Genomic DNA, 128087 nt, shown 5'->3' on the forward strand with positions numbered 1-128087 from the left:
AATGGTTCAAGAGAAGTTACGGCTAAATGAACAAATCCTGTCATTACTGATTCAAAGGTCTGCTGTATCAGCTCTGAAAGTCCACTAGATGGTGTCCTATTCCTAGGAAATGAAACCAGACCTGATGAAAACAATACAATCACAGGCCATGGAACCTGTTCTCCAAACATCACAAAGTAGAGCAGCATTTCCCCTCTGGTCGGAAGGGCATTGATCTTGCACGAGCTGAAAGGTTCTACAGCTGTAGAACCTTTGCCACGAGATCATAACGCTGAACAAGTGCTGAATAATACTGAGGATTTCAATTAGCCTGTAATGTGGACTGAAGAGGCTTCTGTGGAGCTTGAGTGTTTTAAAGTGGTCTGAAGTGCCCATCAGACTCTCCTCTGTCTCTCTAAGGTGTGTTTTAGTGGAAGTCCTGAAGGTGGAAGCAAACACGCTGAGGTATTATGGCTCAGCAAAAGGTAACAAGCACATTTACTAACAGTACTTACAGGATTCACAACTCTGGTGTTGGCTATTTTGGGTGAAGTGTCCACTGTACGATGAGTTGAAAGTGAATTCCTAATTTTAGCTTGTATTTCTCAACCTATGAAATTGTTAGAAGGCCTATTTACCAAAGAAGGAAAGTAAATACCGTTCCACTGTGAACGTGCTGTCAACTGTCATGTTTTGTCAGACAGTAAGTACGGTTCTTTAATCAAACAACTGGCACTGCTGTTGCTGTATTAGAAGGACAGCAGGAATGAAGCAAGCAAAATGGATTTGACAAGCTTTGTCAAATTAGACAACTGCCATGAACCTCATCTCTTACACATGTCAACCACTGTATGTTAGAGTTAGTTTAGCCATTGGGTGTAATGACAGAAACGCCATGGAATTTTCTTGATAGTTTTTTAAATTTTTCCACATGCAATTTTCAAAAAACATTGTAGACAAACAACCTTAGTTATGAGGTCATCCTCAGGTGAGACAGCTAATTCTGGTGCACTCAATAGTGGATTACAAAGAGGGGATTATTTGTCTTGATTCAGTTCAGATTGATTCAGTCATAGGCAGACAGCGATTCCTGTAATAATTATAATTTATTTTGTACTTTGTACTTTTCATATTTTGGAAGAATAGAATATATCACAAACTCTCTGTTATAAGTCAATACATCTCAATAATCTGTGGTTAAATACTTTAAAAAATAGTATATTCAAGCTATGTTTTAAGATATGTTATTTTCTGTTTTTGCAAAAATATGACTTGGGCTATTGTCATCCTAAATGTTGAACAGAAATATTATACTCAACAACTAACTTACAATGAATAAAATATGAGAACAGTGAAATAAGCAGTAAAAATTTGAGGCATTTCAAATTTCAGCTAAAAAAAAAGAATACAGTAGAGCAGATAAATGAAATTAACATTGCTATTGTTCTATATGGAGAAATATTTTTTGACCACATCATACTACTCAAGCAAACTTTATGCTGAAACTCTGAAACAATAAATATTTCTTGGGTTTTCACAACAGATAAATCCGTTTAACAGTTGCTTTGTCTTCTGAATTTTTGTAAAATATTCTTCTATTTATCCAGTCTTAAGTGTTGACTGCTAGCAGAGCTGTCGATGGATTTACAAATGGTTTTGTGATACTGTTATTAGGGCATGAATTTAACGATAGGGTATGGAGCTGAATGAATTTCCACCATCACTCCTGATGTAGTTAAAGGTTGTATGGGAGTTGTCAGTGCCTCTTTTTGATTATCCCACTTGATCTGCACTTCATCACCATCCAAACTGGACAGAGGATGAGGAGAGGGAGAATCTGTGGTGGGAAAATACAAAAAAAATCCCCGACTGATAATAGAATCATATTAGGAGATAAGAAATGTAATAATCGCAGGCTGTTCTAGCTTGGAAGAATTTCATTGGTGAAGCTTTAGGTTCATGGGACAGTGTGCTTATTTTACGGGCCCTGAATATACATAAATCAGCAATACCATGATTATATCTCACTCTGCTTCCTCTTTTTTCAAACTTTCACAGGAAGTAGAGGTGCCATAAAGGCTTCTCTGTGTTGGCATACTGGACTTACCTCAGAACAGACCGCAGTCTTTTAGGTTTTCTTTGATGATAATGTCTGTCACAGCATTGAACACAATCTGGACGTTCTCTGTGTCTGTGGCACAGGTCATGTGGCTGTAGATCTCTTTCACACCCTTCTTCATATTCAGGTCCTCAAATTGCTGCTTAATGTAATTACTGGCATCCTCATAGGTGTTTGGACCTAATGGTTACACACAAAGTGAAAGAATTAGTTATTCCTCCAAAGTTCACCATGTATTTTCCACATATTATGAAATTCTACTGTACTATGTATCTCATATCTTACAGTGTTTCCAATTTTCTTTTAATAAACATCACATTTATCACTGACCATCATAATCAGGAAAGCAGATGCTGAGATGGACCTTCTTAATTTTCTCCAGAAATAGGTCTTTCTTGTTCAGGAAAAGCACAATAGATGTAGTGGCGAAGAATCGGTGGTTGCAGATACTATTGAACAGGTGGAGACTCTCGTGCATGCGGTTCTAGGGTGAAGAAGAGGCAAAGGATAAAGCACATAGGCTCCTCCATCACACCATCACTTCCTAGAGTTAGAAAGTCCTAGTCCTACATCCTAGCGTTGTTAGAAAGTTAGAAAGTGGGGCAACTTTACCACTTCATCATCTTCCACAAGCACCATGTCATAAGCACTGAGGGCACCACAGAAAATGATGCAAGTCACCCCCTCGAAACAGTGGATCCACTTCTTTCTCTCTGATCTCTGTCCACCAACATCGAACATTCTGTGACAGTGTCAAAGTACAAGAGTTAGACGAGTATTAAAGAAGAGTTGTGAGACACTGGGACTATTGAGTTTATTTTGACCCCTCAAAAATTGTCATGGTTTTCTGTAATAATCTGATGCATGTGAGTACACCTTCTTTGTAAGGAGTCTCTCACCTGAAGTGCAACTCTTTGCAGGAGAACTGTTCCTCGATGATACCGGTGGTCTTGACTCGAGAGCGAAGGACATCTTGCTCGGTGGGAAGATAATCAGGTTTACAGATTCTTTCCATTTCTCCAAGGTAGCTGTAGTAAATATATGAGTTCATCAGCCAACACGGCAATATCAAGCGTGTTTAACAACGAATAGTGCTCAGCGCTTATGTAGGGAAAGAACAAGAACTGATACTTTACTGAGAGTAACTTGTGAGTATGTTAGTGATATGATGCTATGACACTCACTAGCCGGCTGAGTCATTGAGCTGGTACTCAGCCGCACGTTCAAAAGAAGCTTGAATTCCAGAATCCTTCCACAGCCTCTTGATGACGTCTGCCAACTCTGGAGGCATAGTTCCCTCTTCGATGGAGTCTGACAAATTCTGCAGCTTCTGAGCATCCTCCTATAGAAGTCATATAAATGCAAGTAGGTTATAAATATGAAGATGTCGTTTTGCTTTTTGTTGGGACTCCGATCATCTGTACTTTCTGTTTCTGTTCTTAATCATAATCAATAGTTTCACTATATTTTTACAGCATTTATACCCTAGCTTTCTGTCTGTGGTCATAGGACACATGTTTGGGGAGCCCCCTAGGTCTAGGTTCTGGTCTAAGTCTGGGTGATAAGAACCAAGGTCTTGATTCCATTTTCAGTATGTGCATGTTAATCACTGTGAAGTAAAAAGTATCTGCTTTATGAGACCCTGTGTCTAGGTGTAGAAGCGGTGCAGATGTGTGATGGACTGACCGAACCAGCTGGTGATCCAAATTTGAGGTCCAACATCTCCATTCCCCTGACAATAGCCAGTGCGGATTGAAGGATGTTGCCATAGATGACTGCTCTGAACTCTAGCTGTTCTTCTTTGGTATAACCACCTTGATGGAGAATTCTAGCAAAAAGATAATAAAGGTGAAAGATTAAAAGGATGCAACTGGGAAAACCTCTGCCCAGTGAACAATGGGTGGGCCTGATCTGATATTGATTAGCCAGATATGGATAGCTTGGATTGTTGTTGTTGTTGTTGTTGTTGCTGTTGGCAATAGTGGGTGAAGTACTCACTTCATTTGCTTTACTATTGTGCTCTTCCCAGACTCACCAGCACCTGTGTAAACAGTTGCAAAACATGTATTGACATTTGAAGTACAAGGAATTAATACTACTAATTTTTAAGTGACTGAACCTTTAATGACCACATCAAACAGAAGTGAGACACCAATGGGGTGTTCCAGAAAGTGGGTTTAGTGAATACTCTGAGTTAGTTAACTCAGAGTAAGTAGTAAACCTCCTAATAGAAGAGCCCTCTGGCTTCAGTCTCCTAGCAAAACAAAGCCATAGGGCTCCTCTATTAGGAGGTTTACTATTTACTCTGAGTTAACGAACTCAGTGTTCACTAAACCCGCTTTCTGGAACACCCCTCAAATCTTGATTCACCCCTGTTTAGGCAACACTAAAAATAACTCAGGCCAGTTTAACTCCATCTAAACCTGGCCTCTTATGTTTTGACATGTGATATAGCAGTTTAGAAGAGGTCAGTGACCTTATTAGCGTAGGGTTAGCTGAAAGGATCTAGGTGGTCTTGTGTAACGTACTGAGGGAACAAAATCCTCTCAAAGGCTGCTGTATTAGTAAACATGACATCATTAGTTTGACACATGCAAAAGAGGATGAGATCATACATGAAGACATTCCTCTTTTAAATAATAATGTAGGTGATCTGTCCAGAGCTTTGGTCTCCTCTTTTCAGTCCCAAGATGGCTGAACAAACAACCAGACTGGTTATGTTTCTTGAGTGGGTAAAACTTTTGCAAAAAAGTTCCCTAGTCTTTTTTTTTTTCTATATATTTAACTAATCAGATTGAATTAACTTTCAATATAAAAAAAAATATAAATTATTGAATGTCTGACTTTGTTCACCATTTAATTATTTTGACAAATATTATCGATCATGCTCAGCTTGATCAAACTGAAAATCCTTATTCTGTCTCAGGGGTTTATGTTATCACTGTGTTTGTTCCTGGTGACAACCAAAATAATGGTTAACAACTGACTTTGATTGTATGTGGGTTTATTTTTGTATATGCTATCTTATGTTAATTTAGACATTTTGGCATTAACCAACCATGACAAATAAGTCACAGTCACGTTAGGTAGGATCTAATGTGTCTCTGGAGCTGTTTTGAGAACATGCCGTGACCGCACCTAAACTGTAAATACTTCCTAAGATTGTACCCAACCTTTTTAGGACAAAAGCTACCTGCATGACAATCCTTTGTTCACAACCACCAGGATCACTGAAGTGTTTGAATGATGAAACAGATTTCTCACCTGTCTGCTACTCATATTCTACTCATACTGTTGCTCACAGTTAACACAATACACTAAAAGTGATGCAGTCTGGTGAAATGAATCAGTGGGTGACTTCACGTGTATCAGAGGAGATGTGTGGAACTCTATGACCTGGCTGGCTGGACTGGGCACTGTGCAAGTGTTAGGAACTAGAAACACTGGGGAGGTGGACATGGCTCAGTTGGTGAAAAGACAGTAAAAGGGCAAATAAATAGAAATATGAAAAAAGATAGTTATGTTAACAAGTAAAACAAATTAAGAAGTAGAACAAGTGGTATTCATAGCACCTCTCATGTTATATACCATCAGAATCACACAATAGAAGACTCATGACTACAGACAGAAAAGTATCCATGTGGACCACACTGTCATGTTCTTGGGGTTTCACTTATAAGCCCTTTGGCACTACCCTCTAATGTGCTTGATTTTGAATAGTCACCATGCAGCTACTTGTTCCCATCTCTTCTCATTGGGCTGCATTGGGATATGCTGAAAGCAGGTGCCATGATGCAACCAGTTGTCAGTCGAGGAGATGATTACGGTGAGTCTAAATTACAGGTAGAAGGGTTGACATGATACTAAAATGAAAGCTGAACAAATCCGGCCTTCAAAGTGTCAGAAAGATATTTTTGATAACAAATTTTTGGCTTTACACTGCAAAAGTAACGGCCATTTAATAGAATATTGAGGGCTGCCAACCCAAAGCTTTGTGCTTAAGACTGTATTGCTTTAGCCTAGCATTAGCTTAAATGAGACCTAATTAACTAATTGTCAGTCTGGTAAGCATTCATTATCTGGATTCATTCATAAACGCAAATAACAGCGCAGATCTTTTAACACGTCTGTACATGAATGCATTTATCCATTAAGAATGAGCAGAAGAGGTCCTATCTTCTGATAATTAACAGGTAAATCCAGAGAATTCTCTGCTTTCCATACTGTAGGTTATGTCTGTGCTCGTTGTTCATTCTTGATCAATTTTCATTTTGCATACGTCAGTGTTTTTCAATGTTCAGTGAATACTTTTTCATGCACGGGGTATTGTGATGACCAAAGACTGACTGTTGAAGTTTTCAGGTGACAGCAGCCCTGGCTTATCTGCTCCACAGTAAGCCACTTTCAACGTGATGACTTAACCGTTCTGAGTCTGTTATAACACCATCCCTGTCCATAATCACTCTGCATGTGCAACTGCAAACTACCAGAGAAGAGACTTAAAAAAACTCCCAAAAAAAATTGTTTATGTGATGCTGCAAAATTATGCCTGCATGTGTCAAGTACTTATACCTTTCAGTATGATACATGATTATAAAGAAAATGGCTGATTATTTAATTGACTTTTTGGTCGTATTTTGATGTGCAATTGAAATGTGATTTTATGCATTTTTTAAAGAAGAATTACAAGGTATTTTAGAGAAACATCCTTTAACTGTAGGTCGGAAAAGAAAAAACTCAGCCATCATGTTGCAGTTAGTCCAACCAAAGCCAATAGACATTCCTTTACACCACCAATCTAATCCATTACAAACACAACTCAGAATCACACTGCATTAACCCCCTGATAATTTTACAAAGTTTTGAAGTTTCTTACCCAGCAGCAGAAGCTTGACAGTCTTGGACTCCTTGTCTGCATCCTCTTGAAGCTGCTTCTCCAACTCCTTTGATTTCTTGGCTAACTCTTTGTCTTCAGCACTTGCACCGCTTCCCATTTTGATTTTGGTCTGCCTGGACCCTCGATTTCAAAGCTCTCTTTGTTGGTAAATGGGGATGATAACCCTCAAAAAGAACTAAATAAAGGGATTCCACTGGAGGAGCAGGCACAGAGGATGATACAGTGTTGGGGACAGGGAGACTGACTTCAGTTTGACTGAGCGGTTAGCAGGGTCAGGACCTGAAGATGTCAACTGGCTGGCAATCCGATAAACACTGTCCAGATAAAACCTGTGCTCCTTCTCAGCTCAGGATGAACCCCACCCCCACCTGGTCAAAACCCACATCTTCCTGTGGAGTTATGTTTTGTCTTTTTTTTTTTTCTTGTGTGTTCCCATGGGAACAAGTAAATCCTATTAGCCTAACGTTACGGGCAAAGTGAGGCTAAAAAAAAAAAAGAAAAATAGAAAAAAAAAAAAGAAATAAGAGAGCTTAGTTTGAGTGTAAAAATAGAGCAGCCCTGGATGGTCTATTTTGGTGCCATTTTTGTTTTTTTGCACTGCCTTGTAATACCTCACATGGAAATGGTTGAAGGGTTTGCTTGAGGCATGCCATGTGCTCTTTTAATTATACATTGAAAAGAATCCAAAGTCTTTGTTATTTTAGTCTGCCACTGACAGCACCTTTACACAATATCAGATATCAGACAATTTAACTGCTAAAGTGGTAACAACAAGTTAATTATTAATTATATTGTAATGATAATTGTAGACTATTTTGTGGTAGAGCACAGCACAGAAATTCAAGGGGTATATTTTGGTGCATTCCATTGAACTGGACCTTAGATAATATAATAATTTGACTCATGTCCCATGCTGGAACATGACTCATAATCCATGCTGTGATAATGTATCAAATGTATTATGAATCAAAAGTATTGCAGCTTATAGCAAGGCTAAGATCTCATAGTGCAAGTCACACCAATAATACATACATATATAACTTTAAGTAGCCTACACCAAACAGCTACAGATCCACATGGTGCTCCCTGTTTCTCTCTCTTTTGTGCACGCACACACACACACACGCACACACACACACACATGCACACACATTTAAGTTGAATTACAAAAGTTAAGCTGTTTTGTGTAACTACAGTGGTTACAGAAATGAAACAGAGTGGGATACTCTGTGTGGTTCTTTCAGAGCATTTTACTCTTTATCAAATCTCTAAGTGACTCTTGTAGAAATGTGCTCACAAAAACAACATTAATTTCAGGTCAAATGCTCTTGTAGCAAAATGCAGGCATAGCAAGTCCTTCCCAACTAATGCATTAGAGAGTGAAAAGAAGGTGTGCTTAGGACACGGCAGCTTTCTAAAATTGGAAGCTCTCTAGCTGTATTCTGAGATTGGCAGGATGCTGCTGATCTGTTGACGAGATTAGCCAGAGGTCTCTCATGGTAAAACTCAAGCCACAACTTAGTCTAGCAGATGGTTGCTTTCTGAATAAAAGTTAAGGTAGAACGGAATGGAGGAGGCGAGAGGGTTTGAAAAAAAGCGTTTGTTTGACAGTTCAGGTTTAGTTCCAAAGAGAAATGTGATGTGATGGAATTGAGATGTAATGGATTGTGAGAAATGTGAAAGGCTATGACAGCAGGAAATACACGAATGCACCTTCAGGAGCTTGTAGTTATCTTCATTTTGTTCCTCAGAGGCCAGCACATGTCAGAACTTACAGGTCTTACACACACAGACGCAGACACAGACACAGACACAGGTGCACACACACACAGACACACACACACACACACACACACACACACACACACACAGACACAGACACAGGTGCACACACACACACACACACACACACAGACACAGACACAGACACACACACACACACACACACACATACACACAAAACATCACAAGCAAAATGCCTACAACATGTGTTGGCCTTACAGTTATGATGTGTAATGTTCATTACAAATTCATGTTTGTATTTATATTACTCATTTTAACAGTGTCTTTGATACCCAGACATCCGAATGAATATAAACAGTGCTTATCAATGTGCACACACACACATAGACACACACACACATACACACACGCAGACACAGTGGGGCAGGAAGCCTGCCAATGTTCATCCTTCCTTAAGTGGCTTTCCTCACTATAGGAAACCAGAATCCTTGTGTGGTCTTGGTAATGTTTGGTAATGATGTAATTAGATAAATGTATTCACTGCTCTGAAGTCAGGGTGTTCACATCTTAACATTCATATGGCAACCAATACTTCTCACAGATCAAACACTCAAATGTTTATTTCATTTTTTAATTTTTAATTAACTAGTTTTGTTGGAACTAGTGCTGTTGAAGGCAGGATTAGGGCATAACCGTGTGCAGCTACCGTCCATAAAGTTAATTAGGAAACATATTACAGCAGGTTATGAAGTATTTCCCCCGACATAATTGCTTGGGAGCTTTGACAGAAACGGCGTCGGCAGGATTTTTTTTAATCTTGAGCTGGTTCTGCGAGACAAACGTGTGTGTTAGTTGGGAGGCATTTCACCCAGCCATGGCAAATATGTGAGTTCACTGAAACTAGACGTCCGATACGGGCGGCACAACGTCAGGATTCACGCAAATTGGTGGGGAGGGGACACATCACCTCATCCATTCAACGGTTACTTCTATGGCCCAAAGCTCACTTGTTCCTTATCTCGTTCCAACCCAGATTGCAGTACTTCATTACCTCACACTGGGAGTAAAATTCGCACGGCCCCTTTAAATGTCACTGAACTTTTCATGTTCCAGGAAATTTTTTGAGTTCTCACTAGAAGACTGCCCACAACTTGTGAACGTTTTCTGCTGAAGTTATTTCATAGATAGTTTATGTGAGCGGAACTACCTCAGTGCTGAACAACTACAAAGTACACCATTGTGTAGCGTTATATTATGCATTATTAATAACAGTTTATTACAAATGTCGTTTAGAAATGCAAGTTAATTGCGTTGCATCAACAGACTCGCTAATAGCTCGTTAGTTTCAGACACTGTCGGCCCTGTCTACAATAACGCTGTTTACTTCGCTAATTAAAGGAATATTTAATTAAAACAGACTAAGGAAGGATTGTGATATTGTGCCACAGTGAGAGACAGAAACACATCGGGAATCAGTCATTGGTTGACGACAGTCGAGAATCCCTCCACTCATAATGGCAGGCGGTAAGTTACCGTTAACATGGCTAGCATAGCCTTTCTCGGGTATTAAGCAAAAATCCCATCTGAGTAGTCAGGATGTATACCGTACCGCAGACAGAAAGTAACATAGAGGAAGCAGAAAAAAATGTAATGTAATGGTATCTTCTAAAATTTAAGTTCATAATAAAAGCGTAATGCTTGAAATTTAAGTAGGAACCTAGAAGTTAACAGCGCCAAATTGTTATCACATTTTTGTTAGGTTACCATATTGTTAATGATTTCTCACATGTGCCTTCGAAAAGTTCCAAAACTGACACTTAACCTGAATCTTAGTTATCTCACCTCTTTTTAGGCTGGTGTATTACATCACTTTAGGGTTTAGGAGAAAAGAAATTTACGGGGGACCATGTGTGGATGGAGGAATAAAATGAGGTAGTGTGATGCTGGGAAAGGGGCAACAAGAATGTAAACATTACGTTGATTTGATGAATCAGCTATATCTTGTTCTCTTGTGGACAACTTTTATATTGGGTAGAGTTAATGTATATGGTAACGTTAATAAGGTTAGAGTTAGGGTATAAGGTAGAGTTAATGTTTAAGAGAGAGAGAGAGCGAGAGAGAGAACTGGGTCAGATTCACTGGAATGTTGCTGCGGGCTTCTTTTTTCTTCTTTTGTATTTTTTGTTTTTAGGTTAACCCAAGTACAGTGCTAGACAGATGTTACGTCTCAGTTTTGGTGCCACAGTAATGAATTACTCTTGTCATTAATCAGTTTACTTCAACGCACTACAGATTACACTCATCCTTGTCTTGGCCAGCATATTGTAAAAATGCGCACCATATTATGAGTTTTGCTGTCGCAAAACTAGTTGTGTATGTGTGTTTCTCTCTCTCTCTCTCTGTCCCTCTCTCTATCTGTGTGTTTGTAATGAGCAGAATTCTGCATTGGAGTGGTTGCTTTGTTCCACTAGATGGCGCTCTTAACCATCAGATGGTATTTGGCTTGGTTACAATAATGCATCGGGGATCTTAAATTTAGTTTATTAGTTAACCAGTTTTAAGCTGAAATGTAGAACAGTTTCCTGGCTTTTATTCAGTTACAAAAAGCCTACCAAACAACAGGAGTTGTTTCTTCCATCAGCTGCTGTTCCAGTGTCATCCTATGTGTTCTGTAAGACAGCTGGTCAGATAAAGTCACTCTCCCTTTCGCCATGGCTGGCACACTTTGTCATGTGTGTTTTCATTTGTCCCTGTAAATGGAGCCATGTGTGAGATCATACAGTTTTAAATAGATTCAACCAAAGGTGATTTATTTATATGGTAAATTGTTTTTGTTTCGTTGTCCTTACAGTCACTCCTACTCTTTGCCCGCAACTTGTTTCTGCGTAACCTGAGACACATAACTGCCCCATTGTTTAGGAGATATTAATGAGTCCTGCCTCTTGACATTGATCCATATTCCCTGTCAGTGAAGCCATCTTTGATAATGTGCATGAGGAAGAATCAAGCTGTCATCATCTGTCTGATTTTATGACTGACATATCACTCACTGCTATGTAATACAAGCTGTCAGGGAGTTCTTTTGGACTTCTTATGATCTGATGCAGGCAGAATAATAAAACATGATGGGTAACCCAATCTAGAGGAACTGAAAGCCAGTTACACATTATAATCTTGTAATTTTGCTCAGCCGTCAGTGTGATGGAATAACAGTGCAGTAACAAGGTTGAAAATCACGACAGTGCATTGCTCTGAATGACAAGGGTTCACAAGAGTGGGGTCATCGATTTGCAGTGAAAGTGACATCTGCTGACATCCCAGGGTAGTCTGAACACTTTCATTTGGCTGAGCTGTTGCGTGACTTTTTTATTTATAATCTGGAATGTAAAGCATGTAATGAGTATGACATCAAGCCCTCGCTGTTCTGCTCCGCTCTGGTCTGCCCGCCTTCCTTCCCCTGAGAGGTTTAGCAGGAAAGCAGATTGTCCGTTCGCTAGTCTGCTTAAGTGCTTGCTGCGCCGAGGTTTCTTCATTCGTACTACTGTTTCTGTTTTTGTTGTTGTTGTTCAATCATTCTTTTCTTTTTGACTGGGCCGCCGCCTTGTTTGTTTTACTTTTTGTTTCAATCCGGTACCAGAGAATACTTTTTTTTTTATCTCACCTACTGGATGAACCCTCTGTCTCTGTAGCTTCTGTAATGGCGTCCTGTTTCAGGATCTTGTAGTTTTCACAAGTCTCTTTACCACGATGCCCCCTTCTGGCATGAGTTTTGTCCGAATTTGCTCCAGGCAGCTCGCCCCCCGGTTGCTGGGGCAACCGAAAAGAATGGGTCTCAGACCGACCGGGGGAGACCTCGGCTTGCCCCGCCCCCTGCCCTCTTGTTGCCTCACCGTTGACCTGTCGACTGGAGGGGGGAGGAGCCGTGCCTGCGGAGCATCCTTCAGCTGCAGGAGCTGGCCCATCCCACCCCGCTGCAATTCAAGTCCACTCACATACAGTCTCAGCACTGGCATCAGAGCGGCCCCTCTCCAGCGCTGCCGAGCTCTCTGCAGCACTGACTCACCCCGAGCAGGCGGACGCCGGACGGGAGGCAACGATATGTCAGCCTCCAACGAGGTCCCGGGCAAAAACCAGCCCAAATCCCCTTTTCGGAAGAGGGGCAGCCTGCAGAGCACCACCAGCCCTGGTGAGTGATGGAAGGGGGACGGGGCGCGGGACGGGGGGGGGTCCCGGAGGAAGGATGGGAAAGGGGAGGGGGGAGGGTGCACTAGAGGCAGAGTGTGTTGGAGCAGATGCTGGTGCAGTAGGGTGGAGAGAGGCGTGATGGGGAGAGAGGTGTTTGGTAATAGCAACAAAAGCAGTTAAAGGTAACATTCCTGTTTAGTCACCTTCTCGCTGTTTTTGTTTTTCAGACTTTGTTGTTATTTTGCCGCGGGCTGTTCCTGTTGTGTTTGTAATTTCTTTCTCATTTCACTCAGCCAAGTAATACTTTGACACTTTAGAAACATACAAATGATAGGCCTTTTATTGAAGGATGACTGGTACTGTATTTGCATTTGGCATTGAGGTTCTATGAGTAAGCGTTACTTGATTGGTTGATTCATCAGTGGCCTAATAATCCCACACAACTGCTCTGTGAGATGTGTAGAACATTTTTATTATGATTCCTTAACTGAGCTTTTAAATGGTCCACTCTGACATCCAGTCGGTCAGAGATAGAGAGATGCCTTGGCTAGCATGCTGATTAGGCACCGTCCCCAGTGTGGAGTAGAGACTTTGAAGGAGAAATGTTCAAAGCAATGCCTTAGTTAGCATGTTGAGTCTATGAACTCCCTAATGTGTGGTTTCCTTCTGTTTCTGCCTATCTCCCTCTTTCTCTTTCCATTTGTGTTTGTTTGGTTTTATCTAGAAATATGTGTGGAAGGGTGGAGCTCTCAGAGGCCACACCCCTTTCTTCTTGTAAACACGAAGAAGAAAGTAATAGGAAGTAATAATTTGAATGTTTGTAATATCCATATAGAAGTTTTAGTCACTAAGCAATACAGTGTAATAACTACACATGAGGTCAGGTCAGATTTATTATTGAAATCATGCTTTTTTCTGTGCTCTTGGTTTACACTGGAGATATATTTTCGAATTTGTTTTTTTGTTTGTTTGTTTGTTTGTTTGTTTTGAAGTTGAGAGCAAAGCGGTTCATTGAAATGCTTGATGACAAACATGTAAAAGCATCAGCTATGTAACAGATCTTGATTACTATACTGTAACTTGACTGGGAACTAGATTGTGTTACTGTACATACATTATACTGTAATATATAGCGCGCGGTATACTAGTGTAATTAGTGTAATGATTTTTTAGACAGGCTTAATCGAGTTAAAGCTAACACCACAATTATTAGCAGTGTAACTCTCCTTTTCCAGGCTTGCACAGTCGGACAGGGGCCGCTTTAAAATGAGGAAACGTATCGTGTTCCTGCCCACACACCATGTTGCACCGTGTTTTACATTGTGAAATGAACAGTCAGTGGAGTAAGCCCCATCTCGAAGTTAAAAACAGCTGATAGCGTGACTTTAAGCCTTTCTTCTGGTTTTATGCATGGTAGGTTTTGCATGTCTAGAGAAACGGAGTCTGATTTGTTTAACACACATGATGACTGCTTTCAGCCACATTGACGCATAGGCACACACAGCTACACTCCCTCCCACACACGCACACACATACACACACAAACACACCCTCGTAAGCACACTCCCACACCCATAGCAAGATCTGGAGACGCTCATGCTGCCTTCATCAATATGTCTTTGTCACTGCAGTAGCCCAGACCATTGTTTATGGATCCCTGTGGCTATCCTGCCATCTCCGTTGTGCCATGTTTTTATATTCGCTTTTCTATGGTAACTTAGACAACATCTCTTCCATCTCTCAGTTGAAAAAGTCCCTTTATCTCCCATAAGCAAATAAACAGATCACAAGGCTTTAATGCTAAAGGCAGACCAGTGATTAATCGGGTGATCCTATCGATTAAGGAGTGACTTGCGACTGGAGCCCACTGATTGGTTTTAGATGGTCTGTGATTAAATTTCATTTCACTCTCTTGGCCTGATAAGCATTGAGTTTCAGAGGATTCTTCTGATGGCATTATACCAACACCTGCACGCAGGCGTGGAATCCATAGACTCAGAATCTATAGACCCATGCACTTTGTTACCCCTGACCCTTAAGCCTTTTTCACCGGGATAACGCCTGGCATTTTATCTGTGGAAAAGTGGAGATATTGAAGTGGATGAGGCTGGGTGTTGGTTTGAACTGCATGTGCTGCAGTAATAAATAACTTAGAGCTCTCTCCTCCAGAGCAGTCATTTGAGCCTTCGCTATTAGACGCTCGGCTGAACCCGCGGCAGCAAAGAGCTCTGGAGCAGACGCTCTGCCGCTCTCTAGCTCTCCTGCCCTGACGCCGTGGTGTGCCTGTGCTTTCAGCCTGCCCACAAACTCCTGTTTATCCTACATGACGCATACAGGAAAAAAAACCATTAACCTACTCTATGTCAACCAGCTTGAAATAATAATAATAAAAAAGCTCAGTACATGTTGTGAATTCACAAGTTGCATAACCAAACAGAGACCTAACTGAAAGCTAATTTTGATCATTATTTCCTCTATAAATGAGGGTAGTTAAGTAACTGAGCATGGCTTGACAAACCAGAGTTTATTTTTGTGGCCTCTCCCTTTGGCCTATACTCTTACATGTATGTATTGCCCCATAGACTTTGCCCTGTGAGAACAGGCAGACAATAGTCCTTTCATGCGACACTGAAGAACAAGGCCTCTCTGACAGTCAGCTAATGTCATCATACTTACCTTGTGTGTCAGTGTGTGTTACACAGAGAGTTGTCTGAGTCTGTGTATTGTGTCATAACAGGGGCCTGCCAAGTTGCTCTTTAAACCACAGTGACGTTGAAGACAGTACCAGTTACACTGTCCAGGGAGACATACTGGTTGTCAGTTTTAAGGTCACATATAAGAGACTTTTTCAGCGTATAAGGTAAGAGAAGTTGAGTTTTAGAATTTGTAATGCTGCTGTGCTAACTGCCTCAGGATCTTGTTGCCATGAGATCAGTGTTAGATTTTCAAATTAGAGTTGTCTAAATAAAAATGGTTTTTGTGGTTTATGAACTGTTCTGTAATTGTGTGCTGTCCATCTCTGATGAAAAGGTGAAAGCTGACTGGATGTTAATTTGTGAAGTAATGTACCGTAGTGTGTAAGGCAGTTGCAGCCTGCTGATATACCAGCAGAGGGAGTCTGATGCTAGAAATGAGACTGTGTTAGTTCAGTCAGAAAAATTTATGTGGGATTTCTGTCAGTCTAACAGTCTGTCAGTAAAACAGCACCAAGGATCAACATCCTGTACCGTAAGATGGAAAATTCCAGGCCTCTCTTGTTTCACGAACACTAACAGAAGATGTCATGGTTAAAACAGGACAGGGGATTTGGAAAGACACTGTCAGGATTGTTGTTTGAGGGGGCTACCAAACTGGCGTGGGAGGAGGGGGGGGGGGGGGGGGGGGGGGCTATTGGTGGTAACTGGATAGGCGCTGTCGGCTCTATAGTCAACTGGATGTAATCTGCCCACTCTAATCTGGTCCCAGCTAAAGCCTCTCCCTGAGTCCTCTTCCAAGAGGGATTCAGTCAGTCTGCAGGCTAGGCCCGACAGCCGCTGTTTGTAACCATATTTATGATAGGCTGTGTTTCTTGATCGTAGATACAGCTAAGCATGCTGCTCTCTGAGAGCTGGGCTCCGGGCCTGCTGCTTAACAGGTATTGATTACAGTTTAATCTCATTCATTTAGGTGCTGATATTTCTGTATCAGCTGGCGTTTGTGCACTTTGATCTTTGAGAGTGAAATGCCAGATAAATAGCCCCGTGCGCTCGTCCAGGCTGTGTTTAGTTACTGAGGGACAGTTGTTTCTACGCAGAAAGTAAGCGCAGTACACGTGTGTTTGCCTCTTGCCTTTCTCTCGAACAGACATATTGACTGCTGTCTGAAACCTGCCCGGTGTGCAGAGGCTTGCATGCACAGAGATTGTGTAATATGCAGCTCATGCCTCTATAGCCTCAAATAGACTCTCAAAACCAGGACTTATCACTGTACAGACATAGTTAGACATGCATCACAGGCTATACACAAGGGCAGGATCACTTCAGTCCAACTCATATTTAGACACATCGGGTTGGACAGGGTGTCAACACGCAGTGCTCCTCCATGTCTGATATATGACCCTCGCACAGTGCCTCCCCTAGGAATGTCCAGTTTACATAGAGAGCTCCAAGAAGGGCAATAAAACCAGTCATGTGTGCTGTCCTGCATGTGTGTGTGTGTGTGTGTGTGTGTGTGTGTGTGCGCGTGTGCGTGTGTGTGTGTGTGTGCGCAGGCGTGCATGTGTGTGCATGTGTGTGTGTGCGCGCGTGCGTGTGTGTGTGCGTGCGTGCGTGCATGTGTGTGTGTGTACATGCGCACATCTGTGCATGTGTAGGCAGTGATATGATCTCAGTGTGTGTATACATGTGGGGGTGGCTGAATGACATAATAATCCTCTGTTGTATTTGATCCTCTGTGTGTTTTGCCCATAAGGGGAATACGGAGGGAGACTCGTTGGTAACTCTCTTAGGCACAGTGAGTATTTCTGTAAGTGTTTGTGCATGAGTTGGTTTGTCTCTGTGTGAATGTGGTGAAGGTGTGCAGAATGCGTGCCGTGGCCTTGCGCTGGGTTTCTGTCAGGGCGAACAGAAGATTAGTGCCAGCCTAGACTAAACCCATACCTCCGTAAACACCATCCATCACAGTCTGTCCCTGAATACCAAGAAGGGAAGGAGAGGTGGGCGAAAAGAGTTACTCATTCCCTGGTATCACAGAACGCTCTTTCCCTCAGTGTCACACACTCTCTCCCTTCCTCACTGTCTCCCTCTCTCCGTCTGCTGGGCAGGACCACGTCGTGTATTTGGTTTTCATTTTCAGCTTTGCTTTTCGTGGCTTTGTTACAGGGCTGTCTTTTTATGAACTTTTCAAACCTATGGTCCTACAGGCAAAAAAAAACAAAACAAAAAAAACAATGCTAATGCAATGGTAAGAATATGGTGATTGCAATGGACAGACATGAGGCAGATGATGTATGTACTACAGAGAGGATGGATAGTCAGTATGTAGGTGATTATGGGCAGAGTGTGAATTATACAATGACAGTCGGGGGGGGGGGGGGGGGGGGGGGGGTCAACTTTTTCATCAGGGCTATATACCATAGCATATATAAATGTTTCGGTCCCCCCTGAACTGCTGTTTTTACCTCTTTTGGGGGGGGGGGTCCAAGCCCCCTACGTAATTCGAACGCTGATTATGGGGAAAGGATTACAATACAGCGCTTTTATATAAACACATCACAAATGTACTTTCTTTAGCTATAGAAGTGCACAGTGAGAAGCCAGTCAGCGTACTGGAGAGGTGTTGAGTGGAAGAAGGTCCACTTCTCGGCTGCACACCTGATTTCCCAGCGTCGTGTGAAAAGTTGCTCTTTTGGTTGTTTTGAGAACCTTCTGGGAGACAGGCTCCCAGACAGATAGCGCGCTCTCGCTGGCCCGCAGTGGTGAGAAACCCAGGAAAGGTGAGATAGCCAGTCAAGATGTGATCTGGACTGTTCCGTCAAAGCTCCAGCAGAATCGAAGTGAGTTGGCTTTTCTGGGATGTAAGGTTGATATGTGGTTTTCCCACCTACTTTATAGTTCTTGAGAGGAGATGAAAGCTCTGTCTATGCAGTACTTTTTCATTTCAATTTTAACACCCACATTCAGTTTTTTTCTTCTTTTTTTTTTGCATCTTTATGAAAACAGACGGCTCCATTAACGGCATTCTTATTAACAGGTCTGTTTTAAGAATCATCACAATTACATGTATTACAGACACTTCAAATAGTTTTCTGCGAGATGGTTCTGTCCTTTATGATCGAAGAGGAATTACTAAATCTCTTACGGGCTTCAGAGAACATCAGTTACTAGGCAACATGTTTCATGGCCTCCAAACAGGTCATTGACAGGAGGTAATGGAAGATGATTTGCCTATGTTAAGATTTTAACTTCATCTAGTTTCTGACTAAAACTAGAATAAAGATGAATTGGCAAAAAAAAGAAAAAATTATGCAACATAATGTATAAATGTATTTGAAACTTATTTGAAACTTATGTCCTTTAACTCCTTTTACTCAGTTGAACTGCAATATGATGGATGGAAGCATACTAAATTTATATCTCTTATAACTGTTTTTTAAACTCTCTTTTATTTAAGATCATCAGAACTTTGTCAAATGTCCCTATGACAACCTGACAGATGATGTTTTCATACATTCATGTGAACCTTTTTGTTCATCAGTGACAGGGAGATCGATACGCAGTTTACTGTTGTTAAAGAAATGGAGTGGTTTTAACAGTCTGATCTGTCCAGAAACACTTGAGAAAAACAAGAGAGAGAGAGAGAGAGAGTGGATGTTATGTCATTTTTCAGCCTTAAGTCCATAAGTAAGTGAGACAGGACTCATTTCTTTCTGTTTTCTCCTTGTTGTGCCCTCTCTACTATCTGTCACTCCCATCCCCTCCCCTCTTCACTCCCCCTCATTCTGTCTCCGAGTGTGTGGGTGTTCTCTTCAGATGCCACCACTGCAGAGGAATCACAGCCAGAGGAATCTTCCCAGCCCCTGCATTCACACGGAAATCTCACTTCTGCTTCACTGTCAGTGGAAGCAGTCCCCGCATTAACACAGAAATCTCACCTCTGCTTCACTGTCAGTGGAAACAGTCCCCGCATTAACACAGAAATCTCACCTCTGCTTCACTGTCAGTGGAAACAGTCCCCGCATTAACACAGAAATCTCACCTCTGCTTCACTGTCAGTGGAAACAGTCCCATTGTGTGTGACACAGCCTACAGGACCCGCCACCGTATTCACATTTAACTCCCAAAGAAACCGTGTTAAGAAACCGAAAGCCTTCTTCTGTTTTGTACAGCATGTGAAGGATGAATCTCAGAAGCTGGCCCGCTGGGTGTTCTTTTTTTTTTTTGAATCAGTTAATTTATGTTTTATCCAGTAGGGATGCTTTTTCTATGTGAGAATAGTTACATATATTCAGGATGGGATAAGTCAAGATCAGAATCAGGGAGAGCCAGTGAGTACCAATGAGAGAATAAGTCTTAGCAATGCACCATGTCCTGGAGTTGAGTAATGCTGTTGGCTTGTATGCTGGAGTGTGGCTGTCATGGCTGAGCTGCTTGGTAAATGTAAAATCCATGCTGTCTGCAGAGTGCCTTACCCCAGCAGTGTCAGAACCCCAGCAGCAACACTCATGTGTTTGGAAGTGCATTTTAGGAACCAGTCGATGGGACTAGGACCTAATGCAGGGATGTGTGTGCGTGCGTGCGTGTGTGTGTGTGAATGTGTTCTCTGAGTGCTGGAAAAGACATATCTAGGTCAACTTTCTTTTCTCACAGAGGGCCATCAGGCACACTCTTTTCTAAATGGAGATTTTCTAAGGAGAACAAGTTTTTTGCCGGTTTCAGAAAAGTTATGACTGACTCAGATTGTCATGTCCTTATATGTCACTGTGTGCTCGACATTACAATGCTGTAATACCCATACTAAACCAATACACTCTGAAAGTACTTCTGTTGTCTTTTAAGAAAGTATGTCAAGTATGAGGATACAGAGCCTTACTAAGGCAGTTAAGAGTTAAATGATTGTGGACAGAAGATCTTATGAGAGAAACAGCTGTTAAACAGGGACTGGGCAGTCGAAACTCAACATGTGGAATTTCCCACCTATTGATAACGACATGATTTTTTTTTTTTTTTTTTTGCTTTACCGTGTGAATCCACAAAATCTTGACAGTCTCTTACTTAGCAGCAGACTGACCTGGAATGTTCCACACTGTGATCTCAGTGGGAAGAAGGACAAAAAAGAAAAAAAAAAAAAAAAAGACTACACATTACGGTCCCCTCTTAGATCTCAGAACAAGTCTGGTATTGTTGCTTTTTGAGAATCCACCTATAATTACATCTATTTATACACACGGCTGTTGTTTGAATGCTAGGAGGCGTCTGGAATTCAGACCCCAGTCTAGCCGTGGTCTAACGGCGTGAACGCTCGCTCAGCAGTTATAAAGCAGCACTTTACTCTTTACTTTCCACCAGTGATGCTTTGGCTTTTTCTCTCACCTCACCTTTACTCTTCCCATGTCTTTTCATTTTAAAACACAGCTTGGCGTAGGCTCTAGGTATTCTCCTCGCCTTAAGGGCAAGGGAGAGAATGGTGAACGTATGGAAGCAACACGCTTTAAATACCCATGAAAATTTTTTTTTACTATTCTTTATATTGTTTATTTGTAATTGCGATGTGTTTTTGTAAACAGAGCCCTGTGTTTGTCCCTTGTCCGGACTGTGCCGTCGTTTAAACGCAGTCAGTGCCTTGCCATCCCAGATGACAGTGAGAGATGTCCCTTTTGGTGCGGCTATGCTCATTAGCCGGTAAACAATGACACAGTGGGGGCTGGTACTGCTATGCTATAGCTTCCCTTTAACAGCAATCACATGACCAGTGGGAAGAGACTTCCTTATTTCAAAGCTGCCTCTTCAACCTGGTTAGGAATATGTAGACCAATGCTCTTTAAATATACTGTATAGCACTCCCTCTAACACAAAGATAAACAAACACGCACAGTGCAGAAAATGCAGTCGGCCTTTCCCAAGGGTACGATGTAAGCCGAGAGGCAAGCCTCAGAGCAAGCGGGAGGAGGAAAGAGTAGGAAAGGAGGGGGAGTGGTGAGGAATAAAACAAGCCTCTTCTGCTCTGTGACGCTGTAGAATCTATAATAATGCAGCCCTCCCTCCCCCTGCCCCTTTGCGCCACGTGGTACGCTCCAGACCGGTGTCGGAGGTATTTAAATCTGGGAGCCTCAACCACGGCCGCTCGTGTACAGAAAAACGGCCTAATTCAGGACGCTGCTCGTAGAAAAGCAAGAAAACCTTTTAAAAAACAGCACTGTCTGCAACAGAGAACAGGAGACAGAAGGATAGCAGATAAAGAGAAGGCTGAAGAAATGGTAACTCAGAAACAGTGAGTAAAATTTACACAGAAACAAAGAACAGAAAAAAAGGATTCTGGGGGAAAAAGGAGAGCAGCTCCCCCCCACCCCCCCTCCCCCTAAATAAGAGAGGGAACGCTGGTGAAGCCCTGTCCTCTTTAAGAGTGTGAGTTAGCTTGTCTCTCAGCACCCTTCATCCACCCTCTGGGGAGGGAGCAGCGGCCGTCCGGCATCCCGTTCAGCATGTCCTAGCGTCCCTGGTGAGGCAGCAGCGGCAGCAGCGGCAGCAGCAGCAGCAGGGTGAAGGCAGCGCAGCCAGAGAGGTAGGACAGGCTTACAGGACAGAATTGACTAACTGACCACGGAGGGGGGTTGTGGGTTGGGGGGGGGGGGGGGGGGGGTTCAGGCTGGCGCCCAGGTACGGCAGAGTGTTTTTGTTTTTTTTTTTCTTTTTTTCGATTTTTGCCAAAGGCAGAATCTCTCCTCTAATCTTCACACAGGGCAGCCGGGACGTAAATTAGACCGTCGGCGTTTGTGCGTTCGCGCGTTGGTGTCTGTAAGCGCTGAACTTGCGGCGCAGCTCCGGCCGCGCGTCCTGAATAAGGAGGAGGGGCAGTCGGGCGCAGCTGACGGGCCGAGCCGGGACAGGGCGGCCGCTGTCGCTGACAGAGCAGGTGAAAGCTGGGCTGCAGGGAGAGCAAAAGGAGTGTAATGTTTAGGAGGAGGAGAGGAGGCGAGGGGTAGAGAAACGACAGATCAGTCCCCCTCACAGTGACGAGACCGGTTCAAGAAACGTGTCTGTGTCACAGATGCACCAATAAGATTAAACAGTCAGCCTCAGTGGTGCTGCAGTGTCAGGAGAATGGGAAACTTTCTACAGAACTGTATCTGTGTGTGTGTGTGTGTGCGTGTGCGTGTGTGTGTGCACGTGTCTATTTGTGTGCGTGTGGGCATGGTGTTTCGATGAGGATATCCAAATGACATGGATGTGTTTTTTTTTGGGGGGGGGGGGGGGGGGGGGGGTTTGGTAAAGTTTGAATGTGTGGATGATGATAAATTCAGCCTGTAGTTGTACGAGAGAGACCTTGTTTGACTATGACCTATGTTTCTCACGGTACTCCTCAAAAAAAAAGAAAACCAAACCAAAATAAAAATAGCACTTTGATACCGTCATTTCCAAAAAGTGGAGTTGTCAAGGGAACGACCATTATTGTACAGCCAGACAATCTACGTTCCCTACTGTATAGCCTACATATTCTGTCAGCCCTGTAGTATTAAAGGCATATGTATGACTGAGAGAAATCATGTGCTGCATACCATGAAAGAAGAGCTTGTAGGCACAACAGTGACCATGTAATGTAGGAAGACTGGGCCAGGAAATTGGCTGTTTAAGACAAACACATCTCTTATACACTGCCTTTCATTACCTCGTCCGTTCAGACAAACAGATACGTGTGTCTCCCTCTATCCTACCGCGGCTCTGTTCGTGGTAGATAAGCACAATAACTTTTGCGTTGCGCCTTTTTTAATTAATACATTAGATGTTGGGTCTGTTATTTCTGATTTTTTTTTTTCCTTTTCATTCACGCACACACGCAAACATAATCTCATACACAGTCATACAATTGAAGTCTCTGTATTGACATTTTTGAACACCGTGATGACCAGGAAATGAAAACAGAGGATTCTCTGTTATTGCAGATGGCAAAATGCAGAGGCAGGGAAACATTTTAACTGACCAGTAACATAATGACAGACAGACAGGCTCGTGTCTCCTCACACAGCCATGCAGAAAAATCCTCCTCACAGCTCCTCTGTTTAGTGTCAGGAGAACACAGGTGAACCCTCTCACATCATGAGACCATATGAACAGCAGAGTTAACCTGCAGGCTGAGGGAAGCCTTTCTTTCTCCTGGGTCGTAGGGGAATGCCCCTTCTAGACAGACATCCAAAAAAACCCCCAAAAAACAAAAACCTCCCTATGGGAGTTTGGGAACTGAACTGTAAGCTCAACTTTAGGAGGAGCACATGTTAAAATGAGTTGTTCTTGAAACATGAGGTACTAAAAAGGCTGTGCAGTGGTCTCACGGTCAGTGTGGTCATACACACACACATGCACACACACACACACGCACGCACACACACACACCGGTGTGGTTCTCATAATCATTGAACACGGTAATTGCTCTTGTAGGCAGAGCTGCTTCTTCTAAGTGGGTCACATCTCAGCAGTGATGTCATCTGCCATTCAGCACAATCCCAGGGCGTCCACCGATGAGACTGCATGTCAGAGTTCACTGATGAGAAAGAGAGAGAGAGAGAGATTATTCAGTTTTGGTAGATTTGTCACCCATTTCACACCCATTACCTTGACTGTACAGTCAAAGTCATGTATAAGTTTCTGAGAAGGAAACCCTGTGTGGCTGAATAATCAAACATAGCAATGTCATGGGCAGTTCCTCAGGGACAGAGACGCCGCAGGACTAAAAACAACATTTACTATTTTGAATGTGTTGTATGTTTACGTGTAAGTCTGTCGCGAGTCAGCAACTTGCTTGTTCTGTGGGAAGTAATTAAAACTTCTCTCAGTGTCCAAGATATTTCAGGAGGAAGTCAAATAATAAAATTAGAGTAGCGTAACAGAGACTCTTCTGTGTGTGTGTCCACACAGTTACCAGAACTTTTGTGTGTAGTTTGCTGTTCTAAACACAGGCTCTTCTTAGCAGATTGGTCTTTAGTGCAAAAACACACCAGCCAAATGGGATTCAGTTTAAGCTTTTGGTGAGTAAATATGTAGGCCCACAGAAGCTGCCAAAATTACTGTGGTCACAGCAAATAAGATTAGTGTGTGCTTTTTTTTTTTTTTTGGTGAGACACAACACAAATTGGTTTCCATTTCTTCTGGGTTTTGAATTTTTAGCACATATTCTCTGGAGTGTTCTCTTTGTAAAACTAAATTAAGATTTTTCTCATTGTAGCTGGTTTGTACTGAGTGATGTGTGTCTCCATGGTGGTATGTGCTCTTATGGTGATGCCCTGAATCAGGCTTGACGTTGGATTAACAGTCATCTGTGCTGGACTGGCAGGAGGATTATACAATACTATACCGGGATGATGGATTTTGTGTGTGTGTGCGCATGTGTGTGTTTTGGATAGAGGGTATGATATAAAAAGCAAGAGGGAGAGACAGAGAGAGAGAGAGAGTGAGATAAGAGAATACGACAGTGTGGTAAGTGCCTTCTGTGTTGGTGTCAGTGTGTGTTTGAGTTTGTGAGGAACATTTATTTAAGGGCGGTTATGATGACTACACCCTTCGGCGTTTTGCCTCTGCTATCGTATCAGTGGACCGGCCCTCTCCATCTCTTCAGGCCTCAGTCCTCCTTGGACAGTGAGATAATATCACCAGCTCCCATGTGCTGGGCTGCACCGCTCTCAGGAGATGTCCTCAGAGTTAATAGCCCAGTCAGCAGTCAGGAGCCCACATCTAAAGCGCGACGTTTTTGGACGGTCGGCTCGGTCGCGGTGGGATGGGATCCGAAGAAAGCAAATAACAGTTTGAGACTGCTTTATGCCCTGTCTGGCCTGTAAACACATGTGTTTTGTTTGATGGTGTGTTGTCTTTCGCCGTGGAAATCTGCCTGTTTGTTTGGTTTGGCCACGCAGCTCTAAACACTATGCAGAGTATTCTTCACTGAAGTAAATGTAGAATTTGACAAGTAGTACCAGATGGTAAAGGCAGCTGACCATGCAATTGAGGGAAGGCTTGTAATTACACAAGTTACTCATGCTGCAATTTCAATATGTTTAGCACTGCGATGACAATAAATTGTACCTTCAGTCTTGGGTTTACTTGTGCAGTGCTTAGTATGACGTATTAAAAGCACCTGACTGAGTTTGCCTCCAACTCAGCTCCATCTGCTTGATGTTCATATGGAAACCTTAAACCTTACTGATGATGATGACTGTTAATGATCAGCACCGATATGGAAACAGAGGCTTGGAATCACAGGTTGCGTGGTACAGATTTGTATTCTCTGATGTTAACTGTTTTGTAGAATTGTGTTGATTTTGATACAAAGGGAAGATTTTGGTAAGCCAGCCTCATGTGCTCCCACAGACGACGTGTTTCCCTGTCAGGCTCTTTTGGAGTTCTTAGTCAGAGGAGTCAGAGAGACGGTAAACAGGTGACATCTGTTTCCAGCAGGTCTGGAAGTGAAGAGGCGTGGAGTGGAGGAGGCACCTCCTGTCACCTGCATGTGTGTCCTGGTTTTGACTTAGTCTCATTCACATTATTGTTCTCAAGGGACTTGTGGTAAGGTTTGCTTTATAGGCTGGTATCTGTTTATGCTATAAACATAGGTCTGTTTTCATTTGAATATGTCTGTTTTCACAATGATACTTTTTCCCACTAGTAGCAGTTAAGGGGTTAGAGTGTGTGTGTTTATGTGCGTGTGTGTGTGTGTGTGTGTGTGTGCGTGTGTGTGTGCGCGCGCATGCATGTGTGGATGATTGTCAGTGCACGGACACTCCATTCCCCTGGCAAGGTCTGTGGTAATGGAAGCTCCTTTAACCGTGTTGCTGTGTGCTCAGTAGGACAATGAGGTCGATGCCGGGGCTTTGTGTTGAGACTCATTAAATGGGGGATGGAGCATGTCATCTCTAGCCACCCAACACCATCACAGGCTTTAAATAGAAAGCAGGAAGTCAGGGGCGCTGACAGGCAGAGGACAGTGAAGGGATGATGTGTTTTTAGTGAGACATGCCCCAGGAGTCTGCTCTGGTAAGTATGGTGACGTCGACTAGGAGATAGTGCTTGCTAACTTACAGGCAGTAAATGTGAATTTGGTAGATATTTAGAGGGGAAAAGTTAAGTCTGAGGACCCTCGTTCACTGTGAGTGTGTAATATAATATATAGCTTTAGATAAAGCAGGCTGTTCCAATTGACTGTTTCATAGTGTGAATGCTCGTAGCATCCTTATTGTCATGCTGAGTTTTGTGACTCTGTGCCTATATTGTAGGCATTTTGCCTGATCACTGGGTGGATACTGGAGTTACAGGCCAGGAAAGTCATTTAAAACAGTCAATAATTCAAAGCCTGTGTCGTTACCAGTGGGAACTGCTGAACTAAACAGCAAGCTGTAAACCAGTCAGATGAGGAAGCTTTGGATCCCTGGCAATACTTTTGATGTAAGGTGTAGCCTGTTCTTATCTGTGTCTTTTTTTTATTACTCTTCAGCGCCTTTATTATATTCCTAGAGTGATAACTGTCATAGCCTCTCGCTTTGTGTAGATTTGATGACATTACAATGAATCTTTGTCAGCTGAATAAAAAGTTGGCTGAGCTACACTCGTTTGAGAAATGTATCCTTCACTAAAATGAACATTTTTCCTCTGAGCGCTGTAAGAAATACGAATCAAGCAATGGGTCATTTAATCCAAATTAAATACGGTTTATACCAAGGTACTAAAGTATATGTCCAGAAACCACAGTATGCAGGTATGAAACCACCAAAACCAAAAGAAAAACAAATCTAGGTTGCCAAAAAAAGAGTGAGCGAAACTTGTGTTGCTGACATATTTGAAAAACAAAATATTTTAAAACCGACACCGTCAATCGTGTAGCCTACTTTAGCCGCTAACCTAGCCGTGAGGTATATAGCTTTAATAGCGAATTTAGCTATCAAATTGAAAACAAGGATTGTGTGTGAGAGAGTAAAGCAAGAGTGATAGAAAACGAAGAAATTCTGAGTTCAGTTGAGGTTGACGAAGATTTCATTGGGGGCGTCGTTTCGCCTATCATTTGGAACCGGTTTTGATTTAAAACCTCTGTGCTTCAGCAAGAAAATGTAATATGGCTTGTGACGGATATGTTGCTGGGGGAAGACAGAAGTAACTCATTTCACCGCCTTAAATCTATAACGTACCCTACAGTAAGGTACATTTTATTATTTCGGCCAACTTTTCAATTCCATAGTTAAGTGGAATGAGTGTTTTAAAGAAATGTCTACATTGCAACCAGTGGACTAAAAATAAATCCATATGTTATGTTATATAGTCATGATATTGTATAGTCCAGAATATGGGAAATAGCATATTGCCTAAACTTCGTCAGACCTCAAAGAGACAGTAAATAAGCTGTGTAATATGATGCTAGCACCTTTTGGGTGTTTGTTATAGATCAAGCCGTTTCACGTAGTTGTTACTCATTTTCCAAAGTGGTCACTACCTCTGCTCCTCATATGGGAACATGTTCTTCATAAGCTGAAAACGATTTCTTTGGATTTCTTTCTTTCTCTCCCTTTTCTTTTCTTTTTTTTGTTTTTTGTTTTAATTGGAGCACGAACCGGTATGATTGCATGAAGATATAAATGTTGTGGACACATGCTTCTTCACTTTGAGTTTGTACAAATATTTTAGTAATTTTATTTATTTACATGAAATGTACCAACATGTTCATTACATAGATATGAAAACTGATACTGGGGCTATCAAAGTGGAAATGAAGGTTCTCCCTCTCCTTTTTACACATAGGCTAAATCTACTTTGTGCCTGTGGTAGCTTTGTGTTGTTGAGATCATATGATGACATCTTAATACTGGTTGCCCATCTTAGGGTGCTAGAATGGATTGCCTTCTTTAGGGTGCTGTAATGTCTGTTTTCATTAGTTTATTTGTGACCCAGAGAATGCACACTTTGTTACATGAAGGTTGTGACTACATGTAGTGATGTCATATCACTAACTGTGGTGTGGATTGTTGGCTAGAGGCCTATGCATGTGGAATTTGCAACCATTCTAGCTAGATCTCAGGTACAGAAATGTCGTAAATCTCTATTCTTTTTTTTGTTGTTATTGTTGTTTTTATTTTTCGAAGAAGTCGGCCTTTCACGCTTATTTTTCACATTAGACATTTGACCACGGAACTGTCAGTACTCTTGTGTGTGTGTGTGTGTGTGTGTGTGTGTGTGTGTGTGTGTGTGAAGAATAGAGAAGAGCTGTGAGGGAACCTCTGAGGAACTACAACACGACAGCAACACTCAGAACCCTTTTGTGAATTATGTGCCTTCTGGATCCTCCTCTTCCCTCTGCGCAGTGTGCTAAGGAGATGCTGTGTTGCTTTTTGTGAGAGAAAGCTTTAGCACGAGGGCAGGCATATGAGGAGGAGATATGACTCTCTCAGCCCAGAGATAGGGCTTTGTTGTCACAACCAGTACTGTTGTCTCTCCACTCTCAACAGCTCTCTGAGCCCTCCGGTGACGTACACTTACTCGGGACCGCAAACGCACACCTGCCTCTCCCGTCGTAATCACTGCAGTCTTTTCAGTTTAGATTTCATTTCTCCACTCTTAGCTCTCTCTCTCTCTCTCTCTCTCTCTCTCTGGCCTGGCACAGTGCGGTGCCGGGGTCTGTGCTAGATTCAGACTAGTTTTAGATCCTCTTTGCTTAAGACCCTGCCGCAGCGAGAGGGGAAGGTGATATCATGCTGGCCTCGTCCTTGTAAGTGAGGAGGCAGGGTCTCCATAGCAACGGGTGGCTTGCGTGGAACTAAATTTATCTCGTCTAATGAGCACCACCTGAATGGGCCCACAACACAGCCACTGCTGTCCCTCCGTTTTGTCTCATTCTTAGTTCAAAGACCAAAGTAGGTGGATCCTGAAGCGTCAGAGACCGAGCTGAACAGAGGTTCTAGACTAGTTGGCCAGTGAGGCTTCTCTAAAGTTACAGAGAAGCTTTAGTTTAGTTTAGTGACCAAGAGTTTAATATAAGTGCCATCCTTATCACCTTGCCACTTGGGATGGAGAACATTTTAATTTGGCTCTGACACGTGGAGAAGCTTTCCAGGTAAAGTGGAAACCCCAGTCGAAAAGACTCGTTAATTTGTTCGGGGCTTTTTTTGTTTGTGTGACGTGATGGAAAACTAGTTATTTAAGAGTCAAAACACTTTTATTCTGTAGACATCCTAATGCAGAAGTCACCAAATTCACCTCTTAAAGTAATAAGCTCAGAATTTCTGTCTGCAAATGTATGTCTGTGGTGTTAACAGGGGATGGTTTGTTGAGGGTTCCTCTGGAATGAAACTTGTCTTGTTTATTGACGAGAGCACCAGTAAAAAACGCTCTTTCATATCTGCAAATGTGGTAAGGTATTTCTAATGCTTTAAATTATAGGTTACGTGTTGTAAAGGCAGATGGGGGGAAAATTATGTTTTGTTTGTGATAATGTTAAGAGCAGGGAATATGATTCAGAGGTACATAATGTACAACACTCAGTGACAGCTTCATGCAGTCAAAAACAGTTCATTTTTCTTGGTTGAATAGGTTAAGTGATGTTTGTTATTTCTCTTCCCCTGGAAATTTCCCAAATGTGGAATGGCCTCTAGGGATCTGATAGAGAACTCTCTCTCTCTCTCTCTCTCTCTCTCTCTCTCTCTCTCTCTCCCTCAGCCTGTCGTTGAAACACATAGGGCTTGAAATGAGAGGCACAGTTAAAGGTTTGCTCTGTCTGTCTCTCTTTTTCTCACTCGCTCCCTCGCTTTCTCTCCCTTTGTTCAGATCTCCGTGGTGCCTCTGGGTCTAAAACCCTCACATGCCAGCGCTCCCTCCCAGGGACCCCAGTCACTCTAAAACACTTCCCCATCGACTTACGCACCTCCATGGACGGCAAGTACAAGGAGATTGCTGAGGTGAGAAAAGCAACATCACCCGCAGAACATGATAACTTTGAGATGTGCCTATTTTTCTGTGTTTTTCTGTGTGTGTGCTAGTGTGTGTGTGTGTGTGTGTGAGAGAGAGAGAGAGAAAGAGGTTTTGAATGTATAACGCCACAGCCTGCTCTATTCTGGGTCTCAGGAGCTGTTAGCTCGCAGCCTGACTGACAGCGAGATGCGCAGTGCTCCGTATGAGTTTCCGGAGGACAGCCCCATCGAGCAGCTGGAGGAACGGCGCCACCGCCTGGAGAGGCAGATCAGCCAGGACATCAAGTGAGAGAACTACACGCACCACACCGAAGAACCAGCCCCACACCCCAGACCCCACAATCCTGCCCTGCCAAACAGAGCTTTTGTCCAATCCAAAAAAAAAAACATAAATAAGCTACTCACTCACCAGCATCCACATTATACCTGCCTGCTAACTAATATTAGCAATCCACTAACGCCTGCAACAGAAAGCCTCTCTCATTTGTGTGTATCTCAGGGGATGGTCTACATGTGAGGGAGGGAAGTTACTGCTGGTAGCTTTGGGTTGGAGTGGTGCGGAGGTTTGGACAGCTGCGTCTTTTGCTGTGCCAGCAGTGTTCCAGGAACATGCGTTACTCCCAGTATTAATGAGTGACTAGGGTGATGTTGGCACAGTGAGGCTGCCTCTTTTGCAGTGTCAGGGCTGGGTACTGATTTGTCACGCTGATTAAGATTCCGATTCATCTCAGACAGTACACACCGACCTGACGCTCACAGAAATTAATCCGTACGGTGGAGAGCAGTGAACTCCTCAGATCTGACTATAGAAGTCCTGCTGTCTGTTTTACACCATGAATACTTTTTAAAAATAATTTGTAATTTCGTATCCTCTGCATATGCCAAACGTTTATAAAAATATCTCTTTTTCATGTGGATATCTCTGTAGGTGAACTTTAATTGATAAATGTGTATAGGTTTATATAAATGTATGCTATTTTGACGTGACAGGATTCATACGTGTCAGTAAAAATCTTTGCTCATGTGCAAACGCTGAAAAAACACGGTCTTGTCCAGTTGTGAATTTTTCGCCGTGTAACCTCACATTTTCCTCAAACTTCTCACGTCAGCTTTCTTCTCTGAACTATGGTCATCATCACCAGTCACAGATAACTGTACAAGCGTTTATACCAAAACCAGTCACATTCACACAATACCCAGAATCCCCGAATCATGTGGTCAATCAACGCACACCACATTATCTGATGATCGTTTTCTTCTCTTTTACACTTGTGTGTGTGTGTGTGTTTGTGTTTATGTGTGTGTGTGCACGCGCGCGTGCTCTCCCTGGCTCACACTAATTTCCGGCTTGGCCTGCCTCACGCCCTGCGCCGCCCCCCAAAGGCTTGAGCCTGAGATTCTGCTCCGCGCCAAACAGGACTTCATGAAAATCGACAGCACGGCTGATTTAGAGTGAGTGCTGCCGAACCCTGTCTCTCTGAGGCCCTTTTTTCTCTCTGACACACATGTCCTACCAGTTTACACACATCCTCCAAAAGTCTGACAGCTTCGCAATTACGGACCCGTCATACATTCTCCTCGCCCTGTCTAAACATGCCTCCTTTAGATTGGTTGTCATGGATATTTTTATGATGAATTATGAATGAATAGCATGTCAATAGAGGGTGATGTCTGATGATTAGAGAGTGCAGGACAACCCATTTAAGCTGGAGGATCAGACCTTTAGACACACTTTGAAGTAGAGGATGTTTAAAAAAGCCAGCAGAGACTGTACGCGTCAACCTTTACTTGACGTAATTGGTTTCCATTTCTGATGTGTTCATTCCACAGTTTACACTACTCTTAGAGAAGCCTTTGATCCTCTGATCTTTCCGTAAAGAGAAACCTACAACGATGTACCATTAACCTACCACAGACAGCTAGGAAGAGCTCGTATAGATGTGCACTGAATTTCCTACGTCTTATGGAACACTGGTAGTGATTAGTCAGTAAAGTTATTTGGATTTGTTCAGAGAGAGTCTCCTCTGCCCTTCATCTTCCATTTTGTCTTTTTGTGCGTGCCGTCTGTTTTGTCCGTTTTCACCACAGGTCCATGAAGGAGCAGAACGAGGTGACTGTAGACCATGCATCCAAAGAGAGAGAGCCTGTTCTGGAGAGAGAGTTCCAGCGGGTCTCCATATCAGGGGAGGAAAAATGTGGGGTAAAGAGCCTGATCACTTTTTACTTTTCTAAAGTCGTTTTTGTTCCCTAATGCTACATTATAATTATGTATATATATATATATATATATATATATATATATATATATACATATATATATATATTTTTTTATTTTTTTTTTCATAAATTTCATCTACCTCATGTCATGTTAGTGAACAGGCTTTGATGGGAATATGATGATGAATCTACTGAGACTCAGACCTGATCCTTGACCAAAAATGGCGTTCTGCCTCACTGGTCTCGTTTCTACTTCAGCTTTTTTTTGTGTTGGTACAGAAACCGCTGCTTTACAATAACAGGAAACTTCATTTTGAAATGTCAACATTTGACCGTCCTCCATATTCAGCTCTCTCTCTCAGGAGGTTTAGCGTAGCCTGATATGACACACAGTTAAGATGATATTCTCAATCCCAGAGGCTCTCCTGTTAAATGCACCTTCATTTACGTCCGAACCAGACTCTTCATGTCTGACGCTCTTCTGCTCCTCCTAGGTGCCCTTCACCGACCTGGTGGATGCTGCGAAGTGTGTGGTTAAAGCCCTGTTCATACGAGAGAAGTACATGGCCCTGTCCATGCAAAGCTTCTGTAAGACCACGGCCCACTCGCTGCAGGAGCTGGGGGAGAGACCCCTGGACCTCCGTGTCTATGAAGAGATCCCAGAAACACCTGTGGATGCAGGTAAAGCTGTGGAGTGTGACCGCTCCACTCAACGTTGGCTAAAATGTTTGTTTACTAAGGGTTTTTTTTTTTCTCGCCGAAGTTGCGTAAACAAGCCAGGGGTTGAACGTATTACATAATAGTGACTTCTCCGTTTTCCTTCCCATCTCTCTTTCTTCATTCTCTGTACCGCAGATGCCCCTGTGCACCCCCCCGTCTCAGAAACACACCCCTACGAGGGACAGGACCCCAAAAACATGCCGTCTGACATGGGATATGGCTGCAAGATGGTGGACGGGGTGATTCACGTGTATACAAAAAAGACCCACATGGACAAGTGAGACATTTCATGTCTGTGTGTGCCAACATACGTCCATACCTACACTATATGAGTGTATGTTTCAGTTGTGTAGATCTGACTGATATATGTATGTGCATGTCTTTCCTTCAGGAGTACAGAGCTGGACTTGCCCTACCCAGATTTGCGGGATTACATCGCGGATATGAATGTCATGATGGCTCTTATCATTAACGGACCAGTGTGAGTCTCCACTCCAACACACACACGCTGTTCACTTTTAATTATCAGCTCGCATATTTAATTCTTAGAGATGAAATACAATAAGGGAGGAAAATACCCTTTATGAACTCATCTGATGTCACACATGAAAGAACTTTGGTGTTGGACTTATTACTGATTATCCTGTGTGCTTGTCTTGGCAGGAAATCTTTCTGCTATCGTCGGCTTCAGTACCTCAGTTCCAAGTTCCAGATGCACATCCTCCTTAATGAGATGAAGGAACTGGCTTCCCAGAAGAAGGTCCCACACCGTGACTTCTACAACATCCGCAAGGTAGAGCGAAACCGGATGTGTGACATCCCACTCACGCAGCTACGGTCTGAGTATAGCATACGTTCTTCTGCTTTCCCTCCCACTTCGCTAGCACTTAGCAAAGACTACCGTAATTAGCATTGATAACTTAGAAGTCATATTTGATGACACCACAAATATTCTTTTTCTTTTTCTGCCACAACCGGAAGTATCTGGCTATTTCTCACTCTCCCCCTTTACCCTGTTTCAGGTGGACACGCACATTCACGCGTCGTCCTGCATGAACCAGAAGCACCTGCTGCGCTTTATTAAACGGGCCATGAAGAAGTACCCGGAGGAGATAGTGCACATAGAGAACGGCTGTGGGCAGACGCTGATGGAGGTGTTTGAGAGCATGAATCTGACGGCATTTGACCTCAGCGTGGACACGCTGGACATGCACGCGGTACGTACAGGGAACAGGATTCGCATCAGGTCGTGTTCATACGTAGCCATTGTTTCCCATCTGAGCGTGTCTAATTTCGTCTCCCCAAATCCTCACCGCAGGACCGCAACACCTTCCATCGTTTTGACAAGTTCAACGCCAAATACAATCCCATCGGAGAGTCTATTCTGAGAGAGATCTTCATTAAAACTGACAACCACATCGAAGGAAAATACTTTGCACACATCATCAAGGTGCGCTGGTCCAGATTGTTTTGAGCAGAATAGGCGAAGCAAAGACAGTAACGTAAACAGTTTTGTAAAGTAAACCGTTAAAGGTGCTCCTGGAGTGCACCGTCTCATTCTCTCTAAGAGACGTTACGAGAACATCTTGTTTGGTTTGGAGGGTTACTGAATCGCTCATTGTTTTGGAAGGCAGCGTTTTTTTCATTTGGATCTTTGCCCACAGGAGGTGATGGCAGATCTGGAGGAGAGTAAGTATCAGAACGTGGAGCTGCGGCTCTCCATCTACGGCCGCTCGCGGGATGAGTGGGACAAACTGGCCCAGTGGGCCGTCAGACACTATGTTTACTCTGACAACGTGCGCTGGCTCATCCAGATCCCGCGCCTCTTGTGAGTAACCATCGGTTCATTAATGCGTCTGTTTCATTTTCAAACCCAAAAAGCCTTAGGCGTTTTTGTCCCGCCTCACCACTTTGACAGTGATGTAGATTAATGGGCTTTTAAGTAACGGAGAGCTGAGTGCTGGAGTTTCAGCTCAGGTTCATTTAGGGATAGACGTTACAAGGGAAAACGTTTTACGCTGTTCTCGGTGCATATGGCGAGAATCTAATTGCTCTGTTTTGTTTCTCAGTGATGTTTACCACACCAAGAAACAGCTGGCCAACTTTGAGGAGATGCTGGAGAATATTTTTATGCCTCTGTTTGAAGTCACTGTTAATCCACGCAGTCATCCTGAGCTACACCTCTTCCTTCAACATGTGAGTGGAACTGACAACACTCCTTCAGCTTGTCTGTCACAACACCTGTCAGTGTTAAAGCAAGTCAACTGTGAAGGGCTCAGCGCCCCCTGCTGGTTATAACTTATAATCTCCCTCTGCTGGGATTTACGGGTGTAGAGGAAATAAGTGAAAGACATCGAAGACATCTCATTATCTAAGAGAAGCTCAGAGATCCATTTGTCTTTGCTAGAGATAGATTAAAACTGAATGCTTCTGTCTCAGTGCCATAAAGCTCTATGTGTGTGTGTGTGTGTGTGTGTGTGTGTGTGTGTGTGTGTGTGTGTGTGTGTGTTTGTTTGTGCGTCCTCAGGTGGTGGGCTTTGACAGCGTGGATGATGAATCCAAACCCGAACACCACATCTTCAATTTGGACAGCCCTTTACCTGCCAACTGGACTGAGGAAGACAACCCTCCCTACTCCTACTACCTCTACTACACCTACGCCAACATGACCGTACTCAATCACCTACGCAGGTCATTTTCATTGGCCCTTCCAGCTCTTACACTGTCGAAAATAACCAATGAAATTAGTAACCAATCAACCAATTAAAACAATGGTAAAAGTGATCTTACTGATGATGATACACTTCAGATCACCTTAGTGTTAACCACTATCGTAAAAGGTTACAGGCTATAGATAACTCGTTGTGAAATGTGTTTCGTAACTCATGACATCCTGCCCATTTCTTCATTGCCGTGCAGGAGGCGTGGCTTCCACACGTTTGTGTTACGCCCACATTGTGGTGAGGCTGGGCCCATTCACCACCTGGTTTCAGGTTTCATGCTCTCTGAGAACATCTCCCATGGCCTTCTACTTAGGAAGGTGGGGTTTATCACCAAAACTTATCTTAAGGGCTCTTAAGGAAAGATTGTCTTTGTTATTTTCCAGAACTGAATATGCTTTCAAATAGGAATTTGACAAGAATTGCATTATTGTTTTTTTTGTTTGTTTGTTTTTCTGTAACTTTTCCATGCGTTGCATTTGTTTAGTATTACATTTACCGTACTAAGCATATGTCTGTGTTGACTGTACACAGACTGTTGGTACTGATGTAAGGTAAAGGTGACTTATCAGCACATTTTTTTTTTCTGATCGTTTGTTTGGTGGTAGGCTCCAGTGCTGCAGTACTTGTATTACCTGGCTCAGATTGGCATCGCCATGTCCCCCCTCAGTAACAACAGCCTTTTCCTAAGTTACCATCGTAACCCTCTGCCGGAGTACCTGTCCCGAGGCCTCATGGTCTCTCTGTCCACAGACGACCCCCTGCAGTTTCACTTCACCAAGGTCAGGACCCAGCCTTTCACCCTCTGAAACCAACTTATGATTTATTAACACTGTGTGACGTGGTGTTCGCACCACAGACCTGAGCATCTGATTCTTCAAAAGAACGGTAATGAGATGTGAAAGTGATTTTTATGTTGTAGCACTGGTCTTGATTTTCAGACTGAGGATGTTTGTATGGGGGTGTGGGTGTGTGTATGTGTGTGTGTGTGTGTGTGTGTGTGTGTGTGTGTGGGTGTGTGTGTGTGTGTGTGTATGTGTGTGTGTGTGTGTGTATGTGTGTATGTGTGTGTGTATGTGTGTATGTGTGTGTGTGTGTGTGTGTGTATGTGTGTGTGTGTGTGTGTGTGTGTGTGTGTGTGTGTGTGTATCTTTGACACAGGAGCCCCTTATGGAGGAGTATAGCATTGCCGCACAAGTGTGGAAGCTCAGCTCATGTGACATGTGTGAACTGGCCAGAAACAGTGTGCTCATGAGTGGCTTCTCCCATAAGGTAAATACATAAGCCACCCCCAACTCCCCACTCCACACACACACACACACACACACGGATGCTATTCAGTTCCTGAGAAACCTTAACTTAAGTGGAGGTTATTTACAAAGGCATTGTATAACTCTATATTCTATAACGCCCACCCGCCTTCCACACACAGGCCAAGAGTTACTGGCTTGGTCCAAACTACAATAAAGAGGGCCCCGAGAGCAATGACATCCGCCGTACCAACGTGCCGGACATCCGCGTGGCCTACCGCCATGAGACTCTGTGTGAGGAGCTGCAGCTCATCACACACGCAGTGCGCACACAGGAGCTGGAGGCCATCGAAGAGGAGGACAGTCTCTCCATGGCTCCTTTTCCCAGCAGACGCTAAAGAGAACATCATCTCCTCACACCATCCTCTTTCCTCTTGCTCCTCCTTTTCCCTCTCTCTCTCTCTCTCTCTCTCTCTCTCTGTCTCTCTCCGTCCATGCGTGGCAAAGGGGAGGCAGAAGGGGTGGGGTGGGGGCATATATATTCTGTGTCATCATGACTAAATTTAACCAAACACCTTGCTGCTACCCTTTCAAAAAAAGCCAAGGATTAAGAAAAATAAGAAAGAAAAAAAACACAGGGTCTCCATCTTGTCAAAGTTGTTTTTCAGTCCATGGGATTTCCCTTGGGCATTGATGATAAACCCAAATATCTAATCCTGTGTGTGGTTTTACCCTTAACTTTTTTTGTACTGCTGTTGATAAGCTACAGCCCCTCTCAACTTTCCCTCTTGCCTTGTCTTGCCTTTTTCTCACTGTGACATTTCTGATTTCTTTGGTTTTAATCAGCATGGCTAAATCTGGCAGGCCAGACATGTAGTGCTCGGCTTGTTTTCCCAGTCTGCACAGCCAGTACAGGAGGAGCACTACACGTCTCATGGCCCTTTCAGTTGAACCGAGTCTTTTTCCACCTCTCTGTCAAAATGATGCGATAGAATCTGAAAGTTCTCTTTGATGCTGTTCTTTGCCTTTTAGCTGGTATTACCCATGGTGTGCCAGACTCTCTCTCTCTCTCTCTCACAGCCCAGCACACTGTCATATGATCCAGCATGTGAAGATGTAGTCCTTTCTCCTCCTGTGGTGATCATGGTGGCTAAGCCCCAACACACACACACACACACACACACACACACACACACACACTGTAGAAGCCAACTGATATGAGGCTGGAAGCTGCTGCTTCTTAACTCAGTCTCGCTGCATTATGAAGCCAAACTCATAACCCTCTATTGTTTTAATGTAGCAATGCAAACAAAACATTACATCAAGGTTGTATGAGCCTTGTCCGTTATCTGCCTTACACATACTCGCCAGACATATAAACAGTATGCCACAAATTAGCTTCAAAGGAATTGATCTCTAAAGGACAGTAGGACCAGACACACAGTTGCTGGTATAAGATGTGATTCAAGGTGAAGGAGATGTTTTATGATAATATTAACTGAGACAAAAAGTATTAATAGTGTAGACTTCAGAGGACACATTCCAAAATGTGAACATTACAGAAATGTTCATTTTAGTTGTAAGTACTGTCTTGAAACAATCATATTGTGCATCAGCATATGCATTCATAAAGAAGGATAGTGTAGAGTATAATAATAAAGTATAATAGATCTATAATCTATATTAAAGTATATATATATATATATATATATATATATATATATATATATATATACTGTGTACAGATGTATTAGTAATAATTGTTTTTAGGTTGGGAGCTGTTTATCTTGAAAAGCCAATAAATTTGCACATAAAAGAGTGGTCAAAAGTGGTTGTCTAGCATAAGTAAAGCATGATTAGTATGGTTTAGTTTGAATAATGGGGGGTGTTTTTCCAGTATTACCTCAGCACATCATGTAGTCCGTATCAACAGCACCCTGCTATCTGAGTGTATGTTATCCAGTCTCACTCGCTCATTCCCACTGAACTAAACTGTCTCCTGCATGCTTCATATGTACTGTTCATCCACCAGGCCAGGAATATACGTGCCTTTTGTTTTTGATCTTTCCATTCTTTGGGTTCCACTTCGATAGTATCACCAGCACCTGTTGGCATTTACATGATAGCTATGCAGATGACTGTAAAAGTTGAGTAAATTACGCATCATACACTTTATCACTCACCAACTTGAAAGATAATTATCATCATTTACGTCATAATCACTGCTTATCATGTGAATGTGCGTGAACTAGGGAGCCTATACTTTTTTTTTTGAAGTGGGACAGAGTGGTGAGATTAAGTTTAGAAATGACGGATTTCTTATTTTTCCACAGTCTCTTGTGTTGTTTGGTTCTCTGTCTGTGCGGCCGTAATCTGACGGCGACACTGAAATCACGGCCACTCTGACGTTGCTTGAGTTTATATGTCTGGTCAGATCGTAAGAGTACAGCTCAGAAAAGACTGATTTGTCTCTACAAGTCATATTGACATTACAGCAGCTGCCTGGCGTCCGTTATTGTCATTAGAAAGAATTCAGAAGAACAAGGGCACTGTTTACAATGTACCTGAAATGTGAAGAGAATTTGCAGTGGTCTGTGCAGAAACTTGGTATTTTTCATATGTAATTGTCATATTTTTTTTCTTGAGTGGTATCAGAGAGCGTGTGTCCTTGTGTGACCTCTGATCTGGCCTGTATCTCTCTTCTGTCAGTGTTTAGTTCTCTCAACATGACATCCCATTACATCACAGTCTCCTGCATTTTCCTCAGTCATTTTTACATTGTGATTTTGTTCATTGTGTTGCCCAAAGACCTCCATTATAAAACCCTCTCCTTTTGTGCTGTGTCTGATGTCATTCATCCATCCATCTATCTCACAGAACTGCTCTCAACTTGGGATGCAAAGACTGTTCTAATGGGTTTACTGACCTGTTAATACATTAAAGAACACTGGTCATATCTTTCATTACAGTCTGAAAATCAGGTCTGTCGATCATGTGAAGTATCATTAGAAGGACAGTAGAGGGCAAACTGCAATAGGTTTGTCTACACTTTCTCACTGCATCTCAACAGTGAGCAGTGTCACTGTGAAGACGTATGTCAGGCATTTACAGTAGTCATTTGCTTTAATACAAAGAGTATATTTTTAAATAAGGGTATAGAGATAAACAGTTTATATTTACAATTTAATCTATCTTTAAGATGTTAACATGGCACAGAGATCTAGAAGTTTAATTGATGTGTATGGTTGTGTGTGACATACAGATACTCAATACAGATGAAGAAACCTTTTTTTTCCCCCCTTAGAATTATTGTTAATATTATTATATTACTGTTGCCTATTCTTTAAAAGTTTTACTTCATGAAGTGACTCAATGGATTTTTTTTTTTTATTGTAATTGAGGCACAATAACAAATTTCTCATCATTGTTTCCCATGGTTCTACGCGGTCATTTAACGACGGGAGAATTTTTATTTACATACCATATCATTACCCTCAAAGAACACGAGAGGAAACGGAGTAGATATGAAAGTCTAGTTGGCAGTGGAGCAGTTGTTTGAACGTTATGTGGCTCCATTCAGTTCCAGATGACAGTGATTTTTTGGACATTGTTAGTTTTGAGGGTTTTTCAATATTAAAGTACACGCGTTTGGTTCGTTCCGTTTTTTTTTTCTCGGACATACTGATAGAACAAAAAAAAAAAAACTGCTCAGATTGCTTGTTATCTTCCCCGTGTTTCGAGACATTGTGCATGGTTAACATCTTCGTGTCTTTGCCACAGAGTGGTCAAAACTAAAGCGCCTACCACAGATTAAAGCGTAGGTCTTTGTCAGTGGTGTAGTATTTCTGTGGGAGTGAACGCCGTGGTCATGTGTCACAGGGGAAGCTCACGATCGGAAAAGCCTGATAACTTTTCAAACGGCCCGATCCCAATTTTCCAATCCCTACTAGTGCATGTTGTCCCTCCTGTGTGCTCAGACAAATGATCCTCTCTCACGCGGTGGTTTCTCCACGGTCAGTGGATGAATCCAAGATGAAACCCATGATTACTGTCCCCCTGGGGCATGCTAATGTTGGTTTCTTTTGTAACTACAGAAAGTACACTATGTAGATATTATATATGCACATGTAGAATCGGAATGCTGCTTAAATAACATCAAATTATAAATTTTAATCGTTTTGGGTCATTTTTTCCAAAAGAGTCCACTGATATATGTTTCTGTAACAGTTTGTGCATACACATAAGTAACAGGTTCTTAGAAAGAGCTCCTTCATTCATCTGAAGTATTGTCAACCAGTAATTTTCCTCTCTCTGATCTTGGCAATGTCGATAAAACACCACCACAGTAACAGAAAGATTACTGTGTCAGTCATCACATGAAATACCATATTATGTTAAACAATATTGACAGTAGCGTTTCTGTTATGTTAGAGGTATTTGCTTAAAAAAGAAATTTGTTTAATCACAGACATTTCAGTTTTCACTGCAGTGTTTATTATTATTATTATTATTTTTTTTTTTAATCTTTTTGACAAACTGTATTTTACACTTGGACAAAATTTAAGTTCCATTCTCTGTGTTGCACCTGTTTTGTTTTTTTTTATTTTATCCATAATGTTTTCATTTTGTTATCTGTTAAATGATTTATTACCATCATAGATCTAAGTTTATGCCAATACTTTACAGACTATCGAATGCTCCTGTGCTGGTATGGTATATGTGTAATGTTTCAATTAAATAAAGCATGAACATTCGTTGGTTATGATCCTTGATTTATTTATAATTGCTGACCCATAATACACAAAATAATAGTGCTTGTCAAATGTCAATTCAAAAATGCTCATATGTGACCAGTGCATCTTTAAATTACTGTACAATTCAGATGTTATAGATTTAGCTTTACTAAGTTACTGAGGTATAGATTTACTATAGATTTACTAAATAGCTTTGGATAAAAGCGTCAGCTAAATAAATGTAATGTACCGAGTCGGTCGGGATCACAGTCTGAGATGGATAACTGAGCTTAACTGCTGTTTTTAGTGTTAACTTGGGAACGTGTAAGGGAACGCTGAGACCAGCTAAACCTCATAATTAAGCCATAAAGACTACAGTGCAACTGCCCTGCGCACAGAGAGATAAGTATCTTGTAGCAGTTTCCATTGGTATCCATTTAAGAATAGTCTTTGTATCACAGTTTTTCAGTTCCAATGTTCAGAACTGTTCCTATACAGTCAGATTAAGTCCAGAAATTGCACTAAATATCTGCAAGTGATTTAGACCATATAATAATGCTTGTTCACACCAAAAAACTGTAAACCTTTTCATTAATTTTAACTGTACAATAGCATATAGAATTTATGTAAATTATAAATAGTGATTAGTACATTTAAATGTACAATTTTCAAAACATTTCTTACAACAGCTTCGGTGGCTTTCAGTTGTGTTGTTACATTGCATGTCGGCCTTGTTCAGAATGGTACATTTTGTAAGTTGTAATGTTTATTAGAAATCCGTTTTCAGACACTCTTGACTGAGGCATTTTCATCTGTGTGTCACTCATGTCTCGAGTCAAGCTGAATGAGAAACAAAAACAACGAGATTAGAATGATTACAACGATCTGACTGTGCCTTACTACTCGAATTCAAAAAATCAGTTTTTACGTGATCAAACGATTATGTAACACGAACCGCTAAAGCAGACTTGACATTCTGTAGCTGGTAGAAGACCCGTCCACCCTCCTCAGGGCAAAGAGTCTTTAACTCCTCCCGCGTCATTCCCAGTAGCATGGAACCGCTCACCACACCCAGGCATTTCACCGTGCTGAGGGCAGCAGAAATAATAAAACGAGATAATCAACCTATGGTTTTTCTGGAGAAAAAAAAAAAAAAAAAAAAGATCCTACCAAACGAGTGCTGGTTTTAGGAACTGTGTAGGTCCTACTCAAGATCCCAGTTTTTACTCACACTTTACTAAAGCCCTTGTACTCCAACCAGGCTTTCACTTCATCGGGCTTGGACCTTTTAGTGAGATGGGGCACAGCCCTTGGGTCCTGTTTGGGGGAAGAAAAAAAAAGAAAAAAAAAGGGAAGAATGGGTATGAGTGATTGTCATTATAAAACAGAAAATAAAACGCAGTACATACAGGGAGGAACTGTAGTTTTGATGCAATGCCCCCTTTAATATGAACGGTAAGGATGGGATAATGTTTGAATGACCTGTTTATTGTCCCTCTCTGAGGACTTTAGGACATTGTTTGGCACATATCCTTCCTCCCCTTGAACATTTCTGACTTTCCACCACTGTTTGGACGTGTCCAGCAACTGGGGACACATTGAGGCCAAAGTCAAGCGATTAAAATATTAACCAGCAACCTTCCATGAAATGTTCAGTTTTGTTTGGTATAAAGTGGTATAAATGTAACTCTGTGGAGTTGTATTTCATTTTAATGAAGGCTCACTTCAACCACTTCTCCCTTTGAGACGGTCAGTTCTCTATAGTTCCTCGCTGTGAAGTCGTACAGCGCACGCATAAAGTTAGTCGCGAGACTATCAGATCTGCAACACAAAGAATCCAGAGATTTTATTCACGTTAATTGGAGTAGCAGTGAGATAGTGTGAAGATGAGATATGAAAATGAAATCTGCATAAACACCTTGGTTTTGGAAACGTCTCTTGTTCGAAATTCTGCAAAAAGTAATAACAGAAACACAGAATAGCTGAGTAAATTGTCAGCCTTTTAAATATATTTTTCAACATTTTTATTTTGACTTCTGACAAAACAAACTACAACCTGCGATCGTTGGGAAGCTTTTCTGCTTAAGTCTCTGCTGTCTGTCGGACCAGTCACTGGAGACTGCCAGCGGTCATCAAGCGCTGGTGAATAGCTCTGCGTGGCCGCGGTATCCTGACCCAGCAAATTTGTACTACAAAATTATGCATGTTCGTGGCAGTTAAATACGAGTCGACGAAGAAATATATATTAATGTACATTTGTGTGTGTGTGTGTGTGTGTGTGTCTTTGTGTGTCTGCATAGTGATGTATTTTTGCCTTTTGAAAACACCCCCGGGTACGTTCCAGGCATCTCCCAAAGACTGCCACAGCCGGTCCTCCTCAGGAGTGACCTCGTCGCCCAGGAATCGGAAACACGGCATCGTCAACCGCGGAGAAACAATGGTAGGGGGCAGGCCTTCGGGGCAGCGGGACACAACCTGCGGGAAACGAGAATGAAAAGAACAAGAATCAGAGCAAATGGTTCAAATGCGTCATTATTTCATGACTGAATGTTGATCTCCCATTTATAGGTGAGAATATGTGTAGGGCTATGAATGCGAAAGTGGAGTAACATGAACTTACAAATTCTAAGGTGGAGAACAGACAGTGGACGAGTTCTGGAGCACTGGGGTCACTGATTTTTCCATTCAACTGTCCCTGTTATTATTAAAAAGGAGAGAGATCAAGTTTTGAGAGAGGAGAGAGAAGTGTTTTTTTCCACAGGTAATATTTAAGCCCAGGAAACCTTCAACAAACAGAAAATTTGCAATATTGCTGACATACCAAAAGGTTGAAGGCCATTTTGAATTTCTTAAGACAGGTTTCAAATTCTTCCAAAGGAGGCATCACCTCAACATCTTCAAAGAGTAAAAATAATGAATGAGGGCAGAGCAAATCAACAACACATTAATGAGTTTTTCTCTAGGATTTTACCCTGGTTTTTCCTATTTGGCATATTCAATTCACTGCGAAAGTCTGTACCTCTGTTTACAACTAAAAAGTCAATTCAAGTGAACCACAAGAAATCCGTCAAGATTTAGGTGATCAATGCAGAAAAAAACGATGTTATTTAAGGTCACTGACTTTTCCATTACTGTTTGACAAAAAGAGGGAAGTCAACCAGTTTAAATTTGTCTTTTCACTCTTTTTACCCCCACCCTAAAACTATGATTTAAACTAATTAACAACTGAAGGTGTGTATATTTCTGAGGGTCATAATTATAATAATTTCTGCAAAAAAAGTGTCCTCAAAGGCACCGGAATGTTTTGTTGTTGTTGTTGTCTTTGTTGTTTTTTAACATTACGGCTCATCTCAGTATTGCACCTCTAGTGCTAGAGTGTCTGGATCCTAAATAAGCATGTACATCAAACAGCAGTTTCAGCAGGACACATATATGACATGTCAAAGTGGTCCAACAAGTTTTGTTTAACCATATACGGGCCTCACCTTTTTCTTTCTTCTTTTTGCTCTTTTTCTTTTTCTTTTCTGGTGCCACTGCAGCTATTTCGTTGGTGAATTCTTCAATGTCGTTGATCAACTGATTCAGTCTATCCTGTAAAAATACAGAACAAACCAATCAGACAAAATGCAACCTTGTCTCTAGTTTCCAAATTCTTCATTTGTATTAATCTTGCATAGTGGCAAAACATGTCTTTGCACTCTTTTACTTTGTTAAAACAGATGTCAGCCTGAACAATTCATTGGGTGTGTTGATGAGGAGAACAATGTTTGGACCAGACAATTAGCATTCTCTCACTCACTTACTCATTATCAAAGCCACTTATCCTAACTAGGTCGCGGGGGGGGTGCTGGAGCCTATCCCAGCGCTCATAGGGCGAAAGGCGGGGAAACACCCTGGACAGGTGGCCAGTCCATTGCAGGGCAGACACACAGACAAACACACATTCATACCTATGGGCAATTTAGTGTCTCCAATTTGCCTAACTTGCATGTCTTTGGACTGTGGGAGGAAACCAGAGCTCCCGGAGGAAACCCACACAGACACGGGGAGAACATGCAAACTCTACACAGCAAGGGCCCTGGCCGTCCGGCCGGGAATCGACAATTAGCATTCTACTACGGCAAATGTATTTGTTCAGTACTAGCTTTTCTTTCCGTATGATTTGTATTGATTTGACTTTTGGTCTTCACACGCAGGACAAGTTACACAGACACTGACCGCATCTCTCAGTAACTCAGGGGGGGGAGGTGAACAAGGCGGAGGAGACTGATTTGGTTCTTCCTCCAGAGGTGGCGACATGGGCTCTGATCTTCTGAAGGTGGGTGATGTTGGAACAGGGCTGTCTTCTACAAAGAAACACCATGATCAGTAACTAACACGTTTCCGTGCCACATCTCAGCTGGTGTTTATTTCATGATAAGTAAATGGCTCGATGAGTAAATAACCCTTCAATGTCTCATCGTAGTCGGGAGCGCTCCACTCAAATGGAGAACTTTCCGCTCGGGGCCAGTCTGTGGGCTCATGGGCTCTGCTGTTCCTGGAATCTCTACGCAGGTTTTGGCCCATTACGGGATCAGAAATAACCATGCTGGTAGAAGGAATCATTTTTTGGTCATAAAAAAAAATACTCATAAATAAACGAATTTTAACTAGTGAATGTTCAGAGGTTTATTGGGTCAAATGTCCATAATATGTAAGTTTGTGATTCAATCTCAGGGACTGTAAATGATCCCTACCTGAGATAGTTGCGATTATCATTCTCTTTCCTGTTGCGAAGTGCTCGTTTCAAGTCTTTCTCAACAACGTCTGCCTGCAGACAAATTTACATCACTCAACACACAGCTTGCCCCGTAAACAGCCACCTAAACACGTGGATTACTTGTCCAGGAGAATTCACAACTTAATAAAATGTTTATATTCATCCAATCGCCATTTGATTTCATTTAGCTAAAATATCAAGAGAATCTGTCATTAGTCATGCTTTCTAAAGCTGAGTAAATTCAAGCAACACTGACCTTCAGTGCCTCACACTGGAACATAAAGACACTGGGGGACCTCTTATTGTGCATCCGTGCGGTGACTGTGAGCAGTGACTTATACCGGCTGCAGTCCGGCACTGCCTTTATCCCTGACACACTGCTCAGAGGTAGACACTCCAGCTCCTCCTGAAGCCGGATCACCAGGAGGAAGAGAGGAGAGAAACGAAAAGACAGAGACGTGTAGAAAGAAACATACAATGAACATATGAAGCTAATCTAACATAGAGCATGAGTGAATTCCATTGTAGCACAATGTAGATGAAATATGGCATGCAGCATAGATCTACATGAGGTCAGTTCAGTGAAGTCTGTCAGATCAGATAGCTTTAAGGACAGTTTATGAAACAGTCTAAGGAAAGGACGGTGCACTGTAGACATCGGTCTAATGAAAGCGACAGTACGCTGTCTAAGCATGGGCTTACCTTAGTCTCAATGTCACTCAACAGTAGGTTACCATCCTGCACTTCAAGAATCATGTCCTGACCCCACACTCGATCCGTGTTATCCAGTAATACCAGCCTCTCAATGCAGTCATCCACCCCATACATCTCCTTACCGTCTAAGTCACAGGTGAGCAGGTGCTGAAGAGGGAGACACAGTCACACAGAGCTCTATATTGTGGAGAATGTGGTTGTCTTTAGCTTTCGCTCTTATTTTTGTAAATGTAACCGCAAAATGTTGAGGAAAACGCCAGTTTAAGACGGCATGAGCACCAATTTTTAACTATTCACTATTTATTTATTAGTTAACGCATTAACTATTTCAAAAGTGCTTATACAGGAAAATAAAACAAGTAAAATGGCAGAGAGAGAGAGAGAGAGAGAGATGAATTAAGGTGAAGATTTACCTCGACTCTGTACTGGAATTTACCTAATTGCTTTTTTATGGATTCTGCATATTCTTTCCTCTGCACTGGAAACAGTAAACAAAACAGACAGACCATCACAACATATCAAAAACCATGCCGGTTATGTACTGTTTACATAAGATGTTACATAAGGTGTTTCCTGTTGTTGTTTCATATTAAGTATTATTCTGACAGATATGTAAAATATTGTCTAATCGGGGTCACAACTCACTGTATATTGACTTTGCACTGGGTCTTGACAACCCAGACAACTGGGAGGCCGTTTCTTCATTTGTGTAGCCACTGTAATGAAGGAAGGATGAAGATGCAAGTTGAGCTGCTGATTATTAAGACATCGTAAATATCCCACTGGGTCCACGTAATAACTGTCTTTAATGAATACCAGATTTTTTTCTTTGCTTGTTTGTTTTTGAAAAGTTTTAAAAGCTGACGCTCAGCAGTTACTTACTTGGACCAAACGGAGCCAGCGTAGCTGTTTGAGTCGAGGGAATCGTAAGTGGGGTCTCTGTACATCCTGAATGTCTATTAACAGCTTACATAAAAGAAATACAAATCACCGCTGATGATCAACAGAAAATGAATGTCTCTTTTAGCATTTTACTTCAGAGTAACTAATACACTCCACATTATTTATAAGAATCTGTATATCTGTTACACAGTTATTAAGACAAGCTGAGTCTGACATGTCATAGCTGAACATTGTCCTTATTTGCATTGTCTAAACAGTGTTGATTTTATATGGAAAAAGCTAAAGGAGTTACTATGGATTTTGATGACGCTTACACTGACACACCCTCACATATTAACATCTCACCCGGTGCTTTCCTAGTTAATCATTTATCTAGCTCACAGGTATCTTCATATGCTGTTTTTGTATGGCTCCCAATGGTATGCTATCGTCTTTGAATCAACGCCACAGGAACATATGAGATTCTCTTCATAGAACATCACAAAAAAGAATGGAAATAGTGAAAAAACCCCAGTATTCTGTATTTCCTCTAGTTAAAGTATAAAGTATTAAAGAGACAACTAATATAATCAGGTGTTTTGTAGAACACTCTCCTGAGGTTTCCAGTCCAACGATCCTTCCTGGGACTAGAACACAGTGTGGATATAAATATTCGTTGGAAATTATTAATAACCGAGACTGAACACATTTTCTGGATGCTTTAGGAATGAAATATCATATTTCTAAATTGTTTATGTTGTACTTTTGGATCATCACCAAGGAACAAGTTGGGGTATTTGGTGTATCTTGGGTTTCAATTTTATGGTGTCATATACAGATATCTGTAAAGAGACCATTTTACGTCAGAGAGCAGGTTAGGTATTGACGAGGCCTGTGACAAACGATTAACCCTCCAGAAACTTCTCTCCACTGATATGACACAAGAAAACAACTCACTTTGATTTCAACCATTTAACAATAAAAAGTGAGCATAAATAACTCACTATTAGGTGAATGACCATTACATACAACAAAAAGATACAATGAATTCAATTAGAATGACAGCTAAAGCGAGTATTATATTTTGTGATTGGCTGCAAGGCTGGGCTACAACAGCATTTTAGTGGAAAGAAGAATGTATTGCCTCATTTGTCAATACGGTAAACACCAAAATCATTAAATAATACATCAAACAAACATACAAACTCGAACAAAGCAGTAAACAAGTCGAATCTTTCCATAACCGCGTCATCCATCTCATTCATAAAGCTTTATTTTTTCCTCGTTTTGATAAATCTCTGTAAAGTTTTTAAAGTTATTGTTTACCTTGCGCTACAACCCGAATCAGTGGTGGTGCCGCTTCGTCTTCCCGTCCGTGTCAGATGATTTCAGTCCTAGAGGAGCGGGACATGATCATGCTCCACGCCTATGAGACCTGAGCTGAATGAACGGACCGGTATTATCCATTAAAATGAGAGCAAAGTCCACCACTGTCGGCGTGCTCATCTCTGCCAACAACAGAGCATATCAGTTCGTTCAGTAGGACACAATGTGAAGACTGGTGAAGCTGAGGAAATAACAGTGCTTTCAGTAACTCACAGGGTGGGGTCGAGGCAAGAACAAGTATTTACAGCTGTGGTTTCTTTGGTCAACAGTCAAAAGTCAAACATTCTCGGGATATCATTGCAAAACTAATCTTATGGTCAATCAGAAATGTAACTATGAAGTATTAATAATGATCTGACAAAAATCGCTGGTACACTACACACAGTGTGAGCAATCTGAATCATAAATTGCATTCATTTATATTCTTTGCTCATCTCATTTGACTGCTGTATGGGGAAAATAATCCGGGGTTTATACTTAGATTACCAAATTATCTTATTTCCTCTGGTAATCTATGCTATCAATGAACCAAGGAATTTGATATTGAATATGAATGTCTAACACTATGAAGTGACATTAGGCCTTGTGAGGAGGTGACATTCTCCTCACCTGCTAGTCGTGACGCTACTCTTTTCACAGCCTGAGGCATTAACTGTGTAACTGTGTAATCTCTTATGTGTAAAGTTCCTCCATTGGTTGTTCAATCCTTGTATGATTTTCTGACTCCCACTGCTAAAAAGGAACCTTGTTTTCTTTTTACACGAACCCGTTAATGTGACAAAATGCAGTGTGGGCCTGTAAGTTTCCCTCGTGTGGTGCCACATATATCATCTGTGGTGAGGTTCTCTCTAAGACACTGTCCGGATGTTACAGCTCTGAGAAAACATTTGAAGTGTGACTGATGCAGTAGCGGAACAGCAGCACAAATGTTGCGGTTTTTCTCATTTCCTGCTGAGAGAGAGCGCACCAGAAGTGACAGTTAGAGAAGTCTGGATACAGATATGGGGTCTGCTTGAAAACCAGTCAGAAAGATATGCTTAGAGAGTGTTTGTGTGTCTCTTAATGATCCAGCGACCTGGTTAAACACCCATGCTAAAACCCTGTCTGAAAAGGTAATAATGTTATCATGATTATTTCTTTCTTACTCAAACACATAATGATTCATTGTTCTTTTTGTGACCTTCTCGATGAACATCGGATTCTTGTGATGCAGTATGTGCAAGATTCATGTGGTTGTCATTTACTGCGCACTGTTTGATAGACAGGACACAATTTTTGACAAGTTAAGTAAAGTAGGGCAGTATGGTGTCGCACCGTGCCGGTACACTGGCGCCTTTCACTCATTTCTGTCCAGTCTGAACTTCACTGTGAGCTTCAATAGTAATTCTTCCTCAACAAGTATTCAGGTATATTGTTTACCCCTCTCTGTCTCTGTTGAGAGTCAGTTGACCATTCACATTTCAGAGAGTTCTTTCAACTATTTATCTTTCTTTGTGTCTCATTACACAAACACAGATGGTGTGCCATATCCTGCTTTTGACACACCCAACATTTTTTATCTTTCTCCGATGAAGGTGCTTTAAACGAGCGCAGTGACTGAGGACAAGGCAAAAGTAAAATACAGATGTAAAGAAATAGCCACAGTAACAAAACTGGATACTTTCATTAAAAATCTTATCATGGTTATAAAAAACACAGTTATTCTCACAATAACTCTCTCTCTCTCTATCTCTCTCTCTCTCTCTCTCAGGTTAACCCCACTAGACCATTTTAGATAAAAGGTATTGTGAACTAAGAAGAAAATGGATGAAAATAAAGGACTTAAAAGGCGGAGGCAGCATACAGAATCTTATGATCAGAAGTTGGAGCAGCGAGTGGCAAAACACGAATGTCTTCGAGATCGCAACAACGTGACGACCTGTCGCAGCTCTGGTCTCAAACAGGAGGGAGACTGGAAAAGTGAGATGAGGCGAAAGAGACATAAAGAATTCCTAAAACGGAGACACATAAACCAAGATGTGGTTTCAGCCATACCTGAGGAGAAGCCAAATCAAGAAGTGAAGGTCAAATTAAGGGCAAACAGACGGAATGTTCCTCCCATCAACAGACAGTCACTGGTAATGGCACAAGACTTAGGGATCACCTGGCCTGACATCCACACCCTCGATCAAGTAAGCAACCTGTCCAATCTAATATTATAAAATTCACTTTAATCTGTTACCATTTAAATTTTACAGCATTTTGGCACGACACAAGGTACATTCGGTCAGTGGCCAAACTCCAAAACTCATAGGCAATTACGACAGAGAACAGCCCTGAGAAAGCAAATGAGTGCGTTTAAGTCCATTAAGCGTTTCATCAACATGAGCGTGTTTATATGCATTGAAAACTTGGCACCAGAACAACCCTGAGCATGGATAGTCTTCCCGTGTAAGTGCTTCCAGGACAGTAGTTAAAATGAATTTGCACGCAGGTTCCATGGATCTCCCCATCATCAACTCCAGATAGAGGACAGCTCATGAGAACAGAGCCTAAAAGTAGAGCTAGGGATTCACTCAGCCTCACACTCAACTACACTGATGGTCCAGTGCGGAGGGATGTGGGAAAGGAGGATGGAAGAATGAAAAGGTATTACTTGGTTTTCCTCTCTCCTTATGTGTGCCGACTAATGTGGATACGACTGTGTATTGGACTCATGAGTTTCGGCGGTGCTGTCTGATTTTGCTGTCCGGACATTTGCTGCCCTTATTGACTCCTTTTTTTTTTCTTTTTCCTCAAATGTTGGACGACACACATTACATTGGAAAATTCAGCAGGCAGCTCAGTCTGAGGGATTCCAGCGCACAGACAGAGTGAGTCATTTGTGAGACAAAATGCAATAAAAAAAAAAATCCTGAAGTGAAAATATTTCATCTTAAATACAGAAAGTAACCTAAAGCTTCTACCAATAGGGAACAGTATTTTTGCTCATATCCACACAAAAACATCAGCAACCATAGACGATGACAGAGCATAAACAATACGTCAAACATGCACATTTATAACAGTGGCTTTGCTCATTTTTATTGGGTGAGCATGACTGTGATGCTGATGTCTGTGATCCTCTCTTCTGCACAGGCCTGGTTATGTAACCGTAAGAGAGACGGTAAGTCATTATTCCTTATACAAATATTTGATCCCTGCAATTAAATGTACCTTTAATTATGATTTGCCATTCAAGCATGTCACATTATCTTCAGTTATCTTGGTTATGCCATTCTGGTTCAGTTTATTCAGTACCCCAGTTCAGTTCTGGCCATCAGAGTCATCTGAAACAAACTCCAAATCTTTCTTCTTGATTTTTTTTTTTTCAATTTCTCTTATACACTAGGAGCTTTTACAACTGGCAGATTATCTAAAGGTATGTACAGCCATTGCCCATTGCTGCTCTGATACACAACAATCCCAACAAATACTATGAGAATCACAGTGTAATAGCACAGTTCTGAGGTTCATGTCATTGTCTGTGTGCAGGAAGCTTTGAGGAGGGAGGAAACTCTTAAAAAGAAGCTGAGCCTTCTTCAGCAGAGCACTGCCACCTTACTACTCTCCTCTGACAAGATCTGGAAGGTAATAGTTCAACAGCTCACTCTCTCTGACTAAATATATTCATATCTCACTTACACTCCCATTACTCGTTTCTCATTTAAATGCTGTTAAAATAGATTAGTTATACTGTTGAACCAAACATACGCATAGTGAGATAGCGCAGCACTGAATTTCATGTATTACCAAGGGGACCTATTCGGGAACTGTCTCCCGTCCAAATTTGTAGTTTTTGGCAGGCGCTCCTGTGACTTCAGTCCTGTAATAGAGGGGGATGTGATTTCAGATCAACAGACTCACAGATTGTGTGACCTCCATTCTGTACTCACTCATCAGAAGGCTGAGTTGTGGTGTGACCTCCTGTTACTGCAGAACTGGGAAGGAGAGAGACAGACAGGGGGAGAGAGAGAGAGAGAGAGAGAGAGAGAGAGGCCACTGAGGCAAAAGCACATTGTGTGAGAGAGGTTACTGGTTATGTGTTGTGTTGCATAACGTTTCTAAATAGTGGAGACTAATGGATGATCATTTTACGTGTACAGTAATACAGTAGTTACTTTAGAAACAGAGAAATCAAACAAATGTGGGAATCAACAAATGTGTTGAACATACCATTAGTGTTTCTTTATGTCTTTTTCCGAGCAGAAATATATTCATTCTTTTGCTTTCCTCCAAGTACAAACACGAAATAGCGGAGTTTCTCTTTCTCTCTCTCTCTCTCTCTCTCTCTCTCTCTCTCTCTCTCTCTCTCCCTCTCTCTCACACTCTCTTTGACTACAGACATGCACCAAAGAAGACTTGATGAAGAACAAGATTGTATCCTTGGAGTCACAGTTGCAGATATGCATTCAGGTTGGCTCATTCTTATACACGACTTGTATTATTATCAGCTAAGAAACACAACACATTTACCTTTAAAGTAGTTGAGTAGTTCATAGCGTTACAGAGAGATACCATCTTTACTAGGCTGATGTTCACTCTATTGATCGTCTGTGATCTAACTCTTGCAGAAAATCTCCAAGGACGGGGCGAAAAGACTGCTGCTACAGCTGGAGGAGCAGAAACAGGCTGCAGATGAACGGAGCTTGGCCACCATCCAGAGACTCACCACCGAGAAGAGTGAGCTGCAAGAGAAAGTTGAAACTCTAGAGGTATAAAATGTTGCCTGTGCCCACCTATAGACACCTAAAGCCATTGGAATTTTATATACTAATTTTTAAACATAATTTACTTTTCATATTTTAACCCTCAATTTAAAGTTCTGACCGCATCAGCAGAATCAGAAAATTTAGGTAGTTCAGGGACTGTCACTGCACTGTTGTTGTCTGAGATGTTTGAGGTTCTCCACTAGAGGGCGCTGCAAAGTGCAAGAGAAGAAGGTGATCGATGGAAAGGGCTGTACAAGGAGCAGAAGATGAATTGTCTTCAACTACAGACCTCCCTTGAGCAAAGTATTGACAAGCTACAAATACTGCAGAGCCAGCTTCAGGTAAGAGCAGTCAGAATACTGAAATATCACTGAAACCCTACCTCTGGAAAGGAATCAGATGTTCCTGTGACCAGCTTACATTGTTAAATTAGAACTTTCTGTATCACTCAAAGCGGACACAGGGACAAGAGGCAGCCCTGCAGGAACAGCTACTACAGCTACAGCAAGACTATGCCCAGTTACAACATCAAGCTTTCCTAATGGAGCAGGACCATCGAAGAGGGAGAGAGAACCTCCATGAGTTCAGAGGTCGGTTTACCCATTCACTACTACCAGAGGTGGACAAAGTAAACAACTTCATTACTTGAGTCAAAGTATAGATACTCCTGGTAAAATATTACTCCAATACAAGTAAAAGTTGTTCAGTTCAATTTTTACTTGAGTTAAAGTACTGGAGTACTTGCTTTTAAAAATACTTAAGTATTCAAAAGTACATTTTCTTTTTAATGTCATCGCATTGTTGTATTGTTGCAACAATGCATTTACAGAGTCTAATGACTCTGAAACAACCTACTGAATGCACTGACTTGCTTGTAGAACCTGTAGAATAAAAAGCTTGTGGAATATGCTACAAAGCCTATAGAAACACAGAAACACAGTTGAACCAAATGCTTCCTCTATAAAAGACAGTGTATAGCTTCAGTTAAACAGGCACTAGGTTAACTCAGATTGGCCTTAAAAGGATAAACACATCATAATGTTGTAGGCTGGGTTAATTTTACTTCTACTACATAGCATTGTCTGTGATGTGAAACAGCTGGATGACCATCGTCTCCATTTGATTCCCGCCCCCCCTTGGGACTGGGTCCTACGTGAATCCGCTGACCTTACAAATATTACGGTGTTTACTTGACAAGATTAAAACATATATTTCTGAAAGGATTTTTGTCAGTAACGTTAACTCGGCATTTTCGCTAGCTAACTATTAGTATGCGTCAGCAGTGGATTCACACAGGACCCGGTGTTATGCCCCAAATGGTTTTCAAGCCAACTAATTTCCGTACGCGTTCACACACTGTGTTAACAGTAGAAGTTGTGGTCTGCCTCTGTCACCAGATTCGTCACACATTCACAAACATATAAATCGAAATTTTCAAGTCACATCTCATATCTACTGTGGCAAATGATTGCAAGTGTTAGGCGAACACAGCGCGCGAACACACACGGGAAGCAATTGGAAACCAGTTGATTTAAAAAATCTCAGACATGGACTTAAGATATGGCCATGGCTGCTCTGGCGAGGAACCTTTATCTTTATCATCTTTATCTTCCATTGTAGTAGCCATCATTAAAACCGCCAAGTTCAGTTGTTAAAAAAAAATGCAGCATGCACTTGACTGACAGCATTGGAGTAGTTTACTGTGATTGGTTTTCCCCCTGTGATGAACACAATATGGCCTATCGCATTTTAGAAAAGAAAATTCGTCCGCTGACTTCAAAGCTATGCGTTAAAGTAACGAGTAACGAGAACCTTCACAGAAATGTAGCAGAGTGAAAAGTATAATATTTGTATTTCAAATGTAGTGGAGTAAAAGTCATACGTTTCCAAAAAAAAATAACACTCAAGTAAAGTACAGATACTCGAAAAATGTACTTAAGTACAGTACTCAAGTAAATGTACTTCGTTACTGTCCACCCCTGACTACTACTGAAGGACAGCACATTTGAACCAATGACCTGTTCAGAGCCCTGTGCATTTCTTAATTATACTGGCACTTCAGTGGTGATACAAATGTATTCTTAAATTAAAGGATACGTATTCACATTGATTCAACCTGCTGAAATTTTAGGGTCAATCCCAGAGGAGTGGGCCTTGAGCAGGGAAGGTTTTATTATGTCCCACTGGGTAGAGTCTGGGGAGAAGCTTCAGACCCATGTCAGAGCGATTTCAACAAACCAGGCTTCATCAGGAGATACCGAGCAGTGCAAATACACAAGTGGAAAACAGAAACGGTTGGATATTGACGTAAGTCACTTCATTTCATTTCCCCCTTAAGTCTTCAAAGTAAAAAAGAAAAAAGGACCATCCACACAAGTTCTTGTGACGTTTGATTTGTTAAAACCTGGCTCTCTGCTTATACGAGGGTCAAGTGGAAGATCTGAAGCATGAATTGTTTTCTTTCTCCTCAGACCGAAAGCACGAAGGCAGAGACAAACAAACCAAAGCTATCCTCTACAGACGCTGATTATCACCACCAGCAGTCGCCGCCCGTGAAAGAAAACAACAGACACGAGACCAAGAACCGGAGGGTGAGGACTTAACACCACAACTTCAAACGGCGGCACAGCTCACCCCATCGCAAGCCGCCTCACAATCCAAACAGTGCACTCCAAAAAGTCCATTTAAATGTTGCAAATGTAATTGTACCATAGAGAGGCTGTCATATAATGATACGTTATAGTTTCTAAGGCGGCTGACCCCCTTTGTAAATAATCTCTGTGTCTCTCCTGCTTTCTCCACTAAGAGGCGCTGTAGCTCCTGCTTTTGCTGGTGTGTGCTCCTGCTGGCTCTGCTGACGGCTGCGGTGGCATTTGTGTTTATTCATCAGCCCGTTACCAGATACCAGCTGCAGGCTCTTTACAGGACGTTAGAGACACACACGCAACAGTACCTTCTTGACGTGGCCTCGCCTGAACACTCAAAGTGCTTCAGACCCATATAACAGGCAGTAGGCCATGCTCTTTCGCTGAGGTGTTCTTATCTAACAAACCTCTCTGGAGGTATCTGCATTCTGTAATTGCTGATGATAATTGGAAACCAGCGAAAGACATGACCTATTTCTTGCCCTTGCAATGCACTTACATGGTGCTTCCTCTAAGATCTTATCTACTGACATTTTGGTTTTTTTCTTCAATTTAATGTTTATTAAACTTTTGCACTGAAAATGTAAATATGACTGAACCTGTGTGCCGATGTTTGTGTAATTGGTTGATGTAAACTAATCAAGAGAAATACAGATGTATTGCCAACCTGATATTGTCAAAGATGACCCACTTATGGGTGTAATTATGGACAATCATTAACGATTGTGTAAATCGTTGCTCAGGTTAAAATGCGGGTGTCCCTATTTGATCAGACAGATGGTTAAATAAATAAGTAAATAAATATATAAATGTAAATGGCTATTAGTGGTGAGTGGTCAAAAATTTGCATAAAACAGCTTATGCAACAAACACTCCAAATGGTTGAAATGCCAAACATTTTTTCTATACGTAGGTCATAGACAATGGAATACATTACAGAGACAGAGTGCCTAAGCATATCTAGTTCCACTGAAGTGGATTTGGGAAACATTGATACAAACAGTCATTGAGATGTGTCTCAAAATATTGCGTCCAGATTAAACTAGACTATGAAAATAATTTTATTTCGGTAACTTTAGAGCTTTCAAGATATCATTTTACACTAACAGCTTAAAGGATAAGTACTTCAAGCCAGTTTAACATGATTATATAAAGGCAGCTGATTGCATAATGACACTTAAATCCGACTGACTTTTTTTTTTTTTTTAGCATTCTTGCTGGGTGACCATGATTTCAACAAATCTACACATTCCAAAAAATGTCTGTTTGTTTGTTTTTTTATTTAGTAAAAGCAGAGTTTTTACATGGAAGGAAAAGGAAGAAATAACAAGTTGAGGCTCTCAAAAGTGCAGTAAATAGCTTTCTATTGACAATGGAGTAACAGTACTCCATGTCAAATGGCAATGATGATAGAGGGTTATTGGAGTAAAATGTGTATTTTCTATTACAAAAATCAAAAACACAAAACCAGTATCTACGGTGATTGTGATTAAAATTACACATTGGCAGGATGTACAAATAGGATCTATTAGTAAGCAAGATCTATAGCGGTGGTTTCATAATTCACCTGCAACAGGAATACGAACAAACACCTACAGAGTACATGGGATAAACACATACACACTAAACACACTGAATATAAAAAGATACATATTTTTCACAAGCAAGAGAGAACCCTCATAGAAAAAGCCTGATTAGGTTCACACAAAATAATGGTGTTAAATAAAAGTGTTGAAATCCGAACATCTAGTGGCTACCGGCCTGTTGCATATTGAACATTCTGCTAAAGTCATGTTACACTGCCCAGACAGTGACAGCTGTAAATTATTGACTGCCTAAAAACTTACCCTGAAACCAGGACTTTGACCCCTTGTGCTGCTTGTGTCTCTTTGGTATTTTTCAAACTGCCCAATATCTAAACCTGCACCATTTCTGAGTGAAAGGCCTTAGAAAGCTAGAGATGTACCAGGACTTGTAATACATATGTATTTAGCTTTAATTAAGTACATGAGGAAAACTGTGTCTACAAAAGACAGATATATTGCCCTGAATCTATCCCACAGCAAGAACAAGTAGATCACAAGCTGCATAATAGCTGTTCAGACTTTGCTGACTATAGTTCCCCTCAAGGCACAGTAATGGATGGACTTCTTCCAGCGTCAGCAGAGAACAGCCCCGTCGTGTTCACTGTGCTTGCAGGGCCTGGGGTAAGTGCATGTCAGCCCCTGGAGGCAGGGGCCAGTTCTCCTGACCCTGGTGGGTCTGCAGGAGGTGGTAGAGCTGCTTTAAGTGGGTGACAATGTTGTCCTTTATATCCGGGATGGAGATCTGCAGGCGCACGCTGCTGCTGTCGAAGGAGCGCGTGCAGTCGCCGGAGAACATTTCGCTAATCATGCGAGCCACTACGGGGATGACCTGAAAAGGAAACGCGACGGTTTACACGAATAAATTCGAAGTTCTGATGCATTTATCCCGTAAGACAATTTCGTAATGTGACCGGTCCCAAATGATCTACCTGCACCATGATGAGTTTTCTCTCTCTGGGCCTGCCATCAGGCCACTCCTCTCCAAAGCACAAATGGATATCAAAGTCAGGAGGGCTGGTAGGTTGACCTCTCTGATGTGCAATCACACCTATACCAGGAATTAGACATTATGATTCGCTGCAGTACAAACGCGCCAACTCATTAATGTTTAACTACATATAAAATGTAAAGCATGCAGTAGCACTTACCACTGAGAAAGGACTCCAGACAGAAGAGCTTGACTTTTCTCTGGCGCTCGATGAGGTTGGGTGTGTTGGGGTTCGGGGCACAGGGGCCAGACCAATAGACCTTGCACTGACAGAGGCGTATGGCGTAAATATCATGACCGCTCACCTCCAGGATTAAGCCGCGGTCCATGACGTCCAGCAGACGGTTGGTGAAGATGCGTTGCTTGTCGTTGGTGATGTGCTCTGTGGTGGGGAATCGAAGCTGTTCCAGGCTTACTGGCCCAAAAAGCTCCTCCTGGTTCACCATTGGGCCCAGGTCCCCATAGAACAGACGACAGCCCTGTGGGTTGCTCACGGTCATAGGCGGGCACATCTCTTTGCCCCGGTAATAGAACTGAACCTCCAGGTCTGTCACTGGTGTAACACAATCACAAACAATCACACAAAAAGTGTTTATTAAAGATGGGCAACCCCTCCCTGGATAAGTTGTCATTCCTTACCCTTGAAATACATATCATCAGATGACGTGAAAGATAAAACAACCTGTTTACTGCAAGTTTCACCGTTCAGTATTTCTTGTGTAGTTGATTCGTGAGGGATAATGTTTGACTCACTGGGGAGGGAGCTGATCCATGTCTCTGGGGTGGCAAACATGGCATCAGACAGTGGTAGCGTTGGTGTCTGAATCTCCAGAGGTGCACTTTGCATTGGCATAGGTGGAGTAGGCATCGGCATAGGTGGAGTAGGCATCGGCATAGGTGGGGCTTGCACTTCCATTGGTGCAGGCTGCATTTCCACTTCCAGAGGCTCCTTTTTGGGCCAGGTTTCAGTGGGTGGCGGGCAGCTAGGAGGCTGCATGGGTGAGACTGAGCCAGCAGGAGACCACACAGGAGCAAGTGGAGAAGAGTTTGGGCCTAAATCAAGAAATACAACATAATAAGCAATAAAGAACTGCCTTAAACTCTGAAAAAAAGGAACATTTGCATCCACATTTAACCCTACCAATTCTGTTGGGGATCCATTATCCTCAATGTCTTAACGTTAAATGTTGCATGAGGCTATTATGTAACATCAGTGATGAGACATCAGCCATTTGGAAATCTATAAAACTACATCAAGTCAAAACAATTGTTTAAAGTTGCACAGCTTCCTCAAAAGATGTACCTAGGAGTTCTGCTTGAAGCTCTGTTTTAAAACTCAGGTATATCACATTTCATACATTTAATGTCCTAACTCTAATCCCTTGTTTAGTATCCTCTTTAAAACCTGTACCTCAAAAAGGATTCACAAACTGGTCTTAGTGGTAACAATCAGCCTCCACACCAATTAACACGACACTAAATATAGCTACTTTAGAGCAACTGTCCATATAGTTCTGAGACAACAGTAAACATGCTTGTCAGCGTGATCTGTTCTCTCGAGTATATTGAACACTGTTTGTTTTCTATTTTTCCAAGTGTTTTTAAGAGGTCTTCACAGCTTTGTTAATAGTATATCACAGTGTATATACCCACCGTGTGGTGGATATGGAGGAGGAGGCTCTGGGGTCTCAGGCACATCATCCTCATCTCCATCTGTATCAGGGACAGACCCTGTGGACCCTGATGGCAGAACATTAAACACAACGGGTATAAAATCTATGGCAGTGCAACAGCTTGTATCAAATTAAAAGTCTGGCGGGGAAACTCATACTAAAGAGCTTTAATGACTCACAATTCATTTAAATGTTAAACATTACTTCAGCTCGAGACTCCTCTTTGCCCATTTAAAACTGTTTTGGTGTTGTAATAACAAAACCAACACAATATATCACCATGAAGAATAATGTTTATATTTAAAAGTGTAATCTTTGTGCTGAAGTTGGCTCTGGATAATGACCTGGGTTGCTGAAAGGCTGGGGAATGTCACAGACATCATAGATCTTGAGAGGGTTCATGGGAACTTCCTTGGTACCATCATAGATGAGTTTAAATTCACGGCTCTTGTTGAGGGCACAGCGGAGCTGAGCTTTCCATTTGGCTGGATCAGGCTCGTCGACACCTTCCTGAAACTTCCCAGTCTCCACGGCCCAGGCCTGGTAATGGTGGATGTGGGAAGATGATCAACATCCCAACATCAGAAACTGTCAATATTTTGCATCGCCTCATCCAAACCATCAACAGCACACTCTGACAATGTGCGAGACTGTGTTAGGCAGTCCTGCATTCCTGATAACCATGTGCAGTCCTCAGAATTTCTAAAATCAACAGGCACAGCTGAACCTTATTACTGCGTCACCCACCAACATTAACATTACAACCAAAGCTAACCTTGAAGAGGGTGTTCTCTTCCTCATGTTGGGGAGTGTGGCGCGTGGCATGTTTCCAAGGGATCTGGAAGCGCTTAGCCTCTCGGTCAAGCCACACAAGGCCTGGAAAGAGGCCACTGTCCACCTGTGCTATCAGCCAGGGCTTGAGTCGCACACGCCGTGGTTGCACTGACATCGTCTCACTGTTTTCAAAAATGCACGAGAGACAGAACAATCACACGAAGTGTGGGAGAAAGCAGAGCGATGTTGAAGATATTAAAGAGTACGTGAACTCATCACAAAATGGCATAAAGCTCATTTTTTAAAAAAAGTGTGCGGAACATCATTTTAAACCTCTGTTGGTTATGAAATTCCATTTTCAGAACACTCACTCTTTAAGACTGACAAACTGAACCTATGTCATCAAAAGCAGACGAACAATGTATAATTTCTGAGTTTTCCCCTATCTGGTGCAATCAAAGATTAAAGTGTAACACTTCGATTCAACTGGGTTCAATAGAGTGAGATTGAACGTCTAGCAGTAAGACAACTTTCACTTGTGCGTATTCTGGGTAAACTCTATAAATAGATGCATAAAGCCAAACACGACACAGCCCCATTTCATGTCCGAATATGTTTGTGCATGCAGACAGTTGGGAAACGATCGTCATCCTAATAAGAGTGCTTATTCGTTTCCAACTTTGACTTTTAAAGCAGTCCAAGTATTCACTACGAGTTTTCATTAAAATTTCAATCATCGGACCTTTATATAGACGTCAGTTAAATTTGGCCTGACTTAGGTGTGCATCGACCAAAAAAAGAAAAAGAAAAAGAACCCATGTACACACTGATTTACTCAATGAGTTACGTAAATTTTGTCTGAGCGGCACAATCCATCACTTGTCCTTAGAGAAAGAACAACAGGACGACCCAGAATCAAGGAGATTTGCTTCTGTTGACATGATCCAAGTTGTTTTCATGCTTTATTTTAATGCAGCTGTTACATTCTACCCATGAAAAGTTATTTAGGTTAAACAGAACAAGAAGTTGGCCGCACAATTAAACATATACCGTTTTTGGTCGAGGTTGCCGTTCTACACTGATCTAGGTAAAGGCCAGCCTATCGAAATCCTGGCTTTTACTGTTATAAGAGAAATGGTCAAACTGATGTCAGATCAGCGAGAACGGAATTTTGAGGACACCGTTGACATTTCTGACTGGTACACGGTGTTGGAGAATTGAGATATGTGCCAATTAATTTGAAAACATGAAGCTGTTCAAGTTATGAGTTTTCCCCCCAAAAAACCCGGATGATAGTCTTTCTCTATGCAACGTTCCTGGGCGATTTTAAAACAGCGACTTCAGACCGAAAGAACACTTACCTGCGCTCCCAGCTGACCAGGAAGCACTATTCCTTTTAACCGGAAAACTGCTGAAAACACGCCTAAAGAACAGTTTTCTTAATGAATATGCCTTTTTTTGTTCTAAGTCTGAAAATAAAAACGAGAATTATTGCATGGGCCTCGACCTCATCACAACAAAATCGACAAAGTATGCTCGTTCAAGTAAGGGTCTCACTTTTCGCCTTCCCGAAACTCAGGTACGCTGGTGACGTAACGTGCGTTTCAGTGTGGGCACACCTTTACAGTTAAACGTAACTTAGCCGGGAAATTTTCAGTATCGTCAGTGTTGTTGACTCATCACTCCGATGTTCCCATAGCGAAAGTTATGCTATTTCTACATCGATCTGTCTGGATCATCTGAATATTTCTAAAAGACGATACATGTATCTAACAAGATTCCCCAAACCTCCTTCAAAAATAGCCTTATAAAACCAAAACCGAGCAGAGAAGTAGTTTACACACGATCTGCACACCATGAGATCTATATAGGTTACGTACAATACTGATTTTTTTCCCTGATCAATCTTTTTGAGCAAACTGAAATGAAATTATCCAGGGAACTGAAAATCATACAACCAATTTAGTAGGAGCGCTCGCATGGCACGTGTTACATTTGTTTTTGCTTCGCGGTGGCAGAAATGGTGAGAAAAAAAACTCAAAGGTGTCACCACGCCTTGAAACTAGCTACAGGCAAATATCCTGCTAGTTCCTTGTGTGCCTTCACTCGGCTATTCATCGCTCGGGATACACACAACCATTTTCACTGTAATAACTACACTAAAAGGACTTGAGAACTCTAAAGAAAAATGTGGATTATTGGATAACTGTAAAACCTTGAATCTCTGTTCAAAATGTTCCATTCTGTTTGTGACATCTATAATATGTTTATTTACACCCATGTACACAGTTTTCTCTTTTATAATTCTCTATTACAATGACTTTTTTTGTTTGTTTGTTTTGTGTTTAATGTACTTATTGAAAAAACATTTTTGATCAATAAAAAGTAGTGCTGAAAAGGTAATAATTTTTTACATCAATATGACTTTATTTCGGGGTTACTCACATAGAAATTCCATTGTTGAGATAATTCAGGCATGAATACTCTACTGTACAGTTGTAATATCCATAACCTAGTCCCGCTAAGGTCTCAGCCCAGTTCACACATTGAACTTCTGGTACAAAAGCGTTCCCAATTTCTCTGATGTTTACAAATGACATCCCTAGTACACACAGGTATGCTGTTAAGTATTGATCATTTACCATATCAGTGGAGTTGTCCCAAAAACAGCAAATTTTGCTTTTAATTTCTCACTTAGGCTAATTTTCACAGAGATAAGTGCACTTCAGTTTCTTTTGTGGTCATCACAACGTATGACTTGTTTTCATGTGTAAATAATTAGGGTTTTTTCATGAATCAATAATTAGGGTTTTTTATGAATTTGCACAGTGTTCTTGAAACTTGAAAAAAAAGTGAAATGAAATAACCTACTTCACATGACCACACCAACAGACATTTACATATTAACAGACCGACAGATGCTCATTGTGTATGAGGCCGTATTCATTTGTGTAAACCAAATAAAATGAGTGCATAAGACTTGAAGATGAAGTGCTGGATAAATTTGAACTCTGTGCCTAATTTGTCCACAGTGATAAGAAGAATTTGAAATGTTCTGGGTTTTTCCTTTGCCCATGGAGAAACAAGCAGAGAACTGTGGTTGAATGATCCATATGCTCTTTTTGCCCTCTGTCGGAAAAACTGCATCACGCTAAACTAAATAATTGCATCAAGTCTGTTACTTGATTTTGTTGACTGACTGATAAGCTATAGGGAGGATGTGGGTTGATATAATGCTTCAGATTGGTAGCCTTGGAAACATTCTGAGGTGAGGGCACACATTCTCTCTCTTCTTTCTTCTTTCTTCGCCAGTCTTAAACACCAGTCCTGTATGGACAGGTCGATTTTTCTAGCTTGAGGCACATTCATGAGGTCCACCGATCTGAGGACTAATTTTGACCGATGACCTCTCCGTGGATCTTATGGACGATGTGTGTGAGGTCCAAACTCTCTGTTAGTGTTGCCAAAAGCATCTCATCATTCTGGATTCCCTCCATGAATTCTTCCAAGGAGAGCTCACCTTAAGTTTTTATAACATAAGACAATGTGCTTTAGGGGGAAAGGTTTATGATAAAACAAAGCAACCAAAATAAAAGGCTTTGATTCAAAGTATAGTGCACAGAAACCATGTAAAAAAAAAAGAAGAAGAAAACTTGAAACTATTGTGGGAATTTGTCTTACCATCACCATTGATATCAATCTTGTCAAAAATCATATTGGTGAAGTCTTCTGCAGACATCTCATGATCAACACCATTGATGGCTCGGATAGACTGCGAACAAGACAGAAGGAAGGATTAAAACAAGATTCAAGTGAAACTTTACACATTCCCCGAGTGTCAAGCATTCTGATAATACTTGCATCTTCCCATATCCCTCATTAGGCATTAAATTTATAGGAACCATGGTCTATTCTGTCTAACAGGGTGCCTGTATGTTTACAGTACTGGTATTTGTGAAAGCCTAAAACATGCCTTCTACTCGACAACACGTCTGAAGTTGCAAGGAGTAGATGAAACTTTGAAAACATTCACTTGAGTGAATACTGTCGTTCTCTAGATCACAGAAATCACACTTTCAGTTAGTCACAGGCAATAATCCCACTCAGTTCATACGTCAACAAAGCAGCAGCTCATATATCCTCTTAGACTGACTCAGGGCCGTAAAGGGCATATGTGCAGCATGCTCTCCGACATAGCATTAGGATGAGTAGCGTTGTTAGCCTTTTGGTTTCGTAAAAGAAATAATCTGTCTGTAAAGAAAGCCACCAGGTGTCAGTCAAACTCCAAAAATTAGGTCAAGTACCAAGCTGCAAAGATATTCTGATACCTTTAAGATTATAATAGCATGCCCTAGCCATGACAGAATGACACTGCACAACTTCTCCCCATTACAATGCACTAAGCTTCAAAACAGGGAATGATGCCTGCTTTCTGGTTTCTACCTATTTGCTTGCAGATTCATTTTGACGGATTAACAATTTACATTATATGTATACAACGATAATATGTGTACAAATTTAGTAAACCTTTTGGCAAGACTGAGAACAGCTAATTTTTTCCTTCAATTAAAAAAAAAAATTGTACACAGACATTGTGCTGACCTTAATGATTAGAAGCAGTTCTTCACGATCGATGCAGCCACTCCCATCGACATCATAAAGCTTGAAGTACCAACGCAACTTCTGCTGTACCCCTCCTTTAAGGACCAGGCTCAGAGCAGCCACATACTCCATAAAGTCAATAAAGCCATCCTGCAGATCACATCACAAAATTTGTTACAACAATGAACATTGTGTTGTTATATATATATATATATATATATTCATACACACACACACACACACACACACACACACACACACACACACACACATATATATATATATATATATATATAATTTTTTTTTTTGAATGAACAGATATGAACATTGAAATGACAAATGAGAAATAAAATACGAGCACCAGAGTTTTGTAATGATAAGGTCGTAAAAACTGCAGCACTCTAAATACTTTGATGATATTCGCATAAAGGACAATAGAGGACAAGAAATGCAAACACAGCCCTATATTCCTCTCAGTTCCTAATAGAAAGGTTTCTACTGCAGTAACACCTAATCAAAGGCATTTTCATCTCATTACGATCATTACAGAACAGGCATATCTCACGACAAACAATATTTCGTTATACAAAGCTTACTAAGGTCTGCATATTCTCATTAAAAACTGTTATTCTATACTCCATTGCCAACACAGATCTAAGAGTTAATATACTGCTGATAGTTCTCTTAACTGACAGATTCAAAGTTTTTTCAGATTCTAAGATACATGAGAGGACTGTCTCTATATTCATCAGCCTTCCCCCCTTAATTAAAAACTTCAGAATAGACAACCATTTCACTTCATTTTACTCAATTCTTATATAAAATCAGCCTGTGAAACGTCCAAAGTATTACGTAAGTCAAAACTGAGTGAGCATACTTTGAATAAATCATGTAAGCTTTTTTTTTTTTCAAGCATGCTTTGCAGTCAGCACACATCAGTTCAACACAGCATGAACTCTTTGAATACAGAGTATTTGTATGGTTGTGAGTAATCTGATGTTGTGGGATAGTATGCCCCTAACATCCTATTGTGTTGCATAAATTATGATTAGTTTGGAAACTGGAAATGATTTGTTACTACTTGTTACTACTTTTACTATTCTAGGGGGGAAAGCGCTAACAGATAAGGTGGCGATTTTTTTTTCAAATTAGTTTTGAGTAGAATATAAAAATTGCATCAACCCTAAGTACTCTTTTGATTTCTGTATGGTTTTTTTTTTGTAACACTGAGATTTTTCCCAGAGAGCGCAACAGTCAAACAGACAGCAGTTCACTTTGGCTCAAAATCAACAAACCCTCGCCAGGTAATCACATATGCTGTACTTAATCCTCTTGATAAACATCAAATTAGCCAAGTGTTCAAACAAACGTTGAACCTGCACCTGAAATTGGGATTGCCTATTAGGCTACCGTTAGGATGATCTGAGTTTACAGTAGAGGTGATCCTATTAGCGCCGGGCTCCCTCTACTGAACCTAAGGATCCATGGAGCTACGTGAGGCAGACTCGGGCACCAGGTCATGAGATCACTAAATCACTACATCAAAAGACTTATACAATACAAGAGTTATACAATGCACTTTAAATAACCTAAAAATTTATTTTTGTAAAAAAAATTGTATTACTGGGCCAAGGTATGAGGCATGCTTATGATGTTTTAAAAAAGGACTTATGTTTAACTGCTTTATATGTGCCCATGTATTGCCATGATGACCACTGAAACCCAGCGTTCATGTAATAAACTGCACTAGTTATACGGAGATAAAGAGATGTAACTTAACTCACGTCATTCATGTCAAATGTGGCGAACATCGTCTGAACATAGGCGTTAGACGAGTCTGATAAGTTTCTCAAGCCGAAGAACTTCTTGAATTCATAAAATGTGAGGAGTCCTGATGGGCATTCCGTCATAAACTTCCTGTACCACTGATGACTTTCGCATGCGCTGAGTTCCTCCAGTGAAGCGCCCTGAGTATTTCCCATATTTTACGTGTTCCAGTGAATATAGATAAGTACACAACTATGAACGAAAAATGTAACTCATGCAGAGAAACAAAAGGAAGAGTCTGTTGTTCCCTGTATATAAGGTATCTGCATCAAATGACACTCTAAGAGAGGCGGCGGTGATGATGTGAATAGGTGTAATCCCCTTGACCAATCAGATCACTATGCGCCAATGCTAACGCGCTCACAAATCCGCTCATTTCATAATCGCTGCGCTTATGTGCACACGTACATTACCAGTTGTCACAGAGACAGAAATGTTACAATTGTTACGTGAATGCCATCTGACACCATTTCTGTCAGCAAACGTAGTACCACATGAGAAAGTCAGTATTTCTTGTGTAGCTGAAGGGACGTTGAATCATGTCACGCTCTTGTAAAAAGTGTTGATGTTACTGTGAAGAAAGAAAATTCAATCAGTATGATACGCAGCAGTTTATTTGCGTACGGAATTATTCCACCATCTAAGAGGGTTGCTGGTTGGAACGTCAATGAGCCTGCGCTTGTGGTCTGTCTTCCATGAGAAGCGGTAACCACAAGTGGGCTTTACGACTGTGTAGAATGGCATTAAGGAGTTTGAAGTGACATTTATCATAGGGGGCAGGGGCTCTGCATCCTGGAGGGTACAAGCTGGTGGTGCAGGTGGTCTCGGATGGGTCATGGAAGGGAGCTGGACATTGTCACGCTGTCTCTGTATCCACGAGAAGATGAGGAAGTCCATCTCCTTGTCCACAACTATGTGCCTGCTGGCATTGACAGGCACAATAGTCTTCAGGGGGTTATTTAAAATCTGCAGGGAGAAATCATTCTTTTTAGCATTTCACACAATTGTAAAGAATACGTTTTGTTTGCACTTCTACATTTACATTAACTGTCTTTTGAAATTAGCATTAAATTTTCATGAGCACAGTGTAATATATAATAATTAGCAGGTTGTTTATATTTATCTTTGTAACACACAATATTACGTCTCTATCCACATATCATCTCCCTGAACAGACGCTCCTGTGACATGCTGACGTATGCAGCCTTGAGTGACCAGGGAGGCTTAGTTTCACATTAACAGCACGACAACAGGTGTCCTGTTTACCTGAGCTCTCTTGGAGGGTCTTGCTCCATCTGGTGTCTTCTCCATGGAAGTAACAAGTATGGATTGTGACAGATGGACCTAAGTAGAGACAGTGGTGACAATGTGTCCCTAACTTTTCCTGAAACCAGGAATGCTTGAGCTACCCCTTTCTATCTTGTGTCTGATTTGTGAGACTTCAAAGAATTGTATGGTTGTTTTCTCTGTGACATCAAAATGACATCATCATACTGAAGTCATAGATCTCATCTCCAATGTAGCATAGCTGTTTTAAAATACATGTCAGTTAAGTTATCTCTAACACATGTCCTTCTTTGAAAAGAAACTGAAATACAACAAAACAAATCTGTGTAAATCTGTGAATTATTGTCACAGCTGAACAATTATTCACCGACATCATGCACATTTCCACAAACTACGGCTCGTGGTATGGCTCATTCAACGGATCCTCTGAATAGAAATTGTGTGAAGAGATAGATTTAATTTAAGAATTTTAAAACATTTTTACTATTAGCTTTTAATTTATACAAGGAACATAGTAAGCATCTAAATTATCCCTAAGTAAGAAATCTGGTAAACATCAAAATTATGCTTACACACACTTATTTGACTTGAAGCCACTCTTAAAATACTTTATCAGTACAAGGGACATCTTCATAATACCTTCAGACAGAAAAACACCATTCTTGTTATTGTTTAGTTGTTCCCTAAAAGCTGAACAACGGAACCCTGGAACTCTAGGTACTTATATGTCAGCACATTCTACACATTATTCCTAACTCAAGTTGACATTACAACCACTTAACACTGCAGAACAGGCTAGACTGGTCTGAATTCCATTCAAAAATCAACTGCACGATGATAGAAGAGATAGGCTTTCCTCTTTCCAAGGACACAAGATATCATGTTTTGTTGCTTAGCTCATCACTGGTATAACAAGACTGAGGTGTAGCCAAGGGTTGAAGCAAGATGTGTTTGAAATATCCAATGCATTTCTGAACATGCATGTTACTTAACCGAGTGACTGAATGAATCTGAACCACTAATTTATACAAATCTGAACTACTCCTGGTTTGCAAAAAAAAAAAAAACCCCAAAAAGACCAAGATTAAAAATATAGTCATGATCTTAACATCAGCTACTACATCTCAACAGTTTGAGAGTGACACAATAATATAGTACGTAATGATCACAACAGAAATTAAAATAATAAAAACAGTGGTGAATATTTGTCTTGTCAAATGTTCACTCTTGGGGAAAACAAAAACAAGCACAAAATAATCATGTGTGATGACCCACATATTCTAAGTCAGAGACTGGAAAGCACAGAATCACAGCTCAAGTGCTTGTAAACAAAATCATATTTGACTGCAACGTACTCAGCCTAACACGCACAACCCAAATCCATCACACCCACCCACCCCCCTGACCCCCCACCCCACTGACCCCCACCCCACCACACCACACCCCAGAGCACCAATGCACCCATCCAAACTTCCAGGGTCTGCCCTGGAAGTGGATACAAAACTTCCATATCAAAAACATCATTTAAAAAGAGTGACAGAAAACCGTACTGAGAAACAGTCATGAGTATTGTCCCAAAATGTCCTAAGACCCAAATCTGCTTTGTTGTCCATAGGGAATCCCCTAGAGGAGAAGATTCCTTATCTTCTTACCATGATCCATCTAATCTCTTAACTTTAGCAAGCTGTCTGTAGTTGGCTGGAGTCACAAGACACACAGGTGGTTATGGAGGTAATATATTTGTACACTGACACACATCGAAGTATATTTTCACAAGGGAGGTAGTGGCAATAGTGGTTTAATAGTAGTAATAATATGATAGCTTGTAGCTTTGTGCTTGTAGATTTGTACACATTTGCCACAAATAATCAGTGTGTATGTACCTGAACATGGATTTAGACTTTTTATTGCTTTTGCAGTTTGCTGTGGATACACTATCCATAATAAATACGTGCGCCATTAACCCTTAGTGGAGACTCACTAAAACATGACTTGCTAAATAGCTGATTATTTGAGTTTACCTCTGTTCTGTACATTGGGACATAAGGTATCTGGAGACTTGTACACTGCAGGGCAGTTTCAGGACTATAAAATGAACTCACTGAAGGAGATATATTTTCCAATCATGTCTAATAAAGAAGTAACAAAATGATTGTATGAATAAAGGTAGCCCAGACATTTTCCAAACATAAGATGTTTACTTTTTAAAAAGAAAATATTTTTAAGAGACTCCACCATGCTGCTGGTCAATATCCACTGTTCTCATTAATAAAGGTTGTGAATAAAGCGCAACTCTGAATAACAGGAAAAATTCATATAAATTTTAAAATCTGTCTAAATAACTGGGTGAATTGAAACTGGAGGAATCCAAAAACACGTGAATCTAATATCTGGACGTTTTTCAGAGACGTATTTATTTATGAAGCAAATTGTTGCACATTCTGATCCATACGCATATAATGCTCAATCACTACTGACTGAACTAGTTCTGTGGGAGAATATGTTAATCAAGTAATATTAGATTTTGTTTTACATATCAATACTGCCAATCCTTCCATTTCAATATCAATGAAAGTTCGCGCGAGACATGTCTGTTTTTGAACAAACTGAGCCTACTGGAACATTTAGAATACATTACAGAACTCCTGGTTCATACTGGGTGAGAACCCAGCAACTGCGTGTCTTGACAGCAAATATTTATATTCATTTTACCTGAAACTATGCTACCATGGATACATGTCTGAGTAATTGGAAGGTGTGGAACACTATTGGCAAAGATTTGAGAATGAAACAATTCAGGAACGCAGGAGGAGCTGGGTTTGTTTACCTCACCTGTCGACGCACAAAGGAGGGAGGGTAGGGCAAGAGTAGGAGGAGGCGTTTAGGTAGGAGGCCATTTTATCTTAGCTACCAAGTTATACGTGGATCAGCGAATTCCATTTGATGCACCTGTTGTCTCAGGGAAAGCGGTAGCAAGTTAGTGACATTTATATTTGTTTAAAATGTTACAATGAAGATCTAACTCGTGATCTGGAATTTACACTTTGAGGACAGCAAAATGAAGAGAGGTGGTCTGAATCTTTTGGGTCGAAAGAACCAATCTCTTTTCGACACCAATGTTGAAATTAAGGAAATCGGTAAGTAGTATTTTTTTAAAGGTGTACAATTATACAGTAAGCTAAATCCTACAAAACAGATAACATATCAATTGTATGCCTATAACTTTGTAACGTGACCTTTGCACATTCATGTCTAGGGACGCTGGCGAATTATTGGTCAGTCAGTCGTTCCATTTGTCACACTTACCTGAATTTATAGGCATACAGCTCTCAGATATTTCTGAAGACTTTCTAGAATATATCATTAACAAATTTTAAGTACATTCGGAGGCAGAACTTAGAAACTTAGCAAGTAAGAGAAGATGAAAAAAATCAGAGGGCAACACAGCGTGATAGTTCTCCTAAACTTGCAGTGTTGTGGTTGAGGCTACAATACTGGGAAAGAGGGAAGAGCCAATGCAGTACCTCAAGCATTGTGTTTACTGGGTTGTTGTACAGTAGTCGTTCCGATTTTACAACATGTCATATACGAAACAAATCAAGGATTTCCTTTTTCTGATGATGACGTTAAACTTGAAATTGTTGTTACCTACTTATGGCTCCAGAAAGGTTATCAGAGTTTGTTCTGCTGATGATCTTTAACTCTGCAGATATGCTAATACTTCTAGTGAAACATTGAACTTCTCCTTTGTTGACGTCTCTGAGCTGGGAGACCGTATTTGCATTTTCAGAAAATGTCGAATCACAGCTTGTTCACTCAGTAATAATTGGTTTAAAAGATCCCTCTGTCATTCCTGACTCAGCAGTAAATAAACACGCCAAATTATACGGTTTTTTGGAGGGGGGGAATGCCAGTTTTATTGGTGTATTTTACAGGAGAGTGTGGAACTTTGATAAACTTAGAGCAGTGTCCTTTGACAAACTTTTAAGAAATGGTTGCCATGGAAAATATTAGCCTTATCTGTCTAGTTTGTCATAGTTTCAGTGCCAGTTCAATTTGAGGTGGGGACAGTTCCTTTATATATATACAGATACACACACATACATACATGTATGTATACATACATGCATGCATATGCAATTGAACTGTTGAAAGGCATCTTTTACCTTTCATTAACCTGAAATCCATGGAGTAGTATTATTTAGATGAGAACTCGATTTATGCGGGTCCCTGGAATATTTTGTGTCAGGTTGACACAATGATGAATAATACGTCTTGTTGTGTTATTGTTATTATTTTATAGGCTCAGGGGGGTGTTCCAGAAAGCGGGTTTAGTGAGAACTCAAAGTTAGTTAATTCAGAGCAAGCAGTAAATCTCCTAATAGAAGAGCACTATGGCTCTATTATGCTAGGAGAATGGAGCCATACTGCTCTTCTATTAGGAGGTTTAGTACTTACTCTGAGTAAACTAACTCAGAGTTTTCACTAAACCCACTTTCTGGAGTACCCTCCAGGTTCACTCAATGTACAGTTCATTTGTTGTTCAGAATCACTGGAATTTCTGGAGGGTGACCTCCTTCAACTATATGTAGATCTAAACATTTGTTGTCGAAAGATAGTGCGCTTTAGGCTGTCTTTGACATCAGAACCACTGACGCTGCATTCCTCCTGTTCCTCCTACTAACTGACAATCTTTCCTCGCATTGCACGTAAATAATTCTTTCCGGGTAATATGATTAATGGTCCCTTACATCACAAGGGCTTGTGGTGGTATGTCTCATTAGCATCTCAGTAACTGTTTGATTATAAAGGCTTTTGTCAAACTATGTTTTTGGTGTGGCTTCTTTGTGATTTTTCCCCACCTGCGCCATCTGCTTTTTTTTTTGTTTGTTTGTTCCATGAATACTCATACGAGAACTGTGATGTCGGATTTGTAAGATCAACAAACACTCAGTGTTGTTAGGCAAACAGGCGGTTGACCCTTGTATTGTTAATGGTCTTGCATCATATTCTGTTGCTCTCGCATTGAACTCACACACAACTCAACCACACGATGCATTATGACCGCCTAAAATTTCTCAATTCACTCTCTGTATGATGGTTAGCTGATCAGCTGCTAGTCTTTTAAGATTTTTAATAATTTACGTTACTCCTGTGGTCTCAGTTTAGGGCTCAGTACTAGTTTCTGAAGTTTTTATGGATTGTTAAAACCATCTGGTTGGTCCAAATAGGTGATAGGTCATCCAGGTGTTTGACAGCTAAATAATTTTTTTTTGTTGTTGTTTTTTTAAGATAATGTTGAACTTCAGCTGAACTCTTCAGCCATCCCGGAATCAGGCACTGCAAAAGTGAGATCCAGACCAACGGTCAAGCTCTTCAGCTCCAGCACAGTAAGTTTCTGAGTTTGCCACAGAATGAAAGGTTGGAGAAGGAATAGAACCCTGTGGTATCAAAATGATCGGAAATGCAACAGTCGGTTTAAATGTAGTTATATTCTACTTGTGTATGATTTTCAGTCTGTGTCATATGTATGCAACTGAAGACTTTCACTTGGTTATGAGTTCACAGCACTGTCTTGGTCCACTTTCATTCAGCACTGCTTTTGCTTGAGGGTATTAGCCCTGAGAACATTGTACGTTGCCTAGAGAACATATACAATGCTTTGGCTGATGGCATCTTTACTCAACAGTTATACCTGTCATTTCTGGAGTTTCGTCTGGCACTTCGCAGGGACACAAAGTCTTCGATAGCTCTGTCATTTTAATGGGCATATTACAAAACTGGGAGGATTCTTTCACTGCTCCCTCTGCATGCTTCTGACATTAGACATGCCACACCCATTAGTGCATTAGAACGGTTGCACTGATTTCTCCAAGTCATCCGTGGGAAAAAGAGATTGGTTTTCATGCTGTGCCTATAACAAAATATAAGAACTAAGCCCTGGCTTAAATTGTGTCGTGCAACTGTCTTCATTGTGATATTTCCTGTAAACTTGGTTTCTATAGAAAGGACATTCTTAGCATTTTTCAGTTTTCAGGTTTTTAAGCTCTACCAAGTAACAGTGCAGTTGCCTTAGGCTTTAACTACTTGTATGAGTTACTACTTGGCTAAATAATTGACAATGGCTAAATATGCGAACAAAGTCGCAAATGCAGAAACAGGACGTTGTTCAATTTTCTTTATCGACATGAGTTCTTAAATCAGTCTACTGAGAAGAAATGAGTTCATATCCTGTCTTTTAGTCAATCTCTGCTTTGATCCTTTGATTTGGGTACACACAGCATGATGACGTCGTGACAGCTCTTGGTCTGACTGAGCGTTCCATGGTGCCAGGACAGTGTTTTGAATACACCATCTTTGTTTACTTTGAGTACTGTGGTCTTGAAAGAAGTATATGTTTGACTGTTTGTACAGTCATGCATAATCTAGACAGGCTAATATTTAGACCGAGAGATGTGACTTAACTACATGCCTTTGGGTGTGTAACGGAATTGGAAAGCGATGGCAGTAACCTACTGCTTTATACAGACCAGACATGAACATGGAGCTACAAAGAACAACAGTGGGAAGGAACTAACTTTTCCTAAAACATGCCATCTTAAAACTGTTGAGTAATGTTTCATGTACACATTTACACTTTAGAGAGTCTCTGAACCCTTCATGTGAAATCTCTTGTACCTCCTTTCATTGTGTATTATTTTTCTGTTTCATGTTTGGTGACGTTTAGTAGTGGTCAGTGAATGGCTTATTCCAAATGGATGAATCATGTTTGTGTCAATCTTTTGTCACATTTTTCCATGTGTATGTGTCATGTAGCTTTGAAACGGCACTAATGTGTTCCCAGCTACATAAACACTGAAGTAAATAGTTTAGAGAACAGGTTGGATTACTGTTGGTTAACTTTTATGTCTAGTGAAATCTTCAGCTTGGCCTCGGCACGTAGAACAATTGAAGGGGAGTGCCTTATCTCGGCTTTCAAATTCACTTCCTCACCCAAGCTGCTACATATCTCTATATCTCTTCTCTTACCATTGTTGATAGTGGCCTGATTCTCCTACAGGAAACAGAGGTGTCACTAACAGCCTGCTTGCATTTTCTGTCTTTTTCTAGTCTTCTACCGAAGCTGTGCAAGGCTTTGCTGTGCCAACTCCAAAAGTTCCTGTTCTGCCCCCCTTCAGTGGATCTAAGAGTGATGGAACAGGTTCGGCCACATCAAATACTCACAAGATGGTAGAAAGATTGTACCTTAAAAGTTAAAGCTATGAATTCCTCAGAATTGCAAAACTTGTTGATTCAGTGTTAGCAAGTGTAAGTTTGATTTATTGCTTATTTGAGCTTGTGATTTTTCTAAATAAACTTTTCTAAAAAAAAAAAACAAAAACAGGCCATGCTAATATTTGCTGAGGGTGCTGCCCAGTAACCCTTTAAAGGTGGAAGGGTATTAGATAAGATGGGGTATTCAAACACTGACAGAGCTGCATTCGTTGTCCTGGTTGGAATAAGCAGTCGAGGTCATTGGCTCTTTAGAAATCCTATTCAATTTTTAGAAACAGTGTTTTATCTGTTTCATTTTCAGGAGAACATGAAACATATTGATAAGTACATTAGAGAGATAGTTATAACCTATTAAAGACCTTTCCTAAACATACAAGTAGTGTAAGCCACTGTTTATAAACAGATTCGTAGCTTTTGTAGATTTGTACATTTGCCTTACATATGCAGACATACATTCTAAATTCATAATTTTACCTTCACATTTATAGAAAACATAAATATATATAAATATATCCATGTCTGTTTACTGGATTTTGTTCATCTCTGCTTTTCTAGGAGGCACTGAGAGACATATACAAACATAACTTATTTACAAACAAAAAGTAAATCTACCTTCATATTTGTAGAAAGTCAATATTCTCTTTACTGGACTTTATTTGTCTCTGGTCTTATAGGAAGCACTGAGAGACTACACAATGGAGGAGTGATGACTGTTCCTGACTTTGATGGAGAAATTGTCATCCCCCCACCACCATCCACTGCCCCTCCCCCCCCACCACCATCCACTGCCCCTCCGCCCCCACCTCCTCAGTTTAACCCTCCTTCACCCATGTTTGTACACTCCCCATCCACATACTTTCATGATCGAGATATTCCAGACGTAGCATCTCTCCAGCCTCCATCCATGCCACCACCAAAACCCCCTTCAAAACCCCCCTCACTAACTGGGAGTGATGACATTGACCTTGCTTCTCTAAAGCCACCGCCAATGGCTCCTCCAAAACCTCCCTCTGATACACACAAGGCCTCTGTGCCCATCTCTACTCCAATGAGTAATGACTTAGATGTTCCCGAATGTCCCAAGTTCACACCACCATTGCCTCCTGTGGAGCAGCATTCGACAAGAGCCCAGAAGACTCCTCCACCAAAGCCTGTTAGGATGTCCTCCATGCCTTTTATAGATGGACCAGCCTCTAACACAGCCACACCAACACCATCAAGCTTCAATCCCCAAAACACTGCCAAGCTATATAATGTGCCAAAAAGCAGTTTCCTAGGGCAAATTGACCGTGAGAAGAAGTCAAATACCATTTTATTCTTAGAGGATTCCTCTGGTAAATCTGTCCAAGTCCAGGTCAATGGAAAGGCCCCAGCATCTACAAAGGACATCAGTCCTCCCCAGACCATTGTGCCGCCTGCCAAGCCGGCTCGTCGCAACAGCTCTGGCACTCAGTTAGAGGAAGATGTCCATGGTATGAAAGATCACTTACAGTCCTTGGTCCCTGACCAGCCAACCAAGTTAAGCGACAATATCGAGACACCTGTGCCAATTGGAACATCAGAGGATAAAAACCCACCTCCTGTGAAAGGTTCACCCAAGATTGAAAAACTTGAGGTGCGGACCACCTCAGTTGCTCCAGAGGTGAATCAGGCAAAGTCCCAAAATGACTCCGCAAGCAAGGATTACAAATTCAGTCCATTACTCAGCCACAAACTTCAAAATCTGAAAACTACAGAAGGATCTGTACCAAAGGAGAATGTAGCCTCGCCACTAGCTCTCTTAATGGCTGCAAAAGAGCGGGATAGGCAGCGGTCTGCTATGTCAAGTCAGAACAGCTCAAGAAGGAGCAGTTATGCAGAGTCTTCAAATGTTGGCATCCAACAAGGTGAATCTAACTCCCCCACAGTTACCCCAAAGTCTATGTCAGCCTCATCCCAGTCAGCTCAAGACAGACTCCTTTCAGACCCAAAACCCCGCCTCCCAGTTGAGCCAAGTGTGACCAAACAGAAACCAATTGAATCCCAGAACCTAAAAGCTAGTGCCTCTCAGTCAGAACAGAGTCTTCCACTACCCTCTAGCAACCAAGTCAATAAGGTTCCCATGAGTCAGGATGAAGACAGTGGGGAGATTTCTGTGCCTTTCATTCCTCCACCACCTGAATTTGCCAACTCTGATCCAGAAGACGAGGTTGAGCCTCCACCAAGCACCCCACCCCCTGATCCCCCTGTCAACAATGTCCGTGTCCCGACCAAATCTTCCTCAACTACACCTGCATCCCTCGCAAATGGCCCCTCCACACTACCTAAGCCCAAAGTGCCATGCCCTCCTAAATATCCAGCTGGAAGTGCTGAGGTCCAACCCAAAGTGCCAGTTGAGAGCAAACATAAGACACTCCCAGCTCAAGCTCCACCTTCTGTATCTGCCAGTCAGGCAACCCTGCTGAGCATATTACAGAAAAAGATGATGGAAATGGACCCAAAATTTGCACCAGTAAGAGAAGTGGACACCAGTGGAGATGACTGGGGTTCACCCTTATCTGATGAGGAGTGTGAGATTCCTGTCCCACCCAAAGTTACTCCCAAACCCAAGAGTGCCACCCTGCCTGCTCAAAGCCATGGTATGGTTTTGAAAGAGCTAGAGACAAAAGTGGCCCAGAGAGCTCAACATTTCGGAGCAGCAGCAAAATCCCCCAGCAGGTAATTTGCCTTTCATTTTATCAAATGTGAAGTCCGTCCTTAGAACTGACATTTCTGGTTTCATTTTTTACTAAACTAGGCAAACTTACATTGAATTGCTTTTAAGTAATTTAAGCTTTGGTACTGCATGAGGAAATGCATTACACTCTGTTATTTTTCCAAGAACTGAGCCATTTGTAACTGTAAACTTGAGGTTAAACAGCTAAGCTTATTTACAGTGTGCAAAACAGTAGGTTACACTGTGGGGGTAATACCTACCTTTCACTTTAAGTTTTTAATCTTAAGGTTTTTTTCATTCATAATAATTTGCAGAGAATTTGTTTTTAAACTCTGCCGAACATTTTTCTTCTCTTTGATATTTAGCAGTGGACCTCATTCAAAGCAGCCTCACGGCCTGACCTTCACAGTGCGACCAGGAACCAAACAACCAATCACTCTTGTCACTAAAGGAGACTCTCCGTGTTGATCCATGGCTCTCTGTGTGAAGTGCACCTGAGTGTGATAGAGAAATATACACTCTTGGGTATGAGCAATGTTTAAAATCTAAAATACATAGGGAAGCACTTAGGACAAGGCCCCGTTAACTCATAGACATTATGTTACATTACATTCATTTAGCTGACGCTTTTATCCAAAGCGAGAGGTTGTTGGTTTTTCGCAGATCAGCAGCTCATGTTTTGTTGTTGCAATGTTACTTAACCTTGAGGGGTTTTATTTCTTTTATGTGTTGCCAAGCTTAAGTGCCAACGTCACTAGAAGGAACTGGACACCCTTGGTGTATTTCATACCCTTGGCTACAGCAGTTATATCAGTGTGCTATCAGAACATTTTGCCTTAACCTCCATACACAGTTCACTGATTATGTTAAGTGGCTGTAGAGGTGACTTCTCTGCTACTAGGTGTACGCTTGTTCATCCAACTGGGTTGGAAGTTGCCTTTACAAATTATTTTTAGTCTTTTTATGCATCTGTATTCTAGAATTTAGTCGTGCAGTTGTCTCACCAGAGATACTTTCATCTAACACATGTGCAGTTATAAAATAGACAGCCATGCTGTGCCTAATAGAATTTTATGTAATTTTAATATATATATATATATATATGTGTGTGTGTGTGTGTGTGTGTAAATATGCCATATTACATTCTTTGCTGCTTTTATTTCCATGAGGGTATTTGTATTTACAGTGGTGAAAAAATACTTACATATCCTAATTAAATTAATCATTGACATTACCATATTTTCTTCTAACGTAACTGGTTGAAATATGCATACCATGTGTAAATACTTTAATATATACATGTAAACCAACATATCTGGAAAGACTAAACTTTCAAGTGCAAAGTATTTTTTAATTAAGAGAAATGTGATGTTGTTCCAACATTAAACCGAAATCTTCAATTCCTGTGTTTTTGGTGTGTTTTTTTTTTTTTTTTGCTTGGTCCCCTGTGGAGAGATTTAATACACATGTCTTACTGTCTCGATAAAACACAGAAGTCCATACAGAGACTTGTTAACTGCTAGTATAAAAACTTTGTGATTTCAGTTGAAAAGAAAAACCAAAACAAAACCCTTTTTAGTCTTTGTTACTTTTATAATGTTTGGGGATTGAGACAATTAAAATGTTCCAGTAGTGTATGAGCTCTGAGATTGGCATGTGTTGAAATGACATCTGAAAATGAAGTCATACACCCTAAAGTGATTTCCATTGTAAAAGGTTTGCACCTGCCTAATTTGCATCCTACTTTGTGTCCAGCCTCACTGGCAGGAACACTTGGGTGTGTCAGGACTTTATAAAAAAAAAAAAAATTGTGTTGTCTGGGACTTGCAGCTTTGATTTTATTTTTAAAAAGCTTCTTCTCATCAAGAATTCTGTTCGAACTCTTACAGGAGAATAACCACTGACAAAATACTGAAACTGGTAACCAGAAAGGAAATGCACCATACACAAAGTTTTTATTCAAGATGGTATGAATGACATAAAAAAAAAATGGGTACTGTAAATTATATCACAAGGCGTGAGATTTTGAAATCAATTCTGGTATTGATCACCAGGGTTGAACTGTGTTTTTTCTCATTTCTCATAAGACGCATTTATTACTCTCTGAAGACGCACTGACTTCAAAAGGACATCTGCTGAGATGTTCATGATAAAAAAAAACAACAACATATTACTGAGTGAGGCAAGGTCACTGATGAAATTACTGACCAACTTTCAATAATCTGAGGAATTACAGGTTAAGTTCTACAGTGGGTCATTTAAGTGCACTGACATGATCACTAAAACCTCCATAGGCAGTACAAATTTAACCATGGCCCAGGATAGTTCCAGTAATCCCATTCCACTCATCCTCAGTCAGTAATCGTTTGGTCCAGCAGATCTCACAGAAAGTGGTGTGATGTGGCAAGTCTCTCAAATAATAATAGAAACAATAGCAAGTAGGTTGTGGTTTAATCTGATTAGTAACCAGATATGTTAAATCCGCCCCCGCATGTGGTGTGTCGAGAGAAACTTAACTAGAACATTGAAGAGGTAAAACTAAAACAAGCCCTTCAAACTTTTCAGGGGCTAAATGTTCAATTCTTTCAACAAAAATAGAGAGACATTCTTTATATTCTTAGAGACTGTCAAGAAACTGGATCCTAACTCTCTAACAGATCCACACAGTTTGAATTTCATTGTAGCACATATCAAAATACTGGTCCTCCTAGTGCCTCAGGTTAACTGGCTCTCATTTAAAAGCACCTCAGAGTGATTCTGAGAAGCAGGTCATAACGAGTACCCAGCAACGTACAGAGATCACAGACAGTACAAGCACATTTCAAATTATTCAGGTTCCAAATGAAATGAAAAAAGAAACAAAGGGAGACTAAGGAGGACAAGGATTCAGTTCTAACGCTATACTTCTTTCTGGTCCCCTACACTGGGAACAGGTTCCTTTTGCTTTAGGATATGAACTCTACAGGTGGTGTACTGCACGACTTGTTGTTTTATGTGGACTGCTGCTCTCCAACACTGTGGTGGAGAACCTGGTGGTCCCACCCCACAGTTGTCAGAATGCCTGAACTGCCTGGAGCCCAACACAAGCCCCGGACAAAGTCCTGATGTCTCTTATCTCTGAAACTGGAGTCAAAGAGGGAGAGGTATGTGAGAGACAACAAATTTGCCAGCGGACAGACAAAGGCACACAGAAAATGGCTTTCATTCGAATAAATATACGAACAATATAATTTTGAAAAATACTACCATTACTAAATTGTTAAGGCTGTTACACTGAACTGGCCACAGAAAAATGTGAGGGAGGGACTGACAACATTTGCATATTTTCACAAAGAAAATCAATGGGTTTTGACAGCTGAATTTCCAGGTGCAAGGATTAGCTTAATTAGAGAAACAAACAACACAAACAGGCAAGATCTGTCTTTTCTCAAATCTTAGGACTCCCTTAGTATTGCTTCCAGCTATAAGAACACCACTGATAGTATCTTGAGCTCAATTATCCAGACCAGCAGAAACATTCAAACTGCAAATCTACAAAGTTCTTTTAAGGAGACCCACTCTGGATAACAGTCTATGAAATGAGCAAATCTGTAATTGTAATCATGAGAACACAGTATTGAAAACCAGAAAGAATATTTTTGCTCAGTACTAAATTACAACATATAATATATTTGAAGATCTGTTTCTACTTCTGTTTCACTCTGTTAAAATAAATTTCATCCAGTTTTGATATAAGGTACATCTCAGAGGTCAAGTTAGTTTCTGTTATTTATTATCAGGTGTGTGGTGCCTGGAGGCAAATCTCATTTCAATATTGACACTACTCACATTTCTCGGAGCTCTGAATTCATCACGGCAACTGAACAGTCATCGCTGATAGAAGCCAACATAGGAGCACTGCACAGAAAGAAAGGGGAGAAAACATTTCTGTTGACACAAAAAATTTCCATTACTGGAATGGTCTATTACAAACTACTTCTTTGACCTTTCTCCACAAGACAGAACAGCCCTTACATTTTTCCATTAAGAGAGTGTATTAGTTTAAGCAGGTGTATTATAAGGGACGTCTGTTTATGCTTACCTGTGTGAAGAAAAGGCCAGGCCAGAGACTCTACGGTTGTGAGTGTTCATCGTCTGAGCGCGCTCTGTTACCTGAAGGTCCTTCAGCATCACCCGTCCCAACTCATCACCTGAAACACAGCACCAAACATATCATTGCCATCATCACCCCTGCAATTACCAATAATTCGGCTCATCTCCATCATGTCAATGATTTCTAAGTAAGACCTAGTGCGATGGTCCCCTCCTAAGGATTCCATCCAAGTACAGAAAACAAGACCATAAGCATTTGAACCAGTCACGTGTTCTCCATTAGCAACTGTTAACACAACACTGAGACTTGAATATCCAGAAGATGGCGGACAGATCCCAAGGCAGGCTGTCTTAGAATTCTCTAGGAATTGCGGTTTATGTAGTTCAGAGAAAGTTCTTACCATATGCAATAGTGCTGCTCTGACTGGGGTGCCAAGTTACTGAAGTGGGGCAACAACTTGGAGATACTACATCTGAAACAAAGTCAGACAGTGGTGGTGAGAGCAATACATGCAGTCACACCTTATCAACAGTAGAGGGCGCTATAGAAACAACAAACATCCACACATGAACTGGAACAGGCTAAATTACGCTATTATATAATTTGAAAGCAACCTGCATCCATTCTTCAAAAAAAAACAAACTGTGGAGGTGCCCAGAACCAACATCTGAATAATGTTTGATTCTTTCACTTGACACCTGTGAGAAAAACTGGTTTAGAATTGGAGTTTGAATATTTCCTTCCTCTTACCGCATAAATGTACCTCTATTGCAGGATTTGTTATGGGAATTACATTCAGGAGAGTAAACAGTTTAAGAACAGAAACCAATAAAACAATAAAAGTGGTTGGCAGTTTGTCTAGTAAAACCTTTTACCAGAATACTACTGAAGAAGTGGGCTTTAACATCAGCAGTAGATTTATAACAAAAAGGATTTCTACCGAGTGGAAAGCCAGCTGTTTTTATCTTTAAATCATACAAATGAGTGGTCTACACTGCACACGCCTTATTCTGCTCACCTAATCGAGTGGCAGGTTTGGGTTTCCTGCGATCCCACAGGAGTAGTCGCCCATCCTAAAAACAAAACCAAAAACCGAAGTTACGGACGAAAAGTATCATGACGTTAGAACAACGATCCATTCTGACGATTATTTCTCCTTTGATACTGGAGAGAAAAAGGTAGAGCAGACTGAGAGTGGAGCTCTGACCTGGCCGCAAGAGAGGAAGAGAGCGTCGTCTGTGGGGCTGCATGACACACAGTTGACTGGCATCGAGTGAGCTGGAGACAGAGACGGGGAGACAGATGCATTTTACTTTGAGCATTCGGTACAAGTTTAGAAATATGTTAAAGAAAGATAGGAGACAAGGAGTGGGCATTGTTTAAGAGCTAGAGATGAGGGGCAACTTGCAGAGAAGAAGGAAACTGAGACAAGATCACGCACATATGCGTCACTGCACGCAGTGGTCCTAATCAGTTCATGTAAGCGCCAGTTTGAAAATGAACTGTTAAGGCTGTGTTTACTGAGTAAACACTAGTTTATATTTGCTCCTAACACATCAGCTTCACCTTGTGGTGAACTGTGAAATGGCAATTTTGAAAACTCTTAACAGTCATGGCAATATGATATTTCTTCGATTTTGTCCCTTTGTTTGAAAAAAAAAAAACAACAAATGACACCAATAACTACAACAATTTTACAGCTCTTTCATTTACTTTACTTAACTTTTCTCAGTCACATTGAACTCAACGTTTATACTCCATAAGGACATAATGGTATAAACCTATTTACAGTTTGTTTGTTACAAATCATGTGGACATTACACATTCTGTAGATCGTGCCTTTCCACACTTCAACCACCGTTGCACATCATCCTTTTACCCAACTGCTTGAAAGCTACCAGAGTAAGTGACGTGCTAAAACCTGAACGTGTCTTGGCTTTACTGGGTATGGCTAATGGATTCTGAAATGTGGATTGACAGCCATAACATAACTGTCTAATCTAGGACATTTTCATTGGCCATCCAGTTACCTGGCAGGGCCAATACTTTAGGTTTCTTTTCATATTTTTGGTAAATACATTATACTGAGGTAAAGTCTCATCTAACTGCAGTGGAGCTCCATACCATGATAGGTGCTAACAACAGTCTCCTGACTGAGGTCCCACACTTTGATCCTGAAAGCAGAATGAATAGATGGACAGTCACAAAGAGAAACACACAGACGCTGCATAATGCTGATGACATACAGCACTGGTAAAATAAAAAAACTATAACACATCCATTAAATGATTTTTACAATACAAAGAAACCTAAGGGCCAGTAACATACATGACACTGTTGGTGTCATTACAAGATGTAGGGTACTGAAGCACATCTAAAAATGATTTCTTATTTATGACATTTACATTCACGTTACATTTAATTCATTCAGCAGACACTTTTATCCAAAGCGACTTCCAAGAGAGACAGAATACAAAGCAAGCATGTAGCCATTAAGGAGCGGTCTGGGGCATAAGTACCACTACTAAGTTCAGTATTAGACCTACAGACCAATACAGATTCAGATACAGGTAAATACTAAGGGGCCAGAAATGCTAACGGGTACAAAAGTTTGAGAGAAGAAGCAGTGAGAATCTTTGGGATGGTATGTGGGTTCGGTCTCTTGCCCCATAATCTAAAGCTGCAATGTACCTTCCAACATAAAGTGTCATTGCTCCATCACAAACGCAAAAACAGATACAAATACCATCCGCGTCTTACCTGCAGTCCATGCTTCCGCTGACAGCGTGACATCCCTCGGCAGTGGGGCTGATGCTTGAGACGACATGATCGTGCTCGTGTCGACTGAACCTGCTGATCAGCAAGCGTTCGTCCTCAGCTAGCTCCCACAGCTCCAAAGCACCTACCAGCGCAATAATACATCAACATTCAACCCAAGTCCAAGTGCGATACAACTCACAAACGGCGGGTCATCACCAGATCTGACGGATGTGAAATATATAAGAACTCGTCACGTAAATGTTATTCATTTGCCATCAAACTATGACAAAAAGCTCCAGCGTGTCCTAACTTAAAAGCATGACAAAGCATAGACTCTACCAGGTCACATCCTTCTGAGAAATGTTCAATGCACAGGTAACGTATGAAGACAGAAAGAGCAGGCAAGTTCAAAATACATTTCATTTACAAATGGAAGAAAATGACATTCCTGCACGCAACGGTTTTCAGCGGAGGGAGTCTGAAAAAATTGTAACATGCAGTTGTTGGCCATTAAGCTAAATGTGCTTGCAACTCAAGCGCTCTTTCTCTCCTCTTCTCAGGTACGTCACGTTTAGAAGTTACTTGGGCTATGAATATTTTCATAAATAACTGTCTGCACCACTGAGGACCCTTTTTCATCCACAGGATAGATAGTCAGTGTTTTTCCGAGGACAGCTATGGAACGATTAATCATGATACATGTGCTGACAACAAAATTAGTCTCCTATAATACCACAAACTAGACCGTATTTGTAAACTACTTTTTAAAAATGTATTGAAAATATTTTAACAGTTATCTTTCCGTGTAACAGTGACCTTACCTGAGTCAGAAGCCACCAGGATGCCTTTCTCTGACACCCATTTGGCCTCCGTGACACCAGCCTCTGTCTGAACACCAGCCTTGCAAAAGCCTTCGCTAGGCGACAGTTTGGGTTCACTGTACACCCAGATAGACCCCAGCCAACACCTGCCCGTAAGACTGGAGGCTCCCAACAGCAACGTACCATCTTGGAGGGAAAGACAGTGTTGTAACCGCAACTTGGAAAAGTAAAGAAATACGGTAGACGTGTTCCATTCTTCGTGCCATTTCCAATATAATCATTTACAGTACGTGGTGTTCACTTGGTATCCTAATGAAGTAGATGGTCGAACTAATCCAATTTTGCAATTATCGGAAACATTACAGCAGACAGACAACTACAATAACACTGAAAAATCAGGTAGTGGCAAGTACATTCCTTCCAAACACCACGTGTTTCCATGTATTGGCAAATCGTGCTATCACTTAACAGTTAAACCAGTCTGATGCATAAAGACTTACCAGCTCTGTAATGTGCAGAATCAAGATGCCTCTCCATGCAGGCCGGTGCATTGGGAGGTATATTCCATCTGTTTTCCTTGATCATATTGGCACTTCTCATTCAGATCCACAAGTTATTTTTAAATATCTCTTGGGAAACAGTTTGTGACAGCTAACTGTTGTGTATTTCTGGAAACAGGCTGCGATAACTACTTTTCAAACGGCGGGATAACACCGAAAGGCAAACATCAATTTTTGACTATTATAGTAAGGTCTTTACCGGCACAGATTTCTCAGGCTTTCTTATTTTGTCTGTCGTGATGCAGATAATGAATTAACCTGTGCTGCTTGTTCCGACACCACGTGTTTTCTACATTTCCGCTTCCAGGTTCGACGCCAGTAGCGACTTGGCAAAAGTTGCCCTCCCAAACTGATCTGATATCAGTTTCGTCACGACTCGTACAATAGTTACAGCTATGATTTGGTTAAGAGAGGCTGCTCCTAGATCAGTGACATGACAAATTCTACCAGCTGTCTTTGGTACAGATTCTTTGACTTTTAAATAATCTGTTTGAACAAATTAATTGAGCAGATAATATTCCCTCCATGCGTGTATCTTGTCTGAACAAATCTTAACCTCTTTATTTACGGAGAGTTTGAATCTATGCGTCGATAAAATGAAATTGTATTGCGGATTTTGATCACTAGATGGCGCCCGATTCTCAATTTCGATGTACTTTTCTGCGTTGAAGGACTTAAACGAGCTTTTCATGAGCGATAAGCCAAAAAGGAGCCTGCGTACGTTTCACAGAGACATATAAATATAAAACTTACACCCCCCTCCCCCCAAAAAGCCTTACGACCCCAACAAATAGTTAATGTCGGTTAGGATGTTTAGCTATATATTTTGGACAAAACACAAACTGTATGGGATATGATTATACTAATCTATTTATTTGTCATATCTAAATAAATGGCCTGAAGGGGTTGACTGGTAGAGGACTGTGTGTGTGCTTGTATAAGTCCAGGGCTGCCTACTCACGTTTGACTCTAAATAATCCATCATTTATTACAGTGAAATTGTTTATTAATGTTCTGCAATGTCCCGTTGGGAATCAGTAAAGTAATCTATCTATCTATCTATCTATCTATCTATCTATCTATCTATCTATCTATCTATCTATCTATCTCTCATGTCCAAGTCATTCAAGGGGTGTCAGAAGATGTTCATCTGGGGTTTTGCAAATTTATTGATAATGTGATTAATCAACACATGGTATACATATCACTGTTGTTTCATTAACGTTCTGTTATAACGTAAAAGAAGAATGAGACAGTGTTGTGACAGAACAAAAATGCTTGTGAAATTTCCTTGCATGTAACACTAAATTGCTGGGCTTACAAACAATCACAACAGAAAGTCTTATGAAATGAATGCAGATCATTACTTATGAAGTAAAAAAAAAAGTTAAATAAAACAATAAATATAAAAAACTGACAAAACTAAGAATATAGCTGTTTATTCAGTCATAAAACATTTACGAGAAATATTTTTTAAAAAAATGTAGCAAAGGCTTGTTCAAGCAAGTCTTGTACAAAAATTTTATATGATTTGAAAACACCTAGACTTCTTTGCGATCTTGAAGAGATGCTACATGTTGCAGCAGACGGCAGTGTCTACTCGGCATGTCGATCTCTTCACAGTATCCAACGACACTTGTATCCAGGAGACGCATCAGCTTTCCAGCAACGGCGGGCATCTCAGCGTACTGTGGCTCATCACCTTGACATAATGTGGTCATTTTGCAGAGACTGCACCAATTCCGCTTCGCAAGCTTAGTTTGTCTTTACATACTTGCAGGCGTGGCAAAGTACAGGTGTCCCAAAACGAACAAGTACCTTAATAGAGGGGTTGTCTCTTAAGAAGCATGCAGCCTGTTTGCTGCGCCCCTGGGCAAGACCCTAACCTCGAGCTTCGTGCTGGGTCTCGCGTCGTCCTTTAACTTTTCCGTGGCTACAACCTCTTTCCGTCTGTGCTTCTTATCGTCCTCAAGATACCCCTGATCACGTGCTACTAACTGTTCGAGCTCTGCATCCATGGGCTCGGAAGAAGTGAAGGGTTGACAGACGGTCTCCACGAGACCAATCACAGTTCCCAACAGAGCCACTACAGAACCCACCACATAAATTTTGAGCATGCGCCGGTTGGGCTTCTGGCTAAGCATCTCCTTGACAAATGGAATGAGCTCCTGCATGGTGTCCATTGAAGCGATTTTCAGAAGTTTCCGGTCTGAAAGTTAAACACAGCAAAACGAACAAAATATTATTACGCTAATGTATATATAGGGTCCTGTGTATAATCTACAAATATATCTGACTTCTTTTAATGAAGCGCAGTATTACTGAACAGTTTGTGACTGATCATAGCCCGAGGCTGTGATGCTACTCAATAAGTTATTTTTATATATCTTATTCTAAAAGTTTAACAGCTTAAAAGTTAGTCATAACATGAAATAATCATCGATCAAGCTAAACCAATTGAGAATGTCTTGTGATTACATTTTCGAATATGAAGAAAGAATATAGAAGGCTCAGAACTTACTTTAAATATGAACTACAAGTCTTTCTGCGATTGAAGTCCTCGTCGCCTTTGTGTCTTAAGTCTCAACTATTCATAAAGAAGATGAGAGCACAGTATCTCTATTCGGCTTTTAGTTTTTAAAGACTTAAATCTTTACTCACGCCCACTTGATGACGTGATAGTGTGCATGCGCCTTCCATGTGAAAACAAACTGGTAGTGTGAGCCTGCCAGGAAGAACCGTGCACGTAGGCCACATCTCTTCTTAGTGCTACTGTACGGACTGCCCCTCACGTCCACTGTTCACACTGATAAAAGGAAGTAAACATAAAAAAAAACAAAAACCATACATTATAGAAAGGATGGACAAATCAAGGCAGCAAAGTACTGTTGGTTAAAGTTTAATTACTTGGTTTGATGCCTTGCTCAGTGTATTTTTATCTCTCTCTCTCTCTCTCTCTCTCTCTCTCTCTCTCTCTCTCTCTCTCTCTCTCTCTCTCTCTGGATGAGTGTGTGTGATGTGTGAGAGTGCAAGAGAGGGCAGTGGGATTAGTGTTGTTTTTAAGAAAACAAGAACCAAATGGTTACCATCTACACTACGGCACCACAGTTCCTAATTTTAATTGAGTATTTTTCACTTGAGGTGAGCTGTAAGAACATGTATTGAGCAGTCAAATCATGGGGGTGGGGGTGGGGGGTGGGGTGGGGGTCCAAACCAAATGTGAATAATTGTGTCAAACACTGAACATGTGAGATCTCAGTAGTCGGGAAAATCCTAACCCAGCTCACACAAATAATAGGCTTATTTGTTTAATCATAAATAGACCTGTGTACTTCACTGCTTCACACTAATTAGAACAACAGGCTGTATTCGCAGTTCTAGGCACTGACCATGGGCTTTCCCTAAACATTTAAAGGTATGTAATGGTGGGATGACAGAGGGGTACTTTTATCCCCTCCCTTTTTTGCTTGAGGGCTAAAAATACCCTCAGGGAGCAAATAATCAGAATCACTTTCAAAGAAACACTGATCTGCTTTGTTCAGTGCACAGTTTTCAGAAAATTCCTTATCAACTGCTCACATAATTTGGTAGGTGCAATTCAGAAGGACAATGCTTCCTCTGCTGAAGATGATTAATCATATCACAAGATAACTTAAAATAAGCCGTACACTAATTCATATATCATAAATAAATGGTTTACTTTCTTCAATCCTGGTCATTTTTTCATGTATAAACTGACTTCATATGTTGATTCGAGCATATCAGATGTCAGATTTCACACTTGTTTCATGCATGTATTGGCCTTAGTTATGGTCTTGGTTTGGAGTTTCCCCACTTACAAGAATAATTCACGAAAATGTGGAAATAATGAACATGCAGCTGACAGTGAGTATTTAACAGCACCATATGACTTCCCTTTGTAGATCTGAAAGACATAAACACAGATCTTACTTGGGAATATTCTCCAAAATGCATGGTCTGAAGTCCTCAGTCATCCCAAAATACTCTATGTCCAACAACAACATTAACCTTGGGAAGTTATAAAGTCATAAAGACATTGCAGTCTGAACTCAACGTGCGGAACATCTGCAGTTATAAAAAATTATAAACTTGTAAACTACTCTGGGTGATTGGCAGGCTTTTAGGACACGTGACACGTTAACGTCAGATGTTTTCTTGAAAAGTAGTACCTAGTCATACATGGCAAAAGGTACAGAAAAACATTGCCTCAAACACTGTATGTTTATTTATGTATTTTTTTTAAATGTTATTGTTTATGTGGATGGCATGGGGTCTTTCTTCAGTGCTAAGCTCCCATCAGCTGGATGATCTACAGATTTGTTTCACTGAGTAACGTATTTATTCCTCTCCTGTGGAAATGATGCTTTTAGTGTGTACACGGTTCGTAATAGTCTGTAGTGATGATGGTGATGGTGGTGGGGTGCTTTTGATGTGATCACTTGGATACATGATAAGTTTTTCTTGAAAGTTTCCTCAGCTGTTTTTGTTTCCAAAACCACGTTGTTTTTGTTTCCAAAACTTGCTTCGTTTTCTCACTCTGCTGACAGTGCAAGACAACATCAGCATTTTGTTAGCTCACCTTACATGACCACAGGCTATGAAATTACTTCCTTGGCTGGGGTCCAACATTTAGAAGCAAAGCGTGGAACAAGAGTTCTTAAACTACATAAAAAATCAAAAGACATAACTGAATTCCATGGCTTCAGTAACACACGTAGACACACGGATATATACAGCAGTGTTATGTTTGAAAACGTATTTACGCTCGTACTTAAATTATAATTCTTGCTTTTATGCCAAAGATTTATGAAAAAAGTATTTCAACTCATAGCGAATGTAGAATTTAGACTGTGGAGTAAAGTTACCGCAGAGTCCTGGTAAGAGTTGTCCTTACACGTTAATTAACGCAACTGACAAAACTGTCTACGAGTTAACCACTCCTGTTGTATCTCCATGGCGACCTAGTATGGGTAATAGAGGTGTGGCACCGTCTGCGTTAAGGCTATGCAGACAGTGGTGAGTAAGAGACACACCTTTTACCTCAAAGCCAGTCAGACCTGGAAAAAAACAGAGCGTAAAATCAGTAGCCACAGGGTATGATTTCTCACACACTGCTCAGCAGTACTGCGCTTCATCAGCCAGCAGTCACTGCCTGGGTGTCTGGCCACAAGCATGCAATCTCTTATCGTTGCAAAACCATTTTGAGAGCTAAAGTGAAAAAGTAAATTTAATCCTTCAGCCTTTATCAGTGCCACAAATGCTGAATGGCCTATAATGTGATACAACATGTTCCTTTTCATCTGCAGTCTTTGCTTTTCCATGAATTGCAAAATGAATTCAATACCATCTGGCATGGTTTTCAGTCTCCTCACACAACATATAAACAAACTTTTGATGAACAGAAGCTCATCATAACATTACATGTATCTAACGATATTGACTGTTTAGACGTGTTGGGACAGGATGCTCCTTTAAATTTGGTTTTGAAGAATCCAAGAATTTGATTTATACACTCAGACGGTCTTTTCATCGTGTTAAATGGTGGAAAGTTTATCACATCGACAAACATGTTTTGAAAATCCGTGAATTCGAAAACCAGATAACTGATCATCAGACCTGACTCTTAATTGTGTAAATTCTTTTCTGGTGCTGTAAAACAAACCGCATCTACGAACACGAATGTTCCTGTTCAAACAAGTTTATTCAGTCACTCAGCATGGCAGTTACCTACTGTGAATCTGCTGAAGGAGACCATGCATTCTCACATTTTTAGTGTGTTTACTAATGTGCTTTTGTACACTGCTGTGCACTGTCTTTATATATTAATTCCCTTAGAATGAATGTTTTCTGGTTTGGGATACTGAAGGTTGGACTGAATGAGTGAACTACTGTGTGAAATTCCAGGTATGTTTGTGTGCGGATGTACTGGTGGTGTGTTGATTCATGTTGTGAAGGGTGCGGTGGCACTGAGGAAGGGTGTGTCAGTCAGTTACCTCTCTGACACACCATATCACTCAACACAGCTGAGGTAGGGCTTATATAGAGACACAGAGCAACACAGACACTTTGATCAAAGAATCTCCTAACAGCAAGAACCACAACATTCATGCAAATAACTGGTAAGTCCTGAAAAAACTCTCCGCAGTGGGTTTCTTCTCTGTTTTTTGTGGCTTGTATCTGTTGCTAAATCTTTTCATTATTGAATTAATTGCTCATATATTAAACTATTCTACACACCTATTGTCAGTAAATCTTTACAATCAAAATATACTTTCAGTAGAAGTACCAAAGAAACACAGTAATAAGTGACTTTGTTTTCTTCTTAGGGTTTTCTGTTTTAATGAAGGTGCTGATTTTCCTCCAAATAGCAGGTATGTTCACATTCAGATACAGCCTCTGTGCCTCAAAGACCTCAAAATGTTTGTAAATCATACCCACAAGCTGGATTAAGCTTTATTAACTTTCAACTTCAAAACAGTATTACGATATAGAACTTAAAAAATAAAGGCGCTCCACATAACGGACACATGGAGATGCTTTCAGATCATAATGTACAGGGTTCTTGTCTGACTCATGCTTTTGTCTCTCTTTCCTCAAGCCTTAGCTGCACATTCACTGGGTCAACAGGACTGCTCACGCGGGGCCTGCTATCCCCCAGCACAAGATTTGCTCCTGGGACGGGGCCAGCATCTTACAGCCACCTCTACATGTGGTCTGACAGGGACAGAGGTTTTCTGCACCCCCTTTGGGCAGGTAAGGCTCCATTCCTTTGTTATTGTTGCTGTTTACTACTCTTGAATAGGGATGGCTTTGTGGCTCAGTTGTTTATTTTGTTGATTCTTTTGTTAGTGGTTCTGGTCTACTAAACCGGACCATTTCGCTCTCATTTGTGTGTTAGAGAGACTGCGGGGATGACAAGAGTTCTTTGAAAAAGGAACAATTCAATTTACTATCGTATGATAATCTAATGACAACAACAGCACTTCAAAGTAATGCAGTCCAACCAAACCTCTCTGCAGACTCACTGGGTGACTGCATATGTCAGGGCGCAGAGGGAAAATAGCTGAACTGTTGTAAATTTTGAAATCGTCTGGGTTTGATGCTAGATGTTGCAACTGTTGTCTTTGACCAACGTTAAGGCCGCTGAGGTTACGTTGTGAGAGGTGGAAAAGCTTAAAGCGAATGTTTTGTGATATTCATTAATCCATCATTGGACTAAATCATTGGCTTTAATCATTGGAACCGCACCATCCTTTCATTCTTTGGGGTTGGTCCAATTACATTGTTAGAGTTGTAGATGGTTATATAACCCCAGCATGGTTATATTTGCACTATTAACATGCAGAGTCATATTTTTGTAACTGGTGACTATCTAACAAATCATACTAATCAGAGAGGACATCTCTTCTACATTACCTGAGACCATTAAACCATTGAACATGAACTATTAGTCGACAGACTGAAAAATTTATTGTTACTGTTACGTGTCATAAGTAATTTAATGATTACTTTATTTTATCTTTATAATGTATTTTTATCATTTAATAGCAACTATAGTGTTTGGAACAGACCTGAGCTGCTTTTGTTAACCATATAGCAGTTTGTACACTGCACAGGGCCCTTCAGCTGAAAAGGTTATCAAAGTCTATTTTAAACTGTATTGATCTTCACTTTTGTTAATCATAAAACCAATTTGACCTTTAGTACAGTTTTCTGTTCTGTTTAGCATTTCTCACAACTTTCTGTCTGCTTGTTTGGGATTACAACAGCGTACCTCGTTTGTGACCAGAAAATAAACATGAAACAAATTACTCGGCATAACATGAAAGTCTCGGTTTATGGTACTCAATACTACTTGTTCAAACACTGTAACTATTCCATTCACGAAGGAAATCATTTGCAGTAATTTATGTCAAAGTAACTTTACAGCAGATTCAGACATACTAGTCTTATAGTCTTATAAGGGTTTTTCCATAGTCTTTCAGACAGAGGCCTCTATGTGGCATTAAGACCATATGTAGACAGAATGGTGGGGACGGGGGGGGGGGGGCATTCAACCAAACTTTCAGTCAAGAGAATCCCAATTTGTTTTAACCAAATTAGCGCACAGGACCCTAGTCACTTTTGGCCCACTCTGATTTGGCCTGTGGTCTTGGAACCACAGGACTAGTCTAAGAGTTATTTGCAAAATCGTGATATAAATCCAGGATTAAAAACTGTATGACAGAGTGATGGTGCTTGGTGAGAGCAGGACCAGACGGCGCGTTCAGTAGTTGCAGACAGGTCGACCTCCTCCTCCTTAATCCCTTAAGTATTGCTGAACTGGTCCCAACGCTCAGAGGGTCTCTCCCACAAGCCAACATGGCAGAGCTGATTTTCCTGGACGTGCCAAGTTTTCCCAGACTGACCAATCAGATGCCGTAAAGCCAAGGCTCATCCCTATTGTCAAAGGAATGGAAAGTGCTGAGCCAACTGAGAGAGCAAGCAAAATGTCAACTCATGGGCTTCCTTCCAGAAGTGTCTGAAGGACAAAAGAATCATACCGAGTTTTACTGTGACCCAGTTACCACTGCATATAGGCAGTTTTTTTTACCTTCTTCTTCTTCTTCTTCTTCTTCTTCCTCTTCTTTTTTAATTAGTTAGCTTTAACGTTATCCTTATCCTTGGCTGTAGTTTCTTCTGGTTTGTAGTGGGTTTTTTTTCCCTTGACTTCTTCAGGGTGACGTAATAATCATTATTGTTTTGCTGACGTATGTACTTCATTCCATATTCACAAGTCCTGCAGAGTCTCTAAAAGGCTCCAGTCAGTCAGAGTTGTCTGCCTCTGCCCTCTGGTCCAAAGTTCCAGCCAGCTGCCCTGACCTTGTCCTCCTTCTCCCTGAGGCGAGATTCACAGCAGTACACATAGATTGACCCCATAGATACTGTGGCATGAGTTGGCAGACTGGATCTGTATAGTGTCCTGGCACTATCAGCTCAGTGTCACAAAACCTCAGCATTAGAGCAAAGAGCTAAAAAAAAAAAAGAAAACACATGAATTTGATAAACATAACATATATAAGATGTCTACCCTATTGTCTCAACTACAATATATATTTTTTCGAACTTTGGGCTGATTTAATAAGAACTGTAAAACCAGTAGAATGTTATTACTTTTTATAATTTCTCAAAAATGATGAGACAGTGTTCACAACTGTAATTAATGTAGCTATGTGCATGAGTCACAATGTCACAGGCTCAGGTTGAGGTGAATGAGTGAGAATATCTCTCACCTGTGCTTGTCTCTCAGGTATCAGGCTCTTTTTTTAGCTCAGATGAAGTATTTTCTATCTGTCTGTGCTGACAGCGTCGTTATGTCAGACTTCCCGTGGAGGGCTCCGGGGCGCGAGTCTGATGCCCAGTTAATTTTCCCCCGAAGCTCCAGAGTCTGTAGGTTTGACCTTCACCAGTTTGTCCTCTTTTCACCATAGTCTCAAAGTCTGAGCTATATGCACTTTACCATCTTTCTTTTCTTAGTGCCTTTTTTTTTTTTTTTGCAATGTCGCAGAAACCACCAGAATGAAAGGAAGTTGGTTTCATATCTTTGAAAACCCGTCACATAATTGTTTTCAGTCCTCTGCACCTTAGGAAAGCTCTGGAGACTGATATTGTATAACACAATGAAAATTAAAAAGAGAGAAAGCATCTCTTTAATTCATAAGTACCTTTAATTTATTCAGACAGGGGTTTTTTGATCACAGTTTACCTCCGGTTTTACAAGTTCAAGTCTGATCTTTATCTTGCAGATCTATACACCAAAAAAAAAAAAAAATCATTGAACAAATTTTTTTTTTTTCAAGGAAAATGTTGGGCCACTGATCCTCAGAATTTTGGTAATCTGATGATTATCTGATGATTAGGTTTACTAAGCCACCGTTTGGCCTGAGATGTACAGTCACACTTCAGGATCAATTTTACATTAGCTTCACAGTGTATGAGTACTGACAAGACTTTATTATTCAAGTTCTTACCACTGGGGAGGTTATAGGGTCTATAGAGGGCTAGAGTGTCTGACAGCGCTCCATCAATCAGTCAGAGAGCCAGGGTCTACAATCATTTTACTGCTACTGTCTGTTCACTGTGAAGGGATTAGTCTCAAAACTACTGTTTTTTGGTTGTTGTTTTTTTTTTTTTGCTTGTCTTGAGTCATTACCTGGCAGACGTCTACAGTGTCACATGCAAATTGAGAATAAGTAGCTTTTACAAAACTGTTCAAGATTATTGTCAACACGGATCAGAATCACAAGCTGTAGAGCGCGTCAGTTACATCTGTCAGTATGTGTTCAGGTTTTGCTGCTCGCTGATTTTGGGATGTGCTGGCAGCAAGCCTTTGATTGATTTTGAAATCGTGGCATTGCGGGGGCAGCCAGACTGACAGAGTGGAAAGTGCTGGCGAAGCAAGACCTTTCCTCTACATTCGTCTGGTGGCATGTGTGCCACGGTGTTCGATCAGACTGAGTCCGGTCCTAGGCCACATTCGGGAATAGGCAGAGTCACAGCCTGGCCTTCCCTCACGTAATACATGAAGCACAACCCCCAGGGGAAGAACACATTCTCTTACACAATATCTTTCCCAAAAGTATTGCGTTTAATTACTACACAAGAGCTATCATGCCTTATGGGTATCTGATCGGCAAATTTGCATCACTAAATTTGTAAAGATTGTGTTTCATAATTTTGGATGACATTTGAATATTTTCAGTCAGTAGGACACAGACCACAGGAGTGAGAGAAGAATTATTATCCTCATTGAGGTCCAACTTACAAGATCTAAAAAGTTTCTCTTGCTTTCAGTGAACTATATTAAAGAGATGATCTTGTCTTAGCTAGCATTGGACTCAATGACCAGAATTCTTTGGCTTAATGTCACAGTCATAGATTAGTGGGCACAGAACTCATGTTTCAAACAATATCAGCTGTATCTCATTTGCATTCACGTAACAACAGTAACAACAGTGCCTATGAGCCAAAGCGTGAACAAAAATCTCAATTATATAACTTTCTAATCAAGTTTTAATGCTTAAGCTAACCTACCTACCTCATTTCCCTTTCTCATTATCCCCCTATTTCCTTCTTTCTTTCTCTCGCAGTGGAAGATGAAATGCTGCCCATGTGACTCACGGAATCCCTTGAGCCGAAATGCTCACACCATCCAGAATGTTCTCTCAAGTGCTGGCCCTGAGAGATGGTGGCAGTCCAGGAAAGGTGAGAAAGTTTAAATACCACGGTTTCTACCCCCACAAAAACTTATCAATATGTTTATTCATATGGCCCCTTCATGTAACAGTAGACTTTTACCTAACCTTCTGTGAAACCTTTTTATTTTTTTAAGATGCTAACCCTGTCACTTTGGAGTTGGACCTGCAGACCATGTATCAGTTAGACACCCTGATGCTTTCCTTCAAGGTAATCCACTGATCTATTTCAAAACAGCCTGTTTGTTCTTGTTCTCCACCAATGGTGATGATTTCTAATGTTACTCTTTCTATAATTAAATCAACAATGGCAAAGGTGCTATAATCATTATGATAATGGTGCTTTATTTACATATTTAACTCCAGAGAAAATTCCTGAATGTTCTCTGAGTCCGTTCAGTGTGATTCAGCTCCATTGCTGTTTTTTTTTTTTTTTCTGCAGGGACCTCGGCCTGGTGCTCTGGTGATTGAGAAGACCAGCGACTTTGGCAAAACGTGGCGTCCTGCTTTGTACATGGCCACGGACTGTCGGTCCACATTCCCACATGTTAGCGCCTCCAAGCCAAGTAAAATGAATGAGACCTACTGCTACACTTTGCCCCCACTTCCAGGCAACCCATACGTGGACCAGAGGGTAAGGATCGTTTCTGGCACATAAACTACTCCCCTGCATTCAGTCTCAGTAACACTCTGTAGAGTCTGTCCTCTAAATTTTAACATGTGTTCTCATCTGTCTCTAGATCCACTTCCACCCTCTGCAACAGTTATCGAACATCCCCATCCCTGACAGCCAAAAAATTGAAGGTGAGCTATTGTTTCCACTGACTTAGGAAAAGGACAACCACGCGTGTGTACTGTACCTCAGCTTGTGAGGATATCGTTTTAACACGTTAATATCGTGCATATCAAATGAGCATTCTTTTAAAGTTTGATTGAGGAATGCCTACTGCTCTCCCCGCCACAGGGGTGACAGGTATCACTGGTCTCCGTGTCAAGCTTGTCGAGCTTGGCCAAGTGCCCAGGATGCCCGGACGGACACCCAGTCGTTTTTACGCCCTCAGAGAGATGAAAGTCATGGGCTCCTGTTTCTGTCATGGTCACGCCAGCCGCTGCATGCCCGGCACCACCTCCAACCAAATCCCCAACACAGAGGTATTGTGCGCCACCTCAAACAGAGTCAAACAGACAACGCACAGATGCTGAACTCAGTCCACCTTATTAAAGACACACTTGTTTATTGTATACTTTTTTGTTACAGGTCAGTGCTGTATGCGAGTGCCAACATAACACTGTAGGTCCAAACTGTGACCGCTGTGCAGATCTGTACAATGATCTACCATGGAGACCAGCAGAGGCAGGCAATCCACACACATGCAAACGTAAGAGGAGCCTAATTCTTATCGAACTTTCATAGGCTTAGTGTGAAATACAGTAGAATTCACTTTATTTTATTCCGTTCTTGTTTACTTATATACTTGGCTTCGGTTTCCCAAAGACAGTCATTTGGGTTGATCACATACATACTCACCTGTAAAGTTTCCCTGACATACAAGGATGAATTGAATGAAATGTTTGTGCGTCTTGATGCTGCCCCCCCCCCTACAGGTTGTGAATGTAATAACCACGCTCAGAAGTGCCGTTTTGACCGTGAGGTGTTTGAAGCCAGCGGACGGAGGAGCGGTGGAGTGTGTGAGGGGTGTATGCACCATACCACAGGGCCCAAATGTGATCGATGCGCCCCCAACTACTACCCTAACCCCAGGAGCAACATGCAACGCCCAGACGCCTGTTTGCGTGAGTGTCTGTCAAGCTCTCCATGTATAGAGCATTGAATTCTGAACAGTACATGAAAACAGTGTTGCCGCTATATATTATGCACAATACTGCCTCATCCCCTCTGAAGAAAGTGCAAATACTCCTCCACAATACTTGCTATTTCTACAACACTTCCTAATTATGTTACCCTCTGTGCTACTTTTTAACAGAAGCTCTTTTAGCCACTGAAAATGTGTTGAAAGTTGTTGTTCCTGCATTTAGACTGCAGGGGGAGCACAGAGCTTTACTTTGTAATAGTAGTATGACCTCAAAGAGTGTACGGTTGGGTTTTTGTGAGATAATCATTACCGCTGATGTTATTTGGCTGCCAGCATGCCAGTGTAATGCAGCGGGGGCAGAGAACGGAGGCCAGTGTGACCAGACAACGGGCACATGTCGCTGCAAGGCGAACGTCGAGGGGCCAAACTGTGACCGTTGCAAAAGTGGATACTATGGCCTGAGTGCCTCTAACCCTCTCGGCTGCTCAAGTGAGTGGTCCCTTACCTCACACCGCTTGTCTTCTGTCACGTACATTCAGTCTAGAGAACATGCATCTACCTTTGTCCCACTGATATTAAGCTTACTGTGTATCCATCTGTTTGTGTGTGTGTGTGTGTGTATCTTCACGTGTGTGTGTGTGTGTGTTTGTGTCATCAGGGTGTTACTGCAATGCTCAGGGTTCCCTGTCCAGCTCCTGTGACCCTGTGACTGGTCAGTGTCGCTGTCGTCCTCACGTCCAGGGGCTGGCGTGTGACCGCTGTGCTGCAGGCTACTGGAATCCCACTTCCCCCTACGGCTGTGAGCTCTGCAACTGTGACCCTACAAACTCCCTTAGCAACATCTGTGATCAGGTACAAGCCCTTAACCTCTGTCATCTGTGTCAGTCTCTGAACACTCATTGTCTTTTGCTCCCAAAAAGAAACACAACTTGCTCTGATCTCTAGTGAACTAACATACAAAGATTAGACGTTCCGCTTATATTTTGTTCAGGTCATTTTGGTGACTGATACTCTATCCTTGATACTCAGACATTTTGTTAACAGACTATGCCACTTAAAGTGTGCATTGAGGGTTCTAATCTGATGCTTCCCCCCCCCCCCACATCACGTTTGATGTGTAGTTCACGGGACAGTGTCAGTGTCGGTCAGGGTTTGGGGGACGCACCTGCGGTGGATGTCCTGACAATACTTATGGAGACCCGTTTACAGGCTGCAGATGTAAGTCACTAATTCAACTGCCTTTAAATTCAGCACTTTTCAAAATATAGCGTTAGTCATATGTACACAGCAAATTTATAAGTGCTGTTTCCTAGTGTTAAATTTCCTGAAGTTTCAAAGGTAGTAACTTGGGAGATCCCTTTTTTCAAGTGCTTTCATAACAGAACTCCCTCCTTTTAGGTGTAATTCCTAACACTGAGATGTATTTATGTAATCAGTGAGAGTGAATTGCAAGAGCAGTCAATCTACCACCTGTATGTTTCCAGCATCGTTTTAATACTGTACTTGCCATCAGAGTAAATCCACAGTTAGTACAATTTGTGTATTATGTGAAACCTCATTGCTTACACTGACAGAAATCGCTTAACAAACAGTTTGTCTCCCTCTTTTTACTCAGCTTGCAACTGTGACAGTGCTGGGACCGTGTCCGGGGGGTGCGACAAACGCACGGGGGCCTGCCGCTGTCGACTGGGGGTGACGGGCGCACGCTGCGACACCTGCAGTCGTGGACACTGTGGTGGATTCCCTGACTGCCAGGTGTGCCCCTCCTGCTTCTTCACCCTGGACCAGCAGCTGCAGGACCTTATGCTGAAGCTGGAAAGTCTCTCCTCCCCCTTAGGCCCCAACCCAGATCCAACTGGTGAAAATCTGGGTCCTCAAATTAGGCACCTTGAAAATATCCTCTCCCAGATCAACAAATCTCTGCCTCTTCCTCTGCGCTCTCACAATCTTTATTCTGACGTGAGCGGAGATCTGAACAAGCTAAGGTGAGCGGAATGCAAACCGAGAACCTGATTATGTCCCATATCCCATTTAGAAACATGTTGAAACGTGCTCATTTATGGTAGTGACGCATAGGGAACAAAGATAACTGGACTGCATTGTTTTCATACTCTAGAGATCAGATTGAGAAGCTGAACGATGAGCTTTCGTCTCCCATGAGACCCCAGGATTTTGAAGAGAGACTGATGAGGATCTTAGCGCTGTTTGCACAACTCAGTGTTGAGTACAATACCAACAAAGATGTTTTCAGGAATGCTACAACGACTGATAACAAAGGTAATAAATGTTTAAAAAAACAAAAAACAAAACATATATATATATATATATATGCACACACATACATACATAGCAGGTCTGTTGCTTGCATGGAATCATATGATTAATGATTAATGATTAATTAACATTAGAGCTGATTTAATAGTTTATGGCTCTGATTTCTGTGGCTGAAAGGGCCGTATAATTAAAAAATGATCAGTGTCAGTGTCTCAGAATGCTGATCCGTCTTCAATTATTCTTTCTCTCAGGAGCATTTTCGACAATAGAGAATGCGTATAAAGAATCAACGAAGGCACTGAAGGAAGCAGACGCCAGTGGGAAGACGGTGGAGAAATCAGCAGGAATCAGACAAGATGCTCTGGACACGCTGAATCAGGTCCAGCCAGCAAATACCAGAGATTTGGAAAAACTCAATGAGGACATGGCATCGAGACCCAATCTCACACCCACTGCTCAAAAGGTAAAAAAAAAATATCTCATAATAGGGGCACTAATGCATGCGCAGCCCATACAATGCTATTTGCTTATATAAAAAAAAACAGTCATGTCTCTGACTTTACAGCCTTGTCTCATTCACTGTATGAACTTAATAGTCAAAAGAAATCCTATACTCAGTGGGAATACCTTTTCATTACCAATAAGATTAATTTCAGTTTACATTTTTATGTGGCATATATTTTAAATATACATACATATATATACATATATACAAAAACACACACACACACACATGCACATATATTCAGTACATGATTATGTATTTTGAAACATACAGTGCCTAATATTGAATGGTTTACAGGTGTGCGGCAGCACCAGAAAGACTCCCTGTACTCCACAGCAGTGTGATGGAGATCTGTGCCCCCCAGACGGGGTACCTCCTTGCACTCCGGGTGAGCCTTGTGTGGGAGCTCTGCCTAAGGGAACCAAAGCTGTGGAGGACACAGAGAAAGTCAGAGTCAAATTACAGGAGCTGAATGATAAGATTGCTGAAGCCACAGCACAGGTAAAATATAACAGCACATTATTAATAATCAACGTCAGAGACATCTAATTAACAGAGGAGCTCAGCACAAAGCTAGCTAGCAACGTAAAAACGAGATTGTGGGCCTGATATGTTTCTGTATGTAATTGATTTCGGTTCATTATGCTCAACAAAAATATCTACTTACTTCTGTATTAAAGATTCAAGAATCTCAGGAATCAGCCAATCGGGCCAGGACGTCAACCGACGATCTGGCCAATCAGATCAAGCAGGCCCGTGATGACTTGGATGAAGACTTAAAGGACACGAAAGACTTTGTGAAGAAGTTAAAAGATTTCCTGTCAGGTTTGTCCCCTAACTCTCTCCTCAGATTACATTTCATCCACATGTTAACGAAACTTTAAATACATCAGTGTGAATGTGAATATACAGCAGACATTTTGGCACACCAAAATTTCCCCCTCTTTATCTCTCTCTCTCTCTCTCTCTCTCTCTCTCTCTCTTTTCCTGTGCAGACACCTCATCAGACCCTGCCCATATCCAGGCGGTGGCAGAGGGGATCCTCAATGCTAAGCTGCCTCTCAGCCTTGCTGCACTCAAGAGGAAACTGAAGGAAATCCAAGAGCTTGCCTCCAACCTACCAGACAGCAGTAAGGTCCTGGAGGAGACCGGCCCGCAGCTTGATAAAGCACGAGAGCTCCTGGAGGAGGCCAAGAAGGCCAGGTAGAGTGCTCTGTTACCCCATCACTGGATATTTATGTGTCAGGCATCTCCAGAGGGTAACCATTAGAAATTCATGCTAGGACTTAGGTGCTAAGGAAGAAGTACAGATGTATACTGGTTTAAATGCTAATGTTTGATGTTTTGTTAGCTTTATGTCAGTGTTACACTGTTGAAGGTCTTCTGTAATGTTGTTTTGTGTGATTTGACAGCTGTGGCATATGTAAGTGAAACATTATTAGAACATTTACTGTAACATTCCCAATTCCATTATTAACATGCCATAACATACTTACTAAAACTTGCATTGCTATTTCTGTTGTTGTCCAACAGAGATGCAGCATTGGGTGTGCAACAGGATGTAGAGGGCCTATTGACTGCCTTGGATGAACAGGAGGATATCTTCAGTGACATGAATGACAACGTTACTAAGAGCCTGGACATCCTAGATGATGTTAAGCAGAACATTGAGAAGGTGGGATACTTTTGGCCTCATAGTATGTCATAGTGATATATTTTTGTGTGACTCCATTGACTGATTTTCTCTCTCTCTCTCTCTCTCTCTCTTTCTCTCTCTCTTTCTCTCTCTCTCTCTCCCTCTCTCTCTGTCTGTCTTCTTTTCTCCTTCTCTGATAGATTGAAGATCAGCTGGGTCCAGCACTGAAGACTCTAGGTGAAGTCACTGGTGTGGTAGAAGAGCTTCGTCCTCAGCTTGACAATCTGAAAGATCTGGCAGAGACGACCGACCGGCTGGCAGAAAAAGCTGGAAACACAGCTGCTGATGCTGAGGGAGGCGCCACAAGAGCAGCCGAGGTAAGCATGGCCTCTGAGCCTTGTTGGTGATTGGACCATCAAATCATGAGCTTTTAACTGACATGTCAATGTATGCCTATAGGATCTAGTGAATCTAGAGGAGCAACTGGAGAAGCTCAAAAAGGCTGCGGAGAATAACGAACAAACAGGCGCAGCTGGGGAGCAGCTCCAGAAACTACAAGAGGAGGCTGGCTCGCTCCTCGAGGACACAGCAGGCATAATGAAGGCCCTGACAGGTGTGTAATTTTAAATTCCGTGGGTCAAATTAGTTAACATGCATATAAAGGCCGTCGTCCGTTACACACCTGAGCATCATCTCCATGACGTCAGTCACTGACTGTTCTGATCACTGAAAAATAGACCTTTTCTGTCCGTTTTTTCTTCTTTTCTCACAATTTATCAGTTCTTCTCTTTCTTACAGATAAAGAGGCCTATCTCCTGCAGGCCACAGAGGATCTGGAGCAGAAGACTAACAAGCTGACAGGCCTGGAAGAGAAGTTGAAGGCTCTGTTGGCCAATATTCGTAGACGGGCCACAGAGCTGTCCATTTGCCAGGGCTAAAAAAATGAGAGATGGTCACAGACCTATACACATACTCAGAACCTGCTAATGCTGCCACTGGATGGTCTTTGCCTCTCAGAGGTTTCCCCCTTATTTATTCTGTTAAATTTTGTGAAATGTAAATGAAAGGCCAAAAACGCTCTCCAGAAAGCTGAAGAATGTAAGACAAGAAAGAAAAATCTTCACGAGCCTTTTCATGTTTGCTTTTTTTGTTTGTTTGTTTGTTTGAATTGTACCTTTATTTAAAAAAAGTATGATGTCAACCACACGTAATGTCGCTTGCTGACACTTTGATACATTTTTTTGTAACATCTCAAATTTTTTTTACATTATTTCCTTTTTATCCAACACTTAATGGGATCAACTGGTTGATACAAAATGGCCAAATAAATCTTTTACATAATACATAATCTTTTTCTAAATGTGATGTTTCTCAAGTCTCTCTTTCAGTAAATAGTATAGTCTTCTTAACATTAATCAACGGGAATATGAGATTTTTTGTGGATAGTGCTCAGTAATGAAGTGAAGAACTTTGACCTGTGTTTATTTTATATATTTTTATTTGCACACATACATTATTTAAACATCAACATTTCATACATAGAAATTTAATAAATATTTAGTGTCTGGAAGGAAGTGATATTTGCAGGTTGATATCAGTGTATGACATATGTAAACATAATACATTAACAGGAACTAAACCAGCGAGTATGTCTGTCTGACACACACACACGCACACACACAGACTGACAAATAGGCAGACAGACACACACACACACACACACAGCATGCTGGACGCTGAAGACCTTGACAGCATAAATTAGCAACACCAGCTTGCTGCAAAGCATTGGCATAAGATAAGATAAGATGAAATATGATAAGATAAAATAAGATAAGATAGACTACCAGCAGTCCTTAAATGATTCTCAACAAAAGTGGCAATTTATGACATGGTTAAAAATGAGTAACATGTCTGTGTTTGGATTCATAGTGGATAAAAAGAAATGGCTTTACCAGGCCAATCACTGCACCGAATGTACAGAGAAAAAGCACATACAGATACCCCATAATAGATAAATAACAGAGAAAAATGAGACGTATTGAACATATCATTACAAAAATAGATCACCGGCTCCAGCAGGTGGGATCAGTTTGGAAATATAGATTTTTTTTTTCTTTTTTTCTTTTTTTAACAGCATTCTTAAACAATTTATCACCAGAAGAACATCTGTGAGGATTCATACAGAATTCGTACAGTGCGCTCCGGTAGACATGTGGTAAGGTAGCATATCGTCAAATCATGATAGTGCATTCACTGTGAGAGAACAGCCCAATCAAACGCTGAGCTACACTAGCAAAACAAAAGATCTAACAGTCTTTGCCATGTCAGCTTCTTAATTTCACATCAGTACTTTTAGATAAACTCATCTCTTCAAACGACAAATGTCATTTAAAATATATTTGTCAGATATACCTAACGGAAACAAAGAGCATGCGAATACATTCTTCTGTCTCAAAAGAGTGAGTGATAAGTTAAACACAGTACCGCCCGTGATTAAACTTCAGGTGTGCATCTGTTTCTGTGGGCTTGTTTGCACTCATCCGTGCCTCTGAGTTCAGATGTGGTCTTGGAGTCGAATTTGACCCTTCAGAGAAACTGGCACACAGTCAGGCATCAGTCCGGCCCAATCAAGGAGCCAAGACAGACTTTTAAAGTCCAAGGCTCAAACACTAGAGAAATTGAAAGGGGTACAGAGATCAGAGAGAGTACGAGAGTAAGAATAGAAGCAAAACTGAAGATGTGTCAGGGAGATTTCAGTGTCTTTGTTCAAAAAAAAAACCCAGAACTTAGGAGTGTGAAACATGACTGCACTGCAAAGACTAAATAAATTTGTCCATACTTATATAGTTGTCTGACTAAAAATATTTGTCTGTATTGAGAAACGTATAAATAAACCACAGCTAACCTGATATGATTGATAGCTGCCACCTAAACGGCCGGGAGATCACATCACGGAGCACACTCCAGTCTGCAAGGGCTGGCCGTACTTGTTAGTTCCTTGGGACACACCCTGAACACTGCAATGCAACGATAATGACATTTTCAATTAGTATACTGGGCTATGATATGGCCATCTAAACAGAGACTAAACAGAGAGTACAAGGTGCTTTAAAAATATAAGATGTTACCCGTCGGCCGAGCAACTAGGGAGGTCGGACTCCGAGTGATAGGCGTGTTTGCCTTTTTCGGTGACGACAAGAGCGTGTATGGGTTCAGTGTCGCTGGCTTTCAGGGAGCATGGACCTCGTTTACCCTCACCGTGAGGGCAAAGGGTCTGTTTTGGATTTCCATTGGTGTCCATGTGACAGTCAGAGTCAAGACCATCAACGGGAGGTCCTGGAGATGAAACATCCACCACTTCAATCTGCGGCACGGGCTGGGGGATGGATGGCTCACCGTTTGTCAGCTGCAGTTTCTTCATATGGCTGATAGCCAAAGTGACATTATAAGCTTTCTGTAAGAAGAAAAAACACACATAAACACACAGTGAATATTTTGTCTCCAAGAGGTCGAATAGAGTGAGTAGAGTGACCAAAAGGCAGATTAAGAGAGGCGGTCGTCTTACTGACCTTCCACTTTGATTTGGCAAAGTTCTTTTGGATTTGTTCACAGACTGAATGGTAGATATTTTGAGCTCCAGCTGTTTCACCAATTATCCTGCAGGGTACAGATGTGTTAGTTTAAATGGTCAGACGCACTGGCTGAAACATAACCTGCATTTTTACAAACTCCAAAATGCCCTGCAGATTCGACCAGACCAGCCCAGGAAACTCACCAGGGGTGTCTCAGAGCTTGCTCGGTGGTGAAGCGCTTTTTGGGGTTCTTCTCCAACATGTTTCGGATAAAATCTTTTGCTGGAGACACAGAAAATGACGAGTAAGGTCAGAGACAAAACAGCCACATTTTTTAAACAGCAGTCCATAGAAATGTTGCAACAGTTGCTAAAACAGAATTTGTCTTTTGAAATGTGTTCAAGAAGCCATTGAGTAATATTCTTGGCTTGCTGTTTTAAGATAAGTGTCCTTGGCCTAGCAGTATTATGTGAAACTGTAAAGACAGGGACCTACCGGAATCTGAAATATCATTCCAATAGGGAGAATGGAATGCGTATTCCGCCTTCATGATCTTGGAGTAAAGCCGTGTCTCGTTTTCCTCATAGAAAGGCGGATAACCGCTGAGTCTGCCAACGACAAAGACATTCCACCCTCATCACACTCATTTTCACCAGTGATATTATTTACTGGTCTGCATATTCTTGCCAAAAGATAATTGATATGGCACAAAGCAGAAAAATCTATTTGTATGACTGAGGCTTTACTCACAGGATGTAGGTGATGACACCAATGGACCAGCAGTCTACTGCTTTACTGTAGGGCTTCTGAGCAAGGACCTCGGGAGCTAAAGTGGTGTCAAAGAATACATCACAATATTACTTTAGGTGCATACATGTGCTGTTGTACGATAAAATAAGAAGTCAAAATAGATTTTAGGTTGTATAATAACATTTTACCCTACTAAACCATGGTCTAACCACTAGACAAAGGTCTTAATTCCCAAGAAACCGTTGGAGTAGTTCATTGATTGGAATTGGAGTGGAGTGGAATGCTCTACTGAAAGCAATCGTGCATTCATCCTGCTTGTGTAGCAGCCTCTCCAGATGAGGTGCATGAAGCTAATCCTTCACTTCCTGCACCCCAAAATGTATAGTGCTGTCAAGGACCATAACACGTTTTCCACTCTTGGCTCTCATTCTACCAGCAATTATATAGGCATCTGTCTGATAGTGATTGCCCTTAAGTGTAAGGGTTAGACTGACCCTATCAACTTTCCAGCCGGGAGAAAAAGGTCAACTGCGTTACTGTAGACTACCCAACATGATCAGCAAGTATGACATAGCTGGAATTCATAGCTCCAAGGCTGTGTTTGTGGCTGCTGTAATCCAGAATCATTTAAGGTCGTCTCTGCATTACCTCCATACCTCCATATGAAGGTGTTACATTATGAAAAAAAAGACTGCTGGTCTCTGTGTTCAGGGATTGACTCTTTGCTTGACCCTGAACATCCTCTAACTCCCCCTATGACTCCCCAGTTCTCCGTACCAACATATCCTGGAGTCCCACAGGCAGTGGACATAACACCGTGTTCAGACATCTTGGACAGTCCAAAATCACTGATCATGATCTTGGCATTCTCATCTTGACTGTAGTAAAGCAGGTTCTCCGGCTGTAAAGAGAAGGCAAAGGGAACAAAAGCTAGTCTTGGAGCGAAAAGATTACATATGTGTGGCATGTGAGTTTGTGTGTGTGTGTTTGTGTGTGTGGGTGTGTGTGTGCTTGTGTGTAAATGTGTGTGTAAGTGTGTGCACGCGTGCGTGTGCGTGTGCGTGTAATAGCGTGTTGCTGTGGACGTATAGGTGTGCGTGAGTGTGGTGTTTTACCTTCAGGTCCCTGTGCACTATGCTGTTTTTGTGCAGGTAGCTCACAGCCTCTAGAACTTGTCTGATCACTCTACTTGCGTCTTTTTCTGTGTACACACCCCGATCTATGATACGGTCAAAAAGTTCACCTCCTGAAACACTGAAGAACACAAAATGACACTTCAGACCAAAGGTCAGGTCTCTTTTTCATCATCATCATCATCATCATCATCATCATCACATCTTTTTCTACTAACAGAAACTCCAAAAACTTATGGTTTTAATGTCTCAGAATCTACTGTGGCTGCTGGATAAATCAGGCACTTTTTTTCTGTGGTTACTGATGCATATCCCAGGAAGAGCAGAAGGGTGAATTTTGGAAGAGCGATGAGTACTCACAGCTCCATGACAAGGTAGTAATGTGTCCGAGTTTCATAGAAGTCCTCCAATCCCACCACGTTTTCATGCTTTATACTGAGAGAGTAAGAGGAACACATTCAGTTTGTTCAGTCTCATCAGTGAAAGAGAATCCATCACAAACTCTGCTGACCACCAAAAACAAATGCAAAGTGATGTGCCTGATGCACTTCATGCGTGGCAATTAATGGCCACGACAGCTGTGTGTGGAATCACTCACCTCTTAAGCACTGAAATCTCATTCTGCAGGTTGCTATGGTGAAGCTGTTTTTTCTTCACGCACTTCAGGGCATAAAACTTCCCTGTTGCCTTTTCCCTTACCAGGTAAACTTCAGAAAAGGAGCCCCTGATCAAACACATATCAGACAAAAGACCAGATGAAATGATAGTCTATAGACAAAATGGTTGCGCAATTTAAGCATACAGAATGTACATTCACTTTAATGACTTACAGTCTTATAACCATAGATATGTTGACTGGAACAAGTCAAAACCCAGTTTACCAGGACAAATGCATACGACCTATAGAGAACCAGTACTTAATGTATATTTGCTATTTTAAATGCACAGCTGTACATGTTAACACATGCATGAAAGTGTCACGAACAATTTTTAAGCACAGCCCTTTTCTACAGGTCACGACCGTGCCATAAGTGTGCCAATTAGTTCTTATAATGTTCCAGAAGGATTACAGCCTAATGAATCAGTGCGGCTTTGCATTCTCTTTTTCACTGGTCCCACTCTATCTTGGGTCATGACCATGAATAACTGTCCTAATGGGTGGATTAGTGCCATTATAAGCCCATTATGCAACCGGGGCTGAGCCACAGAGCTGGGTTTAGTACACAAGCAATCTACCTATATCCTCTCTCTACCTGCACTGGCATCACAGTCAATGAATCATCTGACCTATAAATAAACAAACAAAGCAACAGCTGAACATCCACAGCTGTCGGCTGAAAATATTACACAATATTTGTTTACACTCTATCCCTTGCTCTGATGTACACATAAACATCAGAATAGAGAGCGTTTTATGACACAATTTCTGTTTTGCCTTCTATGTAAACATGTACACAAATCCACAGTAAAGCAGGAGTTGTTTTCCTTACTTCTGGAGAGCCATATTTCAGCAAGATTCCCTACCCTAAATCTAATACATCTCATTCTACTGTTCAGGGGCCTAACCATTACTTTGATTGGTTAAATTGTGATAATGCTGAAGTGGGGACTGCTACTATGGTAACCATAGCAGGTGTCCAAGCCCTGCTGTTAATCACAGAGCGCATGGATAGGCCATAGGTTTTTAGAGAGATTAGCTATAGACAATGTCCAAAACACAAGGTGAGCCTCATTCATGCCTTGACCAAAGGACTCAAACCGCCCTCTGTGAGATTAGATAGGAGGGATTTGCTTGGCCCAAGGAGAGGGATCCCTTAATGAAAATCACCTGCTTTTGCATGTGTAACAGTAAGACTCCAACACTGGTGAGGTGAATGACAAAAGATGTGTCGTGGTTAAAGTAAATCCACTTTGGTACAGAACTGAGGCCACGATATTGATATCTGTTTATGCACCTGTATCAGTTTCTAAAAAGAGCACGTGACCAATGCTTACAAAAGACTAACACATTCAACACACACACACACACACGCACACACGCACACGCACACGCAAGTGCACGCACACGCGCACACACACACACACACACGCACACACACACACACGCACACACACACACACACACACAGACACACACACACACACACACACACACACACACGAGGGTGGGTGGGGGGGCTCTGCATTGTATATATATATATAAAAAAAAACAGCCTCATGAAAATATTCAACAAACAAGAGGAAATCATGTCTTTTGTGCCTCTAACTGGCTTTAATGTGAAGATGAATAATAATCACATTAGTAAAAGCAGATGTATGTACTGTGGGCAAAATGTTGATGCTCTGCTCGCCTGTCCAAGTTGAAATCACATTTTCAACACTGCTACTTGTCTGTATACACACACACACACAGACAGTAACACACACACATGCACACACATGCACACACACACAAACACACACACCCCCTATAATCCCTTAATTCAGTAGTGCTAGGATGTTCTCGCACTGAATGACGTCAGACTTCACATGCTTGGTCCACATCTCTCACAGACTCAGTCTGGACTTGCCAGTGTCTAAGCTGCTTGAGAGGGTGTGAACAGTGCCACAAACAACTTCATTTGGTCTCCAGACTGATTTAACACTTCTAAGACTAAACCCTAACACAGAACATGCCTCAAACACTCAGACCTCCCTTAAAACAGAAAACATCTGTACCTGTACCTTTTACTAACAAAAGACCATGAAACACATGAAGCTTTTTATCAGAATGATCATAAGTGAACTCCACGGCCATGATGTCCATTCTGAAAATTTTATATGACTGAAAATATTATAGAATACTACCTGGGAATATCAAACGAGTGCATGTGCACACAGTTTCTACAGCCTTTAAAGAAATTCCCCGAGATAAATAATAAGGTTACCGTCCATATAACGCTTGTTATGACTAAAACTGCACAGTTGAGAGCAAAAAGGTGCATAGAACACAGGTAGTTATCTATAATGAGACAGGGTCAGAAACATCCCCCCTCACCCTGTTCTCAGCAGACGAGGACATGGTGTCCACCAAAAAAACCCCACAGGTCTGTGGACTGGTTTCCTGTAGTGATGGCTTCTGATGGTTCTGTTATGGTATAGGCTGTATTTTCAAAGATCAATACATTTAAAGCCAGTCACTTTTATCTCATGGTAAGGCATATCTATCCTGGAGGGAACTGTACGAAAGTACAGAAACGCCACATCCACACAGCTTCGTCTAACTGGTCACTGAATAGTTCTGATGAATATAATGACAATGCAGACAAAGCCTTGCTCTTTCACTATACTCCAACCTAATGGAACACTTAAAAGGGATTCTGGAGCAGCACATCATAGAGTGTTTTCCACTAACATCAACAAAACACCAAACTAAAGAGTTTTTTTTTTTTACTTCAGACACTTCAGACACAGTTTCCACCAAGCTGCACTGAAGCTCACCTGGCAGCTTTACTGGGGCCAAAGTCGATATTAAAACACAGTGCTGGTGTATCCTTAGCTGTATATTTCATACATTCTCTAACAAACAGAGTGTGATGTGTTTTCATATCAAAACTTAGATATGTCAAAAAAGAGAGAAAAAAAAAAGAAAAAAAGAAAAAAAAAATCTTTAGAGTGTTTCTGTTCCTTAAAAAAGTTTTCAGGGAGTCAGCCTCTGGGTAAGCAGACAGGCCACAATGAGAAGCGGCTTAGGTTCCATTGATAAAAATGGTCTTGGCCTCTCTCCCGCTAATCTCTTAATCTCAGCATGTTAGTGGACACAATCAGAGATTATATCCCTGCAATGTAAAGCGGGCCCCTCCCCTAGAACAGGTAAAGTAGGTCTCGCGAAAATCCATTAAGTCAGGTAATGTTCTTTGTTTTCCTAAAAGAGTAGAACCTGTACCTTGAACCATTGATTAGTAATTCAAGCACAGAGTGACGATAAAAAAACCCACCAAATCTTAGTTACCAAATAAGATAAACAAATAAATAAAATGAAAATCATCTTCGATTGTGATAGTGGGCAACCAAGGGATAGTTAGTGTCTGTACCTTTAGGACGGCTTGCATATGTTACATAAGTGTCACTACATGATTCTACATAAAGACATAAACTCAGATGACAATTGAAAAGGACTCTGTACTTACGATCCAAGTACTTCCTTAAAGTCAAATACATCTTTGATGTTGTTTGTGATCTTTTTCCAGCTGCAGTTTATCTCTTTCCGACCCATGATGGCTCAATCTTGAAAACTGATTCCTAGGATGGCAAGCAAACAGGTTTTTACATTTCACTACAATACACAAAACAAATGTCTGAAAAGAAGTAACAATAAATCACATTTAATTTCATTCCTGAAGCAAAGCACTGAACTCATCCCGTCAGTACACTGAAGTACATTAGACAATAATTATTCTCCACTGCACTCTGATAAAAAAAAAACTGCATGGAACAAACAAACATAATATCAGATTTAAAATCGCAGATTTTTTTTCTTCCAGTGACTACAAGGGGATTGCATTCCACCATGTTAACCCCACATAAACACTCCCTCTGTATGAGATCAGTAATGGTACATATCCTGTACATCCACTGTCTCTACAATCGCTGTATTCTGCACTCACTGAAGGTCTAACATTTATAGACCCATGACACTAATAATACCTTTTTTTAAGCATTTTTGTAACTCTCTTAAGGTCTCTCATAACTATAATTTTCGATTGCATAGTTCATGCTTTTCAAACCGCTCCAGCATGTGTCTAGGGTCAATTAGTACATGCTCCATTCAACACCCTGAAGGTTTTTCCTCCCCGAGCGCAATGCAGGCAATATCTTGATACGGAGACTTTATAAAAACGTTTTACCTCTTTCAGTGAATTCAGATTTGTCAAATGAAAATTCGTTATAAAAGACCCTCTTCGAAAATCAAGAAAACAATATTGTTTTTTGACCAGTCCTTTTCTGATCGAAAATTTTCTTGAGATCAATGTTTCTTCGATGGACAATTTCTAAAACTGTAATTCGGTTTCGTGTGGAAAGCATAATACAAGTCAAATCGTAAAAATTAAAAATAGACCAAAGACATTTAGTCTGTTTGTTAAACAAAATTAAAAGTGGTTTATAGTTACAAGTATGCTTCATTTCTCAAAATCAAAGCCTTAGGTGACTCATCCATGGAAAAAAAATCAGTGGTCGATTTTTTTTTGGACAAAATTATAACACAACAAATCTAAATAAAACTAATTGTAATGAATCATTAATTTTGCTGGTTAATTTTTCAATCAAGAATAACAAACTAACGTGAATAAAATGAGAATGAGAGTATGTTACCTTGGGTTGGACAGAGATGGCACTTGTCGAGGTATCTCATGAGATCTACCTGTATCCTCATGCAGTCGGGGCGTCTTCAGTGGCGACGCACGAGGGGAGGAGTTCGTACGCCTTAGGTCATCTAAGATGTGAGCCCGTGCGAGCCTTACGAATCCTGACCACCACATGCCAGGATTAGGACAGCCAACTGTTTGAATGTAACTACAGACATATCCATTGATTCTGTAACCCCATTCTACTATTCATTTATACTACGATTCTGTCAGTTGGGGTACAGATGCGCTACTGATAATGTCAACATTATTAGAATTCAACTGATGATTAAATGATTTGTTCAAAAGAGAAAAAGTTGATTGTTTCGGAGGGAACACATGGTGGACGAAACAGCAAAACTGTATCAGATGTTATGACCACATATTACATCTGTAATATGATACAGATAAATGGCATCAATAGCAAAACGCAACCCATTGCTGCAGTTTCTTGTTCTGTAGTTCTCAATTGCTTTTGCTGACCAAGGGAAATTAGGGACACGCTTTAATGTGATTTAATCCAGGCATATCCTGTTCTTAGTCATTACTATCTTGTCCCACCTAATTGACCTCTTTTTTTTTAATATAGCATCTCAGTTCACTTTTTCTGTCTGTGAATACAATACACTGGCCATTACTGTCAGCAATGTTCAATATGATATGAGGAGAACTCAGTTACAGAATCACATCTGGATGCACATTATCTTTGCATAAAACACAGTGCACAGACAGAGTGCACTCTGAAAGCACTTTAGAATATGTTTTAATTCTTATTTTAAAACGTACACCTGCAAGTGCTTCTGCATTGCAAAACATTCCTTCAGCATGCAGTGTATGATTAAAAAAAAAAAAAACCTTTCCGATTGTAATGCTCTCATCTCTGATTCTAGTTAAGGAGATTGTGCTCCTGCTTTAACATGCCAGACACAGAATCTCCTGACACTTTTATATAACAGAATGATCAACAAAAATAATAGCCCAGTGGGAACAATTGGTTGATGTCTAAAAACATACATTTGAAGATGGTTTGAAAAAATGAGAATATCAATTTGCTGCACACGAGCTGTTATGGTTTCTGTCAGTGTTCGCAAAACTGGATGAACGAACACTGAAACACCACCCGCTGCCAGTGTCATTTCCCGTTGGCCTGGGTTTGCTCCTTTAATTTGATCTAAATGTCTTGAGGCGGTGCATATTTGATACAGTTTTTATGTTATTCCACCCCAGTGGCATAATAAAGTTTTTTTTTAATTGTGACATTACAAGTTTCAAGTTTCAAGTTTTATTGTCATTTACTAGATAGCAATGTGGACATCATTATCAGCAATGAAATTCTTGGGCTCTGGGCCAGCTCAGCTTGCAGGTGTAGCGGTTAAATAAAAATAATAATAATGAAAGAACAATAAAGGTAAATATAGGGGTAATATAGGGGGATATACAAGGGAATATATATGTACATGTGCAATAAATAGAATGTACAGAACCGTAGAAATATAAAAATTTAAGAGATATAAGAGTAGGAGTATAAGAGTGTGTAGTGGATGAACAGTCCTGAGTGGAACAGTCTTAAAGTGCATGTGCAACAGCATGTGCAGCAGCATAGACAGTTGTGAATCAGCATCAGAATCATTGGTGAATCGGCAATAAAAAGCTCTCAGAGTGCTTACAGCAGACCGAAACATAATTAGATATCCCATCTTACAATACATGTTCTTTTCGCACCTCATATCACTCATTAACTAGCAATGAAGTGCCACTGACTATTTGATAAAAATCCAGTTTATCAGTCAAACATGCAGCATTAACACTGGTGCAGTGCAATATAAAGCACAGTGTCTGTTGCGTGAGAACACTAGAGGAGGAGAACACAGTATGAAAAAACGACCAGGTGCTGCTAAAAACCGAGGAATATACAGTCCAGCACCTTAATGGCTTTGAATAGGATTAGCATAAACAGCAGATCAGGTGAGAGCCATGGTGGGTCTTTATGTAAGCTGTCATGTAATGGTTGAGTATCGGCTATGGGAACAAGGCAGGATGAGTAAGCCGCATCCAGCTAATGTTACATCAGCTGCCGATAATCCAGTTAATTCACATTAAAGCCACAGGTGATCTCAGTAATGAGGCAGCCACAGCCTTTATTTTTCATTCTTCAAAGGAACAGACTAAACGTGTCATCTGAATAAGTTCTTCACACAACTGAATATAGCTCTTCTTCTGACAGTTTGTAATTTTCCCTGCACAACCAAAGCGAAATTAGAATTGTGAAATTAGATGCATCACACATTGAAATCTGAACAGCTGGAGTGAAGACGCTAGCAAAACAATTTGTCTCGGAAATTAGGCCTCATTTGGTTTTGCTGAAAATTATTTTTATATGAATATGGATAATGTACTCAGAGACATTTAAATTAAATTGGTGAATGAATATCATTTTTGTTCAGTTGCCATGGTGTTAGAGCACTCAGTAGGAGTCCGTACAAAAACCTTTATTCCACTATATAATATGAACAGAATAGTAATGATAGCTGGAAAAAAGGCTCATTTAAAAGACAGCTGGATTTTAAGAGGTCACTTTTAATGTGTGCAAATTAGACCAGGAAATAAAGACTTAGTTTTAATACATATTTATAACATACAGTGGAATAATGAATAATACAGAAAGTCCTGAGTATTGAAGCCACATCAACTCCAATAAGAGTTGAGCTAATCAAACGCTGATTACTACCACAAATATGAACTGCAATATCCCGATGACGCGAACCTGCTCTGCTGCCATCTGCTGGTGTTAACAGGCAATAATTGTCTCTTGAAAGTCAGTCCCATTCTGCGTAATGCCTCATAAATACGTGTGGTAAGACGTCAGTGCATAAACACCAGCACTGAAGTGCAATTGTTAAACAATACTGAGCATTGTAAAATACCCAATATGGGCCCCATATGTCCAAACAAATAATAACATGATCCAAATATAAAGTAAATTCTGTCATTCACATTGGACAAAAAAATCTACTTACTTGACAATATTGAGAAGCACTTCAGGCATGTTACCTGTCTATTTACATCATGTCCAACAACTATGCTACATTTGTGACAAAACAACAGGATATATTTATGGCTTACAGGTAACAGACATTTTTCTAATGTTCATAACCAAATCAGTGGGACTCTGATGTAAAAGAGACAAACCAGCAACAGAAGTCCAAAAGCAGCAGTATATATAAACACCATGGGAATCCTCTGAAAATGAGACAACCAGGACACAAGGTGGTGCTGCTCTGGAGGTGGTATACACCTTTACACAAACAAACAAACACACACACACACACAACAATCCGCACCAGTCAGTTTAATAATCCGTTTTTTGACCTTCTTCAGTAAAGCAGACATATCCTCCAAAGTACAATGAAAAGTTCTGTTAAAATCTTATCAGGTTCCCCTTTAATTACAGCATGTAACCCATGGTGGTTTAAACAAAACATGACTTACGACTCAGAGGTGATGAGCGAGTCAGAAAAGCTGTGTTCACTGGTCTCCTGTGATTCCTGGTTCCCTCCTGATCTTTCCTCCTCTGGCTCTACGAGGGCAGATCGCCGACGGTGACGCAGTCTCATAGGACAAGGACTGACACAGGAACAAACACACAGGACATATGCACTTGAAACATGAAGACCAATAGTGAGGACATTAGGTACAGAACCTGAAGTGACCATTTATCCTAATTTTGTTTCCGTTTTTGTAAGCCACGATTGGTGTTGACTTGGGAATCTCTTGACGCTTGTTTGTTGCAAAAATGAGGTCCAACGGAATTTCCAAAAATTAAGATCTGGTTTATTACATGCTTGAAATGTTACAGGTCATTTTACCGGCAAAATAAAGTTAAATTAAAGTAGATATAAGACAAACAGAAAATACTAGGGCACAGGAAAAAATAAGCCAGCAACTACAAGGTCAAAAGCTGTGTGCTCCTAGTCAGCCACACCCTCTGCCTCCTCCTTTTCCTATTTAAAGACCCTTTGACCTGTTGAGGGCACATACAGAACAGAAATACAAAAGAATTTATTCATTTAAGGAATATAATACATGATCAAATAAATGGCTCCTGCAGAACCAATAGTAATAGCGCCTACGAAGAGTCTGTGCTGCCCGGTGTCTGCATTGATTTAAAAACACTGCAGAATCTCACCCACGCGGCTACTCATTCATTACCTCAGTGCAGTTTTACCTGTCCTCTGGCTTATTGCGCTCACAACGCCACTGTAAATAACAGCCATAATATACGCAGTACCTTGGAAAACCTCCCGAGTCAGTATCTTCCTCCTGACCCTGAGAGAAACCTCCAGGCAGGGGCTGCGCAGACGTGGCCACCGGTACATGGGAGGGACTAGCCTTTGGAGAGCTTTCCATTGGAATTACCTGTTGTCTATCAAGAGGTGGACAGAGGCGTATCTGAGGGATCTTATAGATGTGCATTTGTCAGAGAGACTATGAAGCACCGACAGGAAAAAAAAAAAATCATCATTTCACACAACGGCTGAAAGCGTTACCAGTACCTGGTGGTTTGTCGCACACTGCTTGTCTCCTGGGCCTGTGTGTCTGGGTTCTCACTGGATTTACACGCTTCTAAGAATTTGGCCTCTAGATCATGGAGCTGACAAGAATGTTTGAGTCGTGAGTCAATATGTGAAATAACTTGGTCATAATAAGGAAAAGTTTTTTATCATGTGCTAGACCTGTAACGTGCCTATTAACTGATAAAGAATGGAACTAAACACTGGTTACAAAATTCAAGCTTTGACAAGAGTTTCAATAATCCTACCTTGAAATGCTCTAAAACAGATTATAGCAATAGACAAATGAGTAGACTTAGTTATGTCTGAGGAAGAGATGAAGAGTTATTACCTGGCCTTGTGTCGGAATTAAAGTGATACTGACTCTTCGACGAGTGAGATGCTAAAGACAAAATAAAAAATTTAGATTGTGTTTAAATGAACTAGGTCTCATTCTCACTCTCTCAGATTAACTGATCTAAACGGAAATTATCACAGCCTTAAAATTCAAACACCAGAGGCTTACCTGTTGAGAAGATTGCCTTGTAAAGATGTTTCTTATGTCTTTATCATCTGCGTTAAAAAAACAAAAACAAAAAAACACCATAGCATTAGCGCTGTTTCACACTGGTTCCTCTTGGTGGGCTTTTCATTACGATGATAAAAATAAGTTCTCGGCTCACAGTCTGGTGAGTATATCTGGTAAACGTTATGAAGGTTCAGCCTTATCCCCGGGAGCAGCCCTGACCTGTGGTGTCACTGTGTAACCTGCCACGACTCCTGTGGAACAGCTTCCTCGTTTCCAGCAGCTCGGCGCTTTCGACAGCGTGACGTCTTTTCAGATGCTCCATGTGAAGTGACATCAGCTCTACCGCATGGCTTATACGGGCCTCCTTGGAAAACCCAACAAGGATGGTGTTGAATTTTTTCGGAGGAGGGGCGATAAGTAACGTATAAGTAAGTTTCCTCCGCCGGTCTCTTGGCTGGAAGGATTATAGCTACTGTACCTGGTGTGCAGCACCCAGCATCTCAGCAGCACTGATGATATTGTCCATGTTGCTCCATACCGTCTCCAGACTGGCCTCCATCCTCATCAACATCTCGCTGCTCTCGCTGTCCACACACCGGGCCTTCAGCAACTGGGCGGAAAAGCAAGTTTACCAGACCACAGCAAAGACATCGAGACTCAGACTTTTGTATATAAATGTTTAAGCCTCTGTAACTTGATTCACAATAAAAAAGACAGCGTCATTCATTCTTAAAGCAGAAAGAGTGAATCTTTAATATCTCCCTATCCATCAGTGCCTCGTGTCTCAAATAGTGAAGACGGATATAAAGAAATATATATATTATACAAAAAGTAATGTCTAGTTCAAAAGAAAGCGATAATCTGTGCTTATCCACTACACAGACATAGTAGTAATAGATCGAATCAATACTGACCTGCAGCGTGTCTTTAGTGTGCTCTAGCTCCCTCTGGAGGTTTTCTTCAGCTACTGTACGATCATGTTCCTCTGCCTGCAGTCTCTGATCCAGAGTGTACTGGTCACAGCGGAAAGCCATGGCAAACTGTGCAAAGGCACTCTGTGGGGAGGAAGGGTAGCAGAAAAAAAAAAAGTGAATGAGTACATGAGGACAACAATAACAATCAGTTTGTGTTTGAAAAAGAGGCAGAACATGTTCAGGGAAGGACTCCTGGCACATAGTTAGAAGATGCTATCTTCAACGAACGAATCTGGCTAATTTTAACGCATGACATTTGAATGCGTCTGGTGAATTTCACCAAAGGTACGGTGAAAACAAATGTTAACCAAAATGGATGATAGCATTTACTGTTCCTACAACAGGGAATTTACCTCAACTTCCTCCTCCGTCATCTCTTCACTACTGCAAAACAAAAAGGAGACAGAGACTTAAAATTCAGCTCAGATTAAGTGTTTATCTAAGTTTATCTCAGTGTTGATCTATTAAACATTTTGTTCTTTACAGTATAAACGGATAAAACGTTCGGTGTGTTGTGGCGTGGGGAGGGTTGGATAAGTGTCCTGTCCTTTCCATGATGTCTGGGCTCCCTCACCTGTGGAGACCCAGTCTCTCCAGTATAGAGAGCTCCTCCCAGGAAGCTGCCAAAACATCCTCCGGTTTTGGCTCTGGGCAAAGGTAGACCAAACACGACACTCTTATGAGCTCGAGTTTTTCATTTTTCATGTATTATAAACAAAAAGCATGGCTGCAAGGATGTATTTATGGAGTCAGAGAGAGTGAATCACCTTCATCACTGTCTTCACTGTCACCGAGTATACCAGCATACTCACAGGGCGTAGTTACGGATACAGGAGTCTACAAACAAATTTAAAAACATTTTTTTCCCATTATGAGCACAACAGTCTTTTAAATTCAGTCTTTTAGACAAGCTAATTAAATTAGTGAGAATAAACATTTTGTATAAATGTCTTTTATACGGCTACAAACGTGTTTTTACGTGAAAATACATTGCTATAAAAGGTTAGGTTTAAAAATCAATGCAGTGCTGAATATTGCTGAGTGAAAGCATATCCTAAAGTGTCGGCACTCTTAATAGAGATTGATTAGCGGAGGTCAGACATGCGGCCCGAACACATCGGGCAGCAGAGTGAGACACAGAAGAGGAATTCAGACAAACCGTGGACCTTTTATGGAAGTTCACTGCCTGCTCTGTGGGTGTGGAGACAGTTGGCAGCTTATCTGTTCTAACTCCAATTTTGTGTCAAATTTTAAGACTTGCCACAACGACGGAAATAGTAGGGTTGTCGTCATTTCATGCGATAAAAAGGGGAGTAGGTTTCATTAGTAATACTGTTGATGTTAATGACTGATTTCACTTTTTTTTTTTCAATCTGTTTGTGTGCGTAAACTGTGGAGTCTCTTGAAAGGTGATGTGTTCGAGTCCAAACTCGCCTGGGCACTCATCAGGCAGACAGTCTGTCCAGAACATTCAGGAACTGCACGACATAGACAGCTGAAGAGAGTTCACAAAGATTACCGAAAGCCTTTTGGCACACAAATACAAATGAATTATCCTCAAAGACTTAAAATAAACCCTGAACTTACCTGGATTTGTGAGGTCTCAATTTTCACACAACTGCACTCCGCCACTGCATACACAGAATCGGTTTGTTCTAAAACTATTTGAGTGTCGCTCACACGGAGTAAGTGAGAGTGTCAGCTGGGGTTCCTCATTTTAAAGTTTCTCCGAGTAGTCGTTGATGAGCAAGTGTGATGAAGTGCTTTTATGTATAACCCTCTATAGAGACTGCATTATCAAAGTTAATTATGGTGTCATAGCCTTGTTTTTAAAGATGGGTAGCCAGACCAGACACATACATATGCTTAAGCAGTTGGTCTCAAAGTGTCTAGAGAGAGAGAGAGAGGAGAGAACGTTTATTCACAGAGATATGAAAGGAAACTCACAGCGTTCATAGCAGCACTGTATTAAGCTATTAGACTAATGATGAGGAAGTACTGAGAGACTCCAGGACATTAAAACATATCTCACTCAGTGCTGTGAACTGTCAGTGCTAAATACTAACCAGACACTGAGGATGAGGAAGGGTGAACCAGGGACATGGAGTGGGTTAAAAAAAAGAAAAGAGAAGATTGGAACAGAGAGAGAGAGAGAGAGAGAGAGTTTGAGCAACCTTTGGGAAAACAGAAGCTTATGGAGGACAGGAGGGAGAAGGTGATAAACAACACATGGAAGACAGGGAGACAAGTTTGAGCAAAAAGAAAGTGACAACAGTCATAACGGTTAAAAGATAATCGATAAAGCTGGACACCCCCCCCCCCCCTTCCCAAACATAAACAATTAAAATATGGAAAACATAGAATACTACACAATGGATGTGACAGACATTCCTGTCTATGGCGCATTTGACGCAGTGACTCCTGTATTTCTTCTACCTGCTATGAAGCATTACTTAAAGGGCCCTTGTCCAGTTATCTTCATTTAGACAGGCCTGTACAGTTTAATTCAATCTGTGAGGTCATTTCCCTTAATATTGATGTTGTTTGTAGTCATGCGCTGAAGTTGTTAGAGTGTGTGCCGCACAGACTCATTTTGGTAATAGGTTTATACAAACTATGATATGTAGTTGTCGTAAGGCAAAATAAAAACAAACTGATTCTTTGTTTTGTTGTTATGATTAAGATTTGGATGGAATCCATCATCACACAGTCACTGGAAAGCAATGAATTTAAACGTAGCTCTTAAGCTTGCCTTTAACACACACTGTTGAATGAATGAGGTTTAAAAATGGTCATACAGGGAACAGAGCTAAGTGAAGTTGAACAGCACTCACCCAGTAACACCTTTTCCATTCCCCGTTCACTGCCGACTGATCCTCGCCTGAACACGCAAACATAATCCATGAGCACAGTCTAACTATATTCAGTTGTTCTGAGCATGCCTCTTTCTCTCCCTCCCTTTCTCTCTCTATGTTTTTTTTCTCAATAACTCTCTCTCCCTCTTTCCCTCCCACCTCTTTACGGTACCCACAACAGATGTTTGATTTCCCACTAGCTGTACTTTCACTGTTGAAAAACAACCACTCTGTCTCAATGCAGTTGCAGACAGGGAGTTATGCAGGACCATGTCCAACACGGGCAGATAATGACTCAACAAAACTTAAATCCATCACATAATACGGGTCAAGCACATACTATTCAAAAATGTAACTGAATTCTTACAGGTGGCAAAAGTTCAAGAACAAATACGGACAAGCATAGGTAAGATATTTCTAAGTCACTTCTAAGATAAGAAAACAACAACAACAAAAAAAAACTACCATCAGCCACAATATGTCCTCTTGAACACTCAGCTATTAAATATCAGACATTTATTCACTACTGACTCCAATTCGAAAGGACAGGCAGTTATGAAAATGTTATTTGAAATCACTCCTCTTACCTTTCATCGCTCACAACGAGCCTTTTCCCACCTCCTGTCCCAGATCCTGACAGAAGGGAAAGAGTCAACAGTAATCCCATTAGGAGCCATCATGGCCGCCAGCTGCCTTAGCCTATAGAGTAGCACAGAGGTGACCCAGAGACTGAAACACAACATAGTGACAAGTGTTTCAACCAATCAACCAGTTCAATCTGATGTTCGGTCCAGACCTCCGTGTCATGTACATGTAACCAGAAAAGACCTGTCATGGTACCAGCCCACATATTTTCTTAATTACATAGGAAAAGGTGACAATTAATATCAGATTAACATAATATCAGATTAACAAAACATTTCTTTTAGACTGGGCCAGTGTGAGGGCAATAGACTTATTGTATAACCAAAATATATTTAGAAGATTTATGGAGTATTGAATATGTCATTTAACAATTAATTTTTGAATTGTTGTTGTTGTTGCTGCTGTTGTTGTTTCTCAAATTTGACCATGTGGACTATCAGAATTGAAATCACATTGAACATAAACATTTGTGCTCACATTGCACAACGTTTTCAAAAAGCACAGTCTAGTGTTCTTAAGTGTTTGTTAGGTGTTTCTGGCAATCCTTATCCTGCTTGATGTTTTTCAAGGATTGCCTGAGACAGGGAACAGGGAAAGCTAACGGTAAATATATCATTTTGGTCCAAGAGGAAATGGAAGCATAAACAGTTGGGCCAGGTGTGGCCTTGGCAGCATGGTGAGTTCACACAACGTTGATTATTTTGACCTTCGACTGGACTGTGACTCATGCATCACCCAGTCACCTTTCTCTGAGACTGTACACAATAGGGGGAGAAAAACCATGAACAATGGAGCTCCTTTACCATAGTTCCCATCAGACAGAGCAAAAGTTTTGACAGCTGGGCTGCCCCTGGCCTTCAGAATGAGTTTGAGGACGTGGCGTGATCATAAAAAAAAAAAAGTAAAGGGTGCCCTAGCATTAATGTAAATTGGAAGACGCGCATTTCAGTACCATTTTTCTGTTTACGTGATACAATGCTGATCTGCTATTACTGCCTGTGAGTGTTATGAACCATTTAAGAAAAGGATCATTCACAATGGGGGTCATATTTTTTCACTAATGAGAATTTTCAGGAGGTTCTTTTTAGAGATAGAAAAAGAATCTGAACTAGTCAGGGACCCCCCTCGGATTGATCTGGAAGCCTCACGACGAGGAAAAACAATGGGTAAAGGGTCACGGCTGTGCCCCTGGGGTCCCATTGTTCTGAGGCATCTGCTGAACACATTCCCCCTCCCCCCACCCCCATCCACCCATCCACTGCACCGCACCCCACCCCAAAACTCCCCCCCCCCCCCCCCCCCAGAGTTCACGCAGTCCACTCGACTGAGGAAATACTGTGTCAGGAAGGAAAGCAGAGGCCTGTGGGGGGTTTACTACCCAGATTCTTCTCACTCACACATCATTCATCTCAACTTATCACTTTCTCACGCGCCACACTTTCACCGCACCGACTCCAAGGCGCTGGTTTCACCGCTACAAATATTTGGGTCCGATTTCAGTTTGTGTTGTTGATTATTACTTGGGCTTTGTGAATGTAATTACTCCCAATTCCTCAGCGTAATAAAGCAAGGAAACATCAGAGGAAGGGTTCAGGCTGTCACCCATCCGTGACAGTTAAGTCATCGCCCCCGAGGACAAAGACAGACTGAGAGGAAAAACAGGTTCAGAAAAACATTTCTCTCTGTGGATCAGACATCTTTTTTTTTTCTTTTTTTTTGTCCAAGGAACAATTGTAATTGAAGCATATGATTACAGAGACACAATAATTCAAACTTTAAAAGTACACATTCTTTAAAGCATTATTCAATATTCATTTATTCAAACATTTTCAACTAGTTCTACAAAAAAAGTAGAAAACTCCATTCTGTGTCCATTCCCCATAATCAATTTGACATGAGGTTTGTCTGCTATGCATAGTTTGTACAAAAATCTCAAGATAGATTGAAGACATGATAAGACCT

General features: G+C 41.1%; 9 protein-coding genes across 11 annotated transcripts; 3 read left to right on the forward strand and 6 right to left on the reverse strand.

The window, feature by feature from the left end:
- Nucleotides 1-2087: 2087 nt before the first annotated feature.
- On the reverse strand, nt 2088-7092 carry LOC115815743 (guanine nucleotide-binding protein G(t) subunit alpha-2-like). The gene is made up of 8 exons (XM_030778740.1): nt 6975-7092; nt 4097-4139; nt 3785-3926; nt 3283-3440; nt 2998-3126; nt 2711-2840; nt 2429-2582; nt 2088-2278 (listed from the first exon to the last, which is right to left on the reverse strand). The coding sequence occupies exons 1-8, from the start codon at nt 7090-7092 to the stop codon at nt 2088-2090; spliced, it is 1065 nt and encodes a 354-aa protein (XP_030634600.1).
- A 2908-nt stretch (nt 7093-10000) lies between these two features.
- Nucleotides 10001-39104, forward strand: ampd2a (adenosine monophosphate deaminase 2a). 3 transcript variants are annotated; one of them, XM_030776690.1, is made up of 18 exons: nt 10001-10262; nt 30410-30540; nt 30707-30837; nt 31936-32004; nt 32641-32752; nt 33264-33450; nt 33625-33766; nt 33881-33970; nt 34153-34282; nt 34512-34706; nt 34808-34939; nt 35154-35317; nt 35559-35685; nt 36017-36180; nt 36409-36529; nt 36818-36991; nt 37371-37481; nt 37642-39104. In XM_030776690.1, the coding sequence occupies exons 1-18, from the start codon at nt 10253-10255 to the stop codon at nt 37855-37857; spliced, it is 2406 nt and encodes an 801-aa protein (XP_030632550.1). In that variant the 5' UTR covers nt 10001-10252; the 3' UTR covers nt 37858-39104. The 3 variants fall into 3 exon arrangements, with proteins under 3 accessions (XP_030632550.1, XP_030632551.1, XP_030632549.1); XM_030776691.1 differs by having other exon boundaries at nt 33884-33970; XM_030776689.1 differs by lacking the exon at nt 10001-10262 and adding an exon at nt 12755-12924.
- Nucleotides 39105-43132: 4028 nt separating this feature from the next.
- eps8l3a (EPS8 signaling adaptor L3a) lies at nt 43133-48612 on the reverse strand. Its single transcript, XM_030778339.1, has 16 exons — nt 48548-48612; nt 48311-48381; nt 48079-48143; nt 47654-47812; nt 47208-47357; nt 46929-47002; nt 46638-46780; nt 46411-46538; nt 45678-45783; nt 45014-45087; nt 44813-44887; nt 44507-44667; nt 43917-44013; nt 43675-43779; nt 43424-43509; nt 43133-43280 (listed from the first exon to the last, which is right to left on the reverse strand). The coding sequence occupies exons 1-16, from the start codon at nt 48610-48612 to the stop codon at nt 43133-43135; spliced, it is 1707 nt and encodes a 568-aa protein (XP_030634199.1).
- A 9982-nt stretch (nt 48613-58594) lies between these two features.
- Nucleotides 58595-63902, reverse strand: irf6 (interferon regulatory factor 6). Its single transcript, XM_030777223.1, has 8 exons — nt 63691-63902; nt 62331-62511; nt 61900-62095; nt 61536-61622; nt 60636-60935; nt 60043-60435; nt 59824-59942; nt 58595-59723 (listed from the first exon to the last, which is right to left on the reverse strand). The coding sequence occupies exons 2-8, from the start codon at nt 62502-62504 to the stop codon at nt 59493-59495; spliced, it is 1500 nt and encodes a 499-aa protein (XP_030633083.1). The 5' UTR covers nt 62505-62511; nt 63691-63902; the 3' UTR covers nt 58595-59492.
- A 1816-nt stretch (nt 63903-65718) lies between these two features.
- On the reverse strand, nt 65719-68913 carry LOC115815384 (guanylyl cyclase-activating protein 1-like). Its single transcript, XM_030778340.1, has 4 exons — nt 68716-68913; nt 66932-67081; nt 66011-66101; nt 65719-65849 (listed from the first exon to the last, which is right to left on the reverse strand). The coding sequence occupies exons 1-4, from the start codon at nt 68911-68913 to the stop codon at nt 65719-65721; spliced, it is 570 nt and encodes a 189-aa protein (XP_030634200.1).
- A 4067-nt stretch (nt 68914-72980) lies between these two features.
- LOC115815621 (pollen-specific leucine-rich repeat extensin-like protein 1) lies at nt 72981-81297 on the forward strand. Its single transcript, XM_030778587.1, has 5 exons — nt 72981-73182; nt 75338-75435; nt 77156-77246; nt 77995-80017; nt 80381-81297. The coding sequence occupies exons 1-5, from the start codon at nt 73104-73106 to the stop codon at nt 80481-80483; spliced, it is 2394 nt and encodes a 797-aa protein (XP_030634447.1). The 5' UTR covers nt 72981-73103; the 3' UTR covers nt 80484-81297.
- Nucleotides 81298-82058: 761 nt separating this feature from the next.
- wdr77 (WD repeat domain 77) lies at nt 82059-88468 on the reverse strand. Its single transcript, XM_030777595.1, has 10 exons — nt 88190-88468; nt 87690-87875; nt 86869-87010; nt 86233-86282; nt 85316-85386; nt 85127-85181; nt 84509-84580; nt 84097-84205; nt 83844-83912; nt 82059-83138 (listed from the first exon to the last, which is right to left on the reverse strand). Exons 1-10 carry the CDS (start codon nt 88287-88289, stop codon nt 83006-83008), a joined length of 987 nt encoding a protein of 328 aa, XP_030633455.1. The 5' UTR covers nt 88290-88468; the 3' UTR covers nt 82059-83005.
- Nucleotides 88469-94610: 6142 nt separating this feature from the next.
- Nucleotides 94611-106671, forward strand: lamb3 (laminin subunit beta 3). The gene is made up of 22 exons (XM_030778341.1): nt 94611-94641; nt 94869-95023; nt 99400-99514; nt 99642-99715; nt 99947-100138; nt 100245-100308; nt 100469-100661; nt 100768-100883; nt 101110-101298; nt 101652-101807; nt 101977-102170; nt 102440-102536; nt 102934-103303; nt 103435-103595; nt 103844-104055; nt 104395-104598; nt 104778-104922; nt 105093-105300; nt 105631-105772; nt 105934-106110; nt 106193-106346; nt 106532-106671. Exons 1-22 carry the CDS (start codon nt 94611-94613, stop codon nt 106669-106671), a joined length of 3489 nt encoding a protein of 1162 aa, XP_030634201.1.
- Nucleotides 106672-108677: 2006 nt separating this feature from the next.
- Nucleotides 108678-115443, reverse strand: camk1ga (calcium/calmodulin-dependent protein kinase IGa). The gene is made up of 11 exons (XM_030776929.1): nt 115358-115443; nt 111787-111912; nt 111549-111623; nt 111171-111309; nt 110833-110956; nt 110056-110131; nt 109801-109913; nt 109509-109587; nt 109303-109390; nt 108862-109187; nt 108678-108750 (listed from the first exon to the last, which is right to left on the reverse strand). The coding sequence occupies exons 1-11, from the start codon at nt 115441-115443 to the stop codon at nt 108678-108680; spliced, it is 1305 nt and encodes a 434-aa protein (XP_030632789.1).
- Nucleotides 115444-128087: the final 12644 nt, after the last annotated feature.

This window comes from Chanos chanos, chromosome 6 (genome assembly GCF_902362185.1).
Source record: "Chanos chanos chromosome 6, fChaCha1.1, whole genome shotgun sequence".
Taxonomy (NCBI): domain Eukaryota; kingdom Metazoa; phylum Chordata; class Actinopteri; order Gonorynchiformes; family Chanidae; genus Chanos; species Chanos chanos.

Excerpts from the sequence above, each read along its gene's own strand:
- camk1ga (XM_030776929.1), bottom strand. The coding sequence starts at position 115,443 with ATGGGTCGGAAAGAGATAAACTGCAGCTGGAAAAAGATCACAAACAAC. Across the intron at positions 110,957-111,170 it reads TAGTGCACAGGGACCTGAAG|CCGGAGAACCTGCTTTACTA; the intron begins GTAAAACACCAC and ends TTCTCTTTACAG. Across the intron at positions 109,588-109,800 it reads GAATGATATTTCAGATTCCG|CAAAAGATTTTATCCGAAAC; the intron begins GTAGGTCCCTGT and ends CTGTGTCTCCAG.
- ampd2a (XM_030776689.1), top strand. The coding sequence starts at position 12,837 with ATGTCAGCCTCCAACGAGGTCCCGGGCAAAAACCAGCCCAAATCCCCT. Across the intron at positions 33,451-33,624 it reads AGAAACACCTGTGGATGCAG|ATGCCCCTGTGCACCCCCCC; the intron begins GTAAAGCTGTGG and ends TCTGTACCGCAG. Across the intron at positions 36,530-36,817 it reads ATGGCCTTCTACTTAGGAAG|GCTCCAGTGCTGCAGTACTT; the intron begins GTGGGGTTTATC and ends GTTTGGTGGTAG.
- LOC115815384 (XM_030778340.1), bottom strand. The coding sequence starts at position 68,913 with ATGGGAAATACTCAGGGCGCTTCACTGGAGGAACTCAGCGCATGCGAA. Across the intron at positions 66,102-66,931 it reads AACTGCTTCTAATCATTAAG|TCTATCCGAGCCATCAATGG; the intron begins GTCAGCACAATG and ends TCTTGTTCGCAG. Across the intron at positions 65,850-66,010 it reads GATTGATATCAATGGTGATG|GTGAGCTCTCCTTGGAAGAA; the intron begins GTAAGACAAATT and ends TAAAAACTTAAG.
- eps8l3a (XM_030778339.1), bottom strand. The coding sequence starts at position 48,612 with ATGTACAGAGACCCCACTTACGATTCCCTCGACTCAAACAGCTACGCT. Across the intron at positions 46,781-46,928 it reads GATAATCGCAACTATCTCAG|CATGGTTATTTCTGATCCCG; the intron begins GTAGGGATCATT and ends TCCTTCTACCAG. Across the intron at positions 43,281-43,423 it reads TACAAGGGCTTTAGTAAAGT|CACGGTGAAATGCCTGGGTG; the intron begins GTGAGTAAAAAC and ends TGCTGCCCTCAG.
- LOC115815621 (XM_030778587.1), top strand. The coding sequence starts at position 73,104 with ATGAAGAGAGGTGGTCTGAATCTTTTGGGTCGAAAGAACCAATCTCTT. Across the intron at positions 75,436-77,155 it reads AGCTCTTCAGCTCCAGCACA|TCTTCTACCGAAGCTGTGCA; the intron begins GTAAGTTTCTGA and ends GTCTTTTTCTAG. Across the intron at positions 77,247-77,994 it reads ATCTAAGAGTGATGGAACAG|GAAGCACTGAGAGACTACAC; the intron begins GTTCGGCCACAT and ends CTGGTCTTATAG.
- lamb3 (XM_030778341.1), top strand. The coding sequence starts at position 94,611 with ATGAAGGTGCTGATTTTCCTCCAAATAGCAG. Across the intron at positions 101,299-101,651 it reads ACGCCCAGACGCCTGTTTGC|CATGCCAGTGTAATGCAGCG; the intron begins GTGAGTGTCTGT and ends TTTGGCTGCCAG. Across the intron at positions 102,171-102,439 it reads TTAGCAACATCTGTGATCAG|TTCACGGGACAGTGTCAGTG; the intron begins GTACAAGCCCTT and ends TTTGATGTGTAG.
- LOC115815743 (XM_030778740.1), bottom strand. The coding sequence starts at position 7,092 with ATGGGAAGCGGTGCAAGTGCTGAAGACAAAGAGTTAGCCAAGAAATCA. Across the intron at positions 3,927-4,096 it reads ACAATAGTAAAGCAAATGAA|AATTCTCCATCAAGGTGGTT; the intron begins GTGAGTACTTCA and ends TCTTTTTGCTAG. Across the intron at positions 3,127-3,282 it reads CTCAATGACTCAGCCGGCTA|CTACCTTGGAGAAATGGAAA; the intron begins GTGAGTGTCATA and ends TATTTACTACAG.
- irf6 (XM_030777223.1), bottom strand. The coding sequence starts at position 62,504 with ATGTCAGTGCAACCACGGCGTGTGCGACTCAAGCCCTGGCTGATAGCA. Across the intron at positions 60,936-61,535 it reads TCCTCCATATCCACCACACG|GCCCAAACTCTTCTCCACTT; the intron begins GTGGGTATATAC and ends TTCTTGATTTAG. Across the intron at positions 59,724-59,823 it reads GAAAACTCATCATGGTGCAG|GTCATCCCCGTAGTGGCTCG; the intron begins GTAGATCATTTG and ends TTTCCTTTTCAG.
- wdr77 (XM_030777595.1), bottom strand. The coding sequence starts at position 88,289 with ATGAGAAGTGCCAATATGATCAAGGAAAACAGATGGAATATACCTCCC. Across the intron at positions 86,283-86,868 it reads AGCGGAAGCATGGACTGCAG|GATCAAAGTGTGGGACCTCA; the intron begins GTAAGACGCGGA and ends TTCTGCTTTCAG. Across the intron at positions 85,387-86,232 it reads TGTTGTTAGCACCTATCATG|CTCACTCGATGCCAGTCAAC; the intron begins GTATGGAGCTCC and ends CTCTGTCTCCAG.